This window comes from Eumetopias jubatus, unplaced genomic scaffold, assembly GCF_037043125.1.
Source record: "Eumetopias jubatus isolate StellerSeaLion01/CBP00866 unplaced genomic scaffold, mEumJub1_p1.0 scaffold_12, whole genome shotgun sequence".
In the NCBI taxonomy this organism is placed as follows: Eukaryota; Metazoa; Chordata; class Mammalia; order Carnivora; family Otariidae; genus Eumetopias; species Eumetopias jubatus.
Genome location: NW_028274818.1, coordinates 95,680,413 through 95,804,333, shown reverse-complemented (window position 1 = coordinate 95,804,333; position 123,921 = coordinate 95,680,413). Strand labels below are relative to the sequence as shown.

General features: G+C 43.7%; 3 protein-coding genes and 2 pseudogenes across 5 annotated transcripts; 3 read left to right on the top strand and 2 right to left on the bottom strand.

Annotated features, from left to right (window-relative positions):
* The first annotated feature begins 9,960 nt into the window (after positions 1 to 9,960).
* Positions 9,961 to 10,612, top strand: LOC114214402 (large ribosomal subunit protein uL6 pseudogene; annotated as a pseudogene).
* On the bottom strand, positions 10,259 to 10,324 carry LOC148162867 (U4 spliceosomal RNA; annotated as a pseudogene).
* Positions 10,613 to 19,295: 8,683 nt separating the features above from the next.
* Positions 19,296 to 28,829, top strand: ASL (argininosuccinate lyase). Of its 3 annotated transcripts, XM_028110156.2 has the most exons (16): positions 19,296 to 19,345; positions 22,772 to 22,966; positions 23,217 to 23,300; positions 23,569 to 23,625; positions 23,788 to 23,885; positions 25,393 to 25,470; positions 25,571 to 25,648; positions 26,059 to 26,111; positions 26,454 to 26,516; positions 26,713 to 26,827; positions 27,015 to 27,099; positions 27,211 to 27,270; positions 27,534 to 27,617; positions 28,252 to 28,332; positions 28,470 to 28,576; positions 28,685 to 28,829. In XM_028110156.2, the coding sequence occupies exons 1-16, from the start codon at positions 19,334 to 19,336 to the stop codon at positions 28,827 to 28,829; spliced, it is 1,395 nt and encodes a 464-aa protein (XP_027965957.1). In that variant the 5' UTR covers positions 19,296 to 19,333. The 3 variants fall into 3 exon arrangements, with proteins under 3 accessions (XP_027965957.1, XP_087873254.1, XP_087873255.1); XM_088017128.1 differs by lacking the exon at positions 25,571 to 25,648; XM_088017129.1 differs by lacking the exon at positions 27,211 to 27,270.
* A 20,404-nt stretch (positions 28,830 to 49,233) lies between these two features.
* GUSB (glucuronidase beta) lies at positions 49,234 to 62,113 on the top strand. The gene is made up of 12 exons (XM_028109983.2): positions 49,234 to 49,493; positions 51,004 to 51,189; positions 51,509 to 51,690; positions 51,871 to 52,013; positions 52,434 to 52,621; positions 52,976 to 53,128; positions 53,268 to 53,446; positions 53,525 to 53,671; positions 55,739 to 55,823; positions 57,371 to 57,547; positions 59,918 to 60,053; positions 61,690 to 62,113. Exons 1-12 carry the CDS (start codon positions 49,293 to 49,295, stop codon positions 61,857 to 61,859), a joined length of 1,947 nt encoding a protein of 648 aa, XP_027965784.1. The 5' UTR covers positions 49,234 to 49,292; the 3' UTR covers positions 61,860 to 62,113.
* Positions 62,114 to 63,909: 1,796 nt separating this feature from the next.
* On the bottom strand, positions 63,910 to 122,447 carry VKORC1L1 (vitamin K epoxide reductase complex subunit 1L1). Its single transcript, XM_028109986.2, has 3 exons — positions 122,092 to 122,447; positions 71,477 to 71,586; positions 63,910 to 67,760 (listed from the first exon to the last, which is right to left on the bottom strand). The coding sequence occupies exons 1-3, from the start codon at positions 122,445 to 122,447 to the stop codon at positions 67,534 to 67,536; spliced, it is 693 nt and encodes a 230-aa protein (XP_027965787.2). The 3' UTR covers positions 63,910 to 67,533.
* Positions 122,448 to 123,921: the final 1,474 nt, after the last annotated feature.

Below are 123,921 nucleotides of genomic sequence, written 5' to 3'. Positions count from 1 at the left end.
TTCTTCCTTGAGAGGTATTTGGCAACAAACAAAAAATACAAAAAGCCAAGGACAAGCACAGACTCTGATCTTCCCGCCTTTCTAGGAATTTATCCAAAGGGAATTACAGATGCTTGAAGAAAGATGGATGTGTAGTGATTTTTTCCCGGGGAGATGGCCTCAATGTCCATCAGTGAGGAATTAATAAATCATGTTTCAGGCATAGAGTATTTTATATGCAGCCATGAGAAATGATGTCGTATACTTGGTATGTTGGGGAAATGCTCAAGATAGGGTTTTAAAAAAAAAAGATAGAAAATGATGTTGGTGTGACTAATATTCTAAAGAGAAATAATACACAGGGGAAAAAACACCTAAAGGTACACGGGGTAGAGCCACCTAATCTACTATATTTTATGTCTTAAAAGAACAGATGTGGAAGATTGATGTCCATTATCTTCAAAAATTTTTGGTATGTCTGAAAATGTTTTTTAAAAAATTTTATTTATTTATTTATTTGTTAAGAGAGCACAAGCAGGGGGAGCAGCAGGCAGAGGGAGAGGGAGAAGTGGGCTCCTCGCAGGGAGCCCAACTCCCTCCCAGGACCCAGCTGAAGGCAGACGCTTAACCAACTAAGCCACCCCAGTGCCCCTGAAAATATTTCTTAGAAAATCTAAAGATGGTAAGTCAATTTCTAATTTTTTTCTCCTTTTTTATAGTTCTATCAGTTATTATTTGCTAAATCCATTTGCTTTGCAAGGCCCTTGCTAAGTGATTTGTTATTCCATTATATTAACAGTTAATGGTGCAGGCTTTGCTGTCAGGTGCCCTGTGATTCTGTTCACCTACATCACTTTCTTAGAGTGATGACCTTGGGAGATTACTTAACCTCTCCTAACCACAATTCCCCAATATGTGAATCATAGGTCTGCTTGGTAATCTTTATAAAGTACCTGGCACATAGTAAGTGCTCAGCAAATATTAATTACTGTGACAGTACAACTATGACACTCAGGTAGATTCTGTTGTTATTCAAAGTTTACTATTGAGGAAATTGAGGCAGGCCTGGAGAGATTATGATTTACCCAAGGTCAGTCATCTAGGAACTTGTCCAGTAGGGCTTCAAACTCAGACAATTTGAATAAACATAAGGAGTGCATTAAATTGTTAATAATGACTGATGATTAGTTAGTAAAACATGTGGATAGCAATAAAAAGGAATGGAGAACTGATACAACATGGATGACCCTCAAACACATGCCAAGTGAAAGAAGCCAGACACAAAAGACCACATCCTATATAATTCCATTTCTATGAAATGTCCAAGATAGGCCAGTCTATACAGACAGGGAGTAGATTAGTGGTTGCTTAGGGCTGGGAAAGGGGCAGGGGCAAGGATGGCAGCTAATGGATGCAGAATTTCTTTTGGGGGAAATAAAAATGTCCTAAAATTAGATTGTAATGGTTGCCCATCCCTGGAAATATACCAAAAAATACTGGATTATACACTTTATTTTTTTTTTAAGAATTTATTTATTTGACAGAGACACAGCAAGAGAAGGAACACAAGCAGGGGGAGTGGGAGAGGGAGAAGCAGGCTTCCTGCTGAGCAGGGAGCCTGATGCGGGGCTCGATCCCAGGACCCTGGGATCATGACCTGAGCCGAAGGCAGACGCTTAATGACTGAGCCACCCAGGCGCCCCTGGATTATACACTTTAAATGAGCAAATTGTATGGTCTCTGAATTATATATCAAGGAAGCTGTTAATTTTTCTTTTTTTTACTGGTGTTTGCCTGTGGGGATTACATTAGAAGAGAAATGAGAGAAATTTTTAGCATTTAACTTTGCATATTCAGAATTTTAAAAATGTTTTTCAATGCACATATTGTTTTTAATTACACAAATATTATTTTAAAAACAACTAATTTGGGGGCGCCTGGGTGGCTCAATCAGTTGAGCATCTGCTTTCTGCTCAGGTCATGATCCCAGGGCTCTGGGAGTGAGTTTCACATCAGTCTCCTTGCTGGGCAGGGAGCCTACTTCTCCCTCTGCCTGCTGCTCCCCCTGCTTGTGCTCTCTCTCTCTCTCTGACAAATAGATAAATAAGTTCTTAAAACACACACACACACACACACATGAATTTGCGGCGCCTGGGTGTCTTGGTTGAGCATTGACTCTTGGTTCCGGCTCAGGTCATGATCTCAGGGTCATGAGATGGAGCCCTGCATCAGGCTTTGTGCTCAGCATGGAGTCCACTTGAGATTCTTCCCCCTCCCTCTCCCTCCCTCTCTGCTCCCCCCTACCTCGAGCACACGCGTGTGCATGCACACAGTTTCTCTCTCTCTCTCTTAAATAAACAAATCTTTAAAAAATAACCCCAACAACTAATTTACTTTAAAAAAATCAGCAAATAGATAAAATGCTACCCGAGACCCAGCTGGCCTAATTTTTGTAGAAGGTCCCCATAACTCCTTTTAGGACAGCAGGCCCCACAGATAAGCACTAAAGATGTTCATTGTGCTACTCACTTAGCAAATATATAGTGATGGCCCATTTGGTGGTGATGATACACATGTGAGTAATATGCACCTCTTGCCCTGGTTAGCTGACAGCCTAGTTGGAGAACCAGCTCTGGACATCAACAACTACAATACACAATGTTTAGACGCAATGAAGCAGAGGAGAGAATGACTAATGAGGTGGAGAGGCGTCCCAAAGCCAGGGGTGTTTGAGCTGGTTGTGGGGAGGAGCACCCAAGGCCAAGGCTTCAGGAATGGGCTTCCACAGAAGAAAAGCTAGTGCCTCTCTGGGGGCCCCATGAAAAAATAGCTAAGCTTCAGGTTCTCCAAAGGAGGCCACCCTAAGAGTTTGGGGCCATATGCACCCTTCTGATGGACCAAAGTAGAAAATGTAGGGGAGACAAGCCATGCAAGGCTTTCATTCTTCTGAAGCAGATAAATCCTAGACAGCACTCAGGCCTGTGCTGAAATGGCTGTTGTCCATTGTCTGAACAGTCCTGGAGCCTCAAGCTGGCAATGAGGATGGACACAGGAGGTTTGCCTATGGTCAAGGCCCTGAAGGAAACACCAGCAAAGTCAAGTAAGGTTGTGATCTCTTTTTTAGCATCCCAGGAGCAGGAATTGTAAACCCTTGGTGACCTCCAGTCATCGGTTGTATTCCTGGACACCCACAGAAATGAGGCTGTCAAGTGTGGTGGTTACAGATATGGGCTATGTGGCCAGACAGACTGGGTTAAATCCAGTACCTACCTTACAGAGTCGGCATGTTTAGAGTGGCACCTGGCAAGTGGCAAGCATGAAAAAAATATGAACTATTATCTTCCCATATATCCAAAGCAAGGAAATAAGATTTTGGATGAAGAAAGCGTTAAGTATATGGTGATATATGGACGTCATCTAGTTCCCCTCATTGCAGATATACTGTCCATCTTCTTGGAGAAAATCATGAAGCCTCTCATTACCCACCTTACCTCGGAACAGTTGACATGAGTTGAGTTAAAGGCTTCTAGTGAGTAAGAAAATATATTACATGGCAGTGCGGGACTTGGAGGGTGGGGTGGGAATGAGTGGTCAGCCCCATTCAAGGGCATTTTCCTGGAGTCTCTCCCTATGGTGGGCGGAAAGACATCCCCAAAGATGCCCACACCCAAATCCTCCAGAACCTGTAGATACGTTACTACATATGCCCAAAGGGACTTTCCTGCTGTGATTAAGGTTATGGACCTTAAGATGGCAAGATTATTCTGAATCATTTGGATGGGCCCAATCTAATCACATGGGTCCTTCCAAGAGGAGAATCTTTGCCAGATGAGTTAGAGGGAGGTAGAATTATGGAAGAAGAGTCAGACAGATGCACCTGTCCTGGTTTTGAAGATGGAGGAAGGGGTCATGAGCCAAGGAATGTAGGTGGCCTCTAGAAACCAGGAAAGGCAAGGAAAGGATCCTTCACTGAGCCTCCAGAAAGGACTGCAGCCCTGCCAACACCTCAATTTTAGCCTGTGAGACCCATGTAAGGCTTCTAACCTATAGAATTGTGAGATGGTTGAGGTGTCTGGGTGGCTCAGTCAGTTGAGCATCTGACTCTTGATTTCGGCTCAGGTAGTGATCTCAGGGTCCCGGGATCAAGCCCAGCGTCTGACTCCCCGCTCAGCAGCAAGTCTGCTTGTCTCTCTCTCCCGCTGCCCCTCCCCCTGCTTGTGCGCACTCTCTCTCTCTCTGAAACAATAAATAATCTTTAAAAAAAAGAATTGTGAGATAAAAAATTTGTGGGAGTTGTGTGGTAGTTCATTACAGCAGCAATGGGAGATGAATACACTCCCATGCAAATCCTCTCTTCATTGCAGACTGTCCTCCTGTTTATTCACTGTCCACAGTCACAAAAAGCTGCTTCTCCATTTCTGTCTCTACCTTTTCTGCAGGAGGCTGAGTACCCCTCAAACGACTCCTAGATAGATCCGCGTGTCTCACAGTATCGGATGTGTGTGTGCGCATGCGCGAGTGCTCGCGGGAGCACACCCACAGCTCTGGGCACCCCTCCTGTGGCTGCCACTCACCTCGTGGTGGTAATGGTAGCAGGGCAGGGTGCTATTGTTCCCAGGCTCTAAGGCCTGGCCTCCTGCCTCACACCATTGCTGTAGGTGCCTTAGGCTCCTTTAGTTTATTTTCATTCTCTGGCTGCTGGAGTCTGTGGGGCCAGGTGGAGGGACAGTCAGAATGTAAGGCATAGTTCTGTGCCCTTCAACCAAGCAGAAGACTTCACTCTGCACTCTTGGGAGGGAGCTTTTTCCCCCGGAGGCTCCTTGGTCTCGTCCCATCCCCAGCCCAGGCAACCCAAGCCTGACTCCTGGGGCCTCTACCCTGAGCTTACACAATTCTCTGAAACTTACATAGTTCCCTGAAAAGTACTTAGAACAGTGCCTGGCATTTAGTAAGCACTGCATAAGAGAGCTTATAAACAAATATCCTACATATGTTCTGTCTGCTGTCTAGTGTGATTTGTATAGCATAGGGATTAAGAACACAGATGTTACGGTCAGACTGCTGGCCTTCGTTTGGATCCTGTCTGCCCCACCTACTAACTTTATGACTTAATCTTCTAAGTATCTAATCTTCTAAATTTCCCTGTCTATAAAATGTTGATAATTCTGTTTACCTCCTAAGATTAAATGTGATGATAAACATGCAGTGGTTTTGAAGCATGTCTGCAAATTGTTTGACACTCTTCCTTCACAGGGTGGAGACTAAATCCCCCCATCTTGAATACAGGCTGGAATTTTCACTCACTAGGTAATGAACAGAAGGCGGTTGAAAGTGACACCACGTGACTTCTGAGGCTGAGGCAAAAAGGCTATGCAGGTCCCATCTGGCTCTCTCTCTCAGGACATGGGTTTTAGAGCCCTGAGTCATCCAGTAAGAAGTGCGGCTACCTTCAAACCACTAGGCTGGAGGCACCACATGGAGAAATCACACATTTACACAGACTGTTGCAGCCCATAGCCATTTGAATTTTCCCAGCTCAGGCATCAGACCTGTGACTGATGAAGCCTTTGAAATCACCCCAGCTCCAGCCAGTGTCTGATTGCAATTCCATGAGAAACCCTTACCCAGAACCTTCTTGCTGAGTGCATTCAACCTCCAGAGTGATCAAAAGTAATAATAATTCTTACAGTTGTTGTTTTACAATTTGGGTTGTTTTGTTACACAGCAATAGGTAACCGATATGCACATAAAGCACCTCGAACATGAAAAGCATGGAGTAAACAGTAGTCCTAATTCTTATTACTTCAAACTGGCATCATTGTGGCCCACTAGGGCTTCATTTATTAATAATGGCAGCTACAATTTCTTGAGTACTTAGTATAAATCAAGCATAGTCTATATGCAATTTCTTCTTCACTCAGTCCTCAGTGCATGAGTATCATTATCCCCTTTTTACTGAACCTCCAAGGGGTTAAGTAATTACCTGAAGCTACACCCAAGGAGTAATGTGGCTTAGATTCAACCCTTGGCTCCTCTGACTCTCAGAGCCTGTCATAAAGCATACTCCAGTGTAGTAACTGCCACTTGAGTCCTTCTAAAGTGCTGCCCATGCCGAGTTCTCTGCCCAGGCTGGGCCACCAACAGCTATCTCCATGAAGAGCTAACAGGACTGGGGCTCTTGCCATCCCCTGCGGTGTTCTTTCAGGTTGGCTTCTGCACACTCGACACCAGGTATGTACGGTCAATCATAATTCAGCAAATGAAGAGTACAGCAACTGACAGGCCCAAGACTCCTTGTCCAACTTTTGTTTTCACCACAAGGACTGGAAAGACAGTTGATTGCCATGTAAGATTTCATGATGTTCCTATTAGCCAGTTGTTAACTTGATCCCTCAGATAATTAATTTCTGATGAATCAACCTTCTGGCATGCTCCCTAGACCAATGTTATTGCTGTCCTGCACATAACATGAGCTTTGTGGCCAGACTAATGGGGTTAAAGTCCCAGCTCAGCCACTTCCTAGCTGGGTATTGTTGGGCAAGTCACTTAATCCCTCCCAGACTCAGTATCCTCATCAGTAGACTGGGACTAATTATAGCATTGACCACAAGGACTGGTTGTGAAGATTTAAGGAGATAATCAATATATAAGGTGTTTAGCAAGAGCCTAGCACACAGTTAGAACTCAAGGGGTATTAGCTATCATTGTTATTCTGTGTTTATTGCCCTATTTATATATAGAAAACACCTTAGCCTACCTTTAAATTGTTTCTTTAACTTCTTCCCTCAGGCAGGAGCCAGAACTTGGAATTTCCTAGATGATGCTTAGGAGGTGTGATGAGGTAAGAGCCTTGCCCTTTCCTCCTTGTTTCCCCTTCTCCTGAGGGTGCAGTTGTTGTTGTCAATAATAGCAATGACAATGTGTGTACTGAGTGCCGATTATGTAGCTGCCAGACCCAGTCTTGAAATTGTATATATATTATTAACTCAGATCTCACAACAAATCATACAGGCGAGATATTTTTACTCATTTATTCATCCTTTTTTTTCATTTAACAAATAGTTATTGTGTTCCTTCAATGATCTGGGTACTTGAAATGTATTAAAGAATAAGACAGGGGGCACCTGGGTGGCTCAGTCAGTTAAGCGTCCGCCTTCAGTTCAGGTCATGATCTCAGGATCCTGGGATCAAGCCCCACATCGGGCTCCTGCTCAGTGGGGAGTCTGCCTCTCCCTCCTCCCACTCATGCTCTTTCTCTCAAATAAATATATATATATATTTAAAAATAAACATAAAAAAATCAAATAGGCATTTGGATGTAGAAGTTTTCCCTCCACTTTACAGTAAGTGACTGAGTTAGGATTTAAACCAAGTCTGACTCCACCACCTTATCTCATGTGTTAAATATCTGCCACCAGATTTTTGCTTCTGACCAAGATGGACTCAGCTGGACCTGATTTACCATCATGCATGAAACAACCAAAAAAAAAAAATTAAAAAGACAAAGTACATGAAAGAAAGACTTTTCAATGAAGGATGGTGATTTCTGAGAGACAGAAATAAAAGAAGTGAGCCCTATAAGAATCTAGCTTACTATTTTGAGAAAGTTCTCAGGACATGATACAGGGAGGCAGAACTGAGGCAGAGTCTGGCAGAGTCTGGCAACTCCCTGAGTTGAGAAGACAAAATGGACAGCAAGAGAGACAGGGACTTCTAGGGTTCATAAAACAGAGTAACAGAGAGACGAAAACCATACAGAGAGAGGTCTCTGAAGATCTACAGAGGGTCCTCCTCAAGTATTCAGTGGATCACTGAATCAATGCATGCACGTGAGGAAATGGAGTATGAGGGAAAGAAAGATCAATCCAAAAGGAATAAAGGAAACAGTGCCTGTTTCTACCAATCAGACTGGGAAAACTTATAATTCATTGGGTAGAGTATTGAGGAAAATCTTCCCTCATTAATGGGAAATGATTAGCTCCAGACTGAGCATTGCTACTGACTTGCAAAGCAAATAATGAAAGCAAAACCCAAAAGGATCCAACTATTTCCAAGTAAACTAACTGCATCCCAGAGCAAAACTCAAGAAGATTTATAGGAATACAAAAATATCCAACACCTAACCAGATAAAGATCCAATGTCTAGCATCCAATCAAAGACTGCTAGGCAAATAAAGAAGTGAGAAAATATGACTGATAATGAGGAGATTAAAAAATCAGAGAAGGACATTAAAACAGTTATTATAACTGTATTCCATATGCTTAGAAAGTTAAGTCGAGGACTTGAATGGACATTTCTCCAAAGATGATATAGAATGGCCAAGAAGCATTTGAAAAGATGTTCAACATCACTAATCATGAGAGCATGCAAATCGAAACCACAATGAAATATTACCTCATACCCATTAGAATAGCTATTATTAAAAAAACAGAAAATAATAAATTTAGTGAGGATGTAGAACAGTTGGAATCTTTTTGCACACTTGGTGGAATTGTAAAATGGTACAACTGCTGTGGAAAACAGTATGGAAGTTCCTCAAAAAATTAAAAATAGAACTAACATATGATCCAGCTATCTCACTTCTGGGTATACATCCAAGAACTGAAACATCACACATGAAATCCTAGGGTCTTGAAGAAATATTTGCACACCCATGTTCATAGCATCATCACTTACAATGTATCAGTATAGATGTATTAGTCAGGGTTCTCCAAAAAACAAAACCAATAGGATATATATTTTAGAAGATTTATTATAAGGTGGCACCTGGCTGTCTCTGTCAGTGGAGCATGTGACTCTTGATCTCAAGTTGTGAGTTTGAGCCCCATGTTGGGTGTAGAGATTACTTAAAAATAAAACCTTAAAAAATGATTTATTATGGTAATTGGCTCATGCAGATATGGAGGCTGAAAAGTTCCACAATCTGCCATCTGCAAGCTCGAGACCAGGAAAGCCAGTGATATAATTGGGTCCAAGACCTGGGAACCAGCGGGCTGATGGTGTAAGTCCTGATCTGAGTCTGAGAGCCTGAGAACCAGGAATGCCAAGAGAAGATGGGTGTCTCATCTCAGGCAGAGATAGAGCAAATTCACTCTTGTCCATCTTTTTGTTCTATTTGGGCATTCAACAGACTCCATGGTACCCACCCACACTGGAAATGGCCATCAGCTTTACTCAGTTCACCAATTCAAATGCAAGTCTTTTCTGAAAACACCCTCATAGACACACCCAGAAATAATGTTTCATCAGCTATCTGGCCATCTCGTAGCTCAGTCAAGTTGACACAGAAAATTAACTATCATAGTGGAATAATATGCAGCCTAAAAAGGAAGGAAATCCTGCCACAGTATATGATATAGATGAACCTTGAGGACATTAGGCTAAGTGAAATAAGCCAGTCACAAAAGTTAAAATAATGGGGGCGCCTGGGTGGTTCAGTCGTTAGGCATCTGCCTTCGGCTCAGGTCATGATCCCAGGGTCCTGGGATCGAGCCTGGCATCGGGCTCCCTGCTCGGCGGGAAGCCTGCTTCTCCCTCTCCCACTCCCCCTGCTTGTGTTCCCTCTCTTGCTGTGTCTCTCTCTGTCAAATAAATAAATAAAATCTTTAAAAAAAAAGTTAAAATAATGTATGATTCTACTTATATGAGATACATAAAGTAGTCAAATTCATATATAGAGAAAGTGAAATGGTGGTGACCAGGGGTTGGGGGTAGTGGGCAAAGGGGAGTTGTTTAATGGATATAGTTTCTGTTCTGCAAGATGAAAAAGTTCTGGAGATCTGTCTCACAACAACGTTAATATACTCAACACTACTGAAGTGTACACTTAAAAAATGGCTAAGATGATAAATTTTATGATACATGTTTTCTAGCACAACAAAAAGTTAATATACAATAGCATTTCTATATGATGTCAACAATAATTTAAATTTTATGAAAATGATAATAAAAAGATTTGAGCTTTTTTTGGCCCCTCTACCATGAGAATAAAGATCATTCTTAACAATCAGACTGTTCGCACTCCAGAAAATGTTGACATTGCTCTGGAGGGCTATTTTGAAGGCCATCAGAAGAAACCTGAGGAGGGACTCCAACTACATTAATGTAGAACTCGGTTTCCTTGAAAAGAAAAAGAAGAGGCTCCAAGTTGACAGATGGTGGGGCAATAGAAAGGCACTGGCTACCGTTTACACTATCTTTGGTCATATACAAAACATGGTTAAGAGTGTTACACTGGGCTTCCAGTACAAAATAAAGTCTCTGTGTGTTCACTTCCCCATCAATTAGCAATAATCGCACCTCGGATAAACCTCATTGGCTACAATACCACCACTGGGCAAAGCTTCTCTTCCCCATCAATGTTGTGATTCAGAAGAATGATTCTATTGTTGAAATCTGAAATTTCTTGGGCAAAAAATATATCTGCTGGGTTCAGATGAGGTCAGGCATTGCCTGTTCAGTATTACAAGCCCAGAAAGATGAGTTAATTCTTGAAGGAAATGACATTGAATTTGTAACAAATTCAAGCGGCTTTGATTCAGCAAGCCACAAGAGTTAAAAATAAGGATATCAGAACATTTTTGGATGGTATCTGTTTCTGAAAACGGAAAAGTTCAGCAGGCTAATGAATAGGATTTAAGCTGTTCAGCTACAGAAACAGCAAGATGCCAGATGATTTTTCAGACTTCTTTGTGATATTTTAAAGATGCACTAACAGCTGTGTGTTAAAAAAGAAAAGGAAAGAAAACTACAGGATTTGAGATTCTGGATTAGATGGATAGCAGATTAGACACTATAGAGAAAAAGATTGGTGAATTAAAGGCATAAAAATAGGTACCATCCAAAATGAAACACAGAAAAAGAAAGAATCAACAAAAATAATAGCATCAATGAGCTGTGGGACACTTTAAGCTTATGTACAGATAATTGGGGTCTCCAAAAAAGAGGAGCAAGAAAGGGATAGAAAGATATTTTAATATTAAGAATTATAAATCCACAGACCTAAGATACTCAACAAGAAAAATGAAGAAAACTGTACCAAGACATATCACAATCAATTTCTCAAAATCAGTGATAAAGAAAAAAATCTTAAAAGCAGCTAGAGGGAGAAAAAAAAGACATGTTACATATAGAGGTACAAAGATGAGCCTGACAGATTTGTCATTCGAAACAATGCAAGTGAGAAGACAGTGGAGCAACATCTTTAAAATGCTGGGGAAAAGAGTCACCTTAGACTCCCATATGTGGAAGAAATGTTTCTCAGAACAACAACAGGATGACATGAAGACATTTTCAGGTATACAAAAGCTGAAAGGATTCATCACTGGTGCTATAGAAAAATAAGGAAATTCTTCAGACAAAAGGAAGATGATAGCAGATGGAAATCTGGATCCACATAAAGGAATAAAAAGCACAGGAAATGCTAACTACATAGACAAATATGTAAGATTTTTTTTTTCTTACTGCTTTGTCATGGCCATTCTAGGAAACTGATATACATATATCTAACACCACACTTAATGGTAAAAAACTGAATGTTTTCCCCCTAAGATCAGGAACAAGACAAAGATGTCCACTCTCACCACTTCTATTCAAAATTGTACTGGAAGTACTAGTCAGAGCAATTAGGCAAGGAAAAAAAAAAAGGCAGTCAGATTGGAAAGGAAGAAGCAAAACTATATTAGCAGATGACGTGTATGTAGAAAATCATGAAGAGTCCACTAGGAAAGCTGCTGGATAAACAAATTGAACAAGATTGCAAGATACAAGATCAATATATAGAAATCAATCACATTTCTATACATTAACAGTGAACAGTTGGGAAATGAAATCAAGAAAAACGATTCCATTTATAATAGCATCAAAAAGAATAAAATACTTGGGAATAAACTTGTCAAAAGTAATCCAAAACTTGTGCCCTGAAAATTATAAAATACTATTGAAGGAAATTAAATAAGATCTTATTAAATTAGAAACATCCCATGTTCATGACTGGAAGACTTGATATTGTTAAAATGTCAGTACTCTCCAAATTGATCCTAATACATCCTTATCAAAATTCCAGCTGCCTTTTTTGCAGAAATTGACAAGTTAATGCTAAAATTCATATGAGGATGCAAGGGACCCAGAATGGCCAAAACAAGCAATAAAAGAAAAATGAATAAACTGGACTTCATCAAGATTAAAAACATTTGTGCTACAAACAATACAAACTAGAAAGTGAAAAGACAATCCACGGAATAGGAAAAAATATTTGCAGATCATACGTCATGTACCTAATAAGGGACTTGTATCATCAAGATTAAAAACTTTTGCTCTAAGAAAAATGCTGTTCAGACAAAGAAAAGACAAACCGCAGACTGGACGAAAATCTTTGCTAAGTGTATATCTGGGTGAATGACTTGTATCCAGAACATATAAAGAACTCTCAAAATACAACAATAAGCAAAGAATCCAATTTCAAAAGGACAAAAATTTTGAGTAGACCCCTCACCAAAGATGATAATACATGGATGGCAAATAACCATATGAAAAAATGCTCAGGGGCGCCTGGGTGGCTCAGTCATTGGGCGTCTGCCTTCGGCTCAGGTAATGATCCCAGGGTCCTGGGATCAAGCCCCGCATCGGGCTCCCTGCTCCGCGAGAAGCCTGCTTCTCCCTCTCCCACTCTCCCTGCTTGTGTTCCCTCTCTCGCTGTGTCTCTCTCTGTCAAATAAATAAATAGAAAATCTTAAAAAAAAAAGAAAGAAAAAATGCTCAGCATTAGTTATTAGGGAAATGCAAATTAAAGCAATAATGAAACACACCATGCACCTATAGGAGTGACTAAAGTTAAAAGACTGACCATTCTAAGTGTTGACAAGGATGTGCAGAACTGAAACTCTCATATACTGCTGGTGGGAAAAGTAAATTTGTACAACACTTTGCAAAACTATTTGGTAATTTCCTAAAAAATTAAATATACATCTACCATATAGTCCAGCCATTCCATTCATAGGTATTTATCCAAGGGAATTGAAAGCATATGTGCATAGAAAGACTTGTACATGCATGTGTTATATGTAATAGCCCAAAACTAGAAGCAACCCAAATGTCCATCAACAAACAACTGGATAAACAACTTGGGGCATATCCATACAATGGAATACTACTTACCAATAAAAAGAAATGAACTATTTATGGTGACTAACATAACATAATAAAATTAAAAAAAAATGAACTATTGATACAAGTAATAACATGGATAAACCTCAGAATAATTATGCTGAGTGAGAAAAGCCAGACAAAAAATAGATAGATAGATAGATGATGGATAGATAGATAGATAGATAGATGATAAATAGATCGATCTGGAAAATGCAAACTAATCTATGATTACAAAAAGAAGATCAGTGTTTTCTTGGGTATGGATGGGGAGAGGCAGGAGGAAGGGATTATAAAGAGGTACAAAGATCCTTTTGGGTATGAGGGAAACTTTCACTACCTTCATTATGGGTAGTTTCATGGGTATATGTCAAAACATATCAAATTGTACACTTTAAATATTTGTATATTATTGTGTATCAGTATATCTCAATAAAGCTATTACATACATCATATATATAATGTGTATGTATACACATATGTATGTGTATATCCAGATTCATTAGGGTTTTAATAGTGGGATTGTGAGCATTTTTTAAAACTTGGAAATTTTCAAAAATACCCACTTGAACAACTATTGACATTTTGCAAATCTTCCATTACCGACCTCACTCCTTTTTGTTGTTCTTGGAGCATTTTAAAATAAGTATCATATCATTTCACCAGAAAATTCTTCAGTATGTATCTCTAAAAGATAAGAACTTCTAAAAAACAAAACCTTATGCCATTATCTATTGTAGGTGTTTTCTAAAGTGAATGTGAGTGGTTTTTGTAATGTATTTTTAGTGAAATTTTTCTTGAGATAATTTTATTTTTATTTATTTTTTAAAAGATTTTACTTATTTATTTGAGAGACAGCAGGAGTGTGGGGAGGAAGAGGCAGAGGGGGAAGCAGACTCCCAGCTGAGCAGGGAGCCCAAGGGGGGGTGGTGTGGTCCTCGATCCACGGACTCCAGGATCATAACCTGAGCTGAAGGCAGATGCTTAACTGACTGAACCACCCAAGTGATCCTCTTGAGATAATTTTAGATTCACACACAGTTGTAAGTAATGATTAGAGGGGCACCTGGGTGGCTCAATTGACTGGGTGCCTGGCTCTTGGTTTCAGCTTAGGTCATGATCTCAGGGTCCTGGCATCAAGCCCTGTGTCGGGCTCCTCACTCAGCAGGGATTCTGCTTCAGGGTTCTCTTTCTCCCTCTGCCCCTACCCCCACTCACTCTCTCTCATTCTCTCCCTAAAATAAATAAATAAATCTTGAAAAAAAAAAAAAAAGAAATGATCAGAGACATCCCTTTACACTCTCCTCAGTTTCCTCCAGTGGTAACATTTTGCAAAATTACAGTATGTCACAACCACGATTTTGACATTGATAGAATCTAATGATCTTATTCAGATTTCCCTATTTTACTTGTATTCTTTTTATGTGTGTCTATATTTGTATTAAGTTCTACACAATGTAATCACCTGTGTAGTTCTGTGTACCCATCACAAAGTCAAGATACCGAACAGTTCCAACAACACAATGATTCCTCGTGTTGCCCTTATATAACCACTTCTCCCCACCATCCCTAACCCCTGGCAACCACTACTCTGTCCTCCATTTCTAAATTTTTTTCATTTCAAAAATGTTGTATCAGTAGAATGGTACAATGTATAACCTTTTGAGATTGGCTTTCTTTTCCCACTAAGCATAATTTCCTGGAGATTCAGCAAAGTCATTGCATATATCAATAGTTCATTTATTTTTATATGCTGAGTTATATCCCATGGTATATATTTATACTGAAATATATATATTAATATATTATATGTTAAGATTTTATTTATTTATTTGACAGAGAGAGAGCATGAGCCGGGGTCCGGGGGGGGGGGTGCGGGCAGAGGGGCAGAGGGAGAAGGAGAAGCAGACTTCCTGCTGAGCATGGAGCACAACACAGGGCTTAAACCCAGGACCTGGGATCATGACCTGAGCTGAAGGCAGGTGCTTAACCAACTGAGCCACCCAGGTGCCCCTATATTGAAATATATATATATATTTTTTTAAAGATTTTATTTATTTATTTGAGAGAGAGAGAATGAGAGAGAGCATGAGAGGGAAGAGGGTCAGAGGGAGAAGCAGACTCCCTGCCGAGCAGGGAGCCCGATGTGGGACTCGATCCCGGGACTCCAGGATCATGACCTGAGCCGAAGGCAGTCGCTTAACCAACTGAGCCACCCAGGCGCCCCTGAAATATATTTTTAAACGTTATTTTTACATACAAAAATTTTCATCATTTTGCTGCTTGCAAAGGGCACCAATCATTTGTTTTGCCATTTTTGGGTAGCATGTTCTATAAAGATCAATTAGGTCATGTTGGTTGATAATTTTGTTTAGATCATCCAAATCTTTCCTGATTTTTTGTATACTGGTTCTGTCAATTACAGAGATAGGGATGTTAAAAATCTCCTATTATAATTTTGGAGCTATTTATTTATTCCTTTATTTCTGTTAATCTTTGCTTCATATAATTTGAAGCTGTGTTATTAGGAGCATACTCACTTGGGATTGTTAGCACTTAATGATTAATTGACCCTTTTATCATTATATAATGCTCCTCTTTATCTCTGGTAATATTTCTTGCCTAAAAGTTTACTTTGTGTGATATGAAAACAGCCATTCCAGATTTCTTATGATTATGCTTACATGGTATATCTTTTCCATCCCTTTACTTCTAACTTGTCTGTGTCTTTATGTTTTAAGTGAACCTTTTGCAGGCAGCACGTAGTTGGATCTTACTTTTTAAATGCTTCTGACAATCTCTGCCTTTAATTGAAGTGATTAATCCATTTACACTTAACATAATTATTGATACAGTTGTTTAAATCTATTATTTTTTTTCTATCTATACTTGTGTCCTTTATTCTTGAACTCCTTGGATCAAGAATATTTTAATATTCCATTTTATCTCATCTATTGGGTTTTTAGATGTACCTTTTTTTGGTGGTTGCTCTAAGGATTACAGTATGAATCCCTAACTTATCCCGGTTTGCTCTGAATTAATATTAGTATACCTCTTCATGTATAACATAACCACCTTACAACAGTATAATTCCATTCATATCCTCTTCTACTTTGCTATAAAGCTAACAACACATTGTATTATTTTTAGTTTAGTCATTTGTCTTTATTTTTTTAAGATTTTATTTTCAAGCAATCTCTACACCCAATGTAGAGCTCAAACCAACAACGTTGAGATCAAGAGTCACACGCTCAACTGACTGAGCCAGCTAGGTGCCCCTAGTCATTTGTCTTTAAGGAAATTAAGAAGAGAGAATAGTCTTCAATATATAGTTGCCTTTTCCAGGACTTCTTATTCCTTCTTGTAGACCCAAGCTCTTGTCTTATTTCATTTCCCCTCAGAATGAAGAACTTTAGCTTTTCTTATAGTCTGGGTCTCCTGGCTGTGAATTTGTGCACCTGTCAATTAATAAGCCTTGAGAATTTGATCCAATCTCAGCCACCATGTCTTTTGCATTATAGGATTCAGCCAACACTAGCAATTCCCCGGGAATGGATTCACCCAGTCCCCAAACCGCAGCAGCCACATCCTGTCATTCTGAAGGGGAACTGGGTCTGACGGTCATCAAAGAGGTCCCTAAGAACGAGGCACTTGTAACTGCTTTCCACAATGGCCCAAGAGCCAGTTTTCCTTCCAGTCACGCTCCCATGCCAAACTTAGGGTTCGCCTAAACCTCCTACTTGGGGCAAGAGTGGCTAGGCTATTGAATGGACTGAGTGTTGCCTCTTGAAGGCCTGAGATAGTCACCCTTCAGGCCTCTGGTGGTTTGAGAGGACCTATCCTTCCTATCTACCTTCCCCGTGCTGGTAACAGACTGGCCACTGGCAGGAACTCTTCTCCAAACCTCTCTCAGCCTCCCTGATGTTTTGCTCGGGGACATCATCAGCTTTTTCAGAGAGAATTTGGTTCCTGTGCTTCCATGGGTCTTTAATGCCAAGGACATTTCCTTAAGATCAAGGCTCATGCCCACTTTAGTGTCTACTGCCAGGGTCTTAACTGCAGATTCTTTTGATTTGTCTATGTTTGTTTGTTTTTTCTTCACAAACCTTCATGCTGCCTCTTTGTCTTCCTCCTTCTTCTTAGTCCCCTTCCCCAACCCTGCAGAAGCCGCCACACAGAACCGGTCTGCTATTTGCTGCAAGCAAATCTGAGGTGACAGTCTCTCTTCTGTCATGTGGCACAGTGTGGTCAGCCGACTGTCTCCTTCTAACTGGTTGCCCATGGGCACGTCCACTAACCTCTAACCCTTTGCAGACTCAACCTCTCCATCTGTAAACAGGACTGTTGTGAAGATGAAATAAGATCAATCATGTAAAGGCTTTAACACAGTCTAGCACCTGGTGAGCCACTGTGTCAGGTGTTGTATTTACAGCCCTACCTGTGTTATGCATCATGGTTGTAGCCCTGCTCTCAAACATCTTCCCTGACTCTCTTTCCAGCCTCAACTCATCCGCCAGAGGGTTGCTGGATATTCAGGGATGTGAACTCCTGTTTGCAGAGTACCACTCGTTCTCACCCTTGGCCGCCTGGGAAGGGATGTCAGGCTTCAGACGCTAGCAAGTAGATCCCAGGGACTTGCCACAGCTCTCAGCTGAGGACCACATGGCTCACAGCTGGTTTCATGGGCTTCCCCATCTCTGTCTACCTGTGGCCTGATGTAGCCCAGTTCTGGGGCTTCTCGGGGAGAAGACAAGAAAGGGCTGGGAGTCATGGAGATAATGTAGATGAAGCCTGGGTAGGGGAGAAGACCTGAAGCTACAACTACAGTGCCCTCAATTCGGGGAAAGACTACTAGGTGCTCCTATAGGATCCAACGGGAGCCCAGAGCTGGACACCCGGTCAGCTGGGAGTCTCCCCAACATTGATGATGCTTGGCTAGAATACTGATGGACAAATGGGAACAGTGAGTCAGACAGTGAAGGAAGGGCATTCCAAGCACAGGAAAGAGCATTTAAGGAGACTTGAAAGAGCCTGATACATTCTAGGAACTGGAAGTAATTCCGGTCTGTTGGTCCCTATGATCTACAGGACCAAGACCAAACTCTCTCCCTTGACGTTCAAAGCCCTTTGTAATCTTGCCGGAAACGACTTCCCACCACTCCTGCCCACCCCACTCCTGTCCTTTTGTTACAGCCACTCTAACAGGTTCCTGTTTTCCCAGCAGGCCATTAACATTCTGGCCTCCAGGCCTTTGCCGAGGCTACTCCCTTTGCAGGGAAAATTCTAACCCTCTTCTTTGCAGAGCTAACTCCCTCTCATCTTCGGGGACATCTCCATTAGAAGCCCCTTCAGGGCGCAAGGTGGATGCTGTACCACCGCTGTCTAGCGGGGCTGAATACTTAATCACATCAAGGAACTCTTCTCTGAGTATCCCCAAATACACGCCGGCCTCCGTGCTGCCATCAGGGCTCCCCGAAACCTGTCCACGCCTTGCCAGGGCTTCTTGAGGCAGGTTACCATTTCTTATGCTCATTTCTTTTTCTTCAGTGTCCAACTCTACCTGGCACAAAGGAGGTGCCGCCTACCTTTTGTTGAATGAATGAATGATCGGGCATGCCTTTTCACCTTTTGTATCTTGTGAGCCCGCCAGGCCTGGCCGGGTGTTTTCCGTGCCGGGCACAGTTTGTTGCCTTCCGCGCTGTCGCTCAGGCACCACCCTCACCGCCCCTACCCCCCTACCTGGGGCCGCTCGACCCAAAGCCGCTCCCGAAACGGCTCCGCCCACAGCCGGGGTTGGAGGGCGCGGGCAACGCCCACCCCGCCAGGCCGCCTGGGATTGGTGCGGCCGCCGCCAGGAGGCGGGCACAGGGCCGGGCCGCAGCTGACGCTCGCGTGGCCAGAAAAGCCCCGCCAGGTGGCTGGCCAGGGGACTGACGGCGCGGGCAGGAGGTGGTGAGTGCCCGACAGGCGGGACGGGCGGGACGCGCGGGGCGGGCGGAGCGGAGGACGCTGACGACCGTGGCGCGCACTGGGCGCTGCCCACGTCCGCCTCCCTACAGGCTGCGCTGGGCCAAGGGCAGTGCCGAAGCCCAGAGCCCCGAACCCGCCCCGCCCGAGGGATCCCGTCCGGGGGCCGAGGAGGTTGTCAATCCCGGCTTGTCTTCCAGACCCGGACCACCGAGGCCCCTGGACGACGACGAACCGCCCAACATGGCATCGGAGGTGAGTGGGACCTCGGGGACGCAGGTCCTCCGAGTGTCCAAACGAGGGGGAGGGGCACTCTGGGAGCCAGCCAGGGCCGTGACCTGCACACGGGATCTCCCCGTGCCAGACCTGCCGCCGGCCACCCTCCTGGTAATCGTCTTCGGTGGCTCCAGGCGATGGGTACCTCCTGGTGCACCTGCCCGGGCCTGGGAGAGACCCGTGCCTGGACTTCCCGGTGGCCGCATCACCGTCTGCTCTCTCTCCCTTCCCGCTCCCTGGGAGCCTGTGTGGCACTTACCAGCCCACAAGGCTAGGGAAGGTGGCCCTGACCTGACCTGATAGGGCTCCCAGCAAGGGGTCAGGAAAGGAGCTGCCCACTCATTCAGCTCCCTTGCCTCTTCATTCCTTCTTCCCCGATGCCCTTCCTGTTAGTCCCCACCCTGCGCCCCTTCTCCTGCTGTAGCCCTTGTCCCTGTGTAGAAGAGGCCACATGACTATGGCTTGTGGAAAGAACCAGGAGGTAGGGGACCATGCCCTGGAGCCCTAGTGGCCCCAGTGTCTGGTGGCTTCCTGTCTCACTGGCCTCTCTTCCTTAGAGCCAGAGGGCTCCTGGGTTCTCTTCCTGACCACTGAGTAGGCATAGGTGTCTTTTCTGGGGCCTCAGTTGAATTATCTGGCAAATGGGGATAATAATAGATCTCTGCCTCCTTCTGTAAGGTACTGGATCATGAGGTCATTGCTTTGAAGCTTTCAGGTAAAAGGGGCTGTTTGCTTGATGCCAGTGAAGGGAACCTGTGGCCTGGGAAGCAGGAGGTCTGGGTTCCAGTTCTTTTAGGTCCTCATTAGCTAGCAAGGCACTTCCTCTCTCTGGACCTGTTTGTTCATCTGAATAAACTGGATAAGAATGCCTGCCCTGCTAGTTTCTGGATCATGGTGTAGTGGGTTTGTTTCTGAAGCAGTCACTCGACCTCCCAGGGTAACAGTGCCCAACTCACAGGAGGGTGTAATAGCATATGTAGAATGCCTAGCACAGGGCCGAGCTGTTCTACTATGTAGTAAGTGCTCAATAAATGGTGACTAGGCCTGGGTGGCTCAGTCATTAGGTGTCTGCCTTCCGCTCAGGTCATGATCCCAGAGTCCTGGGATCGAGCCCCGCATCGGGGTCCCCGCTCAATCAGTCTTTAAAAAAATAAAAATGGTGGCTAACGATACCAACAGTAACAACACGTTATTTTCCTTGTGCCTTCTAAATTGGCTGCTGCTCATTCATCCCAACCCAAACCAGTGCTCCTTGCCCCAAAGGTATCATCCTGGCCCAGATGTGCCCTAGGTTAGAGGGGTGCCCTTTCAGCCACATTAGGCCTCCCCCTCTCTTCAGAGCCCAAATGGTAGTGCCTCATTCTGACATCCTTCTGGGATCTTTTTTTAAAAAAGATTTTATTTATTTATTTGAGAGAGAGATTGAGAGCTTGTGGGGGGGGGCGGCACAAGGGGCAGGGAGAGGGAGAGAGAATCTCAAGCAGACTCCCCACGGAGCGGGGAGCCCAGCAGAGCAGCTCTATCTCAGGACTTTGAACTGAGCAAAAACCAAGAGCCGGACACTCAACGGACTAAGCCACCCAGGCCCCCTCTTTCTCGGGTCTTTTTAAGCCTGCCAGTGGGGTGGGAGCTTGGCTCCAATGCAGAGTGGACTGCCTTCAGGAGACCAGAGCATCAGGTGACTTCTGCTTGCCCCAGGCCGTCCTGTGGGTTGGTGCTAATTGGTTTGGCTGAAGCCCCACTTGTTAAGTAGTTGTTATTACTAACAACCTGGGCAGGGAGTCCAGGGCCTGCTGGAGGAGGCAGTGCCAGGTTTCTGGCTGAGGGGCCGGCTGGCTCCCAATCCTGACTGGCACTGGCTGGCCCTGGTCCTCTGGCCCCAGCAGTCAGGAAAGGGAGCCATGGGGTGCTTTGCGGGAGAGCTAGGCTTGGCGGGAGAGCTAGGCTTGGCGGGTAAGGGGCGGATCTAGCTCAAAAGGTTGAGGGGGGCGGAGGCTGCTTCTGCAGGGCAGAGTCCTCAGACAGCCAAGGCTGCTGGGCGATGAGGGGTCAGTTCACAGCCTGGGGCCTGAGCGCAGGGGAGGCCCCCACGGTGCACACAGGAACCAGGACTGGTGCTAAGGCACGCCCTGCCTCTGGCAGACCTTGGCCCCTCCCTTACTAAGAGCATTTACTGAGTGCCAGGCATCATGCTATGTATGCACTTAGAAATTTTACCTAATTGAATGCTCATAACAACTCTAGCAGATAGGTACTACTGTTGTCCTTAAAGAGGGGAGACCCTGCAGTTTAGAGAGGTTATGTACTATGCCCACAATCAGGTGGCTAGGAGAGGTCGGGGACGTTGCAGGGTGACAGAAGAGGACATATGTCCCCAGCAGCCATTATAAACTCTCCTCCACAGAAAAGTTGGCAGTGAAGTAAAAAGTCTACCTTCACCCAGGGAACACTCTCCTAATCCTTGGCATTCTGGGAGCTAGGACTGCTCCCCATGTGTTCTGTACCCCTCCCCCATCTGTCACATGCTCTGGCCTCTGTACTCTTTCAAAACAGAGGTGTCTCTGTCCCACCCCTCTGCCCTTGGCTCCTGGGAGGCAGAGGGTCAGCTAGTGACCTTCTAGAAGGCCAGTGATAACAGATGTGCCAGAGGCATTCTCCAAAGGAGTGATGGAGGTTGGGATCTTAGGCCCTGCACCAAGCTATGGGAGAGAAATGCAGGCCACTGGAGCCTGATGGGGCCCCTCAGGTGCTTCCTTGCCTGTCCTTGCTGCAAAAGTTCAGGATACCAGAGCCCGCAGAGAGGCCCTGGTGGAACATGGGGTTTGGAGTGCGGACCCTGCTTCAGATAGCTGGGCTGCAATCCTGGCTCTACCTCCCCAGCAAGGGCTCTGTGCCATGGTTTTCCCCTCTCTGTAGTGGGACAGAATTGGTACCTACTTCAGAGAGTTTCTGTTGGTGCATGCTAAGCAATTACAATTATGCCTGGCACACAAGAATGAGATATGTGTTAGCCAGGATTATTATCATTATCGTTGGAGTATCACAGCTGGATTGAAACTCTGGATTCCAGAGTGACTTCTTCCCTTGGTCAGTGTAGCAGGAAAGGTCCCAGAAGTTCTGCTGTAGTCTCAGGGGTGCCTTGTACCCTGCCATCATTTCCTTAGAGAAGTGTCACAGGGTGGGAAAGAACCCTAACTTCAGCCACATTCCCACACTGACTCCCTGAGTGACTTCAGGAATTTCCTGATCCTCTCTGAGCCTCAGTTTCCTTATCTGTCTAGTGAAATAATCCTGCCTGCTGGTTCCCACTGCCATCAGACTTGATAACTCTCCTGTGGGCCCTTTGTGAGAGGCACTGTTCTCAAGGGTGGGGAGGAGATTAATTGCTCCTGCTCTCCTGGCCAGAGTGGGAAGCTATGGGGTGGCCGGTTTGTGGGCGCAGTGGACCCCATCATGGAGAAGTTCAACTCATCCATTGCCTACGACCGGCACCTGTGGGAGGTGGATGTGCAGGGCAGCAAGGCCTACAGCCGGGGCCTGGAGAAGGCGGGGCTCCTCACCAAGGCTGAGATGGACCAGATACTCCATGGACTGGACAAGGTATTCTGTACATCCTAAGCCCCACCCTAGAGCCCCTCCCTGTGGTCCGGGGCTCCTACCAAGTCCCTCGGGGGTGGGGACTGCATCCCCCTGTGGAGCACTCACCCTTCCTGTGGCGCACCTGTAGGACTCAGCTCTTATACAGAGACAGTCAGTGTTCAGACGTCCTCTTCCCAGGGGTGGGACCGGGGACCGGTTTGGCTGTGGACAGCTGACCCCTGACCCCTGGGGTTGTTGCCATCTGCTACAGGTGGCTGAGGAGTGGGCTCAGGGCACCTTCAAACTAAACCCCAATGATGAAGATATTCACACAGCCAACGAGCGGCGTCTGAAGGTATGACCCCCCCCCGCCAACCTGTCCGCCTGGCCTCCCCTCTCCACCTCACCCTTGGCCACTTGGAGCATAAGCGCCATCATTCTGTTCCCTTCCTCACTGGCAGAGGGCAGGCCGGACCTCAGAGCAGGTGGCCTCTGCAGAGATGGCAGGGACCAGGAGTAGGGAGGGAAGGTGACAGGGCTGGGAGGAACCAGGCCCTGCCTAAGCTGACCCCAGTGGGCTACAAGTAGGCAGACCCTGACCCCATGCCTCCCTCCACCCCCAGGAGCTCATCGGTGAGACTGCAGGGAAGCTGCACACAGGCCGAAGTCGGAATGACCAGGTGCCACCAGTTCCTACGGCCCCCGCCCCACCGCACCCCCGGGCCCTGTGCATTCCCGATCTTGGGGAGCCCAGGTGGCAGATTTAGGGCTCGGCGGTGGTCCTGGCTCCCCAGCGAAGCAACACATCTCTCTCCCTGAGTGCCACATTCTCCTCCCCACAGGTGGTCACAGACCTCAGGCTGTGGATGCGACAGAACTGCTCTAAACTTTCTGCCCTCCTCCAGGAGCTCATCAGAACTATGGTGGACCGGGCAGAGGCGTGAGTCTCCCGTGGACCCCCAGGGGGGCATGAGGGCAGCCGGGGTCTGCTGTCCCCTAAGACAGGCAGCCTGATTGCCAGATCTAGGTGGCAAGGGTGAAGGCGGTCGGGGAGCCAGGCCCTGGGGTTCAGGGGCCTCCTGGAACTCCTGGACCAAGTGAGGCAAAGCAGCCAGGCACGGGGGCACTTCCTGCCACGTTTCCTCCTGCCAGGCCCGCCGAGCTCAGCAGGCAGGGCGAGCTCACCCTCTGAGGCTTCATAAGTAGGAGGCTGAGGCACTAGGCAGATGCCCCGAAGCCTGAGGAAAGGGGCCGCCTGTGCTGGGGGCAGCCCGGGTCACCCTTCAGCCTGCCTGTGCCCCCTGTCCACTGTTCCACCCCCCGGTCCCCACCCAGCGTGGACACAGGACAGCCAAAGCTGCCTCCCGCTGGCCTTGTCCCAAGTTTTGGCTCCTGTGACCTCACGTCTTTCGGGTTGCCTTTGCTCTTGGCCGACCTGGCCAATTTGCTGCCGAGAAGTCCCGATCCGGCGTCACAGTCAGGGTTGACCCTTCCTCTTCCGCAGCTCCCTGGGACCTCTGTTTCACTGACCTTACCACCTGGGGGACAATGAGGTCATAAGAACCATCAGTCACCCTGGGGGTGCTGGGGAGAAACAGGGAGTGACTCCTAATGACTAAAAGGTTTCTTCTCTGGGGGAAAGAAAATTTCTAAAATTGATGTGGTAACAGATGTACAGTAAAGTGTACAGTCTAAATGGGTGAATTGTAGGTGAATTGTAGCTCAGAAAAGCTGTTGATTAAAAAAACAAAAACAAAAAAAACAAAACCATCACCTACGGCACCTCTGCCTTGCCTACTTTAAAGAGCCCCCTGCTCGGGGCGCCAGGGTGGCTCAGTCGTTACGCGTCTGCCTTCCGCTCGGATCATGGTCCCAGGGTCCTGGGATCGAGCCCCGCATCGGGCTCCCTGCTCCGCGGGAGGCCTGCTTCTCCCTCTGCCACTCCCCCTGCTTGTGTTCCCTTTCTGGCTGTCTCTCTCTCTCTGTCAAATAAATAAATGAAATCTTTAAAAAAATAAAATAAAATAAAGCGCCCCCTGCTCTTCCGAGGTCCTTGGGAGCTTCTCAAAGTGCTCACAAATGCGACTCCCCCTGCCGGGTAGTACCCACTCTGTGTGCCCTCCTTTGCTCTCAACCTCTGCTCAGAGCTGAGGACTTAATCCCATTTGGTCCCAGCCCCAGTCCTACTCTGGGAGGCTCCACAGCCCTGGCCCGGTCCTTGGGTCACACTGCCCCGCTTCTGGTCTCCTCCATTATGATGTGTTTGTCCCCAGGAGATCACTTGGTTTCTTGTGCAGGCAGATCCTTGGAAGGCTGGCCCTGCTTTTCCCTGTTGGGGCTCAGGCCTGCAGGGTGTGGGGTGACACAGGCAGCCCTTGCCTGAAGCTGCTGAGCCCCTCAGGCCCCTGCCCCTATTCTCCGCCCCCCCCCCCCCCCCGTCCCCGCAGGGAACGTGACGTCCTCTTCCCAGGGTATACGCACCTGCAGAGGGCTCAGCCCATCCGCTGGAGCCACTGGATCCTGAGGTGAGTGGGGTGGGGCATAGGGCAGGGGTACTGTGGAGGGGCTGTGACAGAAGGGAGGGCCCCAGTTTGCCCTGACCGCTTGCCCCCTGGCTTCCTGCAGCCATGCCGTGGCGCTGACCAGAGACTCTGAGAGGCTGTTGGAGGTGCAGAAGCGGGTCAACGTCCTGCCCCTGGGGAGGTGAGTAAGGCCCCAGTGTTCTGAGGGCCTAGGTGGGGGTGGGGGTTGTGCCACACGGCTAGCACGGTCCTTGGGGACCAGCAGAAGAGGAGGTGCTAGGAAGGACAGAGGAGGCCAGCCAGCCGGGTAACTGGCCTCTCCGAAAGGGAGGGAACCCTGCTTGGACCCACGGCTCTCTCTAAGGTGGGGGCAACCAGGCTGGCAAGTATGTCAGAGCAGGGCCAGAGCTCTCCAGGGAGGTCCCAGCCCGCCAGCCAGTTGCCCTCAGCCTGCCGTTGCCACTCCATGGGGACAAGCGTTCGTCAGCCACGCTGACTGGGCAGCGGCCCTGACAGTCAGGGCTTGGCTCTGGGTGCGCACGTGCGTATGTGCCGGGAGCCCTGCTCACCGGCGCTCCCCTCTTCCTGCAGCGGGGCCATTGCAGGCAACCCTCTGGGTGTGGACCGGGAGCTGCTCCGAGCAGGTGAGGTGCCCTTGCCCCTCCCCTGCGGAGATCCCCCTCAGCGCCTGCCAGGCCCCACAGACACACACTCGGAGGGGGCAGGGGTCTGGTTGCAACCCTCATTTATTACCTATGGACACTGAGGCTAGAGGGGCAGGAGAAGGCTGGTGGCAGGGGTACATGGCTCTGGGGACACTCAGAGCTCCTGCTTCCTTCCTGGGACCTGTACAAGAGACCCTTCCCCACCCCTGCCCCTCCCTACTCTCCTCCCTGAAAGAGTCTCAAGGGGGAGCTGGCTGGGCAACCTGATTTGGGGTAGAGGAAGCCGAGCCCTATTGCCTTCCCCGTCTCTCCCTCCTCCAGAACTGAACTTTGGGGCCATCACCCTCAACAGCATGGATGCCACCAGTGAGCGAGACTTTGTGGGTGAGTCCTAGGAGCCAGCACGCTTGTCCTCTGTAGGGCCATTCCCCCGCACCCTGCTCTGATTTGTCCTCTAGCCCTGGCTCCTCTCCAGCCCCCTCCCACCCCAAGTCTGGTCCGCCTGGGGCTTCTCCAGACTGAGTGGGGAGCTAGAGAGGCCTGGTGACCAGAAGGCCTGCTCTCCCTTTCCTCCCACAAGCTGAGTTCCTGTTCTGGGCTTCGCTGTGCATGACCCACCTCAGCAGGATGGCTGAGGATCTCATCCTCTACGGCACCAAGGAATTCAGCTTTGTACAGCTCTCAGATGCCTACAGGTAAGGCTGGACCCTGCCCTACCCCAGCTCTGCACCCACCAGCATGGCTTCCTTCCTCCCCACCCCGCCCCCCCCCCCGCCCCCTGGAGCAGACCTGGACTGCATGCTGCTAGACCTCACCTGATCCAGCCAGCAGACCAGCCGAGGGGCAGGGGAGCCCTTTCAGCCCCAGCATCTCTGTCCCCAGCACCGGAAGCAGCCTGATGCCCCAGAAGAAAAACCCAGACAGCCTGGAGCTAATCCGGAGCAAGGCGGGGCGAGTGTTTGGGCGGGTGAGCAGGGCAGGGAGTGGGGGCAAGGCTTTTGGGCTGACCTGGGGGGTCCCGAGGGAACTTCCAGGATGGGCTCGAGGTCCAGCCTCCTCAGTCTCACTCTTTTCTCAGTGTGCTGGGCTCCTGATGACACTCAAGGGACTTCCAAGCACCTACAACAAGGACTTACAGGTGTGAGGCTGGGGCTGTGGGTGAGGGACCCACCTGCACATACACCGCATCCCATTTCTTGGGGCCCTGGCACATCCAAGCAGGGGCCCCGCGGAATTGCCACCTCCCACCCTATGCACCCAGCCCTTGACTGCCCTTGAGAACTCTCCTCTCTGTTGGTGTGGCTTGTACGAGGTGCTGAGTGTTCCCAGTGGAGGGCAGTGGGGATGCCTCAGTGGGGGACAGGGCTGCTGGGCTCTCACTTCCTGCCGCGTGCCTCGCAGGAGGACAAGGAAGCCGTATTTGAAGTGTCAGACACCATGAGTGCTGTCCTCCAAGTGGCCACAGGTGTCATCTCTACACTACAGGCAAGCCCCCCCGTCTTGTCCCCCAGGCCCCTCCACCCTGGGATGGGCATGCCAGGAGGTGATCTTGAGAGGAGGTGAGGGTGGGTGCATCCAGAAGATCTGGGGCAGGGGGAGGTGGGGAGGTGTTTGCTCCTGCCCCTGAGACCCGCGAAGAGATGAAAGGTGCTAGCTGCAGGAGAATGGAAGTGGGTTAGAATCTAGGGGTCCCATCAACCGGCCTGACCAGATTTCTTTTTTAGCCGTCTATGATGGGAAATTTCGGTACGCGCAGTTGAGAGAATGCACAAGGAACCCCTATGGCCTAACAGCCAGCTTCAACAATAATCCAACAAATAATGGAGTACCTTGCTTTGGCTATCTTTACCCACTACCCGCCACCACCCGGTGGTTCTGATGCACACTAAGGCTGGGGCCCCTGAGAAAAAGTGCTGACAACCCCAGGAGCTCCCCTAAACATCATCAGTGATGATGGCAAATGGCTCAAGCAGAGAGAGCAGAGCAGGCTGGGTCAGAGTGGATCTGCCCAAGGCCGGGGACATCCTGGCTAACGGGGGGTACGCCTTGGGCCTGAGGCTGGCAGCTTCACCACCCAGGGTCCCCAGGACTCACTACTCCCCCCACCGGTGTCCCCCAGATTCACCGTGACAACATGGCACGGGCTCTTAGTCCTGACATGCTGGCCACTGACCTTGCCTACTACCTGGTCCGCAAAGGGGTGAGTGTGGGGTGGCTGGGGAGGCGGGGGGAGATGGGGATGTCCCCCAGGCCGAGGGTTGGGGGAGCGTGAGGGCATGGGCTGAACAGGGGTCAGAGGAAGACTGAGTCGGTGCTACCCGTGCCTGGCTGCCCCAGATGCCGTTCCGCCAGGCCCATGAGGCCTCCGGGAAAGCTGTGTTCATGGCCGAGACCAAGGGGGTCCCCCTCAACCAGCTGTCGCTGAGGGAGCTACAGACCATCAGGTGCGGCCCCCTCCCCTCCCTCTGCTGCCTCCCAGGAGGTGAGCCTGGGCCCCTGAGGCCCCTGGGGACCCCGCGGGGCCCTGGCCCACCTCCTCCTCTCTCCCCCAGCCCCCTGTTCTCGGGCGACGTGAGCCGCGTGTGGGACTACGGCCACAGCGTGGAGCAGTATGCCGCCCTGGGTGGCACAGCGAGCTCCAGTGTCGACTGGCAGATCGGTCAGGTGCGGGCCCTGCTGCGGGCCCGGCAGGCCTAGAGCCCTCCCCACCCCGCGCCCAAATAAAGCAGGCCCAAGAGGAGGACGCTGCTTGTTTCCTGCCCAGCCTGACTCCCTCAGTGGTGGGCTTTTGGGGGCCTGTTGAGTGGGCAGTGGGGGCCATCAAGGAAGCGGAGAAAATGCACAAGGGTAGCAGGAGTCATGGATGGGGAAGGAGAGGGGATTGCCTTCATTAGAGCTTCTGCCCTGCTCAGGCCCCACACCCTTCACTGTCGGTGGCACAGTACGCGGCCCAGAGCATCTTGGGAGGACGGGCCTCCTTGGAGCCTTGATGGCCCCTGATGGGCTTGGTTAACTCAGTCAGTCCCTGTTCATTATCCTTCCTTCCAGCATCCTCTAGGCTCGCCTGCTCACATTCACCCCTTGCTTAACCCACCCTTCCCTGAACAATCAGGCACCGTGAGAGGGTGTCCTGGGCCCTTGTGGGGGGAATGGCATATTTGGTGGTAAAGTCAGTCATCCAGCTAGCGTGGGTGCCAGGCACTAGGTGAGCTTCATACACATGCAAAGATGTCTCCTTCACCCTAGAGAGTAAGGTACTGCCGCGTGGTCCCAGCACGGACCATGAGGTGAGGGCCACAGACAGGCAGTGCCTGGGGCGGGGGGGGGCTGCCCCCTGTTGCAGTCAAGGACTTACATTTAGTCTGCAAAGGGCCCGGGGCCAGGCCTGGCACACAGTAAATGTTCAATAGCAGTGAGTCCCCAGGGCCAGCAGAGGCCTCTTCTACACAGACGTCACCAAAATCCTCATAAGAAATGTCTGAAATTTATGTTTTATTAACAACAAAGTTAAACTCAAGGAAGAATGAATAACCCCTCCCAAGTGTTTCTTGGGAGCAATGGAAACACTTTGTAAACTAAACAACCCAAACTCCCAGCAGTGGGCATACCACACCGCATTCCAGAAAGGGCCAAAGCCATGGCTCACAGAATGTTCTAGAGTATTGGCTCTCAAAGTGTGGTTCCTCCTTCCCCTCATCCTCCTCATCTGGGAATTTGTTTAAAAATGCAAACTTTCAGGCCTGAGACCTACTAAATCGGATTCCAGGTGGGGGCCCAGCTACCTGTTTTTGCAAGGCCTTCAGGTGATTCTGTTGCATGTTCAAGTTTGAGGATCTCTGGTCTCTAGAATCTTACTACCTAAAGTCGCTGCAGACCACCGCCTCTCCTCGGCCCCAGCCTGACCTGTTCCAGAATCTGCATTTGAACAAACTCCCCAGATGTTGGTTGTACACATTAGAGTCAAAGTGCTGACTGAGAGAGGGTATGGAGTCTAGTCTCAGAAATGAAGGAGGGACTTATGTCTGTCAAACAGCAGACAGGCTTAAAATAATGATTGTAATACACAACTGTAATACATTTGACACAGGGAATAGTCCCTGCCCTACACCTCCATCGGTAGGGTGCACCACAATCCAAGCGGGAACTCTGTTTTCAGACAAGCCTATTAAAAGTTTCTCCTTAATTGGAATCAGCCCCCAGTGCTTCCCACCTGTGAGCCTGGCCACATGCCCTCCGACCTGACCAGAGGAATGAGCCTCTCCTGGCTCAGAGAGAGCAAGAGTTTGTGTAGCTTTTCTCCAGACTGTCCATTCATGATTGTGCTACCCCCCTTGCCTGCCTCTTTCTATTCTGCCACCAACTGACTACTTAAACCAAAGTTCAGTATGACCTTGTATTGGTTTCCCATAAAACAACATAAAGATCATCTTATAATTCTTGAGGTCAGAGTCTGAAATGGGTTTTACTGAGACAAAATCAAGTGTCAACAAGCATCTGGGAGAATCTGTTTCTTTGCCTTGTCCAGTTTCTAGAAGCCATCTGTATTCCTTGGCTTGTGGCCCTTTTCTTCATCTTTGAGGTCAGCAGTACAACGTCTTCAAATCCTTCTGTAACGCCGACCCTCTGCTTCCTTTGTCACATCCTCTGATCTTTCTGCCTCCCTCTTATAAAGACCCATGTGATTACACTGGATCCACCTGGATAAATCAAGATAATCGCTTCATCTCAAGATCCTTAACTTAATCACATCTGCAAAGTTCCTTTTACCATGTTAGGTAACATATTCACAAGTTTGGGGGATTATGATATCGGGGAATCATTGTTCCGTCTACTATATTCTGTTGTCTGGCTCTCAAAGACTAATGTCCATCCCACGTGCCAAACCTTCACTCCATCCCATTTCCCCCCCCAAAGTTTTAACCCCTTAAACATCAATGCAAGTTCTAAATCTCATCAACTCAGAAGTCCCATATCTCATTATCTAAATCATCGAAATTAGGTATGAGTGAGACTCTGGGTATGATCATACCAGGATAGATCCTGGGGCAAAATTCCTCTCTATCCATGAATCTGAGAATCTCATGTGATTGTGGTGTGGAGTAGGGTTCATGCATACAAACCCAAGAAACAAATGATCTAATCCCAGAATACAGGGCTTGTTTAGGCACTCGATAACACTTAGAGGCATTTCAATTAATTTTTAAAAAAGATTTTATTTGTTTTAGAGCACAAATGGGGTGGGGGGGAAATGAGGAGCAGAGGAAGAGGGACAGGCAGACTGCACTGAGCACAGAGTCCTATGCAGGGCTCGATCCCAGGATCCCGAGATCATGACCTGAGCCGAAATCAAGAGTCGGACACTTGGCCAACTGAGCCACCCAGGTGCCCTGAGGCATTTCAGTTTTATTTTATTTTTTTTAAGAATTTATTTATTTATTATTTATTAGAGAGAGAGAGAGAATGAGAGATAGAGAGCACGAGAGGGAAGAGGGTCAGAGGAAGAAGCAGACTCCCCGCTGAGCGGGGACCCCGATGCGGGACTCGATCCCGGGACTCCAGGATCATGACCTGAGCCGAAGGCAGTCGCTTAACCAACTGAGCCACCCAGGCGCCCGGCATTTCAGTTTTAAAAGGAAGAAAATGGAAGGGAAAAAGGAATACTGGTTCCAAGCAATTTTGAAATCCGACCCAGAAAATTCCACTAGGTTTCAAGGCTTGGGAACACAGGTTTTCCCTGGTCTCTGAAAATAACAGTGTTCCTGTGAAACTTTTCGTAAGTCAAAATGGTATAAAGAAGCAATTACCATTAATTTAATATGGAAAAATTTATGAGCATTCCCAGAACCCCTCCTAGGCTTTTCTGATACCTTAGGACATATATTGCTAACAGATGCCCAAAATAAATCAAGATAGAGCACAGATGTTCACAGACAGTTCCAAGCTATGGTGGCTTGATGCCGAGAGGCTGAGGGCAGTTCCTGGGGAAGGCGCTAGGTGGGGCCGCTCTTGCTGCTTGGGGTGCACACTGCCTCTATAAAGGCTCAAGGCAAAACACACAGTATGCCAATTTTGCTTTTTTGCCTTTTTAAAAGCAAAAATCTTCGGGTTTCTTTTGGTTAGTGAAAAGGGTACTAATGTAGATCTTTCCTAAAAGGAAAGTGGCGTAAGGCAAACTTTTGAAAAGCAGCGGATGCCCACAATCCTCCCCGCCCTTGAGCTCTGCCCTCTGGACCTGCCCCACGCCCCGCAGAGCCATCACTCTTTTTTCCTGAAGGGCAGCACATCTTTACGGTTGAGTAACATGTAAGTGGCCTGTTTCCTGCTTGAAGAATTTTGAGGAAACTCGGGAAGCCTTCTTTAATTTCCTCTCCTCCTCCTCTTCATCCTTGCTAGGGATGTTTTTGCTGATATAATATCCTTAAGAACTTTGCGGGTCTCCTGTGAATGTCACAGGGGTTCACTTCATGAGACAAGAGATTGCTCTACAGATCTTTCCGAAATAATGCCATTTTTATTCCTGGCTTCTGCTGAGAGAGCTGAGGGGATCCGCGAGTCACGTGCCAGATCTCTTCAAAGAGCACTCTTTTTTTTTTAAAAGATTTTTATTTATTTATTGAGAGAGAGAGTGGTAGAGAGAGAGCATGAGATGGAGGAAGGTCAGAGGGAGAAGCAGACTCCCTGCTGAGCAGGGAGCCCGATGCGGGACTCGATCCCGCGACCCCAGGATCATGACCTGAGCCGAAAGCAGTCGCTTAACCAACTGAGCCACCCAGGCGCCCCAAAGAGCACTCTTAACAACAAAGTACTCTGATCTTTTGATCTCTTCCAGACACTAGCAAAAGGTTGTCCAACCATAGGCTCTCTCTCTCTCTCTATAGTTGTTGTTGTTTTTTTTAATATTTTATTTATTTATTTGACAGAGAGAGACAGCGAGAGTGGGAACACAAGCAGGGGGAGTGGGAGAGGGAGAAGCAGGCTTCCCGCTGAGCAGAGAGCCCCATGCGGGGCTCGATCCCAGAACCCTGAGATCATGACCTGAGCGGAAGGCAGATGCTTAACGACTGAGCCACCCAGGCATCCCTAGGCTCTCTCTCTAAAACATGCTTTCCTGATGGTGAAATCCCTAATTTTAGCATCTTTTGAGATCTAGATTTTTCCCAAATTATCAAGTCCTTGTTTCTTTTTGCTTAACAGTCTTACCTCAATTTGTCTCTCTTGTTCTATACTCTTGGCTTCAAGGGATGATGAGAAAGCAAGTTCCTGGCGAAAGGAATGAGGTTGTCTTATTGGCTTTTGTTCTAAACTTTAATCATCCCTTGGGGTTTGGGGCAGGCCCCGTTTCACCAAGCCTGTTGTCTTCTGAATGAAATCAAGGTCTATAAGGAAGAAGGGGGGGGGGATGGCTGTGAGTTTAGCAGCCAATTATGTCCAGAATTTATGATTACTGTCCTATTGAAAAACCAAAATTGCATTCACATCTGCCTCAAAGCTGGTAGACTCAAAGTCAACAAAACTCCAGAGGTATGTTCCTTTTTTTTTTTTAAGATTTTATTTACTTATTTGAAAGAGAGATAGCAAGAGAGACGAAAAGAGAGCATGAGAGGGGTGGAGGGGTACAGGGAGAGGGAGAAGCAGGCTCCCTGCTCGATGTGGAACTCGATCCCAAGACCCTGGGATCATGACCTGAGCCAAAGGCAGATGGTTAACGACTGAGCCACCCGGGCACCCCCAAGACACACCCTTTTTAAAAGAATATTTATTTATTTTAGAGAGAAAGAAAGAGCACACATGTGCATGCTGGTGGGGAGGGGCAGAGGGAGAGAATTTTCAAGCAGACTCCACAGGGGCTCCATCTCATGACCCATGTGATCATGACCTGAGCTGAAACCAAGAATTAGACCTTTAACTGACTAAGCCACCCAGGCGCCCTAAGACACACCTTTTTAAGGGTTCAGTTTAGCGGCTTTTAGTGTGTTCACAGAATTGTGTGACCATCACCACCACCAATTTTAGAACATTTCATCACCCCAAAAAGAAGCCCACAAGAAAGTTTTGTGCTTCAAAGAAAGTAAAAGGCATTCATAGAATGGGAGAAATATTTGTAAATCATATACCTGATAAGGGTCTAGTATCCGGAATATAAAATGAACTTTTACAATTCAACAATGAATTGTTTATTGTTTTAAATTTTATTTAATTGAATTGAAAATGGACAAAGTAGGGGCGCCTGGGTGGCTCAGTCGTTGGGCGTCTGCCTTCGGCTCAGGTCATGATCCCAGGGTCCTGGGATCGAGTCCCACATCGGGCTCCCTGCTCCTTGGGAAGTTTGCTTCTCCCTCTCCCACTCCCCCTGCTTGTGTTCCCTCTCCTGCTGTCAAATAAATAAATAAAATCTTTAAAAAAATAAAAAAACTCTCAGAAAGGTAGGAATAAAGGGAAATTTCCTCAACATGATAAAGGGCATTTATTTAATTACACAATTACAATAATCTTTTTTATTGGTATTGTAACACATTGCCTTATTAATAATTAAGGCATTCTGAATACACCATATCTCAATGTGGACAAAAAAATTTAAATATTGATTATTTGCTAGATAAAGGGCATTGATGAGAAATCCACAGTTAACATCATATTCGTAGACTGAAAGCCATTCCCTTAAGATAAGGAACAAGACAAGGATGACTGCTTTTACTGCTGTTATTCAATATTGTACAGAAAGTTCTAGCCAGAGCAATTAGACAAGAGAAAGAAATAAAAGACACCCAAATTGGAAAGAGGTAGAACTATGTCTATTCATGGATGGTGGGATTCTATATTTAGAAAATCCCAAAGAATCCACCAGAAAGCTGCTAGAGTGATACTTTGTTACAGCAATCCTAGAAAACTAATACAGTCACATTCTGAAGTCGTGGGTAGACATGAATTGGGGTTCGGAGGAGACACTATTCAACCCACTACCCTGGGCTTTCAGATTCCTTTACCAACATTCATTCTTCCATTTCTGATCTGAAGATCATCCTCCCAGACAGATGAGATGGAAAATAAGAAGCTGCAGGCAGCCGGTCACTGTGTTCTTGTTCCAAACACAACTTCAAAGCCTCTTGTTACCATTTCAGCCTGTTTTTGTGTCCCCCCCGCCTTGCTCTTTTATTGTCAATCCGGTCTCTCTTTGGCAGTGGACCTTTTTTTCCGCTTCCCGTCTACTCCAGCTCAGCCCAAACGACCCCCCTCCCACTCATTTGAGATTGCCCCAGTAGAATTTGTACTGAGGTGTCTCCAGAGCCACCCACCTCCTTAGACCATCTATACTCCATGAGTTTACATTGCAACAGCTGCTCACTTCTGGGTCATGTCCTAGAATTGTATGATTCTTGCCCAATATTTGAGACACAAGATTGTCATTTTTGCTAAGGAAAGGGTGTATTGTGGGAGCAGGGACCTAGCTGAGCCCGCATCGGGCTCCCTTCTCGGCGGGAGGCCTGCTTCTCCCTCTCCCACTCCCCCTGCTTGTGTTCCCTTTCTCGCTGTGTCTCTCTCTGTCAAATAAATAAATAAAATCTTAAAAAAAAAAAGTTCAAGACAACCTAACTCTCTGGGTTGTTATTTTTTCCTTCTTTTTAAAAAGAATTATTTATTTATTTGAGAGAGAGGGAGAGGGAGAGAGCACCGAGCAGGGGGGAGGAGAAGAGGACGAGGGAGAAGCAGACTCCCTGTGACACGGGGAGCCCGTGTCCTCAAGATCATGACCTGAACCAAAGGCCGAGGCTTGACCAACCGAGCCACCCAGGCGCCGCCTTCCCGCCTCCTCCTCCCACAGAGTGAACTCTTAAAGGAAAAAAAAAAAAAAAAGCTTCTGGGCATTTTTTTCAGGGCTGGGAGGAGAAAATTTAATTCTGTAGTTGTTGTAATGTTCTGCTAATCTTGAAAGAAATGTATGAAGTCACAGAGCTAAAAACACTGATTTCAAATTTTGAATTTCACAGCAGAATTACAGTATAAACACATTTATTTTAAAACATTAAGAGGCAAAAGACCACATATATAATTCCATTTACATAAAACACCTGGAATAGCCAAATTTATGGAGACAAAAAATAGATGAGTGGCTGCTTAGGACTAGATGGGCAGGACAGAAAGGATAGAAAGCAAAGAGCACAGTTTCCTTTTGAGGTGATGAAAATATTCCAAGCTTAATTGCAATGATGGTCACGCGCATCTGGCAATATACTAAAAACTATTGTGTTGTACACTGTAAGTGGATGAATTGTGTGGTATTTGAATTATATCTCAATAAAACTGTTTAAAAAAATAAACATTAGGGTGCTCTCTTTGCTGAATGCACTGTGAGAGTGAAGACCATTTTCAGTAACCAGACTACATTCCAGAAAATGTCATCACCCTGAAGGGACAGTTATTGTAAAAAGCCCAGAGGAATCCTGTGGAGGGATATCATCAGTGTAGAAATCAGCCTCCTTGGAAAGAAAAGTGAGAGGCTCTGGGCTGACAAACAAAGAGGAACCGGCGGGGGTTCAAGCAGTCTGTAGTTAAATATAGCACATGAGCAAGGGTGTTCCACTGGGTTTCCGTTAGGATGAGGTCTGTGCGTGCTCACTTCCCCATTTATGTCTTTATTCAGAAGAGCAGGTCTCTTGTTAAAATCTGAAAATTTGGGACACCTGGGTGGCTCAGTCCGGTGAGTGTCTGCCTTCGGCTTGGGTAGTGGTCCCCGGGGTCCTGGAATCGAGTCCCGCATCAGGCTCCCTGCTTGGCAAGGAGTCTGGTTCTCCCTCTGCCCCTTACCCTGCTTGTGTTCTCTCTCTCTCTCTCTCTCATAAATAAATAAATAAATAAATAAATAAATAAATAAATAAATGAATAAAATCTTTTTAAAAAATCTGAAAATTCTTGGATGAAAAAAATCTATCTGCTGGTTCAAATGAGGCCAGGTATTGCTTGGTCAGTATCTCAAGCCCAGAAAGTTACTGGCATTGAACTTGTACAAATTCACCTTCTTTGATTCAGCAAGCTACAACAGTTAATCACCAGGACATCAGAAAATTTTTAGATGCTATCTGTCTCTCAGAAAGGAACCAGTCAGTGGGCTAGTGAAAGAGGTCTGAGGTTGTCCATCTAGAGAAACAAGAAGATTCCAAATGAGTTCCAAGACCTATTTGAGATATTGTTTAAATGCAATAAAATTTATCTATTGGAAAAAAAAACCCAGGAAGTCTCAGGCACCTGGGTGGCTCAGTCAGTAGAGTGTTTGCCTTTGGCTTGGGTCATGATCCCTGAGTCCCGGGATCGAGCCCCGTGTTGGGCTCCCTGCTCAATGGAAAGTCTGTTTCTCCCTCTCCCTCTGCTCCTTCCCCTGCTCATGCTCTCTCACTTGCTCACTCTCTCAAGTAAATAAATACAATCTTTTTTAAAAAAAATAGGAAGTCTCAAACTTGTGTCCTGATCAGCTGAGTATCCTGTGACTTGCTAGTTAAGCTCAAGGCTGTGACCATACAATCTTTGCAGGGACATTTGGTGTTGCTGCACCCCACCACAGGGGGAAGCATACTCTATTAGTACTTTCTGTCCTAGACCATCAGAAAGTCCTTTGGATGTAGGGTCATTTGGGAAAAGAAGTGAACGTGCCATCAACAATGGTAAATGCAGTCTTGGGTGTATTACCTTGAGTAAGTCATTTTACCTCTCTGAACCTTAATTTCCTCATCTGTAACAGAGACAGAGCCATTTTACAGTCTTTCAGAGCTGTAAGGCTCCCTTCACAGAATGCCTGCTCACAGGGATTGCTATATCGCTATTGTCATCGAGCAGTAGGAATGCAGCAGGCACCCCCACACACCCCAGGTGCCCCAGTGATGCTCTGTATGTTCTCATCTGGGGGGCAGGGCCCATGGGATGGAGCTCATGGAACAAGGAGGGGGATCAGTTGCCAGAAAGCCATAGTCCGGCTAAACCAAGACAGCCAGGACTCCAGTGCAGACCCCTGAGTACAAACGTATTCACGGTAGCTGTCCCAGGAAGAAGGAGAAGGGAGAGGTTCCTTCTGACTGAGGAAACAAAAGAGCTGGCATCTGAACCAAGCTTAGAAAGATGACCCGGAGAACAGGGCAAAGAACGCTACAGCCTCCAAGACAAGCCTGGGAAAGTACTTCTGGGACCAAGAGAAAGGTGTACAAGTAGAAGTGCACGGAGGGATGGGAGAGATGCCCAGAAAAGTAGCTTAAGACAGACAGACTGACAGTCACATAGTAAAGTGACTCTGTGCTTCAGATGTACAATAACGGTGAATAAAACACAAAAAGAGAAAGACCCCGAAAGATCTCGTCAAGATTAAAGTAAGTGAGACCTCTTTGCGAACCAGACACAAGCAGAAGGGGTGGATGGGGAGCCCCAGGGCCTGCCTCTGGCTCAAGGGCAGAGCTCGTGGCTGAGGGCTTCCATTTTCCCTTCCCTGGGGTAGCAGGAAGTACAAGCGCCCATGGGTACAACCCCCCTGGAGAGCCCTCAAGATGCCCAGTGAAGGGGGAGATGAACAGACCCTCCACCCTGAAGCTCCAGGCCTAGAACACGCGCAGGCACAGTCTCACACATAAGCACAACGTCAGGAGTCATCTAAGGAACGTATGTTGCGGTGTTGATGGTGAACGTGAAGAATGGAAACAGCCTAAATGCTGAATAGGGTAAGGGCAAAATCAGTGGTGGTGTATTCGCACGGTAGAATCCTCTCCAGCAATTAAATGGTTGAGTTAGAGCTACCTGTACCTGCGTGGACAGATCTGGCCAAAGCGCCTCACGTGCCTACGTGTGGTTTCCTGGGGGTGGCAGAGTAGACTCCTCTCCCAGGGAGGGATGTTGCTGTCAGTGAATGGTTATCCAGTCCACCACAGGTATTCAGAGAAAGAAATGAGCAAGGTCACTTCGGACTGCGGCCAGTGTCAGGGATAAATCAGGGAGACGTGGAGAGGGTGCTAATTTATATCAGGTGTATTAGAGAAGAACATTCCATGCCCCTTATTCCTCTCGTTTAAAATCATCTTCTGCTTTTCTCCCTCCCATATGGTCGGTTTTGAGCTCTTTTCTTTAGGTGGGGGTGGAAAGCTGATATTGGGTCTTGAGAATGCTGCAGGAGAAAAGGGGTTTCAGGAAGAGTATGTCTCCTCTTTCCAGCAACCGCTGATGCGGAGACGTCATTCCATGTCATAAAATTGGTTCAAAGAATCTTACCTAAATGAAGTGTGGAATTGAGAATATGTATGAAAGTTCCAACCAGAACTGAAACTTGTTCTGTTTTCTGTTACTAAAAGCTGTCCTTGGAAAGGAGACACTGATTTATAAAGTAACATGTGGAACCTCAAAAACATTATGCTGAGTGAAAGAAGCTAGACACAAAAATCATCCTGTATAATTCTATTTGTGTGAAACTCTAGAGAAGCCAAATCTAACCTATAGGGACACAAAGCAGATCAGTGGTTGCTTGGGGCCAGGGGTGAGGATAGGATTGACTGGGAAGGGTCAGAGGGACCTGCCTGGAGTAGTGGGAAAATTCTATATTTTGATAGTGGTGGTGGGTACTCAGGTGTGTACAATTGCCAAGTCTTATCAAACTGTACACTTAGAATGGGTATGCATTTTATTACAGTAAACTATACCTCCAGAATTTGTTTTAAATAATTTTTTTAAAGATTTTATTTATTTATTTGACAGAAAGAGACACAGTGAGAGAGGGAACACAAGCAGGGGGAGTGGGAGAGGGAGAAGCAGGCTTCCCGCAGCGTGGGGAGCCCAATGTGGGGCTCGATCCCAGGCCCCTGGGATCATGACCTGAGCCGAAGGCAGACGCTTAACGACTGAGCCACCCAAGTGCCCCTGTCTTAAATAATTAAAAACAAAACAAAACAAAACAAAAAAAACTGTCCTTGGAAGTACTTCTGAAAGGTGAGGGAAGAACTTTTTAAGACAGTCGAACTTTAGAGACTATTTTTAGATCTTGTAAAAATAATCTCTAGTCTCTAAAATACCTGTTACTTTAATTGGTTGTTATAGTTCATAACTGCTGCCCTGATGTTGATATTAAAATAGCAGGGGGTCCTGGCTGGCTCAGTCAGTAGAGCATGAAACTCTTGATCTTGGGGTTGTAAGTTCGAGCCCCACCCTGGGTGTAGAGATTACTTAAAAATAAAATCTTTTGGGAAGCCTGGGTGGCTCAGTCAGTTAAGCAGCAACTCTTGGTTTTGGCTCAGGTCATGATCTCAGGGTCACGAGATTGAGCCCCACGTGGGGCTCTGTGCTCAGTGGGGAATTTGCTTGAGATTCTCTCCCTCTCCCTCCGCCTTTGTCCCTCCCCCCTCAAATAAATAAATAAATAAATAAAATCTTTAAAAAAATTAAAATAAAATAATTGAAATATCAAGTAACATCTCTGTATTCCTAAAAGATGTAAATACTTGTATTCATATATATATTTGTCAACCCTGAGGATAAGAACTGACAGTTCCCTTTTCTCTATATATGTATGAATGTATAATAAAACCCGTAACTCTGTCAATTCATGTTCAAACATGAGTTTGAAAGTCTTTGAGAAGTGGTACTACAGAGTGACCACAAGTATAAATCTGGAACCAGATTGGTTAAGTTTAAAGCTCTGTGGTGTTAGAAAAGTTTCCTAACTTTGCTGTGCCTCAGTCACTGTGTTAATAACATGGGAATAATAACAGTATCTACTTCATAGGGTCATTGTGAGAAGTAAATAAGTTAATACATGTAAAGCACCCAGCATGTGGCACATAGTGTATCAGTCAGGTTAGGTTAGTTATGCTGTGGTAACAAACAGCTCCAAAAGCTCAGTTGTTTGAAACAATAAAGGTTTATTTCTCACTCCTGCCACACATCCTTCACAGGTTGGAAGGTGGACACTGATCACCCTAAGTCACTCAGCAACTCAGGCTGATGGAAGCTTAATTTTGACTCATGTTTCCATGATCTGACCAAGTCAGGGAAAAGGGATGTGGCAAATTAGACACTAGCTCTTAAAATTTCTGCTATTTACATTCCATTTAGCAAAAATAGTTACATTGTCACACCTAACTTTGGAAGTGCAAGACCATGCGTCTAGAAAGGGGGAGAACCAGAAATATTTGATGACCAGCATTAATGACTACCATGGTTAGTTATTATCATTGCATTTTGAAGTAGGTAGAGGAGGACTTAATGAGGAGGTGACATTTTTGCTGAGGTCAGAATGAAAAGGGAGAAACTATGGAAGAAATATGTGTAAAGTCTGTAAGGCAGGAATGGGCTTGAAGTATTTGAGAAACAGAAAAATGGTTCAATGTTTGGAGAATGAATGAATGAGAGCTAGCAGGGCTGGATCACACAAGGCCTTGTAGGTCGTGGTAAGGAGTTTGAGTTTTATTCCAAAGTGTAATGGGAAACCACTGGAAGGTTTTAGCCATGTGACATGGTATAATCTTAATAAAGACCATTCACTGTGGTTGCCCTTGTGGGATGGGCACATATGGAAAAAGGGAGATCAGTCCAGGTGAAGATGCTGGTTGTCTGGACAAGGCTGTAGCAATATAGTTGGAAACAAGTAGGCATAGGCAAGCTTAATTTTGGAAGTAGAGCTGATGGATTGGATGTGAAAGGTGAGGGAAAAGAAGGAATCAGTAATAACTCCTAGGTTTCTGGCCTCAGAAACTGAGTGGTTATGTTACCTGAAACTGGGTTCATCTCTCGGTGGGTGTTGAGTCAAAAGACACAACCAAGCCAAAGAATAGGAAAAGGCAGGGTTTTTACCTGCAACAAGTAAAGGAGAACACCAGGGATATTTCCCAAAGTAGTGACTCCTTGAAAAAACTGGGGCATTTTTAGGTCAAGGGCACATACATATTTATGAAGAGGCTTGTGCCATGGGGGATTCAGCATGGAGTTGGGGCAAAAGTCATCTTAAGGTGACAGAGTCCAGGTTGAAGTCACAGGGCCAGCAAGGGTCACCATCATCAATTCTCTGGCTCTAGTTGGTCCGGTATCTGAGTGCTCAAAGGGGTTCAGATCCTGCAAAGATAACTCAAGAATGTTTATCAGGTCAGTCTTCACAGCTTTGAATCAGAGCTGGGAGTTTTACTATGAATTTGTTGTGCCTGATATGATCCGGCTGTCCCCAACAGTGGCTATTCGTTCTTACATTTTTTGTTCCCTTAAAATCTTCTCCTGGGGTCTATTCTTCTGCAATTTCAACATATCCCAGGAAGCTCTGCAAGAAGTGTGCTCTGGGCAAGTAGTGCTTATGAAGCATAGATCTCAAGATGGCTGGAGGCCTAAAAAGACTTTTCTTATGTCAAGAAAACTATGTCTTGTCTTTCTTTTTCCAGAGACCTCTAACTCCTTCTGCTCACAGTTATTGAGATGGAGATTTTTCCCAAAGTAGAAACTGAGTGATAGTGGGGTTTTCCAAATCAAGACTTTGGTTTTCCCCTGTTAATTTTGAGATGTGTTTGGATATTTAAGGGTTGATATCAGGCAGTACTTTGATGTATGAATTTGGAGCAATGTGGAGTGGACAAGGCTGGAGATGTAAGCTTAGGGGCTGTATTCGTTGTCTATTGATGCATAACAAATTACCCCAAACCTAGTAGCCTAAAGCAACAAACATTTTATATCTCACAGTTTCTGTTGGTCAGGAATTTGGGAATGGCTTAGTTGGGTAATTCTGGTTTTGGGGCTCTCATAAAGTTGCAGTCAAGGTGTTAGTTGGCGCTGCAGTCACTTGAAAGCTTGATGGAGCTGGAAGATCCATTTCCAAGATGGCAAACACAGAAGGCTATTGGCAGGAGGCATGAGTTCCTTGCTGGCTATTGGTAAGAGGTACATGCAACACCATAGGGTACTTCAATGTCCTTCAGGACTTGTCAGCTAGCTTCTCCAGCAAGAGATCCAAGAGAGCAAGAGGCCGAAACCACACTATGACCTAGTCTTAGTAGCTACATATCATCATTTCTGTCATCTTTTCTTGATCTCACAGACCAACCCTGATGTAATATGGGAGGAGGTTCCACAAGGACGTGAATCTCAGGAAATGTTATCATTATATAAATAGTATATAAAGCCATGAGAATAGATGGGATAATTCGGTGGGGGGAGAATACAGATAAAGAACCCTAGGACACTCCAACGTTTAAAGATCAGTCAGAAGAGAAGGAGCCAGTAGAGGAGGCTAAGAAGAACTGGTTAGTGAGGCAGGAGGCAAAGCAAGAACATGTAGCTTCACAGAAGCCTAGGGAGTGTTGACTTGAATAACCAAGTCAAAGGTTACGAAGAGTAAGAAGACTGCAAAGTAGTTTGGATCTAACAACACAAAAATAGTTGGTGATCATGCCAAGAGCAGTTTCCGTGGAGTGTTAACCCTGATTGGAGTAGGTTGAGAGTGAAAAGAATGGAAAAATCTGGCGATATTGAGCACAGAAAATCCTTCTGATAAGCTTTGCTATGGAGAGGAACTCGGGATCAAGGGAGAACACTTTTCATGATAACAGATCTAGAACATGTTTGAATGCTACACAGAAATGATCCAAAAGCAGGACAAACACTGTCAGTGCCTGAGAAGGAGGGGTCACTGAGAGGAAGTCCTTGAGAAGGCATGAAAAGATGGGAGTCAGCCTACACGGAGGGGCTGGACTGCGATGGGAACAGGGGCAATTCATCCCGGCTAATAGGAATGCAGGCAGAGAATGTGGGGGCAGCTGCAAGGGGGTGGGTAGATTTGGCGGTGGAAGGAGGTGAGGGCTTCCCATCTTAGAAAGGTTTCATTTTATTTTATTATTTTATTTTATTATTTCTTCCTTTTCCTTCCCTTCCTTCTCTCCCTTCCTTCCTTCCTTGACTTAAAACAACAAAAATTTATTTCCTCACAGATCTGGAGGCCAGAAGTCTGAAATCAAGGTGTTGGCAGAGTTGGTTCCTTCTGGAGGCTCTGAGGAAACATCCATTCCGTACTTCTCGCTTAGCTTCTGGTAGCCGCCAGCAATCCTTGGCATTCCTTGGCTTCTAGATTCATTACTCCAATCTCTGCTTCTCCTGTTTTATTTCTTTTTTTTTTAAGATTATTTATTTATTTGAGAGAGAGCATGAGAGGGGGAGGGTCAGAGGGAGAGACAGACTCCCCGCCGAGCAGGGAGCCCGATGCGGGGCTCGATGCGGGGCTCAATCCCAGGACTCCAGGATCATGATCTGAGCTGAAGGCAGCTGCTCAACCAACTGAGCCACCCAGGCGCCCCTGCTTCTCCTGTTTTCTTAATGAAATATAAGATGAAGGTTTATAAGAAACATATGGATCATTAGAGTTTTAGTTTCCATTGTGATATAAGAGAGTTTTGACATTTTGGAGCTTCTGCCAGTCTTTTCCTATTTCTTTTCTTTTTCTTTTTTCCCCCCAGCTTTACTCCCTTCTGTTATGGACTGAGTGTCTGTGTCTCCCCAAAGCTCATATCTTAGGGCTATAATCCCCATTGTGTCTAATCTGGAGTAAGGAAGTAATAAAAGTTAAATGAGGCCATAAGGGTGGGGTCCTGATCTGATAGGATGATGTCCTTATAAGAGGAGACACCAGAAAGCTCTCTGTCTCTCGGTGTGCACACACTGAGGAAAGGCCATGCAAGAACACAGCGGAAAGTTGGCGGTCTGCAATCCAGGAAGAGGGCTCTCACCAGAAACCAAATCAGCCAAAGCCTTGATCTTGGACTTCTCACTTCCAGAACTGTGAGAAGATAAACTTCCATGGTTTAAGGCACCGGTCTGGGGGTATTTTATTATGGCGGCCTGAGCAGACTAAGATACCATCATATTTGAAAAGTGATATGGTTAACACTGAGAAAGAATACAAAATTAATCTGAAATTAAGGCATACACACAAGAGCAATTCAAATGCATTTTAATAATAGTTGCTACATTGGTACTGAGCCACATAATTATGCAATCAAATTACTCTTTTTCCAACACTCATTGATTTATCGGTATATATGTGTGGAAGTTCCATCACGAGAACATTTGTTTCTTCAGGCCACTTTGTTGCCCTGATGGCAGTTTTGCACACTGTTTTGTTTGGAGCCACCAAAATTTCCAGTTTTTCCCTGTGGGAACAGCAAAGAGGGAGCTGGTCTTATTCCTAGGTCAGGTTTGGGGGCTTCAGACGGGGAGATTTCCCGAGGGGGAAGAGGTGTGGCAGCAAGTGCTTCTTCTCATCCTTTGGATGACAGTGTCTCCAGGTTATCAATACCTGTTTCACCCTCACTTCTCAAATCTCTTGAAGAAGCAGAATTTAGCAATTTAGAGCTCCAGGTGAGATGCCATCAGCCGGGGGTGAGCATGAGCTTTCAGGGAATTGGTCATTGGTAACTGAGCTTTCAGGGACTTCAACTCTGGTTGAAGTCAGAGGTGGTGGAGGGAATGGGACACCATGGGAACCTCTTAGGGACTTAGAAGGGGCTTTGGCAAGTGAGGGCCGCTGCAACTTAAACTTTTAGCTTCAGGGTTCATCGACCTCTGCAAGGAACTCATATTTGTCCTGGAGGGAGCCTTTGTGGAGGAAAATTTTACTCAAGGCAGCCTTCCACACATGGTTTGCCCTCCTTCCCTAGTCTCCTGCTGCTTTGGAGTCTCACTCACAGGCACATCCTGCCTGCTCCTTTTTCCAGCTCTCCAGAATCCCACAGGTGGGGTGCAGGGCAATTGGGAAGTGCCAGTCATGTCGTGGGCTTTACTGGGACATTGCTAAGTTTTAAGAAGGACACATTTAGCCTCCCTGAAATATCCTAGAATGAAGATAAAAAAGGCTGGATTTAGCAATTTGCAGACGGGAAGAAATGCCCTGGGGGGCTTATTCCAGGACAGGGAGGAATGAGCCCCTTCAAAGCCACTTGGGATTTTCAAGCTGTTCACTGGAGGTTGAGGGGCTACATCATCTGGTGGCCAATTCAGGCAAGTCCTCTGAAAGACGTTTGGAGGAAAGGCTCAGAAATAAGAGCAGGAGCTAGAAACCAGTGCCCATAAGAGCTGGAACTCAATAGCGTGCCCACATTTGTTAACTCAGTTTCCCTTCTCCTTCTGTAGAGTTACTGGCAGATGAGTCCTTAGAATAGAAAGAGTTTGTGCATCTGTATTTGGGAACAGCAAAGAGGGAGCTGGTCTCATTCCCAGGTCAGGTTTGGGGGCTTCAGAGGGGGAGATTTCCCGAGGGAGAGGTGGTGTGGCAGCAGGTGAGGAAGACAAAGAGGGAGGCGGGAGTGGAGATGCCCCAGAAAAAAAGCTACGGGCTGGTGGGTGACCCCAGGGAGAGGCAGGGCATTGGTGGAAGAATGGTTTCCTGAAAAATGAGATGAGGACTGCTAGATTCAGAAAAATGGGGAGGGAAGAGGAAATGGAGCTTCAGGGGGGTAAGGGATCAAGTTTATAATAAATAGGGAGGGGGAAAGTAGGAGGAGATTGTCGTCTGGGAGGAATCTCTGAGGTAGTGTGGTTTCAGAAAGTAAAGAATCTAGAGTGTGATCCAGTAAATAAGCAACCATGGGAAGAAAAAGGTCTAGAGGTCACAGAACTGAGGCCCAGGAGGGGGATGCTATTCACAGAGACAAGAAGTGGGTTGGAGAAGGGGCCTGAGCCAAGGGCCAAATTCCTCAGTGAATTTGTGTGTGGGAGGAGAGACTTCGAGGCCGAAGGGATGTGAGGATAAAGCTGTTTGTTTTTAAATTTTTTAAATTATTAACATATATTATTTTTCCAGGGGTACAGGTCTGTGATTCATCAGTCTTACACAACACACAGGGCTCACCACAACACATACCCTCCCCAATGTCCATCACCCAGCCACCCCATCCCCTCCCTTCCAACAACCCTCAGTTTGTATCCTAAGATTAAGAGTCCCTTATGGTTTATCTCCCTCTCTGATCTTGTCTTGTTTCATTTTTTCCTCTCTTCCCCTATAATCCTCTGCCTTATTTCTTAAATTCTGCATATCAGTGAGATCATATAATGATCATATTTCTCTGATTGACTTACTCCGCTTGGCATAATACCCCTCTAGTTCCATCCACATCATTGCAAATGGCAAGATTTCATTTTTTGATGGCTGTGTAATATTCCACTGTACATATATATACCACATCTTCATTATCCACTCATCTGTCAATGGACATCTGGGTTCTTTCCATAGTTTGGCTATCGTCGACATTGCTTCTGTAAACATTGGGGTCCGGGTGCTCCTTCGGATCCCTACGTTTGTATCTTTGGGGTAAATACTCAGTAGTGCAATTCTGGGTCGTAGGGTAGCTCTATTTTCAACTTTTTGAGGAACCTCCATACTGTGTTCCAGAGTGGCTGCACCAGCTTGCATTCCCAAGGATAAAGCTGTTTGAATGGAGTATTAAAGAATGAGAACGAAGGGCTTCCGGGCAGAGGGAAAGGCTTGAGCATGGCACAGAGGCATGAAGCAAGATAGTGTGTTCAGGACCCAAGGGCCAGGAACGGGGCAGATGGTTGATGAGGGAACAGAAGGCTAACTGAGGACAGGCAGGAGCTGACACCCCACAACCCCCCCCTCCCATGGGATATGTGTGACAGCTCTCTTGGCTGCCCTAAAGGAAAAACAAATAGTTAACTTATAGGGATCACAATCCTGCAAGACCTGAGTCTCCCTCAGTTTATAAAAATCTTAGCAATTTATCAGAACAAGGCATTTCTAGCAATAACCTGCTTCCAGAAGGAAATGTAGATACAATTAAATGCCCTTATAACCTGCAGACTATTGAGACAGATACTTGAAGCGGGCAGAGTGTAATGTTCCTCCAGGAAGCTCCCAACTATCTTCATGTTAATGCCTTGCTAGAGGGAAAAACAACCTTAACTTGACAATGGCAAGGCCTCTGGTATCCTGTGAGTCTTCTTTAACACGTGAAAATCCTTTTGGAAAACTCCTTTTTCCTTACCTCCCCCAACCCCATAGTACATAATCAGCCACCCCTCACAAGCCCGGTGCAGCAGCTCTTTCTGCCCACGGGTTCTGTCCCCATGCTTTAATAAACCACCATTTTTCACCAAAGACATCTCAAGAATTCTTTCTTGGTTGTGGGCTCTGGACTCCACCCCACTGAACCTCACCTATAATCCAAAAGCCCCTCAGCTTCACGGATCTGTCAAAGGGCTACAAATTATAAGGACATTTAATTGTATCTACGATCCCTTCTGGAAGCTAGGCCATTGATAGAAATGCTTTGTTCTTGTAAATTGCTAAAACTTTTATAAACTGAGGGAGACTCAGGTCTTGCAGGATTGTGGTCTCTATAGGTTAACTATTTGTTTTTCCTTTAGGGCAGCCAGGAGTGCCTGAGGAATGTCACACATATCCCATTTGGGGGGGGCGGTGGTGGTGGTGGTGGTTTGTGGGGTGTCAGCTTCTGCCTGTCTCAGATAGCCTTCTGCTCTTTCTGCTCAGAAGCCACTTGCTTCTTTCTTTATGACCCTTTAACGCCAAGAGGGAGCGTGGAGTCCCTGGTTAGAGGTTTGGGGCCCAGTTTGATGAGCATCAAACACCATCTCGCACCAAAGCCATTTCAAGATGGCCGTGCGTTCAGGACCTCACCCCACCTATATTCCAAAACCACATCAAGGAGGCCCGGGGTCAAGGCTATGGCCGCACTGCGGACACCACTACGCATGGCTCCGCCTCGGCTCACTAGGCGTCCGGCCAATTCCCCGGGTCCCTCGCTGGCCTGTGGCCCCGGACCCGCGACCCCGGGGCGGGCTCGCAGTCCCCTTGGCCAGGGCAGGGCCGCGGGACAGGCGCAGAGCCGGGGATCTCCGGCTTTGCGGGCTGGGGCCGCAAGGGGGGGGTTCCCCTCTCCTACGGGCCCAGCTTCGGGCTCCCCGCCGGCCCTCCCCCATCGTCGCCACGGGGCCAGCAGGCAGTGGGTCCCTCCACAGGACGCTCCGGCCTCGGGGTTCCCCGGAACCTGGCATTCGCCCTCAACCAAGATGGCGCGGGAGGCTTCGGGGGGGCACGTGACCTCGCGCGCCCCCGCCCCGCCCCGCCGGCCTCCGGCGCGGCTCCGACGCGAGCCCGCGGCAGTGGGGCTGTTAGCGAGCGGCCACGAGGGAAGCATGCCCGCGGGACTCTGGGCCGCGCTCGGCCCGCTGCTTTGGGCCTGCGGGCTGGCGCTGCAGGGCGGGATGCTGTACCCCCAGGAGAGCCCGTCGCGGGAGCGCAAGGAGCTGGACGGCCTCTGGAGCTTCCGCGCCGACTTCTCCGAGAACCGGCGCCAGGGCTTCGAGGGGCAGTGGTACCGGACCCCGCTGCGCGAGGTGCGGGTCCCGTGGGGAGGGGGCAGGGAGCCTTCCCCTGGGCCCTCGCAGCGGCCGGCCAGGAGGAGCTTAGAGAAGGACGGGCTTGGAGGCGTGGGGGTCGGCCGACAGGGAGAGGGACTGGGAAGGAGGAAATGGGCGGAGGGCCGGCCGGGACGTCTGTGGGGCGGGGGCAGGCCCCTGCTCGACCCCAGTCCGGTGGGACGGGCACCCGCGGCGCGGGCACCGAGCTGGGGGGCGGGGGGAGGGGAGCTCGACATCTTTGTCACCAGCTCTGCCCTGGCACGAAGGACCAGGACATGCCAAGGTTCAGGGAGAGGACGGGGCTTGACGCCCAGCTAGCCAAGGATCCCTCCCCGGGTCTCCCGTCTGGCTTGGCGTCGGCCTCTCCTAGATCCGCTTTTCTCAGTGTTTGCCATCCGTTCATCGGGGGAGGAAGAATGGGAGGCTGGGTGCCGGGTCTGTGCCTCACAGTTTATACTCAGCAGAGCAGCCCCTGCCCCCACCGCCTTCCTCTCTGGGGCAGTCCGTTGATCATCTTCCTCTTAGGGTCTGGTCTTCTCGGATCCTCTTGCCTCCGGCAGGGTTGTGGCCCTGGGCTCACCCCTGTCCACAGACTGCCATGAGAAACAGCTGCCCCCTCCCCCGCCCCCCGCGCCCAGCCCTGGACACAAACCACCGTAGCAGTGGATTTCTTATCAAGTTATGCATCCATTCAGCCAATATTTTGAGTCTCTGGAAATCCCACTTCCAGATGTCAGGAAGCTCTTCCCCAGGCTGCTTGCAGGCTCACTGGGCTATCTGTCCTGTTCATGCCTAGCCTTCTACCTGAGGTGACCAAAGGATTCCTTGCCAGGCTCAGGTTCACCCGGTTCGGCCAGCTTGTCCTGAGGCAGTATCCCAGGGGCCCCGAAAGGCCCTCCCTGACCCCTACAATAGTTCCCTGCCACCCTCCAGACTCTTCACAGAGCTGATCATCTGACAGCGGGGGCCTTGTTCACGGCTTTATTCCTAGCGCCTAGAGCAGCACTGTAGGGGTTCACTGCACGCTGTCCATTCAGTGTCCGAGTGACCAGCGTCTACTTCATGGAGTTGTGAGAATTAAATGAGCCCCATGAAAGGCATCAGTGAGTTCCTGGCAAAGAATGACAATGGTGGGGCGCCTGGGTGGCTCAGTTGGTTAAGCGCCTGCCTTCGGCTCAGATCATGATCCCGGGGTCCCGGGATCGAGTCCCACATGGGGCTCCCTGCTCAGCGGGGAGTCTGCTTCTCCCTCTGACCCTCCCCCCTGCTCGTGATCTCTCTCTCACCCTTTCTCTCAAATAAATAAATAAAATCTTTAAAAAAAAAAAGGGGACAGTAGTGGCACGGCCTGGAACCCCAGGCCCTGGAAGAAGTCATCTTGTCCAACTTCCTGCAGGCAGGGTTGCGGAAGGGACCTGGCCCCTGGGGAAGGGGGCTGCCTGGGTCCTAGGTGTTCTGGACCTGATCCCAGCCCTTGTGTCCACAGTCGGGCCCCACCCTGGACATGCCCGTTCCCTCCAGCTTCAACGATGTGAGCCAGGATAGGCAGCTGCGCAGCTTTGTCGGCTGGGTGTGGTACGAGCGGGAGGTGACCCTGCCCCAGCGATGGACCCAGGACCTGGGCACAAGGGTGGTGCTGAGGATTGGCAGTGCCCACTACTATGCCATTGTGGTCAGTACAACAAGCATCGAGCAGGGCGAGTGGTCATGTGCAGTTGCTGAGCAGCTTGGGGCTGCCTGGTTCACAGGGGTCACCTGATAGCCTGCCTCCTGGGGTGGATGGGGGGCACGCTGAGGCCCCACACTGGGATTAGTGCCCTGGGTCAGGGGAGGTTTGCCTGATCTGTTCTGGAGCTTTATTCCTCCATTCGTGAGACAGGTGGCAGCCGGCAGGGCCCTCAGCCCCCACGTACTGTACTTCGTGTGAGGGAGTGCCTGAGGTGGCAGGCACTGACTTGCTCTTCCCTCCCCATATCTCCCTGTGTCTGCAGTGGGTGAATGGGGTGCATGTGGCGGAGCATGAGGGGGGTCATCTCCCCTTCGAAGCTGACATCAGCAAGCTGGTCCAGAGTGGGCCCCTGTCCTCCTGCCGCATTACCATTGCCATCAACAACACGCTCACCCCCCACACTCTGCCACCAGGGACCATCCTCCACAAGACGGATATCTCCAAGTGAGCAGCACCCTGCTCCCCCCTGCACCCCACTCCCCACCCTGCCCACTGGTCTTCCCACTAGGGGCTGGGTGGCCTTAGCAGAGGTGAGGCCCTGGCTCTGGGAGGCCAGGGAGACATGTGAGCTGAGGTTGAAGGACCAGAGCAAGGCCCCAGTTGGGCATTTTCCTCCCATCCTAGGTACCCCAAGGGTTACTTTGTCCAGGACACAAACTTTGACTTCTTCAACTATGCGGGGCTGCATCGGCCTGTGCTCCTCTACACCACGCCTACCACCTACATTGATGACATCACCATCACCACCGGCGTGGACCAGGACACTGGTAAGGGGCTCCTGGCAAGAACTTCCCTCAGCCAGGCCCCAAGTGGCTCTGCTCCCTGTTTAGAAAGATCTGCTAGGAGAGAGGCTCTCCCAGAATCTCTTCATCCTCAGGCTTCTCATCCACCTAAGAAGAGCTGAAATCCAGCCTGTCTGAACAGGCTTGGGCAGCAGAAATCCCCCATCTGGTCTGACCACATTTTGTGAGGAAATGAAGCCCAAAGAGAAGTGGGGCTTGCCTAAAATCATAGCCCTGGGTGAATAGCTCAGGATTCATGAGAATCCACGTCTCTTCCCACCGTGCCACCCTCCGTGCCCCCTGACTGCAGACTGAGATCCAGAGTGGTGGCCACAGAGGGCTCTCCCCTGTGTGACCCGGGTGGTGTCCTTGCCTCTTTTGTCCGATCTTTCTCGTCCCTTGCAGGGCTGGTGGATTACCAGGTTTTTGTCCAGGGCAGTGAATACTTCCAGCTGGAAGTGTGTCTTCTGGATCAGGAAGGCAAAGTCGTGGCCCAGGGGACAGGGGGCCGCGGCCAGCTGCAGGTGCCCAACGCCCACCTCTGGTGGCCCTACCTGATGCATGAGCACCCCGCCTACCTGTACTCATTGGAGGTAATGGTGGTTAGGCCTGGGGCTGCAGAAGGCCTTTTGCCCCTACCTAGCAGCCTTGGCTTCCAGTGGGTGGGGGTTGGGGGGGGTACAGGACAGATAGTCAGGCACACGTGGTCCTCTGAGCTTCCTAGTCAATTGGATTGCAGTGCTCCCAGCCTGGTCTTCTCAATGCTTGGTGGGGAGGCCCAGTTTTGAAGAGCAGGCTCCGGGGACAGGGTGGGGGAAGGTTCCTCCTTGCTCGTGGCAGAAGCCGGGGATTTCTGCATCTCTCTGCCTGCCCGCTGAAGGGTGGGCTGTGTGGGGCTCAGGCCCGCAAGGATGCCTCACACACGGTGCGGTGCTCTGCCTTCACAGGTGAGGCTGACCGCACAGACAGCAGCTGGGGCCGTGTCCGACTTCTACACCCTCCCCGTCGGGATTCGCACTGTAGCCGTCACAGAGCACCAGTTCCTCATCAATGGGAAACCTTTCTATTTCCACGGGGTCAACAAACACGAGGATGCGGATGTGAGTTGTGGCCTCCGGGCCCCTATGAGTGTTATTTCCTAGCCTCACCTTCTTCCCCACGACCCTTGAGGGGCCTGGCTTTAGAACGAAGTGCATCAGGACAGGGGGCAGGGGGTCACTATACTGTGCTCTGCCCTAGATCCGGGGGAGGGGCTTTGACTGGCCCCTGCTGGTGAAGGACTTCAACCTGCTGCGCTGGCTGGGGGCCAACGCCTTCCGCACCAGCCACTACCCCTACGCCGAGGAGGTGATGCAGCTCTGCGACCGCTACGGGATCGTGGTCATCGATGAGAGTCCGGGCGTGGGCATCGTGCTGGTGTAAGTGCCCCGGCTCCCGCCCCTCCACCCCCGGTGGCAGGCCCTACTGACCTGCTCCCTTCCCTCTCCCTGCGGCAGCCAGAGCTACAGCAACGAGTCTCTGCAGCACCACCTGGAGGTGATGGAGGAGCTGGTGCGCAGGGACAAGAATCACCCGGCTGTTGTGATGTGGTCGGTGGCCAATGAGCCCACTTCCTTCCTGAAGCCTGCCGGTTACTACTTCAAGTGAGTGCTCCCGCCGCCCTGGGCCGGGCCAGGGGTGAGAGGTGAGGCCTGTGGCCTGGCTCCAACTTGGTTAGCAGCCGTGGGAGCGCTCAGGTCAGCCGGCGGCCGGGGGTTTGGGGGAGGCAGGCCTCCACATGTCAGTTCCGGGGACCTAGTGCCACCCGCCACATTGGGGTGTCAACCCAGGGAGACCCACGGTCCCCTCTTCACACCTGAAATGAAGTCTGGAGTTCACTTATACCCGAAACGTCGGGTTATGAAGAGAATAGCAGCCTGGCCGATGATACGGGGGAGGGTCCTTTATAGACGCCTATGTGAAGCCTGGGCCTGGCTTTCCAGAAAACCCGGTGAAGAGGTCAGGTGCTTGCAGCTGGTCGTGGAATCACCTTGAAACACGGCCTGGGGCGCTGGCGGTGGGGGCACTGGCTTGGCACCTGCTACCGGGTCAGCACTGCCTTCACTGTGCATTTCTGAATGGGTGAGCCGCTCGAGGTAAAAGTTCCGAACAAAACCTGTTACCATCATCTCTCAATCGTTATCTCCATTCCTGGGAAATTTAGTGTATGTTAAAGCTGCAAAAAACCACTTTGTGATGCTTTGGGTTCGTTTGTAAAGAGGAGTTAGGCCTTATAAAACCGGATTTTCCGGGCAGATAACCCTACATAGGTCTTTCGATGACATACATATTCTAACTATTCTAAAGTGACATTGTTGGGCAGGATCAGTCCATCTGAAGCTCACGCCCCGCTCACCAAATGCCGGTAGCCCTTCCCTCCCCCACCAGCATCGCTGTGCACAGAATCCCCGCGTAGGGGCGTCCCCGACAACGGGGCAGGGTGGGGGGGTGTCCTTGGTGCCTTGTGTTCCTTACGATCATGGTCACGCAGTTGTAACTTAGTCTGCAGAGGGGAATCACTTGCTGTGGGGGTAGCTGAGGCTGTCCCAGTGCCACAGGGCGCTGTGACCTGAGCTGGGGTAGAAGATGCGGGGCTCTGGGCAAAGGACAGCTCTGGACACACAGCCTGGAGCCTCGGGCTGTGCTGAGCCAGGGTTGGGGGACAGAAGTTTGTCGCGGGGCGGAAAGGAGTGCAGGTGCCCGGTGTTCCTACAGGCTGTCCTGGGGGGTGCCGAGAGGGAGGCGCGTGATCGGGGGGATGGCGGAGAGGCAGGCGGGCTGTGGCTAAAGCTGCCTGGGCCTGAGGAGCTTCCCAGGGACACCCAGGCTGTTTCAGGGTGTGGCTTTGGGGCTCGAGGTGAGGGATACCATTCTGGCTCGAGGAAACCGCAGCCCTCGAAAGAAAAGGGCAGTGTGGGCAGGGCGTCAAGGGGAAGAAAGCTGGCTGTGGGAAGAGAGAAGCAGGCTTAACCGTGAATGGGGTGACCTGCACTGGGTGGCCTCTGGCAGGTCCCTGGGCTGAGCCCCGACCACAGGCTGGGCCCTCTGTTGGGAAGCCTCTTCTCAAGGTCCCTCCTTGATGACGCATAAACGCCGTTTCTTCCGAGTCCGGGCTGACTCCCCGGTGTCCATTAAGTGCCCTGTTACTGCCTCCCCGAGCTCTGGGCCTCCCCTTCATGGTCCTCCGGCCACTTACAATATTTGTGGCATTTCCCTGTGCCACACTGCCCCACCAAGCTGCGGACGGGCGAAGCTGTTTCAGTCTCCCGGGAGTGCCCCGTGCACAGCCTGCCTCCTTGCACACGCCCCCAAACTTACTTGTTAAATTTGGATCCGTCCTGGTCCATACCCCACGCATTCTTGTTTTCCAGAGCTTTTTCAGAGATTCAGAACGCAGCTTTTAGCCACACTGAGTCCAAGGACCCCAGCTTCGGGTGCCTGCACACCCCTGCGAGGGTGGCCCTGTCTCTGGGGTGGGGCCAAGGGAGGAGTTGGGGAAGGAGAAAGAAAGATGCTGGGGAACATGATCTAAGGCTAGAAGAACATGTTTGCTCCCCTAAAGTACTCTTCAGGGTAGGGAGGAGAGCAGGGGATTTGGCTGGGAGATGGGATGGAGAGAGAGCGGCCCTTCTCGGACTGACCGGCCTGTGTCTTCTGCCCTCCGTGGACAGGACGCTGATTGCTCACACCAAAGCCTTGGACCCCTCCCGGCCCGTGACCTTTGTGACCAACTCCAACTATGAAGCAGACCTGGGGGTGAGCCTGGGGGTCTCTGCACCACTTCCCTGCCTGTCCTCTCACCTTCCCTGATGCTTGCTAACATGGGCTGCTGGGAAGAGCCTGGAGCGGCTGGTCCAAACGCTCTCCTAGATGGTCTTCAGGTTAAAGAGAACTAGCTGCTTAGTTGCCAGGCAGTGTGACTTCTTAATCCAGGGAGGCTGGGCACAGGGAGGTTTCACTCATTCTCAGTTCAGACTCGGCGTGTGATGCTCCTCAGTTGAGGAGAATTACAGTTGTCACTAGCCAGTGTTTCTCAAACCTGGCCAGTTGTCAGAACCACCAAGGGAAGCTCTTTGTAAGTACAGATGCCTGGATTCTGAGATTTAGTAAGTCCAGGGTGGCAGTCTGAGTTTTTAAAAAGCTCCTCAGCGATTCCAGTCATCACCTGGCTTTGGGAGCCACGGGCAGGGATCGAAGGGACGGCCAGGCTCACCCATGGCTGGCGAGCAGTCCCTTGGGAACGACGTGTTGCGTTGCACTGAAGCTAGAAGACATGGGAGCAAGAAAAGGCTTCTTCACGAGAGAACTCAAGGCCAGTATTTAAGAGGAAAGTGCTATAGAAGGAGCAAACATCTGGTGGAAAGAATGGAGGAGAAAATGCAAGATACAAATATCAGTTGGGAACTCTCATTTTAACACGGATGGGAAAAGATTTGTATCCCTGGTGTTCCCCTTGCCATCTCTCAAGAACACCCCCTTCAAGGAAGCATAGAGGCTGGCAAAACTCCAGCGTGGCCCAGGCGGGCGTGGACATTCTCAGAGCCCAAGTGGCGTCTCTTCTTGTCCTGGTCTCCTGTGTGGACGGGGCAGCCAGTGCCTGAGCCTCAGAGGGTCGCCACACTCCTGGTGGGATGTGCCATCCAGGCACACGTGTCCCCCACAGGCTGCCTCGTCCTGCCTCCTGGTCTGCCACCACCCTTTGGGAAGGGGCTCGGTCACCTGGGAAAGTCAGACCACATCAGGCATTGGTTCAGGTGCTGGGAGGGACCGGACCCTTGGCTGCCTCGTGTTTGCGGCTCTGTCCTGAGCACCGCACTGTGTAGACGCGAGGCGGTCCTGCCCATCCTCTCTGCTACCCGCCAGGAGGGAATTTTCCAGCCACTCTGTGGCCCACGGCACCAGCTCACAAACAGCATGGCTAACCAAAATCTTTGTGAGGAGAAAAAGTGCATCTTGGGAACCTTTCTCCAGGGCCAGGTAAGGGAAGGCCAGTGTGACAGGAGTGCTGTGGAGCAACCAAATCCCGTGTCATGGGCCCTGGGCTGCGCCGAGGCCAGCTCAGGGGGCACCTTGGTGCCGCTCAGCCTCTCCGGAGTCCAGCTGCGGCTAGTTCCCGGAGCATCAGTCCAGAATTAGAGCCTTGCCCGATTCAGGTCACTTCTGCTTACGCTTGCCACACACGGGCGCACCCAAATCGTTTGCTTCCCCCTCCTACCTCCTCTGCCGGAAGAGCCCCCGAGTTTGGGAGCCCTAAAGGTCTTTGACCTTCTGGTTTGTGAACAAGTTTCACGCTCTCCTCCTAGGCACCGTATGTGGACGTCATCTGTGTGAACAGTTACTACTCTTGGTATCATGACTACGGGCACCTGGAGGTGATTCCCCTGCACCTGGCCACCGAGTTTGAGAACTGGTATAGGACCTATCAGAAGCCAATCATCCAGAGCGAGTACGGAGCAGGGTCCGTTGCAGGGTTTCACCAGGTAAGTCGTGTAGAGTGTTCTGTTTATTTGTTCACTGTCCGGGACAGGGGTGGCACTCCTTCCCCCAGAGGCTAGAAAGGTGCTCCTGTCCCATCCCTCACCTGTGCTGACCATCTCCCCGCGGTGCTTCGGGCTCACACCAGCCTGTCCTCCAGGACTCAGGCCTCTGCCTCGCTTGCCTGGTCCTTCTTCTGGTCTTGTTTCCAGAGAAGCTTCCTGCTGGCTGCCCGAGCGGTCTCCTGAGCAAACCCAAACCTTGGGAGTCCCGTCACTGGCATCCGCTGGCCCCCACATTACAGCCCCAGCCCATGGCCAGGGCAGTCGGTGTCCTTTGCTCTCCGCCCTCCCCCAGGTCGTCGTCCTCTGCCCTCACTCCGGGTCACTGGACTGTTTTCACGGTGCTCGTTGGCTCTTGCTCTGGTGTGGGCTGTTCCTTCTGCCTGGAATGCCCGTGTTAGTACCACATTCGCCGACGCCTGCATTCTTATTCAGTGTTCAGGTCTCAGCTCTGAGGTCCCCTCTTTGGTGAGGTTTACCCCACCTGCCCCAAGCCGAGGAAGCTGTGCTCTGTGCTCAGTCTCTGTCTCAGCGTTTCTCACTGGGTACCATCATTATTTCTCTGCCTCTGTCCTTGACCAGACCTGGGCTCCAAGAGAGCGACTGAATCTTATTTATCATTGCTTCCCAAGCCCTCAGCAGTGTCCGGCACTCAGTAGGTGCTAAATAATACTTGTTAAGGAAATGAATGAAATCTTGGAGCAAGGTTTAATCACTAGCATTTTTCCCCTCTCTCTCCCCCCTTTTTTTAATTTCCTCATCAAAGATATGATGCTTTCTCTTGTGGGGATTTTTTTCATGTGGATTCTTGAACCACGGCCAGCCCCTCATCGCCACCCCAGACTCACCTGTCACGGGTATCAGATTCCTCGTTGACACACAATATGCTTATCCTTTGCATGTTGAACAGCTACCGCTAGGGACTATATTTTTCTGTTCACACCCTTAAATCCATCTTGCTTACACAGAATGCCACGTGTACCAACTGGTAGAATAGGGGGAAATAGCTTATGAGAATGGTGTATATACATACCAGCTCTTCATCTTTGAAAAGGTCATGAACTCTGAATGTTTAAGCAGCTCAGTCTAGATCTGGCGCTGATAGAACCATTTGCCGTGATGGAATTTTTCTGCAGTGTCCAAAAGGGCAGCCACTAGCCACATGTGGCTACTGAGGACTTGAAATGTGACTAGTAAGACCGAATCGATTTAGTTTAATTCAGTCTTAAGTTTAAATAGTGAAGTGTGGCGAGTGTTAGGCCAGGCAGGGTTGGTAAGAAAATCTACATATCGCCCTGCCTTTAGATTCACTCTGGAACCAGAACAAAACATGGCGCAGTGGTACCGTGCATTCATTAGGGCATCCCGTGTAGCATTTTAATCCTTCTCGTTGGAACAGAAGTTCAAAGCCTGCAGGGATTTGTTCTCCTGTAACATGACTGAGATGCTGCATCCTTGAACATTTAAGATTGAGTGCCCCCCCCCCCAAATTCCCATGGGATGAAAACTCGGGCTTTGTGTTCCAGGAACATCTGAACAATTCTTACGTCTTCTTAGTCCACCACACGTAGGTGCTCTTCACCAAACACTGAATGAGTCCACAGCGGTGGCCTCTGCCTTCATTGGAACCCTTCTCACCTGCGCGGTGGGAGCTGGACTGTCTCCCGGGGAGCCTTGTGGGGCGCCTCTCAGACCCCCTGCTAACCATCCCCTGGCTCCGGCTTCACACTCTCCCAGTTCACCCTCGTTACACTTACAACTCGAGTCTGTCTTGCTGGAGGGTAGAGCCTGCAGGGGCAGGGCCGCTTACCTTTCGTGCTCATGCCTTCACGGCCAAAGCCGCCTCGGAAGCAGATACTAAGTGGTTATTTGTGGGATGGGAGGAATTGCTCCATAGCAGCTGCCTCCCCAGACCAGGCAAGATGAATGTGAGGGGAGTGCAGTGAGTCACCGTAGTTCTCCAGTTACGCACTGGCAGCTTCTTAACACTTGAGGTTTCAGTTTATTATTCGAAAACTTATTTTTACTTCCCGTGTAGCTCAGCTGTAAGACTGCGCTGGTGAATAGAGACAGAAGAGTAAGATCAAGAAAACATCAAATTCTGTTGATAAATGAAACAGTTACTAATTCAGGTTCTTTACCGAAAATCTCTTTTCTTTCCGGAGGGCTGCCTCACACCCTGGCTATGTCCACCAGCACGTCCTGCAGTCACTACAGCCGCTGTGGAGATGGGTATTTTGGTCACCATCACATGGGTCTTTCTTTTTATCTAACAGTTCTGCCTCTTCAATTCTCCCTGGCTTTGAATTCCAGGACCCACCTCTGATGTTCAGTGAGGAGTACCAGAAAGGTCTGCTGGAGCAGTATCATTTGGTGCTGGATCAAAAACGCAAAGACTATGTGGTGGGAGAGCTCATCTGGAATTTTGCCGATTTTATGACTGACCAGTGTAAGTGGAAGTTTGGGTTACAGATGTACCGTTGCTCATTTTTTCAGGTCGGCCTGTTAGGTCAGGACGTTCCGTTGTCGACAGTGGAAACGAGGGGGAAAGCGCTAATCAGTGTGGGCGACGAGACTTTCCTAGGAGAAGCAAGTCGCGTTTAGGAAGCAGCACACACTTGCCTGCTTCCCGCATCATTTTATGGTTAAAAAAAAAAGCAAACAGGAGAACCTATTATCTTGAGGCAAAAATGACCAACTTAACCTTTGTCTGTTTCACAACAGGGTGAGGAAAAAGTGGACCTTGTATTGGATTTACTTGTGGCATATGCTCATTATTCCAGAGTAGGGTACAAAGCCCGGGAAACTTAGGACGTCAGTGTGTTTTACGTTGTTCACTTGTGAAAGGCAGGTTTACCAAATACGAGTAAGTGTCAGTGTTTGGGATGTGGGCGGCTCGGTACTGTAAGTCTGCCTGCCTTCGGAGGTGGGGAGAGATGAGGGTCCCTTCAGTGAGGTTCCAAATGAACATATCCCATTTCTTTCCATTCCTCTAGGTGTTACTAGTTTCCTGATAGACCATAAATTTAGCATAGCAATTTGGGGAGGTGAGGAAGGATTTGGTAGTAGTGGGAATTATTAGAGGGAAAGGCAGGGCTTTGGAAGGTGAAAATTTAATTAAGAATTAGAATGGAGGGCGCCTGAGTGGCTCAGTTGGTTAAGCGACTGCCTTTGGCTCAGGTCAAGATCCTGGAGTCCTGGGATCGAGTCCCGCATCGGGCTCCCTGCTCAGCGGGGAGTCTGCTTCTCCCTCTGACCCTGCCCCCTCTCACATGCTCTCTCTCTCTCAAATAAAATCTTTAAAAATAAAAAAATTAGAATTGAGAGGGAGGTAAAGAGAAAAAGGAATGAGAACACGAGCCTCTCTGTGTTTGGCAAATGAGATCAGTGGCTTCTGCAGCCTAGTTTCGTGAGTGGGCGCCTTGGCTTTGTGCAATAAGAAATCAGCTGTGACTGTGGACAGATTACCCAGCTCTTCCATAAGCCTGTACGTGGGAATAACCACCTTGCAAGCTGACGTAGGAGTTCATTTGATAAGGGGCTTGGCATGGTGCCTCGCTTTGGCTTATCACGGAGAGAGCTTCCCATTTCACGGAGGCTGCGGTTTCACGAGGGGGTAAGGCAGCAGGTGTCCCAGGAGCCCGGGGCCAGCTTTGCCGCCCTCCCAGCTTCAGCCCTGGCGGAGCAGCCGAGTGGCCTGGAGCAGTGAGAGCCTGGCCTTGCTGGCTCCGGCTCCAGCTCCGGCTTCCGCCAGATTGTCTCTTCAGAGCAGCCCCGGCCTTTCTGAGGGTAACTCGCCCTCGGCCCCCTGCGCCAGCTACCGGGCAGCTGGGTATGCATGTTTCGCAGAGAAAAGAATACGTAATTTAGGGTGTCCTTCCCCTAACAGACAAAAGAAACAGCACCCCAGGGCGCTGAGGTGGTTTGGGGGAACAGCAGTACGGAAGTGGGCTTCGGACGCCACTTCCAACCGAGCAGGCCGAAACTGTGAAAGGGCAGTTCTGTTTCGTGCCCAGCATGGCTCCAGGTTGGTCCCCATTTGGCCCATCAGAAGGCATCTGAAACTCCTTCTGCCTTGTTTTTAGCACCGCGGAGAGTAATGGGGAACAAAAAGGGGATCTTCACTCGGCAGAGACAGCCAAAAGCGGCGGCGTTCCTTTTGCGAGAGAGATACTGGAAACTTGCCAATGAAACCACGTACCACCTGTCAGCAGTGAAGTCACAGTGTTTGGAAAACAGCCCGTTTAGTTTTTAAACCACGAACCACCTCTCCTGCCACGGGCGGCCCCAGGTAAGGGGCCGCCTCCACAGCGAAGACATCGAGCACTTTCTGGACCGTGCGGGGCAGACTGGGAAGTTTCTGGCCCGGAGTTTGTACTAATTCACTAGAAGGGAATGTGAGAGGTGAAGATAAAGGCTTTTGTTGTATGTGAATCAAGAGCTGTCTTTATGGAAAGTGGCCATAAAGACATAAATTGGATTGAATAAATCTATAAATTGAATGATCTATACTGCTAGAAAGCATCTGAAATTCTTTTTGTGTCAGGCTGTTTTCACAAACTTCACTGTGTTCGAGTCTTGAGAAACCTGTGCTTCCACTCACACCCGTCAGAGGTGCTGCTTGCAGACTCTGCTTCCACAGGACCAGCCCCGCGGCCCTCGGGCCTCCCGTGCTTGTGCAGCAGACCAGGCGCGCGAGAAACAGACAACTGCTCTTCAGCTTCACAGAGGAGCTCCAGTCCCAGGGAATTTCCAGAAAGTGGTATTACTGGAATAATGAGCAAGGTCTGTGTACCAATTTCCACAAAGTTGTAAGCTGACAAGTAAGCATAAGAAAGGTAAGAGCTAAAGAGTGTCTGAATCAGAAGGGAGCTCAGAGGTTACCAATTCTTCCAGGACGTGATTCCAACCTCAGCCATAGTCTAGTCCCGACAGAAGTGGACAGATGGGTATTAAAGGCTCACTGGTCCCATCACATCTGACTCCACTGAACGTGATGGGACCTTTTTATTTTTTTTTTTAAAGATTTTATTTAATTTTATTTGACACAGAGAGATAGAGAGCATAAGCAGGGGGAGCGGCAGGCAGGCAGAGGCAGAGGGAGAAGCAGGCTTCCCGCTGAGCAGGGAGCCGCATGTGGGCCTCGATCCCAGGACCCTGGGATCACCACCTGAGCCGAAGACAGACGCTTAACCGACTGAGCCACCCAGGCGCCCCAGTGATGGGACCTTTTTAAACAGGCTGGGCCTACAGACAAGTACGCTAGGCCTTTGCACCTCTGGGTGAGGCCACTGCCCTGCTCCTGGGGGATGGTCTTTGGTCTTTCCCTGTGGGACCATTCCTCCTCCTCCTCTTGCCCAGCTTCCATTCGGCCGAGTTAGGTACACTATTCCTAAGATTTCAGTATCAATCCTGGTTTAAAGCTCAGTGCTTCGGAAGAAGATCCTGTTGGTGTCCAGTCAAAGGGAGGACCATGAACCAATGTGGTTCTTAATACAGAACTCGATTCACTTCACTTGTGGTTGCTACCTCCCATCTCAACACGTACCCATTTTTATCCTTCCTTTCCAAGCTCCAGGAAAGGAACAGTAACGATAATCTAACGTCCTTTTAGTGGCCATCTTCAGACCACTTTTAAGAAATTTGGGTGTAGTTGGTTAGGGATTCTAGGGGGTCCATGTTTCTTGGGACCAGTGAACTTCAGTTCCTTGAAGGCTTCAAGTTTTGTGTTACATTTAAGGTCTGGGAACGATAGATAATTCTCTACTTGAAACATTAAAAAAAACTAAACGTAACACACACACTTAAACGTTTTAAAGTTAGCGGTAAGTTCCACTTCCTAAGTCCTAAGGTTCTAGCACAGAACACATGTGTTGTCTTCAGTAAAATCTGGCTGAACTGTATTTTAAAGGGATTCATCCTCCTTGCAGATGTTACCTTTTGAGGAGACTGAGTGGAGTCTTCAGGGGGAGCTAGAGTAAAGCTGTGGGCAAGAGCTCAGCGGCAAGGTCAGCAGCCCCGTCCCTTGTGCTCACACACCCCCGAGCAGGAGCTCCTCTTTCATTTGTTCCTGACAACCACATACATCACAAGCGCACGCAAATTCCAGGAACTACAACCTCCTAAGAATTCTGCACGTGTCTTCTATAAATTACAAATAATGGAAGGGAAAAAGAGGCACCTCAGTACACCTGTAGGAAGGAAGTTACGGTGTCAGCCTCCAGAGTAGCTGATGGGAAGACTGGATTGACCCCAGCACCTTGTCTGGACTGTGTGACACTTCAGCGTAAGAAGGATGGCACAGCTTCCATGGTAACGGCTACATTTATTTTATACCAAAAAAGTTATGTGCAACAAATAAACATTCTTACATATTTACATTTGTTTTTACCAGTTAGCAAAACGGTCCTAAGTCTCTGATAAAGAATATTTCTATCTCTAGTAAAGGGGGAAGTCTGCCCAGTGAACTCCACTTTAAATGAATGTTTGCTCTGGAGCTTAAAGCATTAGTAATAAATACTTCTGATGGAACATACTATACAGATCATATACCTAATACTTAGGCCATGCTTAATACAGTTTTATAACAAAACATTTCACCTTTTCTGGGCTCATTTGTTAAAAAACAACAACAACAACAAAAAACCAAGTAGCCTGGATTCCCACCCCTGCCCCTCCTGTTTTATCGAAGGGGAAGAGTTCTCACAGATTAGGAATCATAAATGCTGCCTAAAATGTCTGAATAGAAATGTTCCACCAATGCTTGCGTGTTGGGGGGAAAACATGAGGACAAAGGTTGCATGTTAGGTATTCCTTCCCAAATAGGTTACCAAAAATGATAAGTGGATTTCTTGTTGGCATTTGTCTAACACGAATTTTCAAGACAAGATTTGCCAGCTTTCACTCATGTCAAGCAGTGGTTCCAATCTCAGTTACGAAGTAGTCGCTGAAGAGGACTTTGCACTTTTGCTGATAATCTTATAAATGAAATACAAGCAAACTAAAGCCAACAAATAGTTTTAATTTCACTGGAGTCTTGGTCCTATGTCCTACCGAGTAGGGTCCAAAGATCTCTTGTACCAAACGACAGATCTTTGTCTCTGTATGAAAATAGTCAATGCTTTCAACATCTTTAAAAGTAACGGATTTAAAGAGAGGTGACATACATCGAGTAGAAGTAATTCCTGGCAGACAGCTAGTTAAACCTGAGTTATTCACCAGTTTACCTTCGTGGAAAGCACCTAGCTGCAAAGAAAAACCTAATGAAATCCACCAAACCACCTAGAAATTGTCATCTAACCACAGCTTCTCATTTCTTCAAATGATATGACTACCAAGTAAATAAGGGACTCATTCCCCGAACCAAGAAGCATGGAATTACTGCAAAAAACAGACATCCAATCTCCCCCTCCCCCCCCCACTTTGTTCTTCAGTGTTGGTGGCTAGTAATGTTGCAGTGTTTTAAATACTGAGTCTAAAATAGTCATAACAGTCCTCAAATTCTACCACTCCTTCTTGGAGTGGAAGAGAGGATGGAGAGGGGAGACTAAATTCTTCCACCAGGGTCCTGTTGCTTACTGAGATACTAGCAGTACGATGCTGTTATTTCAGGCAGCACGCCTTCATTGCTCAGTGAGAAAAAAGATATGAATTCTGGGATCACAGGAACGTGGCAAAAATTTTTGCACGACTGAAACAGTGGTGTTCTCCCCAAGGCTTATTAGGAAAGCAAAGGAAAACCTGGAAGGGTGTGGCTGAACATTTTTCACGTTTTATCCTGTAAGAGTTGAAGACGTTTCCAAGGATGCAACATCAAGACAAGCTTTAACTATACTCTGCTGATTGATACAAAATATGATGAAAAACCATTTTAAATTGGGACACGAGGAACTTATTTAGCACAGCCGGTGTTATATATACCACAGAAGTCTTCACTGTTAACCATTTCCACTCTAGCTTAGAAGAAAGAACCGGAAGCTGCTTGGCGGGACTGGAAGCGCTGCTACAGGATGACCTCACTGGACAAGGTCTTCAACGTTGGGACTTGTTTCTCCACAAACACCAGACATCCAATCCAATGCTTTCTGTAGTTCATTCACTACAGAAACAAGAACAATACATACATAATAAAACGGGCATTGGAATATTCACATTCATGGGAAAACATAAGCCTGGAAATCCGAATTCAACTTTTACAAAACTGGGTAAAACTGGTTGAAAGTTCATTACAATTCAGATGTTACACCTGCCTTGGGCCAGAAAAGTACATTGCATCAGTCAGGACAGTTAGCTGGACACCGCTGAAAGGTGCTGACTCTACACATTACGGTTTACAGAGCAGAGCCTGTCCCCGCCCTTCAAAAAGAAGGCTTGGGAAAGCACTCAAAAGTTACCGGTCTCTTTTGAACATAATGATGACTCTAACTGGAAGCAAAAACATTGCTGCTGCTTCTCAATCTAAGCAATAAAATGATCATACAGAACCTTTCCAGAGAATAATGCAGGTTTTCTACTTCATGGTAAGAGGAAGGAAGGACACTTCTGCCCAAGTTCAACACACAAAATATTTGGTTTGAGGTTTAAGACAGAAGGCACTTTTAACATTCTGATAGAAGGTGTTAACCATGGAAACATACTGTTGCAATTTCATTTGGGTTTATTCACATCACCTTTAAAACCTGGGCATTTGTGTAGTTTCTAGAAAGAGCAGCGACGCCATTAGGGTACTTCACCTTCGGGTATTTCTACCTGCACTACTCCCGGTGGAGCAGGTTGAGCAGCGTGTCAGCCCTAAGATTTACAAAGCTAATACTCTACAACGATTAAACTAGACATCCAATTAGTGCAGAATGAAACAGGAGATACTACGGCGCTACCCAAGAGCACTCCTACTCTGGAGCAACTGGGCTTACACTGGTTATTTCAAGGTCCTAATACTGTTTGGTCGACTGGCACCCATATTAAGGAAGAATATCTGCATGAAAATTCAGCTACTGTAAGAGACTACCTAAAAATGCCATATTAACGTTTCCAGCTTTTCTCCAAAGAAATCTAAGCCATTTCCCCATCTTTGGTGTCCTGAAGGCCTTGGACGTGAAGGTCTGGTCACGTGACACATTTTGTAAGGTTATAATTGATCCAGTTTTATGACTAGACGCAAGCTTGACTTGAATGTCCAAATTTAGTTTCTTCCTTTCCGAGGAAGGAGATGAAAGGGAACCAACTACCCTGTTATTTTTGCTGTCAGTACTGGACCCGCAGCTGTCAGTTCTTTTCACAAGATGCTCTGTACTTACTACTTTCACTATTTCTTCAGTCAGCGTTGGGCTGACAATTCTTCATTGCTACACTTCAACTAAACTGTACAGTAAGTTCTGCAGGGATGGATCCAATATGTCTACCTTTATTTACAAATATCACATAAATGGATTCTAGTTGAATCTACATGTTTAAATCCGTCGGCTAAAAACATATTACATATTGTAAACATGGCAATATTTAATACAGTATCTATTCTAAAATATTTTCATGTCATGATCACATTTGTTATACCTGAAATTGAATTTGTACACATTAGAGAATTACTAGCAATGGTTGCTCACTTTACAATCAAGGGCAGGGGGCTAGGGCTACATTTTATTATTTCAGAAACATCTTCAAAGTAAAGTTAAAGCTTGTCTTTGATTGGCTCGGCATATCCTTTTTTCTTTCCTTTTTTTTTTTTGTATCCATATTTAAAATGAAGATTGACACAGAAAATAGCTAGGGCCCCTTCTAATTTACAGGATTTTAAAAAATCAGTTTAAGATTCTTAGGGAAAGTGTCTGTTGTAAAGAATTAAAAAACAAACAAACAAACAAAAAATTGCTGCAAAATAAACTTAATGGAAAAGGGGACTTCCGACTGTCAGTTCAGAGTTCGTCCGGCTGTCAGTCCTGCTTAGGCTGCAGCTGCCGTTTCCAGGCCTCATTCAAGTAAACTAGTCGTTTGTAGTTGATGATAAGAAGAATGAAGTTCAGCACATATGTGATGACGCAGATGATGCAAAACTCCTTCAGCACAAAGTACAGAATGTAGGCCAGGTACAAAGACCCGACCACAGACACGATGGAGGATGTCATGAGGATTAAAGCTGCAACTGCACTTGCTGTCATGCCTGCAAGAGAAAGAGACACTTGGCTCAGTGAGGCCTTGACAACGGAGACAAAGTCCCTGAGTCAAACGCTAGCATTCTGTGATTTGGTGCGGTGCTGGAATCGCTGACTGTACTGAAACATGCGATGAAATCTGGGCAGAAAAACGACTGGTCTGTTTTGTTAAGATTATGCAGGTTGACTTTGCACACAGAATACCAGCTGCAGTGTTTTTGATTTGTCAGTATTTGTCAGTATTCTAGGTGAAATATTACTTATACCATAAACTAGCCTTAGTTAAGTCACGCAAAGAAAATACGCACTCTTATAATCACACTCTGCGTGAAGCTCATCTGGAAAGTCAACAGCCTCATCGCTCCTAACGGATAAAGGAACGTGAGGCCCTCAGCCTTCTCTCCCAGGCAGGACACACTTCCCCTGGCCTTTTCACCACAGGCTCCCCAACTGTGGGCAGTAAAGTCTGCCTTCCCATGTTTAGTCAGATTTCTCAAAAATCCACAATGCTTAGGCCAAATTTTCCAAAAATCACACAAAGATGATTGCACCAATATGCTGCTGAAGAAGGAAAAAACTTGCAATAAACATTTCAGAAAGGGCTCACCCGGGAAGGTAACGGAAACCACGTTTGGCCAGTTGGCCACTTGTGGGTCAAACCAGATCAAGAAAAAAGGCAGTTCTGTGCACTAAACAGGGGCTCTCTGATGCTGACATCGTCACACGTATTGTTTTGTAATTTCCTGTAGCCAACAGTCGTGAGAACATGTGCTTTTATTCTCAAGGACAGAGGAGACAGCAGAGCATGTTAAACTACCCTCCCTTCCAACAACGAATAGACAAGGAGAACAGAAACAGGAAAAAATTATTGGTGGTAGGAGGTTTGAAGAGGTTAATTAAGTGGAGCTGAAATCCCCACTGCCTGTTGACAAGAAGCTGCCTGTGGGCTACAGTCGGGCCACAAAGGCCGGACTTGCTCCCAGGACTGGTGATTCTAGCGTATGACCTTTCATAAGGCTCCTCAAGGCTACCATACTGTTGGATTCCTTATGCCGGGGACGGGCAAATCCGACTGGCCACCTGCTCTCGTACATAAAGACTGACTGCACCCAGCCGCGCTCACTCGTATGTAACATCCGTGGCAACAGTTAGCAAAGCCTAAATGGTCTTCTGGCTGGCCCTTTACTAGATATCTAAACCTTCAAAAACTAATGCTGTCACGTGAATTTCACTAACAGAGTTGATTTCAAAATGATATGGACAATATTTACTTTCTCCATGCCACTCTTTTCCTTGAGATAATAACCACTTTTACCTCCTAATACTGATGTGTGAATTAAAAGCTACCAGGTGGGGCACCGGGCTGGCTCAGCCAGTACAGCACGTGACTCTTGATCTCAGGGTCGTGAGTTCAAGCCCCACGTTGGGCCTAGAGCTTACTTAATAAATGAATGAATGAATAAATGAATGAATGAGCTAACAGGTATAAAGCCCTTCGAATGCTCCATAAATCCTGGCTATTAGTTAAATACTATTGCACCCAACCTGTCCTGATGTAATGCAGCTGGTGGCTTGGGATACAGTTCCCAGTGGGATTTACAAGGTGCTGTGACTCTAAATAAATGATGGTCCGATCAAGCAGTGGAACATTTTGCAGCTGTGAAGAAGAATGAAGACAATGGACTGCTATGGAAATATCACCATGATGAGGTAGTCAAGCAAAAAAGAAAAAAGAGTATGTAGGACAGTATGTATAGCATCTGCCTTCTATATTTTAAAAAGGAGGAAAATTAAGATGACGGGCTTGTATCTTCTTGTACATGCCTAAGTACTGCAACACGCAGCTACCAGCTGGGGACGAAAGGCAGCAGGAAGTGGGTGGAGGTGGGCAAAGGTCAAGGGCAGGCTTTTTGCTGGATAGCATTTTATATTTTTTTACTTTCGAACTCGTGAAAGTATTACCTATGGAAAAATTAAAGTAAAAATGCTGTTATCTCAAACAGTTTAGGAGGGAGTGAAGATGATGTGCTCTGGAAAACTGTTAGATGAGTTCAAATGTGCCTTCAATGTGCCTCCTGACATTAAAAATGCCTCATGTGAACACACAAAATGTGCACAGAAAAAATACATAGGATACACACGATTTAAAATATATGTACAAGGAAATTCACAAATTAAGTATTATAAATGGAAATTTGTTCCCTATCTCCAAAAATTAACATAGTCAAAAGCGTTTCTTAGGCTATTTTAATTTCGGCTAATACATTATATTCTTCTTTAGAAATCCAAACAGAACAAATAAATGGAATAAAAAATAAAAGTCTGACCCCTGGCCCCCAACCACTGGACCCTTTTCTATGCATTTATATATATATATTTACATGTATATATAAATATATATAAACATATACTTCTCTATACCTATTATACTACAATTTGCTTTTTTCACCAAACTATGTCTTGATCTTTCCAGAATATTCATGTAAGACCTGCTTTTTCCTTTAATGGATACATAGTATTTTCTAATATGGATGTAACCTAATTTATTCAACCATTATGTTTTGCTAAGCTACTTCCAATTTTTTGCTATTTTAAACTGTACTGCTATGAATATCCTTGTGCGTATTTTTGTATTTCTACAGGATATGGAACTGGGTGAACCTGATAGAGGAGTATTTAGAAAAATTTAGATTCACAATTTACCTCATAACAAATCAACGTCAGCTAGGCAGAAGAGCACAGAAGGGCTGGTAGGTAATGGGGTAAAATATTAACAATGGAAACCAAAGGTCAAAAATGGCTGGATTTAACTCTAAAAGTATAAAAAACTTCTGTACAATCAAAATTCACCAAACTAACATAAAAAAGGATAAAGAATGGGTAAAATGTAACAAATACGAAAATGGACTATTATCAGGATCCCAATGACAAAAGGGACAACGCAGGAAAATTAAAATGATGGGGATTTGTAACTATTAAATTAGAAATTTTACAGAAAACACTTTTAAGATATGAAGATGGGTGAAGCTTTAGGGAAGCCGGACGACTGAGGGAAAAGTAGTTTGGTAATACGTATTAAAGTCCATTAAAAAAATTTATGTGTTTTGGCTCATTCACCCAGTGTTTGGAAATTTATTTTGCAGAACTAATCCAAAGAGGGAGGTGTGTGTGAGGGGCACTGTAAACAAAATTGATCACTGCAGTGTTATTTAGAACACAAAAACTTGAAACCTTGATATCAACAATAACAGAACACCGAAGAGAGGAAACAACATGAAAGAATTCGCATAAAGTTAAGTGAAAAGAGTAGAAGACAATGGACATAGCAGGTGTGTAAAGGCAATGGAATTACACGCACTGCTTACTGTTAATGTTCTCTCAGGGCATAATATGTTTAAGTAACCCTACAGTATATAAACTAATAAGGAAAAACATTTTCTGGGGAAGTGTTTGGAATAGTAAGTTCCCTGAACGGGACTGGTTTTTCTGGACACTATGGGACACTGCTATCCCTGATTAAACACCAACAGATACCAAATTCAGTATTAGCATCATCAAAATCTCAGTGAACCAAATTTTCACAACAGAAAAATGTGCTACAGCCTAGTGTTCTATCATTAACATGCTTTTATTTACTATAAAGACATTTCAGGGCAAAGACACAAAGTACTAAAGGGAATGTAACAAAACAAACTTATTTTTGTATTGCTGTATAAATACTTACCAAGTAATAACTGTAGTATATAAAATATAAGTCCAAAGACACTGTTTGGCTGGTTTAATACACCATCCTTTCCAAAAATGGAACCCAAAAGACCAAATCCTCGACCCCATCTGTAAAATAAGGAAAACCAGTAACCCCATTTTGAGTCTTTCTATTTTTAAAAATGTAAAATTGTCTGAGAATGCCATGCCAATACACCCAGCTGAATCTCCAAGTTGCCTGTTTCTATATATTCTCTTATCCAAAAGATAGGACCAAAGTATTCTTTTTCTTTTTTTTTTAAAGATTTTATTTATTTATTTGAGAGAGAGAGAATGAGAGCACGAGAGGGAAGAGGGTCAGAGGGAGAAGCAGACTCCCCGCCGAGCAGGGAGCCCGATGCGGGACTCGATCCCGGGACTCCAGGATCATGACCTGAGCCGAAGGCAGTCGCTGAACCAACTGAGCCACCCAGGTGCCCTAAAGTATTCTTTTTCTGATGGCATTAGTATTTGCAGAGGAAGGGCTCTCTCAACTTTAAGCCAGTCCCTTCCCAGGAGCACCACTGACATTTTGGGCTAAAGAATTCTTTGCAGTTGGGGGCTGTTCAGTGCATTACAGGGTGTTAGCAGTATCCCTGGGCTCTACCCACTAGATGGAAGGGGTATTCCCCCACCAGCTGTGACAAGCGAAAATGTCTCCAGCCATTGCCAAATGTCCCCAGGGGGCAAAAGCTCCCCCAGCTGAAAGCCACTGGCTTAAGCTGCCTTATTTCTTCATTCAGAGTGTGTGGAGTGAGGGGCACCTGGGTGGCTCAGTCGGTGAAGCATACGACTCTTGGTTTCGGCTCAGGTCATGATCTCATGGGTCATGGGATCAAGCCCTGCGTCCGGCTCCCCACTCAGCACAGAGTCGCCTCCCCCTGCTCACGCTCTCACACACACAAATAAGTAAGTAAGTAAATAAAATAACAAAGTATGTGGACTGAAATGTTGCTTCCTGACAAATTTCACCAGGATATGCAATAGGAAACATTATCTTAGGAACATATTTTTTAAAAATAGAACAATATCAGAAACTATAGGTCCTTCCTAGAATCATACCTCAAGAGTAAAAAACTGATACACAATTTGCTCCATCAGTTTTTGTTTGCAGTTTAACTTCAAATTTTGCACTTAACATTTTCAGAATCTTATTTTCCCGTTTTTAAAAAAGATTATTTCAGATTTAATAAAATTTGACTCAAATATCAAACTAACCCTTACTTTGGATGAAAACCTTTGAAAATAACTTTAACTCTGATGAGAATGCTTTTCAAAAATAAGAAAGAAAACACCAGTCATGGTTTTAGGTCCATAGTGAAGCACTCAATAAAACCTAAACTTTGGTTTCGAAAACAAACTACCTGAAAACAAGGATAAACAAGTGATTCTTTATTTGTCACATGAGTTTAATAGGAGTGTCCAAGAAAGAGTGAAACTTCTTCATAATGATATTGGCAGGGAACAGTAACCCCGATTTTACAAGCGAGTGAGAGTCCTGAAGATTTTTATTGTGCAGTTATACACTTTGAGGAACACAAAATAATCTCCCATCAGATTTGTGCATTCTTTTACACATCAAATACTTAATTGTGCACGTTCTAGGGGCAGATAATGGGTCAAGTGCTGGAATACAGGAGTGAACAAATCAGAAAAGGTGGTGCCCTTGTGGAGATTTTATTCAATTTAGGGAGGAGAAGCAGTGAACATGTAAACAAACGACAAAGTTACAGATACGTAGGAAAGGTAAGGGCAGAGTCATTCTAGACCGAGCTTCTGAAAATTTAAAAATGCACACAATCATCTTGGGGTCTCATTAAAATCCAGGTTTTCCTTTCGCAGGTCTGTGGTAGGACCTAAGACTCTGCATTTCCAAACCAAACCAAACCAAATGCTCCCAGCTCAATGCTTCTGGTCTGAGACCACACTTTACTATTGCTCTAGAAGGAGAAGGGGTGGAGGGAGCTTGTCTAGCTAGATGGTCAGAGATGGCCTTTTTCAGGAATGACATTTTGAATTAAATCCTGAATGATGAAAAGCAGCCAATTTCTTGAGGAATGGCAAGTACAAAGGCCCTGAGGCAGGAATGAGCGATGACTGTGCAAGAAGGCCATCAAGGCTGACACAGTGATTAGGGAAGAATGGCAAACACCCGATCGTTTATAGCATTTATGGCCTTTTGTAGGCCATGATAAAGAGCTTGAATTTTATCCTAATTGCAATGGGAAGATATTGAGTAGCTTTTAAATAGGCGAGTAATATAAGCTTATTTATGATCACTCTTAACTACCGTGTAAAAAACAAACTGCAGGAGGGCAGGAGCACACAGGAAGAAACTATATGCAATCAAACTTCTTAGCCCTGCTCATCTGAAGTAGGAATTCAAATGTAAATCACCACCTTTGGCAATGGAAATAATTGGGCATACTGCCAAAATCATCATGGGCAAAAAGAATTTTTATATATTCCAAGCACTGGTCTGTGTCTATTTATTCACACAGGATTATGTTGATATTTTCCTTGAAAACAATGCAGAAATCCACAGAATATATCGTTTTATCTAAGTAATAGATGCATAAGGTTTAAAAACTAAATAACACCGACAGTCTTACAAAATAGACATCCCGTACTTCAGCCCTCTCCACACACAGTTCTGACCCCCCAGAGACAACCATTATGCTATCTTTTAACCTTTTTTCCCTATTTAATTCCACATTTTAATTTTTTATTTTTTTAAAGATTTTATTTATTTATTTGACAGAGACAGCGAGAGAGGAAACACAAGCAGGGGGAGTGGGAGAGGGAGAAGCAGGCTTCCTGTTGAGCAGGGAGCCCGATGCGATGTGGGGCTCGATCCCAGGACCCTGGGATCATGACCTGAGCGGAAGGCAGATGCTTAACGACTGAGCCACCCAAGTGCCCATTAATTCCACATTTTTAAATAATATGCTAACATGGCTATTTCTTGATTTCTTAACATATAGTGTATTATTAGTTTCAGGGGTGATTTCTGAATACTAGTATCTTATGACTTTCTAATATGGTACACTAGAATGTTGCTTTAAAAAAACGTTGTGAGGCAACCCCTTCCGGACCCCTCCGTCCTTGGGAGCTTTGTACTATCACTTTGCTAGCAGTCAATAAACCTTGCTTTGCTGCCCAAAAAACAAACAAACAAACAAACAAAAAACAGTAACAACAAAAAACATTGTGGAGAGCTTTAAATGTAAATACACAAAGTTAACAGAACAGTGTAATAACCTCATGTACTATCACCTAGCTTCGAAATCGCAACTTTCTTATTTCATTTCCACCTCTACCCACTCACCACTCAAGGATTATTTTGTTAATATATTTTTAAGATTTTATTTATTTATTTGACAGAGAGAGACACAGCGAGAGAGGGAACACAAGCAGGGGGAGTGGGAGAGGGAGAAGCAGGCCTCCAGCGGAGCAGGGAGCCCGATGCAGGGCTGGATCCCGGGACCCCGGTATCATGACCTGAGCCGAAGGCAGACGCTTAACGACTGAGCCACCCAGGTGCCCCTATTTTGCTATTTTTTAAGGCAAAATTTATATACATTTAATGCACAAATCTTTTTTTTTTTAAAGATTTTATTTATTTATTTGAGAGAGAGAATGAGATAGAGAGCATGAGAGGGGGGAGGGTCAGAGGGAGAAGCAGACTCCCTGCTGAGCAGGGAGCCCGATGCGGGACTTGATCCCGGGACTCCAGGATCATGACCTGAGCCGAAGGCAGTCGCTTAACCGACTGAGCCACCCAGGCGCCCCTTAATGCACAAATCTTAACTTTTCTGTAATTTTGATGAATGGAACACCTGAGTAATCCTGGATACATCTGAGTAGTCCTGGTACACTAATTCTGGGATACTTACCCAACAGTGTGAAAGGAGAGTTTAAGTACCTTTCATAAACAATCGAACAAACATTCCATATAGAGTGCTTCCATACAGAGTGCTTCCATCTCCCCAGTAAATTGTTAGTTCCTTCTCATCAATCCACACTCTTCTTCACCACAAGCATCAAGTACCTGGCTAGCGAGGTACTATGATCCAGCAATCGCACTACTGGGTATCTACCCAAAGTTTTTGTATTTTTGTATTCTTTGGGTAGATACCCAATAGTGCGATTGCTGGATCATAGGGCAGTTCTTTTTTTTTTAATCTTTTTACAAAGATTTTTAGGGGTGCCTGAGTGGCTCAGTCAGTAAAGCATCTGCCTTTGGTCAGGTCATGATCCTGGGGTCCTGGGATTGAGCCCTGCATCAGGCTCCGTGCTCAGCAGGGAGTCTGCTTCTCTCTCTGCTCCTAACCCTGCTCATACTCTCTCTCAAAATAAATTTTAAAATTTGAGAGTGAGACAGAGTGCACACTTGCGTGAGTTGGGGGAGAAGCAGAGAATGCAGACTCTGTCCTGAGCGTGGAGCCTGACGCAGGGCTTGATCCCAGGACCCTGGGATCATAACCTGAGCTGAAACCGAGTCGGATGCTCAACCTACTGAGCCACCCACGTGGCCCAGGGTAGTTCTATTTTTAACTTTTTGAGGAACCTCCATACTGTTTTCCAGAGTGCCTGCACCAGTTTGCATTCCCGCCAACAGTGCAAGAGGTTCTTTTTTCCCCACACCCTCACCCAAAGTTGTTGTTTCTTGTTTTTTGTTTTAGCCATTCTGACAGGTGTGAGGTGATCTCTCATTGTAGTTTTGATTTGCAGTCCCCTGATGACTGATGATGAGCATCCTCATGTACCTGTTAGCCATCTGTATGTCTTCTTTGGAGAAATGTCTGTTCATGTCTTCTACCCAGTTTTTAATTGGATTATTTGTTCCTTGGGTGTTGAATTTTCCAAGTTCTTTATATATTTTGGATACTAACCATTTATTGGGTAGATAACTTGCAAATATCTTCTCTCATTCTGTAGGTTGCCTTTTAGTTTTGTTGACTCCTTTGCTGTGCAGAAGCTTTTTATTTTGATGAAGTCCCAATAGTTTTTGCTTTTATTTCCCTTGCCTCAGAAGACATATCTAGAAAAATGTTGCCACAGCCAATGTCAGAGAAGTTACTGCCTGTGTTCCCTTCTAAGGTTTTGGTTTCAGGTGTCACATTTGGGTCTTTAACCCATTTTGAATTGACTTTTGTGTATGGTGTTAGAAAGTGGTCCAGTTTCGTTCTTTTGCAGGTAGCTGTCCCGTGTTCCCAACACCATTTCTTGAAGAAACTTTTCCCCATTTTATATTCTTTCTTCCTTTGTGGAAGACTGACCATGTAATTGTGGGCTTATTTCTGGGTTTTCTATTCTGTTCCATTGATCTATGTGGCTAATCTAGTACCATACTGTTTTGGTTATTACAGCTTCGTAATATAACTTGAAGTCTGGAATTGTGATACCTCCAGTTTTTTCTTTTTCAAGAGTGCTTTGGCTATTCGGGGTCTTTTGTGATTCCATACAAATTTCAGGATTTTTTTTTTAAAAGATTTATTTATTTAGTTGAGAGAGAGTGCGAACAGGGGAGGTGGGGTGGGGCAGAGGGAGAGGGAGAGAGAGAATCCCAAGCAGATTCCCTGCTGAACTCGGAGCCTAACATGAAGCTGGACCTCATGACCCTGAGATCATGACCTAAGCTGAAACCAAGAGTCAGGGCACTAAACTGACTGAGCCACCCAGGCGCCCCTAGAATTGTCTATTTCTGTGAACAATGCTCTGGGTATTTTGATAGGGATTGCATTAAATGTGTAGACTGCTTTGGGTAGGTTCATCTTTGACCCAAATAATAACTTCCTTGAATATTTTGTATTTGGGGGCACAAACAACCAGCACCACTTCCCTATGGTATGAATGAGAAATCATTCAAAGGTTTCTAAACACTCCTATTTTTGCCAGAAACAACAAATATGAAAGTCAACAGTTTTCCAACTCTGGTCTCCTAGGTCCCTGAGGATAAATCTAAGACATTATTTGCCTCTTTCACTCATTCCCTCCTAAGCGTATAAGGAAGTTTTCCAAAGGCTACATGAGAGACATGTAATAGTGCCATAGACTGAAATGCACGGATTGATATGAGAATCCAACAGTCTTCAATTTCAGCAGACATTAAAGAGATTTGTGGTGAGAGAAACAATGCCATTCATTTCACTCTTGTGTGTATCTGCATGTGTGTGTGTTTGGAAAAAGTTATTTTTTATAAAAATATTTTGTTAACGTGTAATGGGGTTTACTATTATTTTTAAATGAATGAACACATTTAAATAATTCAAGTAATTTCTCAGTTTTTAATTTCTAATACAGTAAATACCAAAGATATAACACACATAAATAAAAACAACTTGGGGTTCTCAATAATTATTAAAGTATAAAGGAGTCTTGAGATCAAGTAGTTTGGAAAATCACTGCTTTCAACCAATTTCCCAATAAAACATATCACAGTTCAGACAAAATTTTTAAAAATTGGGGTGGGATAAAGTAGGGGGAACCTTAAAAGAAATAATCAAATAATATGTATTATAGTTATATATTTTCAAAAGATTTCACGGCCATAACATTAAAAAAATGGAAAATAATAAATGTTGGTGAGGATATGGAGATATTGGAATCCTTGTACATTGCTGGTGGGTAAAATGGTGCAGCCACTGCGGAAAGCGATTTGGCGGTTCCTCAAAAAGTTAAACATAGAATTACCAGATAAGCCAGCAATTCCATTCCTAGGTATACATTCCAAAGATCTGAAGACAGGTATTCAAGCAAGTGCAAGTACTTGTTCATAGCATTAGTCACAATAACCAAAAGGTGGAGACAATTCAATGTCCATCAACTGATGGATAAACAAACATGGTATATTCGTACAGTAGAATATTATTCAGCCATAAAAAGGAATGAAGCACTGACACATGCTACATTGTGGTTGAACCTCAAAAACATTATGCTAATAAGTGGAATAAGCCAGACACAGAAGGTCACATGTTGTATCAGTCCATTTTTATGACGTGTCCAGAACAGGCAAATCCACAGAGACAGAAAATAGGTTAGTGGTTGCCAGGGGTTAGGGAGGGAGCAGTGAGGAGCGACTGCTTAATGCATACGGTATCTCCTTTGTGGGTAATGAAAATGGTTTGAGGGGCACCTGGGTGGCTTAGTCAGTTAAGTGTCCAACTCTTGATTTCGGCTCAGGTCATGATCTCAGGGTCCTGGGACGGAGCCCTGTATCTGGCTCCACGCCCAGTAGAGAGTCTGCTTCTCTCCCTCTTCCTTGACCCTTCCCCCCACTCATGCTTTCTCTAAAAAATAAATAACTGATCTTTAAAAAAAAAGATTTTTAAAAATGCTTTCTTTGGAACTAGATGGAAGTGATGGCTGCACAACACTGCAAGTGTACTCAGTGGGCTGAATGTACACTTTAAATGGTTAATTTTAAACAAATTTCACCTCAGTTAAAGATTTGTGGGGACGCCTGGGTGGCTCAGTCGGTTAAGGGTCTGTCTTCAGGTCATGATCCCAGGTCCTGGGATCCAGTCCCACACTGGGCCCCTTGCTCAGCCTGTTCTCTCTGCTGCTCCCCCTGCTTGTGCTCTCTCTCTCTCTGTCTGACAAATAAATAAATAAAATCTTAAAAAGAAAAAAGAAATTATTTTAAGGAAGAATATAAATACCACAAATATCAACTGTTTCTGAACGGTGAGGAAGAGTTTAATAAGGGTACCTTTTCCCCCTTCTACATTGTTGTATTTTGTAAGTTTTCTTTAATGACCAAATATTACTTTTATGACAGCAGCAAAAAAAGATGCTATATCAAGTTCATCAATCACATTTAAATTAATGACAAACCTTAATGTCTTTCCAACTCCACTCTCTCCCCCTCAACCAGATTTAAATTTTACTGCAATTTCTTTGCTCATGGAATATCTACAAGGCCCTAATATAATGACTAGAACATTCAGGAATACAAAATTAATAAAGAAAGGACGTAAATAACAATATGAGCTTCCCTGATATTTTCCTTACTCTGAGGGAGAATTTGTTGAGATGCTGGCTTATACCTATCACTTACAGATATTCCTTTCACTTACAAATATTTAAGATCACTGGCTACTTGCTTCTATACAATTCTTTCCTCTTCTTTCTTTTTCTAAAAAATTTAAATTCAAGGGGTGCCTGGGTGGCTCAGTCATTAAGCATCTGCCTTCAGCTCAGGTCATGATCCCAGGGTCCTGGGATCAAGCCCTGCATCGGGCTCCCTGCTCGGCGGAACCTGCTTCTCCCCCTCCCACTCCCCCTGCTTGTGTTCCCTCTCTCACTCTGTCTCCCTCTGTCAAATAAATAAATACGATCTTTAAAAAAATTTAAATTCAAGTCTAAGTGAAAAGAATATCTATGACATATATTTTGCCTATAATTTGCTAATTTTATTTTTTTTTAACTTGTACAGATTTATTTATTTATTTATTTATTTGAAAGAGAGGGGGCGAGAGTGCACATCCTAGCTGGGGGAGGGGCAGAGGGAGTGGGAGACAAGCAGACTCACCACTGAGCAGAGCGGCCAACTGGGGGCTCAATCCCAGGACCCTGAGATCATGACCTGAGCCAAAATCAAGAGGCAGATGCTTAACCGGCTAAGCCACCCAGGAGCCTCAATAATTTTCTTTTTAGATTGTATGAGCATTTTGTAATGGCCTATGGGTATAAAAAATCTATTCAAACATTTTAAACTGCACTGTTTGATGGTTATAAAACTCTGAGAAGTTCATTTTACCGAAAACAAATAAACAAACCAATCTAAATAAGCTGCAACAAACAGAAATAAAAATTCAGTTGGTTTCCAAAGATGGTTGGGTGCATTATGAACCAGATATGACAAAATATTTGGCATGTTCAAGGAAAATACTAAGTATATAATTTCCACAAAGGAAAGGAAAGGTCTACCCATTGTGGACCAGCTTCCTGACAGATACCCAGAGTCCCAGTGCTAGGAGTGTGGGCTCTGGAGTCAGACAAACTTGGTTCTGTTATTAACAGGCTGTGTGACTTTGGATAAGTCACTTAACCTTGGACTCTGAATCCCCTCATTTGTAAAATGGAGATGATTAGGTACTCAATTCATAGCACTGCTATGGGAAATAACTGTGTTAAGAATAACTATGTAGTGGCTTCAGATGTCCATCAACAGATGGCTGGATAAAGATGTGAGAGAGAGAGAGAGAGAGAGAGAGAGAGAGACACACACACACACACACACACACACACACACACACACACACACACACACACACACACAGTGGAGTATTACTCAGCCATCAAAAAGGATGAAATCTTACCATTTACATCGATGTGGATGGAACTGGAGGGTATTATGCTGAGCAAAATAAGTCAATGAGAGGAAGATAGTTACCATATGATTTCACTCATACGTGGAATATAAGAAATAGTGCGGAGGATCACAGGGGAAGGGAGGAAAAACTAAATGGGAAGAAATCAGAGAGGGAGACAAACTATGAGACTCTTAACTCTAGGAAACAAACTGAGGGTTGTTGGAGGGGAGATGGGTGAGGGATGGAGTAACTGGGTGATGGGCATTAAGGAGGGCACGTGATATAATGAGCACTGGGTGTTATATGCAACTGATGAATTATTGAACACTACATCTGGAACTAATGATGTACCATATGTCGGTTAATTGAATTTAAATTAAAAAAAAAGAAAAGGAAAAAATTATGTAGTGGCTTAACGTCAAAAAAAAGTAGACATGTATACACAAGACATTCTGCTTTCTAGCATTGTATCTACTAGGCCCAATGGTTTGGATATAGCATGCCTTTATATAAAGCTTTTTTTTCTTCCACAAACATTGGCATACTTTATTAAAACATTTTACATTTGATCTTAAACATTTTGTTTTCTATTTTATGGACATACTATAATTAATGGCAGATATCACTGTTGGTGAACATCAGGCTATTTCTACTTCTCATGATTATACAACATTAAACGAATATAATGTGCATAGCGTCGGTCTGCAATTACATTTTTTCCATAGGATTAACTAAAAAGAGAGAAGTGACTTAAGTAGCATAAGCATCTTAAAAACTATTGTATTGTTGAGCACAATTTTATGCTGATTTATACCTCCAGCATCAGCCCCTGAAATGTCTTCTTTAATAATAGCTACAACAGGACAAATATGGTAAACATGCTTTTACAAACTTAAACAGAAAAATATATTCACAAGTTTAAACTTCTGATTACCTTTATTTACTTGCTTATTTATATATTGGAAATAATTTGCTTTTTTCTTTGGTATTTAACGTATTTAACATTTAACATTCCTGAACTATACACTAAAAATGGTTAAGATGGTAAATTTTATATTATGTAGGTTTTTTTTAACCACTTTTTTTTTTTAAGTTTAGTCTTGGATGCATCTTTGTTCAGGTAGATAAATCCCAAAGAAGGAATCCAGAAGGGTCTGATCCACAGATGCTCAGTTCCTTCTTGTAAACTGATCAGTCAGGTAAGTTTGCTACCTGCCTAGCAAGGGATAAGTGAAAGAATGGGCCATTCTAAATTCATGGATTATGATACATCATCAATTCAGTAAGAACTTTTCAGAGAAAAAAATTACCATATAAATATGTGCATTGATCCAGATGGTAAAGTTAAATAACAATGGACATAAAAATCATAGAAACAAAGAAGTTAATGTTTGGGCTTATAAAATCTTTGTCAAAGTTCTTTTTGTGGAAATGACCGGCTTGTACCAGGAAAGGGCCTCATTCTCAGGCCACTGTGGACAGTAGATGTTAAATAAAACTTAAAATTTTTTCATGATGAAAGGTCTATTTTTTCACGTCAGCTCAAGAACCCAAAAGGGTCATAACCACTTAAAAGGAAAAATGAGGGAGTACCTGCGTGGCTCAGTCATTAAGCGTCTGCCTTCAGCTCAGGTCATGATCCCAGGGTCCTGGGATTGAGCCCCGCATCAGGCTCCCTGCTTGGCGGAAAGCCTGCTTCTCCCTTTCCCACTCCCCCTATTTGTGTTCCCTCTCTCGCTGTCTCTCTCTCTGTCAAATAAATAAATAAAATCTTAAAAAAAAAAAAAGGAAAATGGATCCTGGAAAGTGCACATAAGTGGAATAATACTTGTATTAGGCCTAGCATGGTATCTGGTAATGCTCTATGTTAAAAAAATACTTATGATTACAATTATAAAAATTTCTGAGGAACTTCGTGTTAAGACCTGTATACTCAATTTCATAACATTTTTTTGTTTTCATGATTCTAAATTTTACTAAAGTTATACATAAACATTTTTTAAAGCCAGATATTACTACAAGACTTAGGACAAAAACTTGCAGTTCTTTGATCTTGGAGTCATCTTCCTCAGAGGCAAGCACTTTCAACTCATTTTTACGGTATCTTTGGTATTTACCCAGAAATTTTTTTACACAAATTCTTTACCATTTTCAAATTGGATCACTGAATGCAGCAGGTCACAGAGAAATACAGTCCAAACCATGGTCTGGGCCAACTACACAGCTGTCATCCTGATTTCCAATCTCTTCTCTATACCAAACATTATTTCTTAGATTTAGTATCTTCCTTTTCCCATTGGTTAATCACTTGGTTTTCGTGAAACAATCTTCTAATAGCTTCCTTGAGAAAATACAGACTGGAGGTAACGTTTCTGAGATATTGAGTCAAAAAATATCTTTCTTCTACCATCACACTGGGCTGGTAGTTTTGGGGGTATGTAATTATAAATTAAAAATAATTTCCCCTCAGAATTTTTAAAGTCATTGTCCTTGAAAAATCTGATGCCACTCTGACCCTTGAATATGACCTGTTTTTGTTCCTTCATGAGGCTTTAAGAAACTTTTTTAAAAAATATTTTTAGATTTTATTTATACTGAGGTTAGTTAACATATACTGTGTTATTAGTTTAGTAAAATTTCCATATTCTCCTTGAAGTTATTAAATACAAAATCCAAACAGAATATGAAAGGTTATGTATGTATATCATAATCTTTAGAACCCCTAAAAAAATTCAAATTTAAAAATTCAAAGAGATATAAACAGTCTATAGATAAGTTAAAATGGGAGTTAAAGTTAAAGTTAAAATGAAATACAAAAACATCCAGATATCCAAAAGAAAATATGAAATGGGGAATGGATGAGCAAAATGGAGTACAAACAGAAAACAAAACAAAAAAAAATGGTAGACCTAAGTTTAAACATATCAATAATTCCATTAAAAGTATTAAGTATTTTAAGTATTAAAAGTGTCTGAACGGGGCACCTGGGTGGCTCAGTCGTTAAGCGTCTGCCTTCGGCTCAGGTCATGAACCCGGGGTCCTGGGATCATGCCTTGCATTGGGCTCCCTGCTCCGCGGGAAGCCTGCTTCTCCCTCTCCCACTCCCCCTGCTTGTGTTCCCTCTCTTGCTGTGTCTCTCTCTGTCAAATAAATAAAATCTTTAAAAAAAAAAGTGTCTGAACACATCAATTAAAAGAGAGATCATTATGTTGTACACCCGAAACTAATATATGTCAGTTATACCTCAATAAAAAATCACCCCCTCCCAAATTAAAAGACAGACATTGTCAAAGTGAATTTAAGAACAAATAAGGATGAAGTATATGCTGCCTACAGGAAAACCACTTAAATATAACACAGGTTAAAACTAAAGAGATGAAAAAAGATATACCATACAAACACTAATCAAAAGAAAGAAAGCTAGAAAATGGTTAAAATGTTAAAGTTTGTGTTATGTATATTTTACCATGAGGGAAAAAAAAAAGCCAAAAAACTAGAGTGGCTGTATTAACATAAGAAAAAGTAGTCTTCAGAACAAGGGAATTTATCAGGGTATAAAAAGAGACATTATATAATGTTAAAAGGGTCACTTAACCAAGATGACAAAACAATCCTAAATGTATAAGCATCTAACAAGAGAACTCCAAAATAAATGAAGCAAACAGTGACAGAATTATAATGAGAGATAAATAAATCTGTAATTAGAGACTTCAACAAATCTCTCAGTAATTGACTGAACAAACAGAAAATCACAAAGGATATAGACAATCTAAAAAGAACAATCAACCAACCTGATCTGACATTTACAGAACACTCCACCCAACAATAACAGAATACATGTTCTTTTCAAATACACATAGAACATTCACCAGGATAAACCAAATTGTAAACAAAACATAAATATGTTATAAACAAACCTTAACATATTTAAAATAATTGAATTATTTTATCCTCTGGTCATATCCTCTGACCATAACGGTAATTAGAGTAGAAATCAGTAGAGAAAGATACCTGAAAAATTCTCCCAATTATTTGGAAATTAACACACTTCTAAAAAAAAAAGATCCACAGGTTGAAGAAGTCTCAAGGAAATTAAAAAATACTTTGGACCAAATGAAAATATAACATATCAAAAGTAGTAGTATCCAGCTAAAGTAGTGCTTAGAGGGAAATTTATAGGATTAAAAGAAGAAAGGGAAAAAACTAAGATTAGAGCAAAAAAATCAATGAAATTTAAAACAGAAAAACAAGAAAAGTAAATGAAATCAAAAGCTGATTCTCTGATCAAAAAAACTGATAAACCACCAGCTACAGTTGACAAAGGGAAAAAGAGAGAGAGAATACACAAAGTATCAATATCAGATATGGAAGAGAGGATATCATTACAGACAGGTATAGACATTAAAAGGATAAGAGACTACTACAAACAACTCTATGCACATAAATTTGACAACTTACAAATAGTTCAATACTTTGAAATTCAAATACTAAAACTTTCTTTCCCCAAAACAAAAACTCCAGGTCTAGATGGTTTCGTTGGCAAATTCTACCAAATAGAGAAGGAATAATATCAATCCTACACAATCGCTTCTGGAAAACAGAAAGAACAGAACACTTCTCATCTCAATTAATTTTTAAGGCAAGCATTACCCTGACATCAAAACCAGACAAAACCATTACAAGACAAACAAAAACAAAAAGAAACAAGAAAAACACTACAGACCAGAATCACTGATGAAAACAGACCCAAAAATCCTCAACAAAATATTATAAATCAAATCCAGCAATATATATAAGGGATAATGTATCATGACCAAATGGGATTAATTCTGAAAATCAAGGCTGGTTCAAAAATCTACCAATGTGATTCATCGTATTAACAGACAAAAGAAGAAAAACTACATGATGATCTCAACAGATGCAGATAATGCATTTGCTAAAACAGACTAGCCATTGATGATTTTGGGAAATGCTCAGCAAACTAGTTAGAGAAGGGATTTTCTTTGATCTGATAAAGTTTATCTACAAAAAAACCTACAGCTAATATCACATTCAACAAGGAAAGACCTTAAGTTCTCTAAATCAGGAACAAAAACAACGATGTCTGCTCTCACCACTCCTATTCAACACTGTACAGAAGTCCTAGCCAGTACAATAAGGGAAGAAAATAAACCAAAGTCACGCAGATTAGAAAAGAAGACATAAAATTCTATCTGCAGGCCACATGATTGTCTACACAGAATCCTAAGTGAGAGGACAGATATACAGAGACAAGAGCCAGTTGATATACAAAAACAAAACTGACTTACAACCTCCGTAGCAACTAGCTCAGGAAGCCAAACCACAACTTCTGTAGTGATCGATTGGTTCCAAACAGCCAGGACTTGATCAGTAACTGCCAGCTTCCCTAATTTTTGCCCTCACTTCCAATTTAGGACCAACAAGAGAAAGTTAAATAAGCTCCCTTAACCATTCACATAGGATGCCCCACTTCTAGTCAGGCCAGCATCCAGCTTCCCCATGCCAACAACTTCCAATTAGGACAACCTGAAGCTTTCCCTTTTTTCATTAAAAAGCTTTTATAGTCTCCTTTTAGATTCCCTTTTGAGTCTGCCAAATGCAAGTAATGGTGGCTGATGCCCTACTTATTCTCATTTAGGTGGTCTTCATTCATTTCCATACAAGAAATCTATTAAAAAAAGCTAGAATTAATAGGTAAGTGAATTTATAAGGTCACACAACACAAGGTCAACACATAAAAATCACCTGTATTTCCACACAGTCTCAATGAATTATTGGAAATAAAAATTTTGGAGCATGATTTATAATAATGTATACACACACAAATAAAGAAAATACATAGATATAAATATAATGAAATAATGTATCTGTATGCTGAAAACTATGAAACATTGATAAAATCAGTCAAAGAAGACCTATATAGATGGAGAAAGATACTGTGATCATAGACTGGAAGATTCAATATGGATACGATATTAATTCTCCTCAGACTGATCTATAGATTCATTCAATGCAATTCTTTTTTTAAAAAAATATTCTATTTATTTATTTGTCAGAAGAAGAGAGAGAGAGAGAGAAAGAGAGAGAGAGAGGAAGAGTGAGCACAAGCAGGGAGAGTGGCAGGCAGGGGAAGAAGCAGGCTCCTCACTGAGCAAGGAGCCCCACGCCGGACTCGATCCCAGAACCCTGAGATCATGACCTGAGCCAAGGGCAGATGCTTAACCGACGGAGCCACCCAAGTGTCCCTTATTCAATGCAATTCTAATCAAAATACCAGTAGGATTTTTTTGTAGATAGTGACAAAAATTTATACAGAAAAGTAAAGGAACTAGAAAAGCCAAAGCATTTTTGAAAAAGAATACAGTTGGGAAATACATACTAATTACAAGATATTCTATGGGATGCCTGGGTGGTGCAGTCAGTTAAGTGTCTGACTCTTGGTTTCGGCTCTGGTCATGATCTCAGGGTCATGAGATGGAGCCCTCCATCGGGCTCCCTGATCAGCATGGAGTCTGCTTGAGTTTCTCTCTCCTTCTGCCCCTCCGCTCCACTTGCTCTCTCTCTCTCTCTCAAATAAATAAATAAATCTTAATAAATCAATAAAATAGGGGGAAAAAAGATATTCTAGAGCTACATTACTCAAGACAGCATTGGCAAAAGGACAGACCACAGATCAACAGAGTAGAATACAGAGCTCAGACACAAGTGATGTTTTGAACGAAAGTACAAAAACAACTTAATGAAGAAAAACGTCTTCAACAAATGGTGTTGGAATAATTAAACATGGATATGCAAAAGAAAGAGCGAACTTGACCCATACCTCATACCTCAAACACAATTCACAATAGAGAAGTGGACTTCAAAACTTAAAATATTTGCTGTGTGAAGAAACTGTTAAGAAAATGAAAAGATAAGCTAGAGGTTGGGAGAAAATACTTGAAAATTACATACCAGGTAAAGAACTTTTTAAAAAAATTTTTTTAAAAAGATTTTATTTATTTATTCATGAGAGACAGAGAGAGAGAGAGAAGCAGAGGGAGAAGCAGGCTCCCTGCTGAGCAGGGAGCCCGATGCAGGACTCGATCCCAGGACCCTGGGATCATGACCTGAGCCGAAGGCGGACGCTTTAACCATCCGAGCCACCCAGGCGCCCAGGCAAAGAACTTTTATCCAGAATATATAAAATCACTAAAAACTCTAGCATAAGAAAACAAAACTCAATTTAAAAGGACAAAGCAAATGATTTAAATGAGCACATCACCAGGTATATAAAGATGGTACATAAGTACCTGGAAAGATGCTCAGTAATGAGAGAAATGCAAATTAAAAATCCAATGACATACAACTACATACCTACCAGAATGGCAAATAAACATAATATAACAAGACCAAACATACACACATCTAAATGCTGGTGAGGATGTGAAGCAACTGGAATTCATACATTGTTGATGCTCATGCAAAATGGTACAGCTGTTTTGGAAAACAAATTATCAGTTTCTTATGCGTTAAACATACATGTGTTAAATGACCCAGCAATCCCACCTGTTTATCCATGAGAAATGAACACTTACACACTCACTCAAAAATCTGTTTGCAAATGTTTATAGTAACTTTATTTGTAATTGACAGAACTTAGAAAACTCAATTGTCCTTCAGCAGGTAAATGGATGAACAAACTGGTACATACAATGGAATATCACTCAATAGTAAAATGAAAAGACTATTGATATATGCAACAACATGGACGAAACTGCAAATACATTATAATAAGTTAACAAAGCCAGACTCAAAGACTGGATACTATAAAATTCATTTAAATGATATTCTTTTTTTTAAATATTTTATTTATTTATCTAAGAGAGAGAGAATGAGCTAGAGCACGAGAGGGAGGAGGGTCAGAAGGAGAAGCAGGCTCCCTGCTCAGCAGGGAGCCCGATGCGGGACTCGATCCCGGGACTCCAGGATCATGACCTGAGCCGAAGGCAGTCGCTTAACCAACTGAGCCACCCAGGCGCCCTAAATGATATTCTGTAAAAGGCAAAAGTACAAAGACAGAATAGATAAATGCCTGCCAGGTTTTAGGGATGGAGGAAGGCTGGATCACAAAGTGGATCTCTTCTGATGCCGACAGGATTGGTGGCTACCTGGCTGTACACATCTGTTTAAACTCAACAATCTGTAAACCAAATAGTGAACTTCGCTGTATGTAAGTTTAAATTAATTAAATTCAAAAAGTAGAATGGATTTTCGATTACTAGATGCGGTTTGTCAACATTAAATGTTATCATAGGTAGATAATTAGGCAAAGAGCTAATCATATCATCAAGGGTCCCTGAATGTCAGTATCTGTACATATTTTTTCTGGGGAAAAAAAAAATCTGTAGAAAAAAAAAAATTCACCAGTCCCCTGCTGCTACAGGTAGGGGTAGGGATGAAGATGCTTAGCTGCTAGTATTCTTACAGCTGTGTCTACTTTCCTCTTCTTTCTGCCCTTGTGGTTTTATAAAATTCTTTTATTCCTTTATTTTAATTTCCTTAGGGTTTCCTGAGGATGTAGAGATAAACACATGCATAAAAGCCTGGAAATCTAAAATGCACTTTCTCACATTTTATCAAATACCTATGTGCCAAGGTGGTGGTGTATGAAGCAGTAGATAGGAATTGTGAAGTTGGCCATAAGAATACATGAATCAGAGTGTCTACCCCCAAGAAACTTCCTCTTTAACGAATAGGGAAAATAGAAACACTAAGTAATAGTGTAAAGCAGCTATGTATCTAAATGGAGAGAGCTTACTTCTGCCTGAGGGTTGACAAGTAACTGTGGCATTGGTAAACATCAGAGATTGCTCAAGGAGGTCAGAATTGAAAGAGTAAGACCAGTTAGGAGACTACTCAGTTCAGGTGAAATGTGAAGGTCTGAACTAGGACTAAGAGCCAAAAAGACGGATTCAAAAGAAATTCAGGAAGAAAAATCAACAGATTTGGTAACTGAATTATGAAGGGACAATGACTAAGTAAATGGTGAGGTCATTCATGAGGCCAGGCCCCACGAGAGGAAGAACAGTGGATGACCGAGTTGCTTTGACATACTGAGTTTACACGTTATCTCTGAGCCACACAGATAGTTATGTTTTAATAAGCAGCCCATAATAAAAATCTAAAAATTTATAAATGGGTCTAAAATGTGGACTTAGCAGTGTGGTTCTAAAAACCACAGCCATGAATAAGATGGCTCAGGGAGAGTTTTAAGAAAAAAAGATTATAGAGAAGGAATCCATGGGGGTGACTGAAAACTGGCTAGAGCAGTAGGAGAACCAGGAGGGAGTAGAGGAGTGAATGAGAGAGAATTTAAGAAAGAAAACAGTATTCAGTATCAAATCCCGAGGAAAAGATTAGTAAAATACAAAGTAAAAAGTACCTTCTAAATTTGGCAATTAAGCTAGTGATGAACCATGACTTCAAAGAATGGGCAGGTCTTTTTGATGTTGGTATTTCCAATTCCAATGTGGGGCAGGGGGCTTCCCATCCCCCACAAAACCAAGCAATTCTTGGACACCAGCAAGCTGAGAATTCAACTCAATACCGTCACTATCTACCTGGAGATAGCATCAGATTCCATAGGTTAAGGGCTCAGGCCTACAAGACTGCCTCCACCCCCAACTTCAGAGGTCAGTTGCAAGCCCCAACAGCTCTCCAAACCCAGTCCTTCTGGGTTTTTAATGGAGGTTTCATTCACAGACTAGCCAAAAAAAAACCTCCCCAAACCAAAAACCACAATTGTTTGATTAATCAAGAAGAGAAAGAAAAATGAACACAGAACTAGTGGGAGAAATAGAAGTTGTGAGATGTTATTTTTAAATCCAAATATATCAGTAATTAAATTAACCACGTGAAAGGTCTATTAAAATATCTGCTAAAAATACTGCTATCAATACTTGTGGGATTTATCTAACACTATGTGTAGAGGGAATTTCTAACCATAAACACATGCATTAGTGATCTACATATCAATCTCAGCAAGTTAGAAAGATAACAGCAAATTAAATTATCTCCCCAAAGTAAAAGAAATAAATACAAATGGTCAATGAAATAGAAACAAGTATAATGGCAGAAATCAAACAATAAATGGAATCAATTCCTAGAAAGACCCATCTTTAATTTAAGTAAGAGAAAAAATTTCAATGAGAAAAGGCACACCACTTATAGAAGGTACTTAACATTCATTTTTCAGGTCCCAGCTTTTGACCCTTGACCAGGAAGAGCCTCCCCACCCTGCCTGTCAGCTTCCTACGTTTTTTTACTCTCAAACAACAAAGCTCCTTTCTTGAGAGCTTTTCTTTGATTCTGTACATACATTTCTGTGTTATTTCTGTGTCTCCTGTACGAGTCTATGTTCCATGAGGAGCGGGCTCACTCACTGTGTCTACCCACAGGCTAGCACAGTGTACAGTATGTGGTAAGGTAGGAACTTGATAATCATTTATTCCACAAATACTGAGTGCCCACCATGAGCCAGTCTTAGGTGCTCAGAATACAATAAGCAAAACAGACAAAATTCTATACCCTCATGGAGTTTACATTCTCATGGAAGGAGAGACAAGCAAACAAATAAAATATATACTATGTCAGATGGGGACAGACAAAGCAGGGAAAGGTGAGTGTAAAACTGAAAAACTGCAACTTGAACTTTACATTTAAAATTTAAAGTCAGGTGGTCAGGGAAGGTTTTACTGAGGTAAGAAAGCAAACCAGGTTTTGGGGCGCCTGGGTGGCTCAGTCGTTAGGCGTCTGCCTTCGGCTCCGGTCATGACCCCAGGGTCCTGGGATTGAGCCCTACATCGGGCTCCCTGCTCCACGGGAAGCCTGCTTCTCCCTCTCCCACTCCCCCTGCTTATGTTCCCTCTCTCGCTGTGTCTCTGTCAAATAAATAAACAAAATCTTTAAAAAAAAAAAAAAGCAAACCAGGTTTGAAGAACAATCAGAAAGCATGGATGGAACAAAGTAAGCGTATCCAGGAAGGGGAGATCAATAGGAGACAAAGTCAAGAAACATCGGGGCAAGGGTCTCAGCAGATCATACCGGGTGTTTAGCCATTAGGACTTTGGCTTTTACTCGGAACAAAATAGGGAGATAATTTGTGGGTGTGGCCACTGTTTATATTTTACAAAGGATCACTCTGGCTGTAGTGTTGAAAACAGTCTATAAGAGAGAAAGGTGGAAATCAGGAGTCCAGTTATGAGGCTACTGCAGTAATCCAGAAAAAGATTATGGTGGCTTGGACCAGATGACAGAAGTGGAGGTGGTGAGAAATGGTTAGACCCAGCATAAATTTTGAAGGTAGAGCCGTGAAGGACTTGCTCACAAACTGGATGCTGTGAGACAGACAGGAAAATAGTCTAAGATGATGCCAAGGTTTCAACTTGAGCAGCTGAAAACAAGTTATTTTCTGAGCTGGCAAAGAGAAGGCTTCAGGGAGACAGAGAATTCAGGGAGCATTCAGTTTTGGACACATCATTCAAACCCGCCCTTTATGTATCCAAGTGGAGATGTCAGGTAGGCAGTTGGATTATGAGTTTTCGGTTTAAGCTAGAGATAAAAATTTGGGAGTTGTCAGCATATGGGTGGTATTTAAAATCATGAGATTGAATGACATCACCAAGTAGCCTTTGACAAATGCATCAATTCGTCTATCAATGACTAATAACCATATGACTGTTAGCCATCCGAGCTGTGACAGATGAGAAAGTGTTGTTGAACTCTGGGGACTTGAACTTCAGTTGGAGTGAAACCACAACTACGTTTGTTTTTGTTTTTAAAGAATCTTCTTCTCAAATAGCACCTCCAACGGCAAAAAATGCATAGCCAACATTAAGGGAAGGCAAGTTTCCTCTTATTTGTTCTCCAGAGTTGGTAGACTTCTTAGTTGGCACCACGTTACCTGTCCTCTATATATACCTTGAAATGGATGCCGTACATAGCTTATCAAATCCCGGGGGAGAAAAGTACCCTTTGTTGAGGGTTTGGTTTGAAGATCATTCCAACCATTCATTTTGATGGGTATTAACTGGACATCAACCTGGACCATCAGAAATCTATGCCTTTGAACAATACTATCTCTTGTATGTAGAATTGCTTGCACTGAGTTTCATGTTGGCATTACATCTTGGTAATTTCTTTTTTTTTAAGATTTTTATTTATTCATTTGAGAGAGAGAGAGAGCACATGCAAGTGGGGGCAGGGGTGGAGGATGAGAGAATCTCAAGCAGACTCCACGTTGAGCACGGAGCCTGACTCGGGGCTCGATACCAGGACCCTGAGATCATGGCCTGAGCCGAAATCAAGAGTCAGCCGCTTAACCAACTGAGCCACCCAGGTGCCCCACATCTGGGTAATTTCTAAAGGAAACAGTCATATGAATGCCTTTACTTTGTTTGCTATAGTAATGTTGCTGAAAACATTGTCTATATATCCGTGTCCTTTATGTGTCACCTTACAAGAGATTTCTTTTATAATTAATGGGAAAAATTTTGCCTTCCCTGAAGACTTATATGCAATGTCTCCTTTATTAGGCAAGACTGCCTTGAAGTACGTAATGTTTGATCCAATTTATATGATACAGTAGAACAAGCAAAACTATAGTAGAAAAAAAAATCATAGCAATGGATACCTCTGGAAGGTTGGGGGATTGACTGGCAAGAGGCAGGATAAACTTCCTGAGGTTATAGTAATGTTCTACATCAGGATTTCTGGGAAGCGGCCCTACTGACAAAGAATTGTGACCAGACTCTACCCACTAGATGTCAGTACTACCCCAGCTGGGATAGCCAAAAATACCTCCACATGGTCAATGTCCCCTGTATCTTCACAGAGTTTTGGCTTACAAAGGTGTATGCATTTATGTCAAAATCAGAGAACATACTCTTACTATCTGTGTGTTGCAGCGTAATATTTTAGCTCAAAAGAAAACAAACTGTAAACACATAATGAACTCTAGTTAATGATATGCATGCTAAAGTATTCAGGGTTTTTTTCAGTGATGGTTGGCTAGAGAGGTGGATATCTGTATAGTCATGTAATAATGCCTGTATAGCAAAACGTTAATGGGAGAATCTAGGTGGTGGATATACAGGCACTCCATAAAATTCTTTGAACTTTTCTGTGTGTTTGAAAATTTTCATAATAAAATGCTGGGTTATTCTCATCAATCAAGTACCCAGTGGAGCCAGTTCAGAAACATGGGGATACTTGTGCACTGGAAAGTATCAGCTGTAAGCACTGTGATCTTGGAAAGAGTCACAAGTTATACCACATGGGATGTGGTTTTTGATGGCTTCTTGAAGAAGAAACAATGCTCTACAGCTCCACAATCACTAATAAGTTACATTAGCAAATTCACACCTCACAAACATTTAAGAACACTTTAAATATTCTGAAATTTCAGTTAAAACTAAACGCCTGCACATTGTTTCATGAATGCATTGTCAAATATTTGAAAAGTAAAATGTAATGATGATTAATATAAGTCAGTTTCTAACAGGCATTTTTTACCTTAGTATTATCTTATAATGTAATTATAACTCAATAGTGTGTAATGTGCTCCGTTGTGTCACATAATAGGTATCAAATCCTTTTAAAAGATGCAGTGAAACTGGTTATTTCCTATAGACTTAAGTACTAGTGCATATAAAGCCTACAACTTTATAGGGGGTGATACAATCATCTGACATTCAAAGCATGGATCACAAACCAGTCACGGTCTATGAACTCTCTTATGGATCCATGTTGAGATCAGTTCAGAAACTGAAAGTACACACTTAGAAACTTTCATAGAAGTGTGACCCTGCCATGACATCAAAGCGCATCAGTGGGTTTGTCTTTTTTGAACAGAATATAGACAGATCCAAGTGCTGTCAAACTCATGTGTTGAGTTGCACATGGCACAGAATCAAGTTACATGTGGTATTTTACGGCTATCTTGTCAGCTACCTAAAGGTGTATAAAAATCTGAGGAAACGCACCGGCTTATTCATTTTTATACCTAGTTAATTTTATGAACGTTTTCATCTTAATCAACCCTGCTTATTATTTTATAATTTAACATAATTCACTAAATTAGAAGTGAAATCTATATTATTTTAACCTAATTTACATGTGGACAAACAAGCTTCAATGGATTTTTCAGCATCTTTTTAGTGGAGAAGACACACCTTTTCTGAATGCACCAGGAGTAAACTGAATGAGGATGAAGGATGTGATTGATTCTGAACAGATGAAGACTCAGAGGCCTACTTTCACTCAAGAGTATGATCCCTTGAATAATGAGTTCGTTTTTGTAGCCATAATTGATAGGGAAATGCTAACATCACAACATATTAACTGTAGAATATACTGGTTAATGGAGCAACAAAACCATCTAAATTTCAGGAGTATTTATATACAAAATGCAAACAAAAATGAGTTCAAAACCAAAAGAATTATTTGAAAGAAAGAACACTGAATTTAAATGGCTAACAAGAAGATATGCAGTATTTCAGCCATAAATGTTTGTTTTACAGGCTTCCTATCTTAGCATTTTGTACTGTTAATACTAAAATTGTAAATACAATTGTTAAGAAACAAGAGAATAACTACATCAAAAATACTTTGCTTAGAAATATTGGGTAAACCTGTACTTTCCAAAGCTAGCACAGATGACCACATTTAGAAACTCATGATCTGGAAGAACCAATTTACAAAACCATACTTGCAGAATATTTTTCATTGCACCTTGACAAGTGCACAGATATTGCAAATATGTTATTTGAATATGAGAGTGATATAAAGATATATAAAGATATAAAGAAAGAATTCTTGTTCTCAGTTTTATAGCTAGCAAACACAATCAGCTTTGAACTGGATAAAAACGATTAAGAATTACACTGTCAACAAAAGTGGTCTGGAGTTTTGCAGAGAACAATGTTCTGGAGTAATTTCCCAGATGGAGGAGCATCAGAAAGTAAATCAACACAGAGCTGCTTTCGTTGACAAAATTGTGTTACAAAAAGTCAGTTGAACTCAATAGCATGTTTAGTATCCTAATAAAAATCATGAAAATATAAATGTTAAAGAATTAAAGGTTATTCTCTTTATTATGTAATAATAAAGCCATATCTTATAAATGATTACTAATGGATTAATGTTAAAACAATGTTAATGTTAAAACAAAGGCTCCTGAGGGGAAGTTGAAATTACAAAAAAACTCTTAGTGTTTCTGTGAGATAAAAAACAAGTTTGGTTCCAACTTTTCAAAGATGTGAATTGGATAACCAAGTTGTGTATATCTTCAGTACTTTTAATGCTCTTAAGGCATTAAGAATGGAAATGCAACATGTTTTTCAACGGCAGGTAAGATTAAAGGGGAAAACAAAAGTTTGCTTGGAAGAACAGTTTCTACAGTTACCACCATATAATTTATAAATGTAACAGAACTCCTTCAAATTTAACTTTCCATCCAAATGAGATCCACAGATAGGAAATGTAATAGAACTGAATCCAATTCTTTCATTTAAAGATAACTTAACCATTTACAGCTTAAACTGTTGGAATTGGCCACCGTTGGAAAGATAAAGGATACATTTGGGACTATGGCACCACTTCTTTTTGGTTAAATTCTAAATGAATATCCTGAGCTTGATGAAATTGCTTTTAAGATCTCTTCTTCTAGGGGCGCTTGGGTGGCTGAGTCGTTAGGCATCTGCCTTCAGCTCAGGTCATGAACCCAGGGTCCTGGGATCAAGCCCCACATCAGGCTCCCTGCTGGGCAGGTAGCCTGCTTCTCCCTCTCCCACTCCCCCTGCTTGTGTTCCCTCTCTCACTGTGTCTCTCTCTGTCAAATAAATAAATAAAATCTTAAAAAAAAAAAAGTGCTAAGCACTCGCCCCAAAAAATAAATAAAATCTTTAAAAAATAAATAGAGATTACTATTTAAAAAAAAGATCTCTTCTAGAATCCCAATATAACTCAACATTTTCTGTACAGTATTATTAAATCAAAGCATAGCAAGTTTAACTATAATGTCATCATCTGAAAGTAGTGCTACCTTCAATCCAACCTAGATAAATTAATAAGCAAGACGTAAGCTCATTTGTCACATTAAAACTCTAAATATTGATAAGACAATGTTTTGTCAAGGTGTTAAGTCAGGTGTTTAAAATACCCAATTGCTATTTCATAACTTTATTTTTTTTTAAAGTAATCTCTACACCCAATGTGAGGCCTGAACTCACAAACCCGAGATCAAGAGTCACATGCTCCATTGACTGAGGGAGTGAGGCGCCCCACTACTTCATAACTTTAGATATGATTACAAAATAACCTAAAGTTAAGAGTGTAATAGAGAAATTTACCATAGTAATTGACTATACATGCACAGGCTTTATAATTCTTCATATTATTTTACTGATTATATTAAAATGTGATTTTTGTCATTTAACTAAACTACTTGAGCTTGTATTTAGCATGTGTTTTCATTTATTTTTTAATAATTCATTTTGTAAACATATCAGTCCATAATGGATGGGAAATAAATATGTCTTTATATTTACCCCCACATTTACCACTTCCACTACTTTTCAATCCTCTGTAAAGATCCAGATATGCATCTTAAATGATCTTCCTTTTGCCTGAATAACTTCCTTTAACAATTGTTGTATAGGTCTGCTGGCGACTCATGCTCTCAGCATGAGTTTGTTCAAAAAGTCTTTATTTCACTCCCATTTCTGGAAAGTATTTTCCAAGATAAAGATTACTAGGCTGACTTTTTTAAAGCACTTTAAAGATGTCTCTCCATTGTCTTTTGATTTGCTGTATTTCTGATAAATCTGCTGACATTCTTGTTACTCTATATCATGTGTCTTTTTTCTCTGCCTGCTTTTGAGATTTTGCTCTATCACTGGGGTGGTCAGCAATTTGATTATGATGTATCTTGATATAGTTTTCTTTATATGTAAATTCTCCTTGGGATTTGTTGTGCTTCTTGAATCTGTGGGTTTGCAATTTTCATCAAATTTGGAAATTTTCTGGTCATTATTCTTAAAAATGTCTTTTGTTCTCCTCTCTCCCTCTTTTCTGGGCTCCAATACACATATGTTAGACTGTCCTTGTTCCTGACTACTGTCTCTGTTCTAGACACTGATGATCTATTAATTTTCCTCATCTCTTCTCTTGCATTTTGAAGTTTCTATTGTTACATCTTCAAGTTCACTGATCTGCTGTGCCTCATCTGCTAATCCCTTGAGTGTATTTTTCACTTCATTTACATCTCTGAAAGTTATATGGAGGTTTGTTTTTTTATTTTTTAAGATTTTACTTAGAAGGAAAAGCAGACTCTCCACTGAGCAGGGAGCCCGATGGGGGGCTCAAATCCCAGGCCTGAGCAGAAGGCAGACACTTAACCGACTGAGTCACTCAGGCACCCCGAGGTCTTTTTTATATCTTCCATTTCTCTCTCCATTATGTTAACCATTTCCTCTACCTGCCTGAACATATAAAGCATATTTAAAAGAGCTGCTTTCATGAACTTATTTGTTAATTCCATCATCTCTGGGTCTATTTCCTTTTTTTAATTTTTCAGATTATTTTCTAATTATAGGTCATATTTTCCTGGTTCTTTGCATGCCTGGTAATTTTTTAACTGGATGCCAGACATTGTGAATTTTATGTTTGGGGTGCTGGATTTTGCTATATTCCCTTAAATAGTGCATGATTTTGTTCTGGCATACGATTAAGTTTCTTGGAATCATCAGGTTTGCTTTTATGCTTTCTTAGGGCAGATCCAGAGCAGCCTTTACATTAGAGATTCTAACTTAGCTCTATTACCAAGGCAATACCTTTTTGATGTCCTGTTTATACTCTGGCTGGGGAGAACACGGATTATTCCTAAACTTGTGTGAGTTCCAGCCTATTTTCCAGTAGAGTTCTTTCTCTGGCTTCAGGTGGTTTCTTCCTCTCATGCATGTGAAGATCAGTACTCAACCAAGACTCAAGGGTACACACCTGCACATCTCGAGTTCTCTGTGCAACTTCTCTTACATTGTGCCCCGCAAATTATAGCTGCCTTTGCCCCCTCAAGCCCCCATCTCTATCTTCTTAATGAAACCACTTGGCTTTATTTGGGTTCCCCGCTTTGCTCTGCAGCCTGAAAACCACCTCCAGACAAGAAATTGGAGTAACCACTGAGCTCTGTAGGTTCATTTTCTTCTTTCATTGATCACAGTCCTGTGTTGCCTACTATCCAATGTCTCCAAATTGTGATTTAATATACTAGTTTTCTACTTGTTTAAGGTAGCAAGGTAAAGCAGCCCCTGTTATTCCATCACCATTCAACAGAATATATTTTGTAAGTCAACCAGGGATTTCACAACTTCCTATCCAAAGTATTCATCGTGTTCTCTCCTTTTTATATCTAACAATGCTAACCACTTATTCTCCTGGAATTTGCTCCACTCTTAGTTTGACACTAAACTCTTCATTCTCCTATTTCTCTATGATTTCTTATCCTTGAATCCTCAAATATAGGCAAGTTTTCAAAGTACTGTCCTTGTCACGTTTTCTTCTCCATCTGTGCAGGATCTCACCGTGTGTGATCTCAACAAGTCCTACAGTTTCATTTATGACCTCTTTTGCTACTGACTCTTAACACAACAGAAGCATCGTATGTAACCGGCCTTGGACTTTTTCATTCATAAATAGAATACAAAGAAAAGAAGAGAACACAAAATGTAAAATCTCAACTCCATTTTAAAGTGTGAGAGTTTAGGGGAACCTAGATGGTTCAGCCGGTTAAGTGGCTGACTCTTGATTTTGGCTCAGGTCATGATCTCGGGGTCATGAGATCAAGCCCCACATCAGGCTCCATGCTCAGCACAGAGTCTGCTTCCCTTCCCCAGTGCCCCTCCCCTCGCTTGCACTCTCTCTCTCTCTAAACTATTAAAATCTTTAAAATAAATAAATAATAAATAAAATGTGAGTTTATATAGGTACTTTCATTACATATAACCAAAACAGACAAACAAACCCAGAAGTTAACTCAATTAAAATGTTAAGAATCGTTACCCGGTTTATGGATTTTTTCCTTCTATATACTTTCCTGTATTTTCTACACATACACAGGCATACACTAATTTATAATGAGAAATTATTTTCTAAATCCGCACTTCCAGCTCACAGCTTCAGCTAGTGAATAGGCCAGTATCTCAAACCAATATATTCAAAGACCAGTCACATATTTTCAACCTAGAGCCTGCCTGCTCTCTCTGTTCTATTCTATTTAATGGTACAAAGTCCTCTCATAAATTTCAGAGTCAATCAACTTATTCCTCTGTCCAGTCAACAATCCTAATGGAAACAATGAGTTTCAATTCGTGGGAAACAGTATCACTGCAGAAAGTTATAGAATAATGATCTCAAGCAGCACTGAATAGCTAGAGAATGAAAAACCTTCCCTCACCCCCACCCCCAGGTCAGAGATATGGGAGAAATCTGCAAAGAGGAAGCAATGCCCTTGGCATAGGACCAGACCGTGCATGGGGTAAAGAGGCTGACTTTGAGGAGGGCCAAAGTCAGACAGAAAGCCCAGGGGAAAAAGGACTGAGCAGACTGAGAGTCAAGAAGCTGGGGACTTAATGACCCTCCATTCTGATTGGCACCTATACGTGAAAACAAGGAGAAACATGTAGTAAAATAAATCTTCAAGTGGCACTTCGGCATAAAGACGTTTTGCTGCTAAAACTGGCATTAAACGTTGGTTGACGTGAATAATACACACTACCAACTTTTTACTATATAATTAACCAGCTCTGAATGATAAGGTTATAACCTTTTTATTTTAATGCTCTTTTAAAAATAAGTAATAAATGAACAAGGAGCAGAATTCAAAGATCACAAAATACTGTGGATGAGCCTTGACATTATGCTAAGTGAAATAAGCCGGTCACAAAAATACATACAATACACACGAATATTGTATGACTCCACTTTTTTTTTTAAGATTTTATTTATTTATTTTAGAGAGAGAGAGAGATCACAGAGGGAGAAGCCGACTCGCCACTGAGCAGAGAGCCTAATTCGGGGCTCGATCCCAGGACCCTGAGATCATGACCTGAGCTGAAGGCAGATGCATAACTGACTGAGCCACCCAGGTGCCCCTGTATGACTCCACTTTTATGAGGTATCTGGAGTAGTCAAATTCATAGAAACACAATTTAGAAGGGTGACTGCCAGGGTAAAGGGGAAGAGGAAATAAGGAGTTGTTTAATGGGCATGAAAAAGTTTTGGAGATTGGTTTACACAATGATGTGAATAAACTTAATGGTACTGAATTATACACTAAAAGTGCATAATATGGTAAATTCCGTTATGTCCTTTTTGCCACTATGAAAAAATTTTTAAGAGCGTGTAATAGTATACAGAGAAAGTATCTCTCATTTGGTCCCCCAGCCACCAACTTCTCCTCAGAGAGAGCCAGCATTAATACATTTTTCCTTTCTTTTAAAGATTTTATTTATTTATGAGAGCAAGATAGAGAGCACACAACAGGCACATGAAAAAGTGCTCAGCATCGCTCGGCATCAGGGAAATCCAAATCAAAACCTCAATGAGATACCACCTCACACCCGTCAGAATGGCTAAAATTAATAAGTGAGGAAACGACCGATGTTGGGGAGGATACAGAGAAAGGGGAACCCTCCCACACTGTTGGTGGGAATGCAAGCTGGTGCAACCACTCTGGAAAACAGTATGGAGGTTCCTCAAACAGTTGAAAATAGAGCTACCATACAATCCAGCAATTGCACTCCTGGGTATTTACCCCAAAGATACAAATGTAGGGATCCGAAGGGGTACGTGCACCCCAATGTTTATAGCAGCAATGTCCACAATAGCCAAACTGTGGAAAGAGCCACGATGTCCATCGACAGATGAATGGATAAAGAAGAGGTGGTATATATACACAATGGAATATTATGCAGCCATCAAAAGGAATGAGATCTTGCCATTTGCAACGACGTGGATGGAACTGGAGGGTGTTATGCTGAGTGAAATAAGTCAATCGGAGAAAGACATGTATCATATGACCTCACTGATATGAGGAATTCTTAATCTCAGGAAACAAACTGAGGGTTGCTGGAGTGGTGGGGGGTGGGAGGGATGGGGTGGCTGGGTGATAGACATTGGGGAGGGTATGTGCTATGGTGAGGGCTGTGAATTGTGCAAGACTGTTGAATCACAGATCTGTACTTCTGAAACAAATAATGCAACATATGTTAAGAAAAAAGAAAAAGAAGAAGATAGCAGGAGGGAAAGAATGAAGGGGAGTTAAGTCGGAGGGGGAGACGAACCATGAGAGACGATGGACTCTGAAAAACAAACTGAGGGTTCTAGAGGGGAGGAGGGTGGGGGGATGGGTTAGCCTGGTGATGGGTATTAAAGAGGGCACATTCTGCGTGGAGCACTGGGTGTTATGCACAAACAATGAATCATGGAACACTACATCAAGAACTAATGATGTAATGTATGGTGATTAACATAACGATAAAAAATAAAAAACAACCTTTACAGGACATAAAAAAAAAAAGATAGCACAAAGGGGGGGAAGGGACAGAGGAAGAGGGAGAAGCCGACTCCCCATGGAGCAGGGAGTGATGTTGGGGTCCACCTGAGCCAAAGGAAGACGCTTAATGGACTGAGTCATCCAGGCGCCCCTTAATATATTTTTCTATCCTTCCAAAAATATTCTATTTATATATTTTTTATTTAAATGACTTAAAAAATATACCCACACAGAAATGATCCTTGAACAACACCACAGGTTTGAACTTCGTGGGTCTAGTTATATGCAAATTTTTTTTTTGACAAATACAGTACAGTACTGTAAATGTATTTTCTGTTCCTTTCGTACATCTTCTCTCTAGCTTACGTTATTCAGGGGCACCTGGGTGGCTCAGTCGTTAAGCATCTCCCTTCAGCTCAGGTCATGATCCCAGAGTCCTGGGATCAAGCCCCGCATTGGGCTCCCTGCTCCGCGGGAAGCCTGCTTTTCCCTCTCCCACTCCCCCTGCTTGTGTTCCCTCTCTCGATGTGTCTCTCTAGCTTACATTATTCTAAGAATACAGTATAGAACAAATATAATATACAAAATATGTGTTAAATGACTTTGTTATCAGTAAGGCTTCCAGTCAATATAGGCTATTAGCAGCTAAGTTTTGGGGGAGTCAAGAGTTACACACGGGGAGATGCAAATCAAAACCACAACGATCCAACACTAGTCCGAATGGCTGGTATCAAAAGGACAAGGAATAACAAGTGCTGCCAAGGATTTGGAGAAAAGGGAACCCTCGTGCACCGATGGTGGGAAAGTAAATTGGTGCAGCCACTATAGAAAACAGTATGGAGTTCCTCAAAAAACTATAAATACTGTATGATCTAATGACTCCATTCCACTGCTAGGGATTTACCCAAATGAAAACACTAATTTGAAAAGATATACGCACCCCCATTTACTGCAGTATTATTTACAATCCCCAAGAAATGGAAGCAACTTAAATGTCCATCGATGGATGGATGGATAAAGATGTGGTAAACATACACACTGGAGTATGACTTGGCCATACAAAAGAATGAAATCTTGCCATTAGCGACAACATGGACGTACCTAGAGGGTATCATGCCAAGTGAAATCAGTCAGAAAAAGACAAACACCACATGATTTCATTTATATGTAGACTCTAAAAAACAAAACAAATGAACAAACAAAAACAGAACAATTGTCACAAATGGAGAACAAACTTGTGGTTGCCAGAGGCGGGGGTAAGGGGATGGGCGAAATAGGCGAAGGGAATTCAGAGGTTACAAACTTTCAGTTATAAAGGAAGTCACGGGGATGAAAAGTAGAGCATAAGGAATATAGTCAATAATACTGCAGTAATGTATGGTGACAGATTGTGGATTCATAATGTTGTACAACTGAAATAAAACACTGCATGTCAATTATACTTCAATTTTAAAAAATGCAGTTTGGACTACACAGGTAGTCAGTGCCCCTAGTCCCCATGTTGTTCAAGGGTCAACTGTATGAGCATTCTACACATATCATTCATGCACCCTGCTTGCCCTTTTTATTTAAGATATCTTAAGAGATGTTTCTACATTAGTTCACAAAGAATTCTGTTTCTCCTTTTAAGAGCTGCTAATAATTCACTATATAACAATACCATTTGTTATCTTACCAGTTTACCACTGACAGGTAATTAGGTTTTGTCCAAACTTTTGTTATTACAAGCACAGAAATGAATGTCTTCATACTGTTTAACCCCCACATATAAGAGTGTATGTATATGTCTGTGTGTGTTTATAAGCATAGGAGAGAATTGCTAAACAAAGGGTCTGTGCATTCCTTATGACTATGTGTATACATGCTATTTGTATTTATTTAAAAATTTTTATTGAATTATAGCATATATTCAGAAAAGTACACAAATCCTCGGTTTATAGCTTAATGAATTTTCCCAACGTAAATACAACTGTGTAACCAGGACCCACATTAAGATATAGAACATCACAAGCCCCCAAAAGCTCATCTTGTGTTCCTTTTCAGTGAGGTAACACCATCCTGACTGCTAATACAATAGATTGATAGATTAATTTTGTGTTTTCAAACTTTGTATCTTTGTGTCGGCTCTTTCACTCACCATTATGGTTCTAAGAATCCATTTATTTTTCTGTGTAAATTCCTTAAGATTTAATTTATTAAATTTATATTTATAAATTATTTATAAATAATTTATAATTTATAAATAAATATATTTATTTATTTGGGGGGGGCTGCGCAGAGAGGTAGAATCTAAAGCAAGCTCTATGCTCAGTGCAGAGCCCGACACAGGGCTCAGTCTCATGAGACCTGAGCTGAAACCAAGAGTTGGATGCTTAACCAACTGAGCCACCCAGGCACCCTCCCCCCTTTTTAAAGATTTCATTTATCTTGTGTGTAAACTCTAATTCATTCATTCTTGTTCTCTGTAATATTCTATTGTATAAACACATCACAATTTATCCTTACCACTTGAGGTACATACATTCTTAATTTTAATGGATATTATCAAACTGCTCTCCAGAGTTTAGAATCCTACCATTATTCTATGGAAGTCATTATTTCTCTACATCTTAGCCAAGTTAATAAAAACTTTTGATCTTTGCCAATCTAATATATTAAAAACTCTTTCAATATAGTTCCCATTTGCTCTTATTATGACCGAAAGGTCCTATTTAAGAACTACTTGTGTTTATTTTCAACTGTCATTGAATGTCCTGTGCCTACTTATCTATTGAGCTGTTGGTCTTTCCTGTATTTATTTAAAAGGATTACTGGGTTTTTGTTTGTTTGTTTGTTTGTTTTAAGGAAATTAGCTCCTTGAACATGATGCAGGGCAAATATTTTTTCCCAGTTTATCTTTGGAGTTCCAACTTTGTTTATGCTAGTTTTTGCAATGCCTAAGTTTTTTCTGTCTTTATGCAAATTCATCAAATTTCTTTATGGTTTCTGGGATTTTGTAAAACTTAAGAGCAATAGGAACTCTCTTATGTTGCTGGTACGAGTGCAACCCAGTAAGTACACTTACCCTGGAAAACTGTCTGGCAATAGATACTAAAATTAAACATATATATCCTAGGACCCAGTAGTTCCACTCAATCCCAATAACAAATGAGAACTTAACACCTATCAAACACATACAAGAATGTTCTAAGCAGTTTTATTCATTTTAGCCAAAAAAAAAAAAAAAGAAAATGTAAACAACCAAAAAATTTCTAGCAGTTGAATAAAGCATGGCATATTAATACTACACAACAATAAAAAAAAGAACTGCTACATGCAACATAAATAAATCTCATAGACATAATGTTGAGCAAAAGCAGCTAGACAAAAGAAGACTTACTATATGATTTGATTTATTTGGAGATAAAAACAGGCAAAACTAATCTATGGGTAGAAGTCAGAAAACGGACTACCAGTGAGGGGGGTTGGTACTGACTGAGAGGCATATAAAGGAAATTTGGGGGGTGCCAGAGATAGTCTGTATCTTGATCTAGGTACTTACATAAAAATGCATTATTGGTCCCTTAAAATATGTGTATTTTCCTATCTCTGAATTGTATCTCAGTAAAAGTTTTTCTTTTTTGTGTGTGTGAGATGACAAGCTACCTTTCTTTTTTTCTCAAATGGCTAACTCAGTTGACCCAATACCACTTACTGAAGAATTCACTGTTTTCATCTTTATTACCTATGACATTTCTACAAATCAGGTTATCACTACTCTCAACTCTGTTCCAGGGATAACCTGTCTGTTCTGCTGCTCTTGATTACTTGAGCTTTAACACTGACTTTAACCGCAGTATTCCTCCCTGCATGAATATTGATTTTCATATTTTTATGAAAAATTCCACTTTTGTTCTTTCATGTAAACTTTAAAATCACATTTTGAAAAGCCTGTGGAAATATTAACTGGGATTTCACTGAATTTACAAATTATGTTTTATCAACTCCAAAATACCTTCAATGTAAACTGTACAGTTTTATGTAGCACTAAAAAAAGGGGCACTGCAGCCCTGACAGAATGCTGCCTTGACACTGAGGATTTTTCTTTTAGGTCTATTAAAATAGCTCTTTTAGACTTACAGACTGTTTTGTCTTTATATCACATATGAGTTGTGCTTATATTGAAAGGAAAATAAGTAAAATACAGCAAGTTTGTTAAGATGTTCATAAATAAAACTTCTTCACCACTACTACATGGCCAGAAGTGGCTGGAAGGTATCTTCAATTTTTTGTTGTTGTTGTTTTAAATATTTATTTACTTGAGAGAGAGCGAGCGCGTGCATGCAAGCCAGACTAGGGGCAGAGGGAGAGGAGAGAGAATCCCAAGCAGACTCGGGATTCTATCCCAAGACCCATGAGATCATAACCTGAGCCAAAATCAAGAGTCAGATGTTTAACTGACTAAGCCTCCCAGGCACCCCTGGAAGGTATCCTCAATTTTAAGGCCTATCTCAATTTTACAAATGACAAAACGCAAAAGTGTATCTAGCAATATGCAATACAAAAATTTAGAGGGGATACTGACATCTTTCCAATGTGAGAGTTATCCTATCCAAGAACAAGTTATGTTTCAGCATTTATTCAATTATTATACGTCCCATGTTAAAGTTTCACGTTTTTCAGAGATATCCTTTGTTTTCTTGTTAAATGGTTTTTTTTAATGTACTTCTATGCAGACTTTTTTTTTTTCTTTAAAAATTCTGTTAGGAAGATGTGCAAAACCTCTCCCTAAACTTATTCAATGCCAATTCCAATCAAAATCCTAACAAGTATTCCTGTGGAACCTTACAAGCTGATTCTAAAGTGTATATGGAAGTGCAAGGGGCCAAAAACAACCAAGACTTATTATCTACTGGTTATCAGGATGTGTAAAACTACGCAGTAATTCTCAAACTTGACACTCCAAAGAGCTGTAGCTTATGTGATTTTAATGTATTATATTTATCGTATTTGAAATTAAAATATAATTGTGAAATATTTGTTCACTTAAAAATAGCAACATTGTATGTTAACTAGAGTTTAAATAAAAATTTGAAAGAAATAACAAGTAACTGATTATATATTAACAGAAATTCCTTATGAAAAATAACTGTTCTCCAAAACATAAAAATTTAGTGAAAAGAAAGGCAGTGTTTTACGTTTCTGTAAATCTTCTTAATATCTGGCTTAACAGGAGACAGCTGGATTCTCATTCCTGCATTTGTATTCAATCTGTCTCAATACCACATGTCATGCAACCTCTAGAAAACCTACTGTACAACTGTGAGGGAATGAGAGTAAATAAGGCAAATAACATCTTATTATCACTATGAAAACAGTTTTGACCTCAATGACCCTCTAAAAAGGTCTGGACCCACCCGGTCCCAGGAGAACTGCTGAAATAGAGTAGTTAAGATAGTGGCACCCTGGCACAAAGACAAACAAATAAAAGAATGGAATAGAAGAGCCCAGACAAATCCTCTTGCACACAATCAGCTGATTTATGGAAAAATAACTCTACATACAGAGCAAGGGAGAATGATCTTAAATTGGTGCCACAATAATAACTGGATAGTCACATAGGAAAAAAATTAAACTGACCCCAACTCAGACCATTAAAAAAAATTCCACTTAGATTGTTGATCTAAATGTGAAAGTCAAGGGTGCCTGGGTGCCTCAGCCGGCTAAGCGGCTGCCTTTGGCTCAGGTCATGATCCCAGAGTCCTGGGATCGAGTCCCGCATCGGGCTCCCTGCTCAGCAGGGAGCCTGCTTCTCCCTCTCCCTCTGCCTGCCTCTCTGCCTACTTGTTCTCTCTCTCTCTGTCAAATAAATAAAATCTTTTAAAAAAATAATTTAAAAAAAAATGTGAAAGTCAAGACAAAATATTTTCATGCAGAATATCTTCAACACCAGAATACAAAAAAGCTCTGACTATAAAGGTTGACCATGTTAATTAATAATTTTTGTGAATCAAAACACACCTTTAAGAAAATGAAAAGACAAGGCAAGCCACAGAGCGGAAGAGGGTGTCTGCAATACAGATTATCTGAAAACATATACATGTATATACATATTTATACATATATATACATACATATACGTGTACATATATACACATATACACATATGCAAATGTATCTTAAAATATCTTAAAATAAGTAAGACAAAAGATGAACACCAGGCAGAAAAATGGGCAAAAGATTTCAATGAGACTTTAATGAGCCTTTCAAAGAGAAGATAATCCAAATGGCCAATAAACATATAAAAGGCTGCTCAATCCCATTAGTAATCAGGGAAATGCAAATTAAAACCAAATAGGAGTGTTAAATAGAACCACCACTTTGGGAAACAGTTCTATAGTTTCTAATAAAATTAAAGACCTATCCTATGACCCAAAAATCCACTCTTCAATATATACCCCCAAGAAATGAGCATATGTGTGTGTGTGTGTGTGTGTATGTGTGTGCGTCGCGCGCGTGCGTGTAAAATCATACAATGGCACTAAGCGATAAAAAAAAGAATAACTGATAAAACCAACAACTTGGACGAACTGCAAAAAACATGATGCTGGGCAAAAGAAGCCAGACACAAGAGAGTGCATACTGTTATGAGTCCATTTACATTAAGTTCGAGAATAGGCAAAGCAAATTTATGGTGACAGAAGTCAAAATAGGATTGTCAGAATAACAGCTTCTGACTGAAAATGAGCACGAGAGAACTTTCTGGGGTGATGGGAATGTTCATCTGAGTAGTGGCACATGCAAATATGTGAAAATATTTTCAAGCTGTACATTCAAAATTTTTGCATTTTATTATATATGAAATACACCTCAACTACCCACAAAAATCCATTATGTATATACCAGAATGGTTAATAAAATTTAACAGACTGACAATCCCAAGGTTTGGCAAACAGGTGGAATAATAGGAAATCTCATACGTTGTTGGCAGGGATCGAAATTATTGCAATCACTTTGGAAAACAGTCTGGCATTACCAACTAATGTTGAAAATACAGAAGGGCACCTGGGTGGCTCAGTCGGTTAAGGGTCTGCCTTCAGCTCAGGTCATGATCCCAGGGTCCGGGGATCAAGCCCCATGTCAGGTTCCCAGGTCACTGGGGAGCCTGCTTCTCCCTTTCCCTCCTGCTCATGTCCTCTCTCTCACTCCTCAAATAAACAGAATCTTTAAAAATATACATATATATTAAAATTGAAATACACAAAAATGTTCATAGCAGCATTATTCATAATTGCTGCAAAGTGAAAACAACTTAAATGTCCGTTCAAAAAGAGTGAAAAATGAGTAAGTTAATTGTGACATACTTGTATGACAGAATACTCAGCAATGAAGCAAACTATAGCTCCATAAAACATGGATGAATCTCTCAAGATAATGCTGAATGAAAGCAGCTGGAATAAAGAATACAAACTAAATGGTCCTATTTATAAAGTTCAAAAAGCAGGGAAAACTAAACTACCAAGTTTAGATACAGCCTTAGGTAGAAAAGTAAGAAAGTGATTATCATAAAAGTCAGGACAGAAGTTAGTTCATTTTGAGAAGGAGGAAGAGTATATTTTATAAGGAGGGAGTTAAAGGAAGGCTTTCTGAAGTGCTGGCAATCGTCTAATGACCTGAATGTTGGTTACAAGGGTTATGCTTTGTGATTATTACATCAAAAAAGATGCACAGCTCAATGACTCTTCCATATCTATGTTACAAATCAGAACAAAAAAGGTTAAAAAAAGCAACTGGACCTGGTGGCTGATTGGATTTGGTGGGGGAGGGGGAGGGTGGAGAAACAACCAAAGACAGCTCCCAGGTTTCTGACTTGCACAACTGCTTGGGTGGTGATGCTTTCACTGGGATCAGAAAGAGAGCATTTTCAGGGGAAGAACATTAATTAAATCGTGGACATGTTAAATTTATAGTACTCTGGAGACATCCAAGTAGAGATGTCCAGCAGGCAATTAGATAGGCAGATTTAGAGTTCAAAGGAGAGACAGAAATTTTGAGCCTGGTGACATAAATTTCCTGGATAGAGATACAAACTTTAGGTTCATCCGTGAGTGAAGCCATGGACATGAATGTGACTGTTGAGGGAAAGAAGACTGACAAGAGGGTATAGGGCTGATGGCTGGTATGTCCACATTTAACGGGCAGGTACAGGAGAAGCCAGTAAAGAAAGCTGAGAAGGAACTAAGTGGTAGGAGGAAAATCAAGAACATGTCATGAACCATTAAGCAGGGGAAGAGAACGTCTCCTGAGTAATGTCACCCACTGCAGGCTGATGCACAGTTAAGAAAGGATATGGGTTATGTGCAATACTTAGCAAGCCAGTTTTTACTCCATCTCTTTCTGGTTGATTTGAGACAAGCAACAACCCAAAAGAAAAACCAATGCTTCTGAGAATGGCTGAAAGTTTTTGTGTTACCTTTGGAAGTGAGGAATTAAGGCCCCTCTCACTGTCTTTCTCCCTGACTCTCAGGAAGAGGACAGATTTGAAAGCCCTGATTGGGTCTGTGAGTTATTGGATAGAATCACCATTAAAAGGTCAGCACACAAGTACGGGTTCACTTTTCTGCTTCTTCCGTGTGACTGAAGTGGTATGGGAAGCCCTCAAGAGGGCTTTCTCTTCTCTAAGTGAGAGCCAGGGTCAAACCTACTACTTGGGCAGAGAAGGCCTAAGGCATGTGGCCAAGGCCAGATCAGCAGTCAACCAAAGCAAATGTGCTCTCTGGTTACATGGCCCTGAGCACTGATAGGAATGAGTTAGATAGAGCAGGCTTTGCTCACATCACATGGGAAAAAAATCTAGCTATGTTTGAGAACTGAGGGGATGAAAGGGGTCCAACTCACAGACTGTTTTAGTTTGAAACAATTTAAGCTCAACTGGATTGGAAAAAAAAAAGCATTTCCACATGAACTCAGCTGGACTTATTCCAGTCTTTTGTCTTGGAAGTTTGGTGCCCAAGTCCTAGTTAAGAATAAAATGCAAAGTATCTTAAGTTTTTCATTTGCAAGTACAAATATCTAATACAAATTTTTTTTCCTCAGGGGCCCTATAGACTTGAAAATAGAGGCTGCAGACTGGAGAGAATTATGTTACTGGGATCCCTGTCCATAATACCATCATAACATTTCTCAATTTCTAGCACCACATTAATTACATATAAAGCAAAACTACAATGGGCATCTAGTTTAAAATCATAACAGATTAGCAACTCCAGAATAAATAGATATGTTTGTTCCTTGATGGGAAGATGTGAGTAAAGGTTGACTCTTTCCCAAGTTCATCTATAAATTCAGTACAATTCTAATCAAAATCTCATTGGGATTGTTTTTTAGAGCTCATCAAAATAAATTCTAAAATTCACCTGAAACAGTAAATGCATGAGAATAGCCAAGAAATGTTTTAAAATGAGCATATTTGCTCATTTTAAAACATTTTTGCTCATATCAGGTATCAAACTTACTATTTAAAGCCATAGGGGAGAGAGGGACTGTAGTAATGGAAATGAGTGGAAGCACAGACAACATATCACTGGACCCGAATTGAGAATCCAGAAAGAGGCCCTATGTATATAAGGAAATTCTTGTGGCATTTCATATATGGTCAAGTTAATACATGGAGTTAAGCAAAAGCCTATCAATTTAGAAAAAAGTTTGATCCCTACCTCACACCACACACAAAAGTAAATTCCACTCAAACTAAAGGAGCTAAATATGAAAAAAAATCCAAACAAAATACATGAAAGTTAAAAAAAAAAAAATCTTGGGATGCTAGCGATTTCACTAAACAAGATTAAAGAAAGAAAAACAAAAACAAAAAAAACAAAACCCAAAAGCTATCAGGAAATCAAACACGGGACCACATAAAAAAGTTTAAACTTCTACTGAGTAAAGATACCATTAATGAAATTAAAAGACAAATGAGAAACGAGAAAATACATGTAATACATATAACAAAAAATTATTATGATACCTGAAGAACTTCCGCTAACCAGTAAGAAAAAAAAGACAACCTAGGAGAGAAATAAATGGGCAAAGGTATAAACAGGCAATCACCAGAAGAAATTTAAGTGAACATTTAACATATGTCTATACAAAAATTAGGTTACAGATTCATCTAACCTGTAAGCTACATTCTACATGATTAAGGAATTGTTTTTCAAAACTACAAGAAATCATAAATACCCATTCATCTGGTATCAGAATGAGACATGCCCTTCTAAACTCAAAACCTATGGGGGGCGCCTGGGTGGCTCAGTTGGTTAAGCGACTGCCTTCGGCTCAGGTCATGATCCTGGAGTCCCGGGATCGAGTTCCGCATCGGGCTCCCTGCTCAGCAGGGAGTCTGCTTCTCCCTCTGACCCTCTTCCCTCTTGTGCTATCTATCTCTCATTCTCTCTCTCTCAAATAAATAAATAAAATCTTTTAAAAAAAAAAAAACCTATGGGAAAAAATTACAAAAAAATTTTTTTCATACACTTTCAAAAAACCTATGTACTATAAAAATTAATGAAAGTGAACTAAAATGGCAAAAATATTAATAACAAATGATAAAATATCCATAGCCTTTAAATATGTAAGGCATTTGTCTAATCAACATAAAAAATTCTAAGATGTATATGGGCAAGACTCAAGAGAAGAAATGCAAACAATTAATAAAAACGTGAAAAGCCACTAAAACTTGTTTATGTTGGGGGAAAATGCAAATCAAAACAATGAGATGACAGTTTTCATAAAACAAATTCATGAAGGCCTAAATAATGAGAATACCCAAAGACAAGGGTACAGGACTCCTCACATTCTCTTGCATTACTGGTGAATTTCTAAGAACAAGAGAAAATAGCTGTAACATGTTAAATTAGGAAAAAAAGATATAAAATACGTATAGTATGATCTCAACCATGTTTTAAAATAATAGCTACATTTTATGAGCACTTACTTTTGTGCCAGGTGCTGTGCTAAGACTGTTTATAAACACTGGTGCATTGGTGTACTTCATATTCACGATAATCCTGAGTTAGACACTACTGTTACCCTCATTTTATGAAGAGGAAACTGAGACAAAAGAGAGATTAAGTTATGCAACCGAGATTTCAATCCAGGTACCCTTTGCTCTAATCTCTGTGATTTTAACTATTAGCACAATGCACAAGTGGAAATAAATCAAACTTGTAAAAAACAGTGGGGTTGATTATACTCCACTTTAATTCTTATTTTGTCATGGATCTTCCACTATTTTACTTCTCAAAAACAACGTTTTTAAAAAGGTCAATAATCACACAACAGGATAACAGCATCCTTGAAATTCCCCTAAATTATAGATGCTAATAACGAAAGAAACTGTATAGATTATAATCCCTATAGTTTAAAAAAATTTTTTAGCAAAAAATTTTTTTCCAAATGAAATTTTATGTGGATCTATAATGAAAAACAGATTAAAGCAATATTTCATTCTATCAGTGTATTTTAAAAGCTCAAGTTTATGACATTTACAATGAAGGTCTTCTGATCAACACAAACTTTATAAACTATGGATGACTGGGGCAGTCAGACTTGTTCTGTTTTGATTGAGCAGTATCAAGAAAAACCTGATCCAAATCTCTCTGGATCTCTAGCAGTTGCAAATGATGAGTTTTGTTGTTTTTTTAAATAGCACATTAATACTATCTAAAGATTTTATTATACCTGTCCAAAAGTCTAAGTAGAAGAACATTTCTAAGTTAAATCTCTAATAATAAATCTTAAAATATATAATAATCATGACATCAGTACATTATGCATAAGGCAGTCACGTTATAGCATAACACAATGAGAGTTCTAGAGTAATTTGCTGATATAATTTTACACGAGCAAACAAGCACTGCCTGAATTTTTAAAATACCAATAATCCTAATCAACAGAATTAAAAATTCAAGTATAAACACAAAGAAAGCAAGAAACTCTATTATAAGGATTTTTATCCTGAGTGTTGGCATTATGGGTAATTTTAACTTTTTCCTTTTGCTTATTTTCCCTCAAATATTCTAAATACATTGATTTTTTCCTTTTCTTTTTTACTTTTTATCTTAAAATAACTATAAATCACAGGAATTTGCAAAAAACGCACAGGATGGTCCCTGGCACACTTCGCCAAACCTCCTCAAAGGTAGTATCTCCCATAACTATAGTACAATACCACAACCAGGAAACTAACCTTGGTACAATCTAGAGTTTACCAGCTTTCGCCAGTTTTACATGTACGTTTCTATGCAATTTTATCACATTTGTAGCTTCCTGTAACCACAACTGAAATACAGAACTGTTCCTTCCCCACAAGGCTCCTTCATGCTACCTTCCTTAACCAAATCACCCTTTCCCCCATTCTGAACTCCCTGGCAACTACTAATCTGTTCTCCATCGCTATGATTTTGTTATTCAAAAATGCTATATAAATGCAATCATATAGTATGTAAACTTTTAAGACTGGCACTTTTTTCCACCGGCATAACTGCTTTGAGATAACCTGGCAGTATAAATCAGTGGTCTCTACTGTGTTAAAATTTAGCATGTTACGCATTTGAGTATATATAAATGTTTATGAATGTTTTAAAGTTTAACATGTTAAAATGTGAATCAAACGCTTATGAAATCCCTGCTGCACTGCCACACAAGTAGGAGCTGGGGGAACAAATTTTGAAAACTAATAATCTAATACCAGTCTAGTGCATTTGTGTACAAATACTATATAGAAGAGAAACCCAAGGCTCAGTGCTTTTAAGTCTTGTCCATGTTTACAAGAACATGCGGTTTACAAGAATGCCTGGTTTTGCATTTTTCTGGAAAAGCTCTAGATTCCAGTCATTTCCCAATGCAGGTGGGTCTGTGTTACATTCAAATATGACCACTAGCTATTCTCCCCAAATAGCTACCGTCTTCCAAATCATATGGAAATGAATCCCTCTTAAATTCCTACTTTTTTTTTTTAAGATTGTATTTATTTATTTGACAGAGACACAGTGAGAGAGGGAACACAAGCAGGGGGAGTGGGAGAGGGAGAAGCAGGCCTCCTGCGGAGCAGGGAGCCCGATGCGGGGCTCGATCCCAGGACCCTGGGATCATGACCTGAGCTGAAGGCAGACGCCCAACGGCTGAGCCACCCAGGCGCCCCTTAAATTCCTACTTCTGTGTGGTGATTTAGCCAGCACCACACCCCAGGCCCAGTTCACCTGATTCTTTGCACAGTAGATCCATGACTCAACACCTCTCTCAGAAAGAGCTTCCCCACCCTAGTACAAATTCAAACTAACTTTTTCCCCTCCCCACCCCAGGTGCCTAGATGCCCTTTTATCTTCCTTCCCTTGGCAATTCTGTTAAGTCTTACTGATAGCCACCCCCCTGCATACCTGTTCACTGACTAGGTGTGACAAATGCCTTATCTTCACAAGTTTAGGCTTACAAGGCAAACACTCTAGAAACTTACTTCTCAAATACTGCACCTTCATAGTAGTGTCCTTGCTTTCCCCCGCAAATTGCTATAAACAAGTAAAAGCTACAATGCAAACTCTAGGCATTTTTTGGCGTACAGATGTAAAAAAAAAAAAAAAAAAATGGCACCCATGTTTGCATAGTTTTAAAAAACTTGGCTGATTTGGGTATCATTTGATCAATATTAGATCTAAATGGAATTCAAAGTAGTAATAAAGAACTCGGACTCTTGAGACAGACTGCTTGGGTTAGAATCAGGCCTCTGCCACTGCATTATCTAAATCAAGTTTCATTTATATGCTGTGTGCCTCAGTTTTCTCTTCTGTAAAATGGTGATAAAAGCACCTCAGAGGACTGTTAAGAGAATTAAATAAGTAAGCATTTAGAACACTACTTTGCACACAGTAAGCATTATCTTAAGTATTAACAGTTATCTCTAACACTACAGCAGTCCAGTTACTTTGTGATATCTTCTTTCCTCTTATACTCTAAGTTCATACTGCATCTGAAATTTCCATACCAAGAACCAATAGTAACATAAGAACCAACATTTTATTTGTGAGTCAAAACTAACTACTGGAACAAATTTTCTTTTACATACTAGCAGTTATTAACATTGCACCAAATACGAATATAAGCACTTAAAAATATGTGGTGATGAAAGACTGCTAGCAAAAAGTAGGGTATAGATCAGAATATGTAATATAATTTTATGTTTAAAAATGGGAAGAATAATATGGTCATATTTATGCTTGTATACTCATAAAATGGCTCTGGAAAGTTTCACAGCTGCTTACGGAGAGGGAGAACTGCATGTCTGGGTGAAGGGGTATGAAAAAGATTATTCGCATGTATGCTTTAGTATCTTCAAATGTGAAACAGCAAATGCATTATCTATACAAGAATTCAACTGAAAAAATTGTAGGGGGCCAGTCCTTAAACAAGTACTCTAAAAGCCAGGTTTCTAGTCCCAGTCTGCAACTAACTGTGTTACCTTGGACAAGTTGTTTAACCTCTGAGTCTAGGTGGACAAAGCAAGGAGCAGCAAAGATTTCTAAGTTCTATTCTAAAAACGTAAGATCTCAGGGTGCCTGGATGGCTCACTCAGTAGAGCATATGACTCTTGATCTTGGGTTCAAGCCCCATGCTGAGCAGTAGAGCTTGCTTAAAAAAAAAAAGTAAGATCTCAACGAAAGGGGTAGTAAGTAGATGGCACTACTACTTCTTTTAAGATGTGAGAGAGGTACTAGTTCAACATTTTGCAAATGAAGGCAATTTTTTGAGGAATTGATGGTTTTCAAATACTGTTTTACAATTTTAAAAACTGTAGAATTGTCGGGGCGCCTGGGTGGCTCAGTTGGTTAAGTGACTGCCTCCGGCTCAGGTCATGATCCTCGAGTCCCGGGATCGAGTCCCACGTCGGGCTCCCTGCTCAGCAGGGAGTCTGCTTTTCCCTCCGACTCTCTTCCCTCTCGTGTTCTCTGTCTCTCATTCTCTAATAAATAAATAAAATCTTTAAAAAAATAAAAATAAAACTGGTATTGTCAAGCCTATTAATCTTTAAAGATCACTTGTACTATTAACATAAAAACCCTTTTTAGAAGGGGGTCTAATGTAACTTGCAGAAAATACCTATAAAGAATATTCTGCACATTATATTGCTTTCTCGCCACACTTTCTTTTTTAAAGTACCACAATTTATTTATTTATTTATTTATTTTAAGATTTTATTTATTTAGCAGAGAGACAGTGAGAGAGGGAACACAAGCAGGGGGGAGTGGGAGAAGGAGAAGCAGGCCTCCCACCGAGCAGGGAGCCTGATGTGGGGCTCGATCCCAGAACCCTGGGACCATGACCTGAGGCGAAGGCAGATGCCTAACAACTGAGCCACCCAGGCGCCCCTCTCGCCACACTTCTGAAAATTTTCTTTGAAGATTTTATTTATTCATTTTTTTGTCGGAGAGAGAGGGAGAGGGTGAGCCCAAGCAGGGAGAGCAGCAGGCAGAGCAGTTAGAACAGGCAGAGGGAGAAGCAGGTTCCCCGCCGAGCAGGGAGCCCTATGTGGGACTCCATCCCAGGACCTTGGGATCATGACCTGAGCTGAAGGCAGTCGTGCTTAACCAACTGAGCCACCCACGCATCCCTGAAATTGTTTTAAATGGACTTGAAGTCTTCATACTATGGCTTGGAGGAGCAATAAAGTATGCTAAAACAATTTAATCTAAAATACATATAAATGACTATACTTAAAACAAAAAAGTTACACTACTTAAAGGCATTTATTATCAGATACTGCAAAAACAGGTAACACCTCCAATCAATGATAATAGCTATAATTGACCAGATATTTATTCCTTAAATCATCATTAATCCCACCATTCATCTGGCAAAGTAAGCTTTAATAGCCCTATTTAACACAAGAAGCAACTGAGGCTCCATGAAGATAAATAACTAGCTTGAGGCCAGAGTCTAACAAGTAGCAGAGCTAGGAGCCCCCGAGAATCTTTGGATCTGAGCTCTGCACCAGGAAGGGTTACTTAATCTTTCGCCTTTTACTATTGGCTGGGAGGCTGGTGCAGGTTTGCAACAGACTATTTACTGATTTATATAAAAATGAGGAAAAATAAGAAGAAAGCAAACCTTTTAATAAAGCTAAATGATTCAATTTAAAGTCTTTTACTCTGAAATTCTGTCCTTTCAAATCGAGTTAAAATATCCTTTTTATAAATGAAATGATGGCAAAAGTAGCTAGTGATGTGGGTTACTGTTGCTGTTTTTATTGGCTATACCTGGCAAAACAAAACAAAACAAAACTGGCAACTCCACTGCACCCTCCCAATTTGGGAATCATTTTTGAAATCCAAAGTCTAGGGGCACCTGGCTGGCTCAGTCAGTGGAGCATGCAACTCTTCATCTCAGGGTTGTGAGTTCAAGACCCACATCAGGTGTAGAGATTACGTAAAAATAAAATCTTTTTAAAAAAAAAAGAAAAGAAAAAAAAGTACATCTGGGAACTACTCCCTTAGACAATGATGCCTCCCAAAATACTAGAGGACTTTACATACACACACACACACACACACACACACACACACACACACACACCCTCAAGATTCTCTCATTAAACTCTATTCTATTTGGATCAAGACACTTAAGGATTGAGAAATGAGAATAAAGTGAGTTTTAGCAATACAAAGTCATGTGAGTCAACACTGGGTTCTGGGAGGACTTTCCTCAGGATTCTTTTCATTGGGTAACTTTTCTCATCCTTTATCTGCAATTCTACTCACTCTAACCTGGGCTCAGACTTTCTTTTCCTAAGATATCACATTTTTTAATACTTCTGCTAAGGAGCAATCAATACGTAGGTCAAATAAAAAGAATTAGTTGAGGTCTCCAATAATTTGATTTTATTTAAAGCCACTCTGACAAAATAAAAACTTTTAACGATGTTTATTCTACGTACTTAAAAAACAATTGGTTTATTAATCAGACTGAAGCCACTTTAATTACCAAGTTTCTGTACTTCTGTTAAATACATTCATATATATATATATATATACACACACACACATAGACATATGTCTGGTACATAACACACATGTAGCTTTGCAAGTAGTTTATAGACAGGCTGAAACCGAATAAATTTCTTGAAAAGAATTTTATTGTTTATGGCAAATAAGCTATTTACTCCTTTTGTTAGCCATGTCTTATTTCTTACCTATCCTCCTTTAGTGAGCATCGATTTTAAAATATTTTATGTACACAGCTACACAATTAAACATTAGTTCCAGTCACGACATATTAAATTCACATTTGAAACTATAAAGAGATCCAGTTATTTTTAGTCTTACATACTTATATATACTTAGTACACTTATATATAGTTTTAATATTCTACTTGATGTCATTTATATTATTCTATGGTACTTTATTAAAATTTTAAAAAGAGCACAAAAACCTGGATCTTTTAGGATATGTAACTGAAAATATTTATAGTCTATACTTATTGCATGGTTCAAAAACACTCCTTTTTAAAGGCAAGTCAATTTTAAAAATGTGGGCGCCTGGGTGGCTCAGATGGTTAAGTGACTGCCTTCGGCTCAGGTCATGATCCTGAAGTCCCGGATCAAGTCCCGCATCGGGCTCCCTGCTCGGCGAGGAGCCTGCTTCTCCCTCTGACCCTCCCACCTCTCATGTACTCTCTCTCTCTCTCTCTCTCTCTCATTCTCACTCCCTCAAAATAAATAAATCTTAAAAAAATTTTTTTTAAAAACGTCACCATACAATTTGGATAACATAAAGCATTCTTTCCACGCCCCCAAGTTAAAAGGCCCAGTTAAATTTATTATAGACTACAACGCTTGCAAATCTAAAATTGTAATAATTTTGCCTAAATTCCATACTAATCTAGTATCAAGTTATTTTTATTTCCTTTTTTATTTTTTTTAATTTTTCTTAGTTTTTTATTTCCTTTTTTAAAAAATTACTTGTAATATACCGCTGGATAGTCTTTTCACTATGTATTTATTAAACTAACTTCGGGCCAAGATACTTTTAAGTATAAAAGTCCTTTCCAATGGAAGTGAAATAAACATAAAAATGTTTGCATAAAATACACTCTGTGGTTCTCAAAGGGATGCTGAATCTATTAAAGTCTATTGACTTGGTTCAAATTATACTCAACCAAAAATGTGAGCTTTTTGTCACATTGATATACTTTAACTGTTAACTAATATCTACATTTTAAACATATTGTGTTTAATGTAGCAATAATGATGACTATTTTCCCACTTAAGCAACAGGATTTTGGTTTAAGGGCAAATGAGATAGAGCTGTCTAAATGGAAAAGATTGGCAGCCTGAAGTTTGTAAATTGTAACAAGACAAACTCCAATACTTGCTTGTTCATGTAATCACCAATATGTAGGTCAAAATAAACTAGTGAGCTATACATTACAGTCTACCTAGCAATTTACAGATCAACAGGAGGGAAAGAAACTGCTCAAATATAACCACTGTTAAGAAATGTGAAATATTAAGCATAGTATGTCTCTATAAAAATTGTAACCTATCAATTTTGAAGTCATTTCTTTCACTTTTGCTACTTTTAATGAACTCTCCTCAATAATTTTTTTAAAAAAGGCAATCTCTTTAAGATGTAAATTCCTTTTTTTTTTTCCAAAGTAACTTGCCTAGGAAAACCTAGTGCAGCAAATAGAATGTAACAGATAAATCACTACAACATTTTTAAAAACCTAAAGTTATCAGTAAAACAAACCAATCCCTCCACTTAGGCGTGTATTTTTAATCTTCTCTGCGTATCCCATTATACTAATCAACAAGGTTTAAAAGTCAGCCTAATGCCCCAAACATTATCACTACACTTGACATACTCCTATTTTAGGCAAATGAAGCTTAAACTAGACCCAAAGTCTGGCCAATTCCCCCTCTCCGGCACACTGAAATATACAAGGGGGAAATCCAAGAAATCAGATATATTAAGTGCCGGTATCTTCTTCCAGAGTAGGGTCAAATTCGTGTTTGCCTGCAAATGTCACCATCTCAAGAAGTCTGCAAATTCTCATTAGCGCTACAGAGTACAAAGAGGCCTGACCACAGAAACACCTGTCCTAGCACCAGGAAGACAGTGGGAAATGCAAACCCCCGAGTCCACGCCGGCCGCACAGCCTCCGGCTGCAGCGAGCCCGGACGAGCGATGGGCAGTGACCTCACCGCTCCCTGGGGCAGGGTCCCACACTCCTGACCCGCCCCCCCCCCGCGGCGAGAACCAGGAAATCTGTCAAGTCGGCCGGGACCCGACCCACCATCGGCGAACCCCTCTCGCTCCTTCGCAGCCCGGCCCCAGCCTGCCCAACTGCTCCCGGTCCGCTCCGGCCTCCCGGCTACACTCTGCCACCTCATCCCTCCTCGCCGGTCTCGCGGCCCCGCCACCTCCACCCCGGCGGCCTGCACTCGGGCCGCCCCTCAGGCCGGAGCCCCCCCGGCCGCCGCCCCCAGCCTCGGCCAGGCTCGCAGCGCCGTCGGTCCCTCCGCGGCCCGGTCCCCGCCGCCCCCCCCAGGCCCGAGCTCCCGCCGCGCGCTCCCCACCCCCAGCCTCCGCCCTCACCCAGCTCGGCCGCTCCCGGCCCGCTCCCCCAAGCCGGGCTACCTGGAGGCAAGGGCGGCGGAGCACTTCACCCAGGGCCCCAGGTCGCAGAGGGCCCGGTGCTCGGGGTCCCGCTCCTTCTCCCGCTCCACGTGGTAGGCGTAGATGGAGAGCAGGATCCCGGCGGCGCACACTGCATACCGGGCCACCCGCTCCCACCGCGGCACCGACACTCTCAGCAGGACAGGCGCCGCCATCTTCCCCCCTCCGCCGCCGCCGCCGCCTCCTTCGCCGCCGCCGCCGCCTCCCTCCGCCTCCACCTCAGCCGCCGCCGCCCGTCGGGGCCCGACCCAGCCGCCGCCGCCACCGCCGCCGCCTCCGCCGCCGCCGCCACCGCCGCCGCCGCCGCCGCGCCCCATTGGTTCTACCGCCTCCTCTGGGCCCCGCCCCCACAGGCGCGCGGCCCAACCGCCCCGAAAGGAGAGAGCCCCGCGGGGCGGGGAAGGCGCGCGCGGGCGCAGAGGGAGGGGGCGGAGCGCGCAACCGTCGGGAGGCCGGGCCCGCAGGCGGAGACAGAGGCGGTGCGGCGCTCGCAGCGGGCGGGACCGAGGGGAGGGGCGTGGTCATAGGGAAAGAGGGGCGGGGCTATGGGCGGGGCGGGGCCTGAGGGCCTTAGGGGAATAGAGTGCGATGAATAATAAATTTGAAAGATACCACCCAGTGTGACTGAGTAAGCCCTTGGCCCCTCCCCCTGGGAGGTGGTGATCAATTGCCATCGTATTTTCCTTTTTTGTCATTAACATTTCATATTTTTTGACCCAATCCAAATTAACCCTGGCCAATGCCCAGAGCTCCAGAGCCATGTTTCCATTACCTGATATTCCCCAGCACAACCTCCAAGCACCTCCATGCTCAACAGGTGCAAACTTAAATATTTTTTTAAATTATTTATAAAAAAAAAATTATTTATGAATGCCTTGCTTCTCTGTAAGGTGAACTTGAGATGGCTTAACATAATTAATGTAATATAGAAAAATGTAAAAATGAACTGAGAAACCAGGACAAAGAAAAAGACCAGTCAGAATAAAAGGAAACAACAGGAGTAAGAACACAGATAAGCAGGTCATAGGGTCTTCCATAATTATTAAAATTGAACCATAAATTTGGCTCTGAGGTTCCTGGTGTGTGATTGTCACCATCTCTGAGAAGAAAGAAACACACCATTCCTGGAGATGGCCAGCTTTTCCCTGGTTGCAGCTCTCAAAGAGAATTCGGGAGCTTTATACAGTGATTTTGAGTAATAAGCAATGTCCTTGTATTATCTATTGTTGGATAACAGATACCCCAACTTTAGCAGCCTAAAACAAAAATCCCTTATTTTCTCACAATTTCTGTGTGTCAGGGATGTGGGTGCCATTTTGCTGGGTCCTCTGGCTCAGGGTCTCTCACAAAGCTGCATTCAACTCAGCCAGGGCTGCAAGCATTTCAAGGCAGGAGAATCTTTCAAGCTCACTCAAACGCCATGGGCAGGCCTCAGGTCCTTCATTAGTTCCGGCCACTTGTACCTCTCCATAAGAAGTTGCTATCTTCCCCCAGGGCAAGGAATGAGAGGGAAATAGAAGTCACAATTTTTGTTGTAATCTAATCTCAGAATAGTCAATCACTTTTACTTATTCTATTATTTAGAAGCTAGTCCACAATCTAAGTGTCCATCAAGGATGAATGGATAAAGTGGTGCCTGAGTGGCTCAGTCGGTTGAGCGACCAGTTCTTGGTTTCAGCTCAGATCATGATCTCATGGGTCGTGGGACCGAGCCATGTGACGGGGTCCCACTCAATGGGGATCATATGGCCACGATGGAGCCCCACCACGAAGGAGCCCCTCCACAGTAGA

Bases quoted from the DNA above. Each gene is read 5' to 3' on its own strand.
- ASL (XM_028110156.2), top strand. The intron at 26,517-26,712 runs GTGAGTCCTAGG...TCCTCCCACAAG, and splicing joins CAGTGAGCGAGACTTTGTGG to CTGAGTTCCTGTTCTGGGCT. The intron at 28,577-28,684 runs GTGCGGCCCCCT...TCTCTCCCCCAG, and splicing joins AGGGAGCTACAGACCATCAG to CCCCCTGTTCTCGGGCGACG.
- GUSB (XM_028109983.2), top strand. From the start codon at position 49,293: ATGCCCGCGGGACTCTGGGCCGCGCTCGGCCCGCTGCTTTGGGCCTGC. The intron at 55,824-57,370 runs GTGAGCCTGGGG...CTCTCCTCCTAG, and splicing joins ACTATGAAGCAGACCTGGGG to GCACCGTATGTGGACGTCAT. The intron at 57,548-59,917 runs GTAAGTCGTGTA...TTTGAATTCCAG, and splicing joins CCGTTGCAGGGTTTCACCAG to GACCCACCTCTGATGTTCAG.
- VKORC1L1 (XM_028109986.2), bottom strand. From the start codon at position 122,447: ATGGGGCGCGGCGGCGGCGGCGGCGGTGGCGGCGGCGGCGGAGGCGGC. The intron at 71,587-122,091 runs GTAGCCCGGCTT...CTTATTTTACAG, and splicing joins TCCGCCGCCCTTGCCTCCAG to ATGGGGTCGAGGATTTGGTC. The intron at 67,761-71,476 runs GTAAGTATTTAT...TTTCTCTTGCAG, and splicing joins TATACTACAGTTATTACTTG to GCATGACAGCAAGTGCAGTT.